Source organism: Tachysurus vachellii, chromosome 3 (genome assembly GCF_030014155.1).
Source record: "Tachysurus vachellii isolate PV-2020 chromosome 3, HZAU_Pvac_v1, whole genome shotgun sequence".
Taxonomy (NCBI): Eukaryota; Metazoa; Chordata; class Actinopteri; order Siluriformes; family Bagridae; genus Tachysurus; species Tachysurus vachellii.
In genome coordinates, this window is record NC_083462.1 from 15,399,386 (window position 1) to 15,543,564 (window position 144,179).

The 144,179-nt window shown below is 41.2% G+C and overlaps 7 protein-coding genes across 16 annotated transcripts in view; 6 read left to right on the forward strand and 1 right to left on the reverse strand.

The window, feature by feature from the left end:
• The first annotated feature begins 838 nt into the window (after positions 1-838).
• On the forward strand, positions 839-13,182 carry ctdp1 (CTD (carboxy-terminal domain, RNA polymerase II, polypeptide A) phosphatase, subunit 1). 2 transcript variants are annotated; one of them, XM_060865964.1, is made up of 13 exons: positions 839-1,205; positions 4,381-4,464; positions 4,566-4,656; positions 5,484-5,639; positions 5,839-5,989; positions 6,189-6,279; positions 6,424-6,596; positions 7,174-8,088; positions 8,525-8,666; positions 8,845-9,060; positions 9,857-10,010; positions 10,137-10,339; positions 12,079-13,182. In XM_060865964.1, the coding sequence occupies exons 1-13, from the start codon at positions 964-966 to the stop codon at positions 12,236-12,238; spliced, it is 2,778 nt and encodes a 925-aa protein (XP_060721947.1). In that variant the 5' UTR covers positions 839-963; the 3' UTR covers positions 12,239-13,182. The 2 variants fall into 2 exon arrangements, with proteins under 2 accessions (XP_060721947.1, XP_060721948.1); XM_060865965.1 differs by having other exon boundaries at positions 5,484-5,612.
• Positions 13,183-14,351: 1,169 nt separating this feature from the next.
• Positions 14,352-20,996, forward strand: zbtb22b (zinc finger and BTB domain containing 22b). The gene is made up of 4 exons (XM_060865966.1): positions 14,352-14,514; positions 15,662-15,888; positions 16,382-17,269; positions 18,012-20,996. The coding sequence occupies exons 2-4, from the start codon at positions 15,664-15,666 to the stop codon at positions 18,945-18,947; spliced, it is 2,049 nt and encodes a 682-aa protein (XP_060721949.1). The 5' UTR covers positions 14,352-14,514; positions 15,662-15,663; the 3' UTR covers positions 18,948-20,996.
• A 3,369-nt stretch (positions 20,997-24,365) lies between these two features.
• daxx (death-domain associated protein) lies at positions 24,366-33,829 on the reverse strand. 2 transcript variants are annotated; one of them, XM_060865967.1, is made up of 12 exons: positions 33,545-33,829; positions 32,531-32,631; positions 32,128-32,360; positions 31,410-31,790; positions 31,105-31,236; positions 30,080-30,196; positions 29,597-29,828; positions 29,329-29,498; positions 28,893-29,088; positions 28,224-28,686; positions 27,914-28,043; positions 24,366-24,832 (listed from the first exon to the last, which is right to left on the reverse strand). In XM_060865967.1, the coding sequence occupies exons 3-12, from the start codon at positions 32,335-32,337 to the stop codon at positions 24,773-24,775; spliced, it is 2,091 nt and encodes a 696-aa protein (XP_060721950.1). In that variant the 5' UTR covers positions 32,338-32,360; positions 32,531-32,631; positions 33,545-33,829; the 3' UTR covers positions 24,366-24,772. The 2 variants fall into 2 exon arrangements, with proteins under 2 accessions (XP_060721950.1, XP_060721951.1); XM_060865968.1 differs by having other exon boundaries at positions 32,446-32,631.
• A 3,176-nt stretch (positions 33,830-37,005) lies between these two features.
• On the forward strand, positions 37,006-49,104 carry rxrba (retinoid x receptor, beta a). Of its 7 annotated transcripts, none has more exons than XM_060865972.1 (12): positions 37,006-37,244; positions 37,731-37,825; positions 38,953-39,182; positions 39,762-39,915; positions 40,354-40,533; positions 40,653-40,813; positions 40,919-41,048; positions 41,426-41,558; positions 45,745-45,786; positions 46,080-46,171; positions 46,264-46,369; positions 47,310-49,104. In XM_060865972.1, exons 2-12 carry the CDS (start codon positions 37,810-37,812, stop codon positions 47,455-47,457), a joined length of 1,392 nt encoding a protein of 463 aa, XP_060721955.1. In that variant the 5' UTR covers positions 37,006-37,244; positions 37,731-37,809; the 3' UTR covers positions 47,458-49,104. The 7 variants fall into 7 exon arrangements, with proteins under 7 accessions (XP_060721955.1, XP_060721956.1, XP_060721954.1 ...); XM_060865973.1 differs by having other exon boundaries at positions 37,006-37,231; XM_060865971.1 differs by having other exon boundaries at positions 37,007-37,244; positions 37,703-37,825.
• A 15,768-nt stretch (positions 49,105-64,872) lies between these two features.
• col11a2 (collagen, type XI, alpha 2) lies at positions 64,873-114,813 on the forward strand. The gene is made up of 63 exons (XM_060865977.1): positions 64,873-65,004; positions 65,081-65,201; positions 71,119-71,277; positions 73,364-73,574; positions 74,062-74,224; positions 78,485-78,604; positions 90,126-90,179; positions 91,494-91,535; positions 91,672-91,734; positions 91,943-92,017; positions 92,549-92,635; positions 93,247-93,303; positions 93,414-93,467; positions 93,558-93,611; positions 93,716-93,769; positions 93,879-93,932; positions 94,323-94,376; positions 94,582-94,626; positions 94,706-94,759; positions 95,023-95,067; positions 95,151-95,204; positions 96,584-96,628; positions 96,724-96,777; positions 96,923-96,967; positions 97,743-97,796; positions 97,880-97,924; positions 98,134-98,187; positions 98,313-98,420; positions 98,497-98,550; positions 99,278-99,331; positions 99,519-99,563; positions 99,825-99,878; positions 99,959-100,003; positions 100,168-100,221; positions 100,956-101,009; positions 101,126-101,179; positions 105,189-105,386; positions 105,545-105,598; positions 105,685-105,792; positions 105,888-105,995; positions 106,092-106,145; positions 106,453-106,506; positions 106,828-106,935; positions 107,016-107,069; positions 107,425-107,478; positions 107,568-107,621; positions 107,706-107,759; positions 107,892-107,999; positions 108,082-108,135; positions 108,262-108,315; positions 108,744-108,797; positions 109,009-109,062; positions 109,242-109,349; positions 109,608-109,661; positions 109,787-109,948; positions 110,238-110,291; positions 110,381-110,416; positions 110,531-110,584; positions 111,409-111,691; positions 111,805-111,917; positions 112,095-112,163; positions 112,788-113,024; positions 113,574-114,813. Exons 2-63 carry the CDS (start codon positions 65,102-65,104, stop codon positions 113,718-113,720), a joined length of 4,959 nt encoding a protein of 1,652 aa, XP_060721960.1. The 5' UTR covers positions 64,873-65,004; positions 65,081-65,101; the 3' UTR covers positions 113,721-114,813.
• A 16,471-nt stretch (positions 114,814-131,284) lies between these two features.
• sdha (succinate dehydrogenase complex, subunit A, flavoprotein (Fp)) lies at positions 131,285-141,182 on the forward strand. The gene is made up of 15 exons (XM_060865978.1): positions 131,285-131,381; positions 131,946-132,029; positions 132,455-132,616; positions 133,038-133,181; positions 133,533-133,697; positions 133,799-133,947; positions 134,669-134,793; positions 134,982-135,150; positions 135,246-135,441; positions 139,166-139,337; positions 139,984-140,102; positions 140,210-140,321; positions 140,411-140,541; positions 140,646-140,759; positions 140,883-141,182. The coding sequence occupies exons 1-15, from the start codon at positions 131,322-131,324 to the stop codon at positions 140,967-140,969; spliced, it is 1,989 nt and encodes a 662-aa protein (XP_060721961.1). The 5' UTR covers positions 131,285-131,321; the 3' UTR covers positions 140,970-141,182.
• Positions 141,183-143,913: 2,731 nt separating this feature from the next.
• Positions 143,914-144,179, forward strand: part of tcf19l (transcription factor 19 (SC1), like) — a 6,852-nt gene continuing 6,586 nt past the window's right edge. Inside the window, exon 1 of one of the 2 annotated variants that reach the window (XM_060865982.1) lies at positions 143,914-144,134. The gene's annotated coding sequence lies outside the window, so the exon portion shown is untranslated. The remainder of the gene's footprint in view (positions 144,135-144,179) is intronic. The other variant, XM_060865979.1, reaches the window with a different exon arrangement.

Consider the following 144,179-nt stretch of genomic DNA (forward strand, 5'->3'; position numbering starts at 1 on the left):
GGGCCACATCAGGGGCCACCCCAGGGTCCAACCCAGGGTCACCATGGGCCACCCCATGGTCCACCCCAGGGTTCACACCAGGGGACACCTCAGGGTCCAACCCAGGGTCTCCATGGGCCACCCCAGGGGCCACACCAGGGTCCACCCCATTGGCCACCCCAGGGTCCACACCAGGGTCCACCAGCCCTGACCTCCGTTCACATCTCTTTTAGAGATCCATTAATCCTGTACACTTCATTCAGAATGAATGACTGGATTTAGTCCACCAGCGTCCTGCTGTAGGTGATGATGAACAATATGACAGAATAACTTTATGTTTACTGAACCCCTGATGTCTCCTTCACTGATATGTGATAAACATACACAATGGACATAAGGCTTTATTGTCTGATTGACTGATGTACAATTCCCTTTGAACGAGCCGTTACTATAGAAACGATAAGTGTTAAAAAGATCGCCTTTATGCAAATGAACCAACAGGTTCTGACCAATCAGAAATGACACAGCGCTCGCGCTTCTATATACTGTACATTCACTTCACAATAAGAGAAGACAATCAACGGAAGCCACCAATACGCGCTTAGATTGGTGTTCCCATGGTTACAGCAGTACGCGCTGTCATTGGTCGGACGTTCGTGAAGGATTGTGGGTATTGTATTTTTCACCGCACTTCAGTAAACGACAAGAATAAAGCCGAAACTAAACCGATCAGTAAACACAACCTCTTAGCTTATAGCGGTTCATAATAATACTTCTAATAAACGTGTCTATGTTAAAAAAAAAAACAACTACGATGTTTTGACTTCCGGAAATTGATAGTTGTACTTCCGGTTTACGGCGGGAAGAGCGAAGTGATGTGAATTGTAATGTACGTTTGTGTACTAATTGTGTGTGGGGGGTCACAAGTGTGTGTGTATCAGTGAGCTGTGTTTACCGTCGTGTTTGTGCACTAAGAGCCTCAGCATGGAGGTGACGGAGATCCGGCTGCCGGCGGCAGCGCGTGCGGTGCGGCTGAGGGAGTGGAAGGTGGAGCTCGGGGCGGTGGTGAAGGTGGATTCTGTGCTAGCTTTGTGTGTGCTGATGCCTACAGACACCGAGGGGCAACAGCACAACAACAGGGCACTAACGGAGAAGAAGCTGAAGTCTGACCGAGCTGGGGTGGTGACAGAGCTGTGTTATGGGCTGGGAGACGTCATATGTCCAGGGTAAAGTACTGAATTACTAAACACACCTCAGTACTGAATTACTAAACACACCTCAGTACTGAATTACTAAACACACCTCAGTACTGAATTACTAAACACACCTCAGTTCGAATTACTAAACACACCTCAGTACTGAATGACTAAACACACCTCACTTATGTCCAGGGTAAAGTACTGAATGACTAAACACACCTCACTTATGTCCAGGGTAAAGTACTGAATGACTAAACACACCTCACTTATGTCCAGGGTAAAGTACTGAATGACTAAACACACCTCACTTATGTCCAGGGTAAAGTACTGAATGACTAAACACACCTCACTTATGTCCAGGGTAAAGTACTGAATGACTAAACACACCTCACTTATGTCCAGGGTAAAGTACTGAATGACTAAACACACCTCACTTATGTCCAGGGTAAAGTACTGAATGACTAAACACACCTCACTTATGTCCAGTGTAAAGTATTGAATGACTAAACACACCTCACTTAGTACTGAATGACTAAACACACCTCACTTATGTCCAGGGTAAAGTACTGAATGACTAAACACACCTCACTTATGTCCAGGGTAAAGTACTGAATGACTAAACACACCTCACTTATGTCCAGGGTAAAGTACTGAATGACTAAACACACCTCACTTAGTACTGAATTACTAAACACACCTCACTTATGTCCAGGGTAAAGTGACTTATTAAACACACCTTATTTATGTTTATCTCCAGGGTAAGATACTGACTTACCAAACACACCTGAACTTATATAACTGATTTATACAGCTGAGTCACTGAGGGGTCACTGAGGGGTCAGGAGTGTGAGTCGAACTCACAACCTTCTGATCAGTAGACCAACAGCTTCTCCGTTTATATGCCCCTTTGTTTTGATTTGTGTTAGTTCTTTACAGCCCCCTGAGTTTGTCGTGATGTCAGACTGCTTCCCTCTCCTGAGATCAGCTACACTCATCTCCGGTGCAATCAATAAAAACCCTGAAATAAATAAATGATGTCTGAGAGAGTGAGATCTGTAAATGGTGACATGGACGATCTGACCTCTCGTCTGGAACGAAGAAGTTTTAAGAGTTACACACGTTTTCACAGGATATTTTAGACTTTTGGAAGGTTTTCAGAGATACCAGAGTGAGGAGATGGGACCTCTCACATCATAAAGTCCCTGGAGATCCTCTGTGCTGTGGTGAGCCCATGTGCATTAGACGACTGTTCAGCTGAAGGATTCACCCACTATGGACACTAGGGGTGGCAGAAAAAATCGATTCACTAAACTATCGCGATTCTTTTTAAAACGTTTTGAGATCGATTTGTTTAGCTCAGAATCAATATATATATTTAATCATTTTACTTTTCCAGAGAGGTGGTGGGAAGACGTTATCGCTTTTATTCCAACAGAGGGCGAAACGTATTTTGTTGTTGTCTGTATTAGACGACGTCATATCCGTTTTAAGCTGGCGCGAGAAAGCAAAACCATGGCAGAGGCAGGGGAGCTAACCTCTTTGAGAATTGTTTCTGCACCTTCACGGTTTAAATCACAAGTGTGGAAACACTTTGGATTTTACACACTGCCAGGAAGAGCTGCGCTGGACATGACTAAAACGGTATGCAAACTCTGCCATACAGTGATAGGATATTGTGGCAATACGACCAACTTGAGTGCCCACCTTGCTCGACACCATCCCGAGCTGAATTTCGGGCTGAACACCAAACAACCTGCAGCATCTCAACAAACTCTGGATGTGACATTGTGTAAATTACCATGCACTTTGGAGAAGGCAAAACGCATCACAGAGTCGATTGCTCTTTTTATCTGCAAAGACATTCGACCTTATAGCGTTGTGGAAAATGCAGGTTTTCGAAATATGATCCATACTTTGGAGCCGAGGTACGTTATTCCAACGAGGAAGCTTTTCGCAGACACAGTCGTGCCTAAAATCTATGACGAGGTTACGTAAGAAGTAAAAAAAAATTTAAGCAAAGCTCAACGAGTCGCACTTAGCTGTGATGCCTGGACATCGCGAACTACAGAGTCCTATGTAACCCTGACAGCCCATCACATTACAGATGACTGGTATTTGTCTTCTCACGTGCTCTAAACCAGAGCCTTTCATGAGCGTCACACGGGGCAAATCTTGCAGAGCTGCTTCGTAGTGTAGCGATTGAATGGAACTTTCAGTTTAAGTTTAAAATTTAAATAAATCTTTAATTTTAAATAAATTGTTCCAGAGCTTTTTTATTTATTGTTATTTATTGGAACAGTTTAACAGCACTTTTATTTTATTTCAGAGAGTATTGTTTTTAGTTATTTTGTTGCACATTTAAATATTATATTCAAGTTTTTGGTACTTGAAAGTTTTATGGTTCAAGGTTCTTTATGCACTATGTATGTGTATGCTCCTGAAATAAAAATTCAGAAAGATGTGATGCATTGTTTTTGTTAATATAACTCATGTACAGTCTCTTCAAGGGTATGATCAAGTATTTGCCATTGTCTAATCTTTATTAAGCAAACAAAAATCACAATTTAAACAATGAATCGCAATAGCTACAGAATCGCAATATGTATTGAATCGGTACAAAAGTATCAGGAAAGTATTGAATCGCCAGATTAGTGAATCGTCCCAGCCCTAATGGACACTGCATGGGAGGACTGGATTATGGGCTGCAATGCTATGGGATCTTTTCTGTTTCTGTCTATGCACCTGCACATCTTACCTCCTATTCTACACAATAAGCACTGAAGTCCATGACTTCTGTATTGTAGTGTCTTATCATCTTATGTCTTATGATCATGAATAACATACACTAGCACAACCAGAGCTGTCCAGTAGGTGGCAATAGTACTTGGCTGTTGTACCTGAGAGAGAGAAACAACCACCACCTACACAGTTAACTGTAAACTAACAGCACCAGATCTCTGCGTGTTTGGGGGTCGGGGCTCATATCTGTAGAATGGAATGATGCTGTAGAATAGAATGATGCTGTAGAATTCTGACTCCTTGTTGCATCTGCCCAAGCACTGGAGTACCTCGAGTCTGAATTCACATCTTTGTCACAGTGAGGCATGAATGTGAACATGAAGTGTGTGTGCTTATTACCTGAAATCCTGTTGAACCCCTGTGATCTGATCTCATGCCCGTGTTTGTTGTTTGTCTGTAACAGGGACGTTATTGCACGAATAGAAGAATGCAGTCATCCCATTGTAATGAAGGGGCTGTGTGCTGAGTGTGGTCAGGACTTAACACAGTGAGTTTACTTATTATACATACATACCACACATATAAACAAACATAATGAATCACCATGTTTCAGCTTTAGACTGATTAGCATGTTCCTAACATTTACAGGCTGCAGAACAGGAATGGGAAGCAGCAGAACATCTCTACTGCCATGGTCTCCATGGTCCACAGTGTCCCAGAGCTGATGGTCAGCTCTGAGGTGAGCTCCATTGTTATGTGGTTAGGGGGTTGGGGTAAAGTACTGAATTACTAAACACACCTCACTTATGTCCAGGGTAAAGTACTGAATTACTAAACACACCTCACTTAGTAATGAATTACTAAACACAGCTCATTTAGTACTGAATTACAAAACACACCTCACTTATGTCCCGGGTAAAGTACTGAATTACTAAACACACCTCACTTAGTAATGAATTACTAAACACAGCTCATTTAGTACTGAATTACTAAACACACCTCATTTATGTCAGGGTAAAGTACTGAATTACTAAACACACCTCACTTAGTAATGAATTACTAAACACAGCTCATTTAGTACTGAATTACTAAACACACCTCATTTATGTCAGGGTAAAGTACTGAATTAGTAAACACATCTCACTTATGTCCAGGGTAAAGTACTTTACAACACTTTCCAGAGCTGTGTAATGACTTGTTGTAAGATGTTGTTCCTGGAGGAGATGTCCATGGTCCGTCTGCATGTGTTCCAACGTTCTTAGATGCTACAGCAAGATTATGCTGTATTATTACTGCTAGATTATTACTGCTGTAATTATGTCCTGGACGGACGCCGCCAAATATTTGTTAAAACGAATCCAAGTTTTTTTTTTGTTTGTGGGGAAAAAAGAACGATTTGAAACATACTGTATGCTGTTCTCCGAAAATACCTTTGTATTATTGACACAATGACACGTGTTGTCATGGTGATGGAGGACCTGAAGTCAACAGCATGATCATGGCATTTGTGTAGGATGTACTGATGAGTGTGTGTGTGTATGTTTTTTATTCTATTTGTGCGAGCAGCAAGCTGAGCAGCTTGGTCGAGAAGACCAGAAGAGGCTCCACAGAAACAGGAAGCTGGTTCTCATGGTAGATCTGGACCAGACTCTGATCCACACCACAGAGCAGCACTGTCAACACATGTCAACCAAAGTGAGCTTCATAACCACAACAATCGAAGTAATCGCCAAAATCTAAACTGTATGAATACACACAATATAAACGTATATACAAACACACACACGACACAGGAACGTGTTCTACACCTGAACACACAGATTAAAGTGAAGCTTTAAGGAATATTGTTGTTGAACATTCCTGATCATCTCAGTTTCCACTTCTCCTGGTTCTCAGCTCCATGTTTCTTTCTGTCTCCCAGGGGATTTTTCATTTCCAGCTGGGCAGAGGTGAGCCCATGCTGCACACACGTCTCAGGCCTTACTGCAAAGAGTTTCTGGAGAAGATTTCCAAGATGTATGAGCTGCATGTGTTTACTTTCGGAAGTCGCCTCTATGCACACACCATTGCAGGTCAGTGACGCAGGGTTCATATGTTTCTATATGTAAACGTGTCGTTTTGTTCCACAGGTACTCGATTGTTCTGGGTTCTGTCATGTTGTAGCACATTAACAGGACCACCATAAGACACACTTGTTGGTGTGAAGAGCTTTACAGAGAAACGATGACGCTGCTCTTTTCTTCTCACCTTTTCTTCTGTCTTCTAATAAAGGCTTCTTGGACCCTGAAAAGAAACTTTTCTCACATCGAATCCTGTCCAGAGATGAGTGCATTGACCCGTTCTCCAAGACAGGAAACCTGAGGTAATTCATCTGCTTGTGATCTTTTAGAACTTCATCTCCTTTGATCCAGTGACCGTTGAGACAGTCTTGTAGTGTTGTAGAAGATCTGTAGTGATGTAAACTGCAGGAAATAATAAACAGGTCTTATTTTTGGGTCCTCTGTAGGAATTTGTTCCCATGTGGCGACTCCATGGTGTGCATCATCGACGATAGAGAGGATGTGTGGAAGTTTGCCCCTAACCTCATCACGGTGAAGAAATACGTCTACTTCAAGGGAACAGGTGACATCAACGCTCCGCCCGGGTCACGAGAGGCTCAGCGGGAAAAAAAAAGTGCAGGTGATTTGAGTCATTAGACGTTCATATTGTTCATATTGAGCAGTGACCAGGCAGAGCAACACCTTTTGTTTCTCTCTCTCTCACACACACACATACACCTGTGAATTCCCTCCATCAGCCAGCTCTGTCCTATCACATGACACCTATCACCTTGGCAGGATGAAGGCTGACACGTTTCCTCATCATCATCTTTGTGACCTCCTGCTGCTCATGCTTCTTCAGACACACTGAGGAAAGTGCAGTGCACGAGTTCACATCCTAGTGTTGCTGTGATTGGCAGGTGGACAGACAGGTTGCTCCTCCCACACAGCATGTTTTGGTCACTCATGATTTCCATAAAACAGGGCGAGTGTTTTTCTGTTGTGCTTCTTCAGAGCTGTTATTATTTAACAGTTAGAGGTGCAGATGTTAGAGGTCAGATGTGTGTGATTTAATTGTTATTAAGCAGTTCATTTTTTATTCTGCAGTTAATCACAATTATTAAACATTATTCTCTCACACACAGTGCACCAGTTATTGTTTTCTAGATGCTGGAGTCATAATAAAAGCAGCCATATGTTGTGCTGTCTTGCTGTAGGTAACCAGGTCAGTCAACCCGTAGAGAACCCCAACCCGTCTGGATCATCAGCTGACGAGGGGAAAAATAACGTCCACCGGAAACCGGACAAGGATAAAAAGTCACCACATGACGAAATGTCAACCGCTGTCGCTGACGTTCAAGGAGAATCAGCTAGCCAGAGAACTTCTCCTGATGCAAACAGGACAGAAAAGTCACTTTCGGATAATATATGTGACGTTAAAGTAGACGATTCAGGTGATTCGGATGGGACAAGGCAAAGTGAAACTGGAGATCAAGACAATGTGACTGTAGCTGGTAGCGGTGACTCAACTAAACCGGGATCACCGCAGAATAAAAACGATAAGGTCTTAGAAAGCACAGAAAGTCAACAAACAAGCGTAGACGAGGAGTGTTGTGGTACAGAGGAAAACGGAGAGGGAGGATTAGACGCTGGCAGCGTCTGCGATATGGACGAAGAGAGCCTCGGTGATAACGGATGTTCTGACAAGAAGGAAACCGAGACCGAGTCTCAAAACAGCGAGCAGTCCGGTGTCACCATGGGAGAGGAGTCTTTAGACCACAGCATGGTGGACGAGGAGGAGGAGGAGGAAGACATGGACCAGGACGATCACTTGATTTACCTCCAGGAGATCTTGCTGCGTATTCACAACGAGTATTACTCCCGCTACGACGCGTATCTCCGGGGTGACTGCTCCGACACGCCGGACATCCGTAAAATCATCCCTGAGCTGAAGAGCAGCTCTCTGGCAGGCACAAACATCGTGTTCAGCGGCTTGTACCCCACAAACTACCCCATGGAGCGAACACGAGAGAGCTACCATGCAAAAGCACTGGGTGCCAAGATTAGCAAGAGCCTTGTGCTCAGTGCCAAAGATCCCGACCTCACCACCCACCTCATCGCAGCTCGTGCAGGTAAGACATGCATACAGAAGTTCTACATTCTACAGCGCTCAGCTCCAGGCCACTAAACTTTCATACGAACACTTTGGGTTACCATAGCAACCACTTAACATACCACCAACACACTAAAATCAGATGCATTTGTAACAAGCAATGGTCAACCAAACACTAGCAAGCAATGCTATAGCAACAGCCACCGAATAACACTCTAACAACCCCATGCAAAATCAGAGCAATGCCCTGGATGTCATAGCAACCACATAGCAACCATTTCAGATACCATGTGTTTGCCCCAAACACAAAAACGTTAAGATAATAAGAATTCTTATACAATAAATACATTTAACTCTTAATCTTAATCTGCTAATGGACTTTATCCTCCACCATGATATAGTGTGTATTTATGTTGAGACCTCTGTTTATAACTGACTGTGTGTGTGTTTGTAAGGTACGGAGAAGGTCCGGCAGGCCCAGGCCTGTAAACATGTTCATGTAGTGAATCCAGATTGGCTTTGGGGATGTCTGGAGCGATGGGAAAGAGTGGAAGAGCAGCTGTTCCCTCTTAAGGAGGACTACATAAAATCACAGAGGTCTGATTCAACTTCTCTCCATCAAACTCCATCAAATGTTTTCTCTTAAACACTGTTTAGCTCTGGTCCTAAACCTTTCTGCTCACTTAATTACCTACAGCTGAACTATGATTATTAAACTGCATTATTTTAGATCAATACAAGTTGGTGTTATTTATGTTGTTGTTGTGTTTTTTAGAAGTAATAGCCCATCAGCATTTCCTGATGTTCAGGAGTCCTTCCCAGCACCTGTTATTGACCCTGTTTTCATCCAGCCCAAAGGCCTGCTGCCTCCAGAGGTGCACACGTACGACTCGGTAACTGGGAAGTTGATCCGAAGAGGACCTCAGGCACCACGTCAGTCTCAAAAATCATCGGTGATGTCGTCAGGACACGAAGTGCACTTAAACTTTAGGTACTTAGATGAGGTACATTCTGTGCTCCATAATGTTGTAGGATGTACCTCTCTCCCTCACTCTCTCTCTCTGTCTCTCTCTTTCGCTCTCTCAAAAAAAAAAAAAAGAACTGTCAACTGAGAAACTGGCATGTTCCTGAATACGTCTCCTACACCGGAGACTACTTCCATAAATGCTCAATAAAAGTCTTTGAACAAAAAACGTTAACGATTATAAATTTGACTTGGCTACATGGTGTTATTTATTATTATTAGTTTCAGATCACGTCCGGCTTACACGTACCTGTGCGTGTAATGTTACCATAAAAACCAATGTATTCAATTCAATTTGTATTGTGTTTGTAACATTCATACAGCAGCTTTACAGAACTCTAGAAAAAGAATAAAAGTATTAACGTTTAATATTAATTGTCTGTATATTTCTAACATTTATGTCTAATGTTCAAGTCTGAGGTGATGGTGGTGAGTAAAAAACTCCCTGAGATGATATGAGGAAGAAACCTTGAGAGAAAACAGACTCTGGGTGACACTGGGCAGGAAATAGTGTGAATGGAAATAGTGTGAATGGAAATAATGTCAATGGAAATAATGTCAATGGAAATAATGTCCTTTGTAAGGAATCAGCTGTGCCGTGCGAGTCTTCCCAGCAAACACAGAAGTTGTCCACATGTTGACTTCCCTCACTTTCAGCTCCCCGGCCCTACAATGTGCAGTGTTTTTTTTTTTTTTGCTGCAGTTCATCTTTTGCTCTGTGGATAAAATGTTGAGCTACCTTTGTTTTGTTTTTTTGTTTCAGGGATTTGAGATTTCTGCAGCAGGAAGATATTGACAGCTCCAGAGCAGATGACGAGCAGCCTGGACCGATACGCAGGAAACGACAGCCCAGCCTGTCCGAATCCTTGCCGCTCTACACGCTCTGCAAGGAGGACCTAGACAGCATGGACCGAGAGGTGAGACGATCCCACATGCAAATCCCAGTCAAGATTTGCACCTGATTTTAAAGCAGGTTAAAGTATTTGATTAGAATTGACTCTGACTCTAAACATGTCTGTGACATTTTTTGGGGGGGTTGGCAGGTGGATGATATTCTTGAAGAAGAAAGTGATAATGACAGTGAGGGAAAAGAGAAGGAGGAGAGAGTGAAGGAAGATGAGGAGGATGAGGAGAGCAGTAGACAAAGTGCTGAAGCAGCAGATGATCACCAGGCCCTAAACATGTCTGTCAAAGACACATCATCAACATCCAAAGAAGACAGCAGTCAGACCGGGATCACACCAAGGTACTGGACCTTACTTAGTTCTCTTAGAGTCATTTTAAATAACTGACAGATCAGTGCTGACGTTTATGCCCTCATGCTGTCTGGTTATGTAGAATTTCATGTTCAGTACTGAATGTTCAGTAAACTTTCAATCACTATAATATTTAAAATAATCTTTATTCTCAGAGTTGCAGCTCTTCTGAAGACCATAAAGACATCAGGGGGATAATCTGATTGTTCTGTCTGTAATTTAGTACCATTGTCTGTGAACATGAACGTCCCCTAAGACAAGTCAAGCCAGTTTACTATATTATTTCAGTAAATCTCAGGGAAGTGTAACAGTCAGAGACTTTTCTCCAAATACATCAGCTAACAGGCTAAAATCACTGTTTGACAGGGAGACCGGAGGGCTTTTATTTTGTTCTCTCGGCTCCTGTGACATCACTGACACGTTGTAAGCCTTTCTGAACTGGTATTACTGACTGGTTAAAAAAGACACCATCATATACCTACAACCCGTCTCTACACCATCATATACCTACAACCCGTCTCTACACCATCATATACCTACAACCCGTCTCTACACCATCATATACCTACAACCCGTCTCTACACCATCATATACCTACAACCTGTCTCTACACCATCATATACCTACAACCCGTCTCTACACCATCATATACCTACAACCTGTCTCTACACCATCATATACCTACAACCCGTCTCTACACCATCATATACCTACAACCTGTCTCTACACCATCATATACCTAAAACCCGTCTCTACACCATCATATAAAAACAAACCGTCTCTACACCATCATATAAAAACAAACCGTCTCTACACCATCATATAAAAACAAACCGTCTCTACACCATCATATACCTACAAACCGTCTCTACACCATCATATACCTACAAACCGTCTCTACACCATCATATAAAAACAAACCGTCTCTACACCATCATATACCTACAACCTGTCTCTACACCATCATATACCTACAACCCGTCTCTACACCATCATATAAAAACAAACCGTCTCTACACCATCATATAAAAACAAACCGTCTCTACACCATCATATAAAAACAAACCGTCTCTACACCATCATATAAAAACAAACCGTCTCTACACTATCATATAAAAACAAACTGTCTACACCATTGTATACCTACAAACTGTCTCTACATCATCATATAAAAAAACCGTCTCTACACCATCATATACCTACAAACCGTCTCTACACCATCATATAAAGGGATTGAAAACATACATTCATTCATTTTCTACCGCTTATCCGAACTATTTTCGGGTCACGGGGAGCCTGTGCCTATCTCAGGCGTCATTGGGCATCAAGGCAGGATACACCCTGGACGGAGTGCCAACCCATCGCAGGGCACAGACACACACTCTCATTCACTCACGCAATTGCACACTACGGACAATTTTTCCAGAGATGCCAATCAACCTACCGTGCATGTCTTTGGACCGGGGGAGGAAACCAGAGTACACGGAGGAAACCCTCGAGGCACGAAATACTTAAAATAACAATAAAAAACTTAGGTGAGGAGGTCTGGGGTTCAGTCAGTGTTCAGTGGGGTTGACTCAGAGTCACTGCTGTGTGCAGGACACTCAAGATCTTTATTCCAACATTAACACACCTTCTTCATGGAGTTCAGGGGCTTTGTGTACAGGGACATTGTCATGATGGAACAGTGTTTAATCACTAATACAGATCACTGCACTGTGTTTTATAGAGGTCACAAGAGAAAGCTGCAGGACACCAGAGAAGACGATGATGACAAAGACGGAGACTTTGCTAGCCAGTCCAGTAAGGAGTCAAACGAGGACGGTAGTAGCTCAGAAGCTGATGAGATGGCTGCTGCTCTGGAGGCAGAGTTAAATGACTTCATGTGATCAGTGAGACCAGTGATATTGACCTTTCACTGCAATCACTGTTTCTGTGGCTGTTTGTGCATGTCACCTCTACTATATATGTGTGTGTGCGCGCGCGAGTGTGTCTGTTGAACATAAATCATCAGGTGGATAAAATATTTGTGTGTATACAGAATGATTTATTGAGGTGTGATGTGACAAAGCTGTTGAATATTTTACTGCATTACCTTTGGCCAGTGGATGTTTGGATTTTAGGTTTTACAGAAAACTAAAAAAAGAAATAAAAAGAGTTTGTGATAACTGCCAAAGACTACAACAGGCAGCTATATTTTTTCATATTTTTCTGTTCGATTTCTTTCTCCACTCTTTCTCTTTGCACAAAAAACCTTGGCACATTACATTGTTTTCTGAAGAGAATTATTTGATTTTTTTTTTGCCAAACTGAGTGTTTAGTTAACATTTCTGTTATCTTGTAGATTCACTGTTAATCAGCTTCCTTTACAGTATTTTATTTTATTTAGTTTTTTGCTTATATTTTTACTGTTCATTTCAAGGTTGATGTACTATATAACGCTTGTATATTCTATTTCATACCTTTCCTTACTAACGATATGTGCAAAAAAATAAAGGTTTTAGAGATTGAACAAGTCACTAGAGCTGAATTCCAAAAAATCTGGGGTGGGGGTGGGTTTTTGGGGTAATTCTAGTTTTGACAACAATGGCAGTTTTTCTGCCATTAATATTCTTTCAAACCTCGATGAAAACATTATATTTTTACAAAACCGATGTATCTTGTATTTTAGGTTACTTGTCTGTGTGCCTGTAAAGAAGATGATGATGATTATGATGATGATGTAACTCAGTGCTGAATGCATTCAGTTTGTCTAAAGATGTCTAAAATCATTCTGTACAGATGACAAAGTTTAAAGATGTTTACATGACCTAATAAAAAGCCATTGGTAATGCCTCCGTTTCAGTGAATGTAACCATCATTTCCATGTCCTTAGAGTAACCCCTGTGTTTACTCCATCAAATGAGGCAAATCCATAAAGAAGGGATATAAGTTCATCCAAACCTCAGGTGGTACAATCACATCTGAAATGATTGGAACACCAAGGGCAATTCTTATGTTTTTGCTGTACACTGCAGACAGTACTTCTGATCTCAGTAATATACCAGAATTCCAGTTTTCATTTCCTGATATTTACTTAAATGTGTTAAATTACTTAGAACATGACACCTTTTGTTTAAACCCAAAAATATCAGAACAGATGTGTCCTATAAGAATGTTTAAACCATTAGTAGCTCTGAACGTGTGGTGAAAACTAACACTCGGCCCCAGGATATTAGTATATATTTACTGTACTTGATGCCCCACAAGCCTCCACAGGGTTCTTCCTGTCTGAATTGCTAAATAGCTTCAAGCCTCTCCGGCTTGGACGTCATCGTAGAATTGAGAGGAGGGACCTTCTGAGGGTACAAATTAAATTCAGTACCTTGTTGACCTGAGAACAAAACTCGCTGTATGATCCCAGCTGTATGATGGGTGCTCAGCTACATGAGTTTCACAGGTAGATGAAGTGCTTGTATTATTACTTAACTCAAGCTTCTCAATCTGGAGACCAACTTTCACCATCCCAAGTCAGTGAGGATGCCAAGCAGAATTTTTTGGTCATACTAAGCTTATAGAACATCATACTGAGATGCCTCTGGGGTGGTTGTACACCAGCTGCCCTATCGTCTGCTTGAAGGAAGTTCAGGGTCATGATTGACAGAAAGTCCTACAGTGAAAAGTTCAGACTGGTGGTCCTGGTTCCTCAGGAACATCTCAGAAGGCTTTCTACTAAAGTGGGGTTTGGGTTCCAGTGAAGAGAAAGTGTAAAACACTCTATTATAAGTCATTTATGTTTTACTGTCTTATCACATAATGTTTTGGGGTTTATTATAAGATATAAACTGTAAAGCACATTATTTTCACTAGTGTACTAAACTAATTTACTTTATCCTCTTTTATCAGTTAACATTATACATTAGACGTGTTTATTAAAATGGACTAAGAATAAAAAACCTCTCTCCTACAGACACACCACTGTGTTTACACGCGTTCTATTTTCGGTCGGCCGAATGACCCCACACGATTCTGTCTGGGATTTTCTCTTAAAGGGATCATATGCAGCTGGAGCTCTGGAGCTAAGCGAGCGTTTCTGTTCCAAATGTTAGCGTTCTTCCTGTCGTGAAGATGGAGATTTTACTGCGCAAATACACTCATGTCGGTCCTTAAACAAGCTTGTTCAGGGGTAAGACTGATTAAAGGCTTTTTTCATTGCTGACAAGCCTGATAAGCGGTTAGCACAGTTAGCATAGTTAGCGCAGTTAGCATAGTTAGCACAGTTAGCATGCAGTCGCAATAATCCCTGAGTTTCTCTTCTCTAATCTTCTGTAATCTGTGTTTTTTAACATGTTTGACATGTTCCTGCTCTTCATCATGTTCAGGCTGAACAATAATAATAATAACAACAACAACAACAACAACAACAACAACAACAATAATAATAATAATAAGACGCCATTACAGTCTTCATGACTTAAAGCACATTAGTGACTTTACTCCATTACACTTTACTGTGTTTACACTGTTTACACACTGACATCCCTGTCATTAAACACTCAGGGCTGTGATCTTACTGCTTATTCCACATTTTAGATCGAGTCCCTCATCTCTTCTACACCACCAACTTTATCTACCTGTTTAAGTGTGAGATCAATCCCAATGGGACATTATTATTATTATCTGAATATGAGTGGTTTGTGTATTCATTATGAAAGCTGGCTGAATGACGTCATTGGGTGAGTTTAAATGTGCAGTGGTATAAATGTGTACAGGATAAACAACAGAATTGTTTACCTCGTGTCTTCAGCACAGGTGACTGGGGACTGTTATGCCACCTGGTTTATGTTAATATTATATAGAGACACTCATGAGTTCGCTCTCAATCTACAGTGTAAACATGACGCCAATAGCTATTACATCAGCTTTTTTTTTTACTGCTAAATGGTTTTATTGGATTTGATTCCAATCTCTGTTTATTTTCTAAACATTCTTATTTCTCCCTGACAGCCTGATGAATATGTTTCGACACCACACGTCTTTCCTGGGTCACTAAACCGTTGTTTAAGCTGCCGTTTGTTTTTGGGGGGGTTTGTTACATTTCAGAAAGATGTGAAAAGTTCCCCAGAATCATGTGTAAAGCCTGACACACTCTCAGCTCTCCCTGTGCTTCTTGACGCAGCATTGTGTTACAGTGACTGTAAGAATGATGAAAAACAGTCATGTGCTTGGTTAAGAATAGTGTGTTATAAGGAGTGAAATCAGTTCTATTGTGTGTGAAAGATTTTGGAGAGGTGTGTTTAGTTGTCACTTTGTGTCTTTTTCACGCTGCTCAGGAATGCAGTCGGCTACAGAGGAGAACAGTTGTGATGGCACCTTGGGTGTGCCTACGGGTTCGATGGTGCAGGTGTGTTTCCCTAACGTGCAGACGTGTGTGCTGGACAGCCTTAACAGACAGCGTGAGGACGGCCAGCTGTGTGACCTCTCCATACACGTACAGGGACACGTCTTTAAAGCCCATCGCTGCGTGTTAGCTGCCTCATCACCGTACTTCCATGACCAGGTGTGTCCTTTACTCACTGCCACTTACAACTGTCTATAACTAAACAATGGGGAAAGTTATTTACACATTTAATGTATAGAGAGTGTATGTATGTGTGTATATAAATGGTGTATGGTGAATCCATGTATCATCCATTTCATCTATGTCAAAAAAAGGAAACGCAACATTTCACTGTACTGACATGCAGCTGCTAGTGCAGGAATATGGCAATAAAACTAACCAAGTTTCTCAGAACATCTCCACCTCCACTAAACTTCCTTTCTCAAATCACTATCACTGTTCTGTAGTGTTATTGAGCACTAGCGCCTAGCCATGCAGTTAAGATACACATGCAGTCTTCATGGAATGGGTTTCCGTTGCTGAGCAGCCACATACAAGCCTCACATCAGTATACAATACCAAGCGTTTGACAGGTGTAAAATCAGTGTGTGTGTGTGTGTGTGTGAGAGGGGCTCTGGATCTTGACTGCTCACGGTGTGTGTCTGCTCATTAGGTGCTACTGAAGAACATGTCTACAGTGTCCATCCCAGCTGTAATGGACCCGCTGGCATTCGAGAGAGTCCTGCGCTGTGCCTACACCGGCCAGCTGCAGATGCTCCGTGAAGACATCGTCAACTACCTCACCATTGGAAGCGTGCTCCAGATGTGGCACATTGTGGACAAGTGCACAGAACTACTCAGAGAGGACAAGGGAGGTTCGTCTGGGCCACAGGGTACAGCTCCGTCCTCAGAGAGTGCTCGATGCAGCAGTATCCCTAACAGGGAATCCTACGGTGGCGAAGGACACCTACAGTCTGTGGCGCCGCCTCTGACCCGTTCCTCACTAATCGAGAGTCAGTCTCCCAGCAGTACAAACTACTTCAGCCCCAAAGATGCTAGTTTCGGTGGAGCCATGGCGAGTACAGGAACGGTGGGAGACGGAGGCATGCATTCCACTCCGAACTACTGCATGCCGTCCAGTCAAGAAGACGCTTTCCTAATTGACGAGGAGGAGGAAGAGGACGAGGAGCTTGTGTACCCGAGGAAACAGGAACAGGGCAGTGGCAGAAGGAAGAAGCCTACTCCTGCCTCCGATCAAGACATGGGAGTGAGCGACAGTTTCGGCGTTTCGTCCTACCAGGATCTGGAGTCGTCTCCGCTGCAGAAGCGCCCCATGTACAGCCAGCCGAGCATCATGCCTCGGAAGCAGTGGGTGGTGGTGAAAACCGAACGCTCCAGGGATGACGACTTCATCGTGGTGTCTGGAGAAGAAGGAGGTGAAAACGAAGACGAGCAGGACCTAGAGCTCAGCAAGGAGAGAGAAAGGGAGAGGACATTTAATATTTCTAATGTCAGGACTCTTTCTGCAGACCTCAGCAGCAGGGAGGACATGGAAGCCCAGGTGAGGATCATTTAATGTTTGTTGGAGATGGTGTAGGTGTGAGGAAGTAACACGTAGTGAAGCAATAAACAGCACACAGTTACACACACCATCATGTGAAGTCACCGAGAGTTCCTGAAAAACTCAACGCCACATTCAAATAAAACTCTCAAGATTTCTTATAAGAAGACAAACCCCTGACTACTAAACAACACAAAATAACATCTTTTTTTTAATTATCACTCTTTCCCAGAAAAACGATGACTCAATGATGGACACGTGACTGTGGAATGATTCACAGTTGCGTAAGTGTTGCATAACTCTGATGTTAACTGGAAGCTCTGCCCCCTTCCCTCTGTCTCACATAATGTTCCTGCAGGAGGGACTCTAGAGTTGTAATAAAACTACATTAAGATAAATCCAGTATCTCTCACCATGTGTTTAAGTTTAAATGAAGTGACACAGTTTACTCTGACTATATTACATGACCAGACCTGCCAATCTTGTGTTGATGTAAGATCTCCACATTTAACTCAGTGTTTCTGGGTTGCCAGGTTGCACACTTACTTTGTGTTAACTTGTTTCTCCTGAAAAGAAAGAAAGTAAAAAGAAGAAAGTAGTCCTTACTGTTTCCTCTGCCTGAACATTTAGATGACATTTGGGATGGAAATTCTGTTTACTTTATAGAAACCTCCCTACGAGTACGAGTCGTTCTGTAAATCGTTTTAATCCATCCAATAATATTTTGCTGTCACTTCCTCAGGTTGACTACTGCCAATCACCTGAAGACTACCTCAAGGTCGAAAGCGGTTTGATGGACCAAGCGTCATCACAGCACTCTGTGGAGAACCCCAGCCAGAGCAGCAGTCGAGCATTACTGAGCTCGGTCCAATCAGCCACTGCCAGAACACAGCTCTTCCCACTGGACATGCAAGGGAACCAGATTGTTCTCTACAACCAACCTTCTCTTTCAGTCAGCCACCAAGATGCTTTGCCTGGGGTGTCCTTAAAAGGAGCTTCGGAGCATGGAATGGTTCACTTACCCAGGCACGGTGGAATGGACAGTGGCTTTGACGGGTTAGATGGCAGCGGGGCTGGCACTGCGGGCAAAGTCTTTATGTGCCACTGTGGAAAAAGGTTTACTCACAAGAGCATGCGAGATCGCCACATCAACATGCATCTCGACCTGCGGCCTTTCCACTGCCCGGTATGCTCCAAGAAGTTCAAGATGAAGCACCACCTCACAGAGCACATGAAGACACACACAGGTCTGAAGCCATACGACTGCCTTAGCTGTGGGAAAAAGTTCATGTGGCGCGACAGCTTCATGCGACATCGCTCGCACTGCGAAAGGCACACCGGCGTCAGCGCTAATAGCGAGCTGCAAGGTACTGAAGGGTCAGTTATTTCCCCTCAAAATCTTCTTCAGCACCAGCCTTCAGGCAACAAAGGTACTCCAGGCAGCTCTGGAGGCAGAAGTGGAGTCCCAGTTACGTCTCCACACCACTCCAGTAGCAGCAGCAGCAGTAGCAGCAGTAGAAGCGGCTTGAGCATGTCCATCCCTGGCTCGCTTTTAGGGCTTAACCCCCAAAGTGGAATGTACGGTCATGGCTCCGGTGTCCTCGGGCTAGATGTGAGCCAGAGTGAATGTGGGGATGATATAAGTGAGGTGTGTATAGGTGAAAACAGCATCACTTAAACATCACCTCAGCAAACAGCTAAATATCGCCACGTCGGACCACTTGTACAGTCGTCTGATTGTGATAGTGTCTGTAAGCATGATTCACGTAACAAGATAGGAAAGAAATAACGTCTAAAGTCTTAGAGCACTTATAATGTGTCCATCTGTTTTTGGTGCATTAACGTTAAATAGTGCACAATCCAATGGATGTGTAAAAAACGTTCTAATTTAACGATAAAAGAATTGTTTTTAAATAATTTGGACAAATTTCATCACAAAAAGAAAAAATACATTCCTGGGTATTTTTGCGGGGCAGCACATCACATTACTCCAGAGCAGAACATATCACACAAGGGCTCTTATTGAGAGCCTGTGATCTGATACTGCCGCAGCACTTATTATAAGGAGAGGACGCATTCGATCGTTTTAGCTGAGCTGTGACATCCAGGTTCAGGCTGTACTCAAATCTCCAGTATACACGTTAAGGCACCGGTATAAAAATGCAAACAGGAAAATGTAAAAGCCTCGCATTCAGAAATAAAGTGTTATAAAATAAAAGCAAGGAAATAAAAAAAAAGATTAGCATGATGTATGTGTAGCAGCCTGGAAAAAACCCTTGTAGTACAAGAAGTTCTTCTTCGCACATATTTTATCCAGAACTAAAAGCTTAATGTCTGAATAAACTCGAAAAAAGGAGTAAATTTCAACTTCAGAATTTAAAGATTTCAGTCGATTTCCAATTAAAGACGCTTTTCTTTCAAATTGACGTGAAAATAAATCAGAAAAGAATTTCTCTGAATAAAGTTAAAACTTAATGTATAGAAGAAGTGTTTAAAGTATTTAATGTCTATTCTAAAGAATAGAATAGAAATGTAGATTCATTAGCAAGTCCGAATGCGGAGGAGCATTTTATTATCTGGGGCGCGTAATAATTTTATTATTATTTATCTGTCTCACGGCTTCCACGCTCAGTATCCAGCACACGGCAACGTATGGATTTTATTTGTTTTATATTGTGCTGAATGTGCAGTTTATAGACCCAGTATGAAAGGTCACTGTGATTAACAGGAGTGTGTTGGACACGGAGATGCTTGTCAGGTTTATCTGTGCAGCACTCTGTATCTCAGACAAACCCAGGGGCAAGAACCTATAGTACTTCCTAAACGGATTGTTCTAGATTAATCCGTCTACCGTGGTGAATAATCTAGAAAGAGGAACTAAAAAACTACATTATACACTGCCTAGGAAAGTGGAATCTGCAGCCAGCTTTTCAGCTCCTTACTGTAAAAGAAGTCCTGCTGTTAATAACACACTTCAATCTGCATTCATTCATCACCCAGCACCTCCTGCTCCACCACGACTCCACCCCTTTCACAGCCTGCCCTCGGAAATGCCCCCCTGCTGCCACAACAAAAGTACATCCACTCATCCCCACATTCCACTGACTCATGTATTTATGATCTAAATGACCCGAGTCCGTTTGTTCTCTTTTTGCCAGCCGGGTCTCGGCCGTACGTTTTAAGAGACTTGTACAGCCATCGAGTTCGTATTCGGCTTTCTTAACATGTCTCCGTAACCTCTTCATGTGATTATAAACATCAGAGTTGTGACCTTTATGTATTTTTTTTATTATTACATTTTTTTTATTGTTTGTTAAAAAGGAGAAGGAACAGAGAATATTACACATTAAGGGACTCGCTGCATTCCAAATCCTATTTCCATGAACTTAACAGAGGTGTATTATAATAATAAAAATGACACAAGGAGTAATGAAAGAGTTATCAATACTGCTTCTAATTTTAATTCTGAAAGCTTTGCCTTCTGTGAAGGCTGTTGAAATGATTTGCCATGTTTTCTAATGGACTTGTAGCACTTTTGAAGTTTGGTGAATGTGGATCTTACGAGTAATTGTGTAGAGACTCAGCTCATGCGTTAAATTCGTTCATTACAGTACGCTGACATAACACTCAACCTGTACTCCATGTCTAGGACGGGTTTAAACATTGTGTGTTAAATGGATTAAATCCTGTTACGCATTTGTCAATAATAAAGATTCACTGGAAAAAACTGGTCTGATGAATCACCTTTCTTTTACATCATGTGGACATCGTGTGTGTGTGTGTGTGTGTGTGTGTGTCACTTCCCTGGGGTATAGATAGCTCCAGGGATGCTTTAAGGGAAGAAGGCAAGCTATAGGCTGATCCAGCTGTCTAGACATCACAGTTTGGCTCTTTTGCAAGTCCTCCTTCAGTAACCAAATGTAGTTGTCGGTGTCTACAAAACATTTCTGTCGCAGCATGTGGTGGTGTGCCACATAGCCTTCTTGCTGGTGTTTGCTTCAGCATTTACATCCACTTACAAAGTTTTACTTGTGGTTTTACGTTAAGAAGTGAGGCCAAACAGTTTGATCTAGGCTTAATCAGATCAGAGAATCATGTTTGAGAGTTAATAATAATAATAATACTTTATTTATAAAGCACTTTTAAAACACCTAAAGCAATAACAATGGAACAATCAACAAACAAAACAGAACAAAAAATGAAGCCTACCTTTAGTTCTTAATCTGCTTTATTTCCCCCTTTAACATCAATGGTGTCATGCTGTCTTTTTGTAATAATTGTGCATGAGGTCCTTAATTCTCTCAGGTGGGTCAGCGGTTTAGAGTTATTTTGAGGGGACAGCAAATGTACACTGTTATACAAGCTGTACACTCACTACTTTACATTGGAGCACAGGGTCATTTCTTCAGTGTTGTCACATGAAAAGATAAAATATTTACATAAACGTGAGGGGTGTACTTACTTTTGTGAGATACTGTATAGAAATACACACATTGCCTGGTCAGAAAAGTCAAATACGCAAATATAACATTCTATTTTTTCACAATTTAAGCCTGAGAAACTGGCATTGTCATCTTGGAATATGCCTGTGCCATCGGGGAAGAAAAAATACAATTAAGGAAAAAAGCAGTATTAAGTATATTCACACTGCAAAATATGCCCCTATTGAAACAAGCAAGATATGCTTAAATCTAATGCTTGAAGATATCAAGATATGCTCAAGATATGCTTAAATCTAAAATCTGCCAATTTTGTTTTTTGCAGTGCAGGTGGTCAGCTGACCTCATTTTTAGGCACATACATTTGCTAAACCTAGAAACAACCCTGGATGATAACACTTCCCCTACAGACATGTATGGTAGGCACTGGGCATGATGGGTGCATCACTTCATCACCCTTTCATCTTCACCAGATTAACAGCAAATAACAGTGCAAATATCGATATCGAATATATCGAAAATATCGAATATCGTGCAAATATAACTGACATTTTTATTCATTTCTTTTGCTGACTAAAAGTGAAAATGGCTTGTTCAAAGCTGCCCGTTGATAAGAAAAGAAAAGTTGATCTTGAAAACCGCGAGTTTAAAAGTGAGTGGACAGAAAAATATGCATCGTGCTCCCCGGTGGAAGCAAAAAACCAATCTGCAACAACACGGTAGCAATCATCAAAAGTTGCAATTTAAAACGTCACTATGAAACCAAGCATACATATTTTGAACAAAATTACCCTCAGAACACAGAGTTATGGACATCAAAAATAAACCAGCTTTCACTGTATATGGGTGGAAATTAATACATTTTCACTAAGGAAGAAAGTTAGTCTGCTTATTTTGTTGGGATTCAGTTGTTATAATGAAGAATACTCAAAACTATTCCTTTCCGAATTAAAATATCATTTACAAAATGATTCTGATGATTATTTAAAGCCCCATAGTCTTCTTTGTAACTGCTTTCCCCAAACCAATCATGTATCATCATTGTACAGCGTGAAGAAGGTGGATGTAAGTTCAGGTGGAGTTTTATTAAAACAACTAAACAAAAAATGTAATGAGAGAAGCAATAATGAGAAAAACTAGAAGCACCAGACCAAGTCAAGACAAGTCAAGTCAAGGTAGGTGAGACAAGGCTAGAAAAACTCCCGAAACCTGTCAGCTACTGAGACAAGACACACCCCTTCACCTTGGGGGCCAATCATCATTCTGAGGAAAGTCTTCAATCAGCTGGACCTACAAATAGAGCTGCTGAAAACCCAAAATTCCAACCTGCATCACAGCCTACAAACACAACCTCCTCACGAAACACACAATCTACAATACTCTCCACCTCACAAGACCACGTTCACCATCATACCTTCATCTGGATTCTCTTAGCTTTACAATATAAATATAGGACAATACAATATAGGACATCTGGATTCTCTTGAATTTCAGTATTTATCTGAATGTGGAATGTTTTTACTCTCGTTTCTTCTCGTGCTCCTCAGTGGTTTGTGGTTTGTTGTGTGATTTATAGAAATGATTAAAACTCTGTAGGGTTGAAAAGCTGGGAAAGTTTAGGTTTCTTAATTTTGGGTTAGTATTTTATTTGGCCAAGCTGATTTATTAACTTTTAAAACTGGTTTCTTTGAACTTTCATGGTTTAGTTTTTTATTAAAGCAGAAAATCTTTGACACACAGTCCTTCAGGTTTGTCTTCTGAGTGTTTCGCATGATTTTCAATTTAGAAGTCAGTGGCTTTTTTTCAGTGGCTTTTACAGTGGCTTCAGACTGGGGTTTGGAACGTCTTAAGAGTGATCAGTGATAAAGATTCTATTCTACAAAGTTTCTGTCGTAGTCTCTGTAGGTGCTGGTCCCGATTTGTGTATCGATCTGTAAGGTAAACAGTATTATTTAACTTGTACAGAATTAACTGTAAACTGGTGTTTTGAGTCATTGAAAATGTTCAGATTTGTGTCTAGATGTGTAAAAAAAAAACATCTGTAAATCACCCCAAACCACAAGGTTCAACTCATTATATGATGTGGTCACGGTAAAGGTTTCTGTGTGAAATTCTAACAGAAATGACTTGATGCTTGATGAAGCACGACGGTGGCAGCATCAAGCACTGGGGCTGCGTCTCTTCAGCTGGGACTGAGGATCTCATCAGGTGTTCAAATTACTTTTGGAAAATTGGAGATAAAAATCCATCATAAATGTTTGTTGTCCTGCATTTGTAAATGAAATGTAGTGTTCAGTGTGAACAATATGAAGTTGTGTGTCATATCGGGACTCTAAGATGGTGGGGTAAAGTCAAATCTGTCTCCAGTTTCATACAGAAACGTGTCAGTGTAGAACAGATGAAACTAAAACTACACTGGGCAAAGTCTCTTTTACACAGGAGTCCTGGACTGTAGGAGGTGGAGGATGAGGAGGAGGATCCGATTATAGAAGGCTATGAACAAAACTACAACCAGTCATGAAAATCAATGCAGCTTGTATATTAGTTTCCCCATACATACAATCACAGGTTACTTTTTTATGGTAGACACTTCACTGACCTGCTGATGGTTTTCACAGCACTCAGGACATGTATTTTAATAAACACCCTACTAAATGTACACAAAAATAGGTTTTTATTGAGTTTGTAAGGGAACTCAACAGAAAAATAAATTAGGCCTTTGCTGTTTAATTAACTTTAATTACACAGGTATAAAGACCAAACTTTTATCAGATTTCAAAAAATGAATATTCAAATTCTATAGACAAAAAACAAACAAACATTAAGATACCCTGAAATTGTATAGCTGAGCCAGACGGGCAGTGCAGCTAGCGGTGTTCATTTAAAAGCTAACTGTGTAGCAACAATATGACTTAATACAAAAGAGTTTCTTTAGTCAGCCTGAATTCTCACTTCAAAATGCCATCTGACACACAGAAGTGGACGTGGACCAGGACGTGCACCTGTAGATTTGAAGCAATGAGGTTGGAAAAGAGAAATGGCTTCCCACAGCACTGCAGTCAGTTCAGTCTGAATCAGAGAGAACAATCACCTCATCTGGGTCACACTGGGTCGCAACGTTCACCTGCCAAATGGAACAAATGCATTTAATCACATCTTACTTTCACAAATCTCACAGATAAGAAGAACAGGAACTGATGGTGAGATGAGATTACATACATGTGTGCACGCGCTCGCTCTCTCTCTCTCGCACGCGCGCTCTCTCTCTCTCTCTCTCGCAGGCACGCACGCGCTCTCTCTCTCGCAGGCACGCGCCCGTACGCGCTCTCTCGCACTTGCACGCACGCTCTCTCTCTCGCACTTGCACGCACGCTCTCTCTCTCGCACTTGCACGCACGCTCTCTCTCTCGCACTTGCACGCGCTCTCTCTCTCGCACGCACGCACGCGCTCTCTCTCTCGCACGCACGCACGCGCTCTCTCTCTCGCACGCACGCACGCGCTCTCTCTCTCGCACGCACGCACGCGCTCTCTCTCTCGCACGCGCTCTCTCTCTCGCACGCACGCGCTCTCTCTCGCACGCACGCGCTCTCTCTCGCACGCACGCGCTCTCTCTCTCGCACGCGCTCTCTCTCTCGCACGCGCTCTCTCTCTCGCTCGCACGCACGCTCTCTCTCTCGCACGCGCGCGCTCTCTCTCTCGCACGCACGCGCGCGCTCTCTCTCTCGCACGCACGCGCGCGCTCTCTCTCGCACGCACGCGCGCTCTCTCTCTCGCACGCACGCGCTCTCTCTCTCGCACGCACGCACGCGCTCTCTCTCGCACGCACGCGCGCGCGCTCTCTCGCACGCACGCGCGCGCTCTCTCTCTCGCACGCACGCGCGCGCTCTCTCTCTCGCACGCACGCGCGCGCTCTCTCTCTCGCACGCACGCGCGCGCTCTCTCTCTCGCACGCACGCGCGCGCTCTCTCTCTCGCACGCACGCGCGCGCTCTCTCTCTCGCACGCACGCGCGCGCTCTCTCTCTCGCACGCACGCGCGCTCTCTCTCTCGCACGCACGCGCGCGCTCTCTCTCTCGCACGCACGCGCGCGCTCTCTCTCTCGCACGCACGCGCTCTCTCTCGCACGCACGCACGCACGCGCGATCTCTCTCGCACGCACGCGCGCTCTCTCTCGCACGCACGCACGCGCGCTCTCTCTCGCACGCACGCACGCGCGCTCTCTCTCGCACGCACGCTCTCTCTCGCACGCACGCACGCTCTCTCTCGCACGCACGCACGCTCTCTCTCGCACGCACGCACGCTCTCTCTCGCACGCACGCTCTCTCTCGCACGCACGCACGCTCTCTCTCGCACGCACGCACGCTCTCTCTCACGCACGCACGCTCTCTCTCACGCACGCACGCACGCTCTCTCACGCACGCACGCTCTCTCTCTCACGCACGCACGCTCTCTCTCACGCACGCACGCTCTCTCTCTCACGCACGCACGCTCTCTCACGCACGCACGCTCTCTCACGCACGCACGCTCTCTCACGCACGCACGCTCTCTCACGCACGCACGCTCTCTCACGCACGCACGCTCTCTCACGCACGCACGCTCTCTCACGCACGCACGCTCTCTCACGCACGCACGCTCTCTCACGCACGCACGCTCTCTCTCTCACGCACGCACTCTCTCTCACGCACGCACTCTCTCTCTCTCACGCACGCACTCTCTCTCACGCACGCACGCTCTCTCTCTCACGCACGCACGCTCTCTCTCTCACGCACGCACGCTCTCTCTCTCACGCACGCACGCTCTCTCTCTCACGCACGCACGCTCTCTCTCTCACGCACGCACGCTCTCTCTCTCACGCACGCACGCTCTCTCTCTCACGCACGCACGCTCTCTCTCTCACGCACGCACGCTCTCTCTCTCACGCACGCACGCTCTCTCTCTCACGCACGCACGCTCTCTCTCTCACGCACGCACGCGCTCTCTCTCACGCACGCACGCGCTCTCTCTCACGCACGCACGCTCTCTCTCACGCACGCACGCTCTCTCTCTCACGCACGCACGCTCTCTCTCTCACGCACGCACGCTCTCTCTCTCACGCACGCACGCTCTCTCTCTCACGCACGCACGCTCTCTCTCTCACGCACGCACGCTCTCTCTCTCACGCACGCACGCTCTCTCTCTCACGCACGCACGCTCTCTCTCACGCACGCACGCTCTCTCTCTCACGCACGCACGCTCTCTCTCTCACGCACGCACGCTCTCTCTCTCACGCACGCACGCTCTCTCTCACGCACGCACGCTCTCTCTCTCACGCACGCACGCTCTCTCTCTCACGCACGCACGCTCTCTCTCACGCACGCACGCTCTCTCTCTCACGCACGCACGCTCTCTCTCTCACGCACGCACGCTCTCTCTCTCACGCACGCACGCTCTCTCTCTCACGCACGCACGCTCTCTCTCACGCACGCACGCTCTCTCTCTCACGCACGCACGCTCTCTCTCTCACGCACGCACGCTCTCTCTCTCACGCACGCACGCTCTCTCTCTCACGCACGCACGCTCTCTCTCTCACGCACGCACGCTCTCTCTCTCACGCACGCACGCTCTCTCTCTCACGCACGCACGCTCTCTCTCTCACGCACGCACGCTCTCTCTCTCACGCACGCACGCTCTCTCTCTCACGCACGCACGCTCTCTCTCTCACGCACGCACGCTCTCTCTCTCACGCACGCACGCTCTCTCTCTCACGCACGCACGCTCTCTCTCTCACGCACGCACGCTCTCTCTCTCACGCACGCACGCTCTCTCTCTCACGCACGCACGCTCTCTCTCTCACGCACGCTCTCTCTCTCACGCACGCACGCTCTCTCTCTCACGCACGCACGCTCTCTCTCTCACGCACGCACGCTCTCTCTCTCACGCACGCACGCTCTCTCTCTCACGCACGCACGCTCTCTCTCTCACGCACGCACGCTCTCTCTCTCACGCACGCACGCTCTCTCTCTCACGCACGCACGCTCTCTCTCTCACGCACGCACGCTCTCTCTCTCTCTCACGCACGCTCTCTCTCTCTCTCACGCACGCACGCTCTCTCTCTCACACACGCACGCTCTCTCTCTCTCTCTCTCACACACGCACGCTCTCTCTCTCTCTCACACACGCACGCTCTCTCTCTCTCTCACACACGCACGCTCTCTCTCTCACACACCTTGTGTTTTTTAGGGGGTGGTGTAGAGCGAGAGCTGCTGACCAGATCCTGAGTGGGTGTGTCTGCCCGGGTGGAGTCCACCAGCACAGGGCTACAGGTCACTTTCACATCTGGAGAGACGTCACGGTCACTAAACACAACATATACACCGAGTTTCGGTGACGTTACACTACATGGTACATCCACAGAAGTGTGTATTTTCCTTTGAAATCCTTGAGGCTTCACCTCCGTTTTATTTTTTTCACTCAATTTATGTTTTTAGAGCCAATGCTACTAAGTGACTACTTTTCTTTTTCTCTGGAGTCCATACCTCACTTCGCTCTGTCTGATGTTGCCATTTTGGACGACGTGGTTCTCCTTTGACTCCCGTTTCCTCTTCTTGTTGTTACACGTCTCGTTAGTCACCTCAGGCAGAATGGAGATGGTGCTGATGCAGTAGTCAGGAATCTCGGGAATCTCCGTGGTTTGGCTGATGTTGGAGTCAGCTATGGGGCAGCTGTTAGAAACGAGTAGCTCGTCATCTCCAGATGGAGGTTTCAGGACACCTGAGTGACTGTGGCTCACTGACGACAAGGAGGAACTGTCACTAGAATGTTTTTCTGTAGTAGTGCTGCCATGTGTCCTGCTGTCTAACTGTGGGACCTCATCAGCACTTTCTCCTGCATCTCCACAGCCAGGTGATTTAACTGACAGACACGAGCCCTCACTGCTGGGCTGCACAATGTCATCAATCACACTCAGATGCTCCTCCTCCTCCTCCTCCTCTTCCTCATCTGAAATAGTTCATAAATTAATTAGTAGGTTTATTCTGCCATAATAAATTAAAGTTTCAATCAGCAGCAAATGAAATGAGACAATAAAAAGAGTCTGATCCATTTTGTGGAGCTGTAAAGCCTCAGGAACAGAGCTGTGTATAGCGACACCTACACAATGACAGGTTTCTGTGCTGTAAGGACTGCGTTTTAATTAAAGGTCACACCTGGTCTGACTTGTGCTGCACTGGCCTGGATCTCCTCCTCAATATCAGGATCTGAAGAATCATTGTCTTCCTCCTCCTCTTCATCCTCCTCCTCTTCTTCTTCTGCTGCTTCATCCTCTTCTGCCTCCTGGTCATTTTCATGTTCCTCCCCACTCCTCTCACCGTTCTCAGTTTTCACGGTCTCCTGCTGTTCGCTCTGTGTGCCAAACAGAACATGGTTAGTGCTTTATTTAGGGAAAACACAAACTGTCTGATCTTGTCTTGTCCAACCGAGCCATTTACAGGCAAGTTAAAAAATGTGAAAGAAGTAAAAGTTTGGTTCTTCTCTCAGATCTTTCTTCATGCTTTTCGGTGCGTCTCTGCTATTTTAGTGTACAGTAGAAGCCCAGCCTGGAAACTTGTCACTTGTTCCCATCCCATTGATAACCCTTTTCACCTCTTTTTTCTGTTTCTCCTTCCCCAGACGTTTTCTCCTCTCCTCCTCCTCGGTGTCATCTTGTATGTGGGCGTATTTGTTGATGACCTCCTCTAGGGAGCTGAGAGCCACCTCTCTGTTGGAGCGCAGCTTCTGGGCTAACAGGTGGTTGGTGAGGGCAGGATCTGCGGCTAGAACAAACAGGAACACAGCACACCTGTGAGTAAAACACAAAACCAGTAAAAGTATGTTTCACTGTGCGTCAAACATGAACTCAGTGATAGATTACTGGGTTTGTAGGCGTCCGTCAGGTGAGAGCCAAAGTTGTAGACCATGTCCAGGTGGCGTCTCTCCTGCAGCCTGCTGCCTGTCTCACGGAACGCATCCTGCGCAATCTGCGACTCCAGCTTACGGCTCAGCATCAGTTGGTGGCGCTCATTGGCGCGTTTCACCACCTGCAGGACGTCCATGTAATCCGGAGGGTTCTGCTGGACCTCAGGGTTGTTTAGGAATCGCTCAATCTAAAGCAAGTGTGAGGAAAAGTGTGGCAAAAACAGAGATGGGAGAGATGTAGGCTTTACCTGAACAGACAAGCTTTGGCCTCCCTGCAGGTTGGCGAAACATCTGCGTAACATTTGGGCATTTTATCATCATGTGTTTTACATAAAATAATGAATCACCCACAGACTTTTCTGTACACCGACTCAGCAAACTCAAATAACTTCAGTATACAGAGAACAAAACAACAACATACTGTAGGGTCTGTACATACCTTCCTGTTGAGCTCTGGGTATCGAGTGCCGTTGTAGCGAATCCTCTGCTCGATGACTCTGCCCGTGAGAGTGCTGCAGTTCTTCAGCTCACACAGTTTATCATAGATCTTCATCAACTGAAACAGCAGTTCAGTCACAGCAGGAGGTTACAGTAACGGTACACGTACAGATTACTCTTCTGTCAGAAGAACAGTTTTTATGCAACGTAAATGTGCAGACAATTTCACCTCAACTCTGCTCCCAACACTGGATAATAAACTGATCAGAGATCTGTGATGCAAAAGGTTTCTTTTCTCTTACATTCACTCACTGAATCATTTGTACAACGTGACAGCTAACAGAGTCAGAGGTAAAAGGGGAGAGAGAATACATCGAGCCTCAGTGGACAAATCACTAGCTCCAGTTCCTTCATTAGAACTGATGTGCATTGTATAGACGGATCTTATTCCTCCACCATGAGCTCAAACTGAAGGGAACCAGATTTTATGGGATGAAAAATGAAGTGAACACGTTAGTGTTCTGTTACACAGGTACACTGCGTACACCTCCTGTCACTTGTGTCACAACACAATTAGACAAAGCGCTGTCTTTTCTGACTGGATGTTAATCGGCAGGTTAGATTTAAACTGAGTAAAATAAAGTGCACCACAAAGCTGAGTGTTTTGTTCAGCTGGAAAGAGAGAATACATCTTGTTCATGTGGTCATATATTTTATACAACGTAGATCAATATTAAAATAACTACACAGTGACAGCGTTGGGACAGTACAACTATATTATAACTATAACCTATTATTACATCGGTTTATGGTGATATAGCTGGTGTTATACACACACACATATATACACACTATATATATATATATATATATATATATATATATATATATATATATATATATATATATATATATATATATATATATATATATATATATATACATACATACATACACATACACATACACAGGACCAGCTTTATGGCCACATGTGGAAATTTCTCCAGAGGATCCTGAGAGACTTACTCTGCGTTTGAGTTTATGCTCCTGGATGTAGCTCGAGTCTTCCTTCTCCAGATCATCCAAACTCAGATCTCTCTCCTGCAGCCGTTTGATTTCATCACTGTGAACCTTCAGCAAGTTCTCCAGGTATGCTATCTGAGAGAGAGAGAGAGAGAGAGAGAGAGAGAGAGAGAGAGAGAGAGAGAGAGATTGAGATTCTCAAGGCTCTCTCAAATCAGTAGCACCAAAATGACACGCCACACACACGCACGCGCACATATGCATGCACACGCACACACATAGCCTGGGCACTGCAGATGAACCTCTACCTGTCTCCTGGAGGCTCGTTTAGTTTTTCTTTCCTCTTCCCCGACTTCTTTCTGCCTGGAGGCAGCTTCATCTTCATCCTTCACCTCTGCACTCGGATTTCCTTCCTGGACTCGGCGCTTGGTTTTCTCCTGCTTTTTGGCGTTGTGCGACTGAATAGTGACCCTCCGTTTGGAGGAGTGTTGTTTCAGTATGGTACAGAGCTCATTGATGTAAACAAAGGTTTTGGTAGGTTGGTTCTGGGCTCGGGTCAGGCAGCGACCCACGGCGTTCCGGAACTCCACAGACAACAGGAAGTCAGGGGAGGACTTGGAATATTTTGTCTTCAGGAAGTCCAAGACCTCTGGGTGCTCTCGCGTGTGTTCGACACAGTGATCCACAAACTGAGCGAGAATAAAGAGAGACACTTTATGAGGGAGGATTAGAAAGAATAAGAGGACAGAATGTTGAAAATGTGCGATGCTCCCAGATCCTGAACAAACTTATAATTCACCATCCAGAATTTGAGGAATCAATATGAATTAATCCAATTCACTTCACCATGTGGATTTTAGATCGTCAGAGAAGAAGACAAGCTGAAACTAAAGTCTCGAATTTAAGGTCCTGTAAAGCTCTGTGGTCCAGGAACAAATCCATTCCAGAACATCTGATTTAATATTAGCCATGTATATACAGTATTTAACATCTATATTTATTTGTTACACACACACACACACACACCTCGCCAAAGAGCTTCTCGTTCTCCAGTTTCAGCACATGGATCTCCTTCCTGGCAGAAGCGAAAGGAGACACAGGGATGTGTGTGGGCGGTGGCTGCGGGAGCTTCGACGTCCGAGGATGTGTGGAAGAAGATGACGACGATGAAGGCTCCTCCACATCGTCATCGTCGAGGATTACGATGCTCTCTATCACCTTTGTAACAGCTGCCATCAATGACAGGAGCTAGTAAGAGTCTGAGATCAAAGGGTTTCACAGTTAATATCTCTGATCCACATCCACAAGAAAAAAAGCCTTCAGTTACACGGACGATTAACTTACTGTGTGAAAGACAGACACACAACAAGGCCCGACTGCTTCTGATGGGATATGATGTGTGTAAATGTATCATCAGGTGGTTAATTACCCTTGAGGAGGGCAGCTGTCGATATTCAGGCATACAGTGGAGAATGTAGGAATTATAGTGACATCAAGAGGCCTGGTTTTGTTTCTCCAGCCGTTTCATACCTGCACATCAGAGAATAAAAAACAATTTATCTGCTGTGGATTAAAACGCAGCACAGATCACAATCCTTTACCCAGGACGCGCCCTTGGACACAGTGGATATAAAAGGTTGACACATCTGTACAGTAATCTGGTTGCATTAGTATACCCCTGGACTAATACAGCACTCAACATTCTACACTTTTATTTCCTGTATAAAGCTCCTACACTGAGGGGATCTCCTGTACGCAGCCCACATCAAAACACTCCTCAGATTTTACACAGGATTCAGATCCGTGCTCCGACTCGAGATCATCATCTTCTGAAGTCGTGCCTTCGTTGACTCGGGATCTGTGTCTCGGGTCGCTTTCGCTGCTGGGAGGTGAAATGTACCTGTCAGAGACGCCTGAAGGTGCCATACAGACTGGTACTGAAGCTGTTCAGTGTCACTCAGTGTAGTGCTCCCACCACCATGCTTCACACGTTTCACCACGTGTTTACAGGTGATTTAAGTATTAGCACGAGCTTGAATTTGATTGGTTCCTTCTCACTAAAGTCACATGACCCATCAGTAAAAGATGTGTAGTTTTTTTTCCTCCCCTTGAATCATTTGTACTTGTTTTTCACCTGAATGTTGTTGGTTTCACATTAAAACATTTGTATTTAAACATGAAATATGTCTCCTGGAGCTACATTAACTTCATGTGAATGATTCCAGACTATAATGAGCTCGTGCTCTGTGACACGTCCGTTAGAACTAACGCTGTTTCTGTAGCTAGCTGTTAGCATGTTAGCTGTTAGCATATCAGACTCAGCTAGCCCGTGCTCAGCGTGTGTTCCCGTTTGTAAACAACACCTCCGGCTGTTTAATGTCACATCATGAACATTTTATACACAACAATCCGTACACAAAGTGCTGAGGAACAACAAACTTACACACGCGCGCGCTCGCTCGCTCGCTCGCTCTGGAACACAAACGCTCACTTTAACACGTCCAGGTTGCCAAGTCTTTGTGTGAAAATCCACGTAAAATCGGTTCCTTAAATATCGCAGTGTAACAACACAAAACGTGCTAAAATGCAGCAGCACAAACTCCTACAGTCTGTATGTAGAGTTACAGTTAAAACACAGGGCAACGGCGGAATAAAACATCGTCTAAAAGCTACATAAACACACCCGCAAAGGAAAAGGCGGACATGGCAACAACCCGACTACACAACAACCAGCTCTCTGATTCGCTCGCCTCGATAGCGATAAACCGATTGGACAGCACGTCTTCTTCGTTTAAAGCCCAACTGAGCGTTACACGTCTCTCCGTGCTGCCCCCTGAAGTCCTCATGTGAGTGACTGCATACATGAACATAAAGCTGATTAGTTTATCTGTAACATCCTATAGTGAGTCTATATGATCATCTACAGCATAGGTACATAGCATCTATAGCACAGGCTGACCGCGGCCCCGGTCCGGACCCAGAAGCTGTCCAATACGGACTCGGACCTACAGCCAAAACAGTGTAATTATGGTGATGATGTAATGGAAACAAAAGCTTATGATGAGGGAGAAAGGGAGAGAAACAGTTGAGTGAGACGGAGAAAGGGAGAGAAACAGTTGAGTGAGTCGGAGAAAGGGAGAGAAACAGTTGAGTGAGACGGAGAAAGGGAGAGAAACAGTTGAGTGAGTCGGAGAAAGGGAGAGAAACAGTTGAGTGAGACGGAGAAAGGGAGAGAAACAGTTGAGTGAGAGGGAGAAAGTGAGAGAAACAGACGAGTGAGAGGGAGAAAGTGAGAGAAACAGAGGAGTGAGAGGGAGAAAGGGAGAGAAACAGACGAGTGAGAGGGAGAAAGGGAGAGAAACAGACTAGTGAGAGGGAGAAAGGGAGAGAAACAGACGAGTGAGACGGAGAAAGGGAGAATAAAGAACAAATGGCGCTCTCCAAAAAAAGAAAAGTGGACAGCGAAAATAGAGCATTTAATCCAGAATGGACAGACTCCTTTCTGTTCATACTTCCCACTTCACACTAAAACAGTGTGTCTCCTATGTTCAGAAACCGTGGCACTTATTAAAAGTGGCAATGTGAAACGACATTATGAGACAAAACACAAAGGTTTTGAACAAACATATCCACTCAAATCTGAAGACAGTGTCCCTGAGACAGCTTTCCCAGGTCTAAGGGAAGTAGCTCTATACATCCTGACCATGTTTGGCTCTACATACAACTGTTAGGCAGCTTTCTCTACAATGAGCATAAAACTAAATATCGTTCCAGGGTCACTAATGAGCACCTCCACATGTGTATGAGAATTGCCCTGACTCCATTCAAGCCCAGGTTTAAAATCTTGCCAAGCCAAGCTAGAGCTCAGTTCTCTCACTGAGATATAAAGGGGAAAGTTAAGCACTTTATTTAAACATACACAATTTTCACATTTTATTTATTTTCTCTTATTTTGAAATGTAGCCCTACTTTTATTTATTTAAGGAGAGAACTTTATACATATCTACAATCATACATATGTTCAGTTCTATGTTACGTGACAATAAATATTGTCAAACAGTTTTTTGAATTATACTGAATTTATTTGATTTGACAGTCAGGTATTGATTGCTTGCAGATGTTGATACAACTACTAGAGCTGGAGGAAGTGTCTGGGGAGAGGGAAGTCTGGGCATCCCTGCTTAAACTGCTGCCCCCGCGACCCGGTCCCGGATAAGCGGCAGAAGATGGATGGATGGATGGATGGATTCCTGATGCATGGCAGTGTATAAGGAAGTGAAAGCTGCACATTAAAATATAACCGTCATAGTGACTTGTCCATTTCTATCCACTCGGTCCACTCGGGTGCTTTTTCAGTCTCTTGTCATTTGGAGACTGGACTCCTGGGAGGTCTGCCTCGAGGCGCCACTCCACCTCCTCAACTCCTACAGAATGCAGGCTTGTTTTTAACCTTCCTAAATTCTCCATCCTGCGCTTGGTCCTGTACATGACCACATATTTAAATATCATATTTAAAACTTTGATGCTTGCCTACAAAGCAAAAAACGGACCAGGACTCAAAGCGTTTCTCACAGCTCCACAGCTCACACTGCTCCACTGCTCCACATTCCCTCTGATCCTCCAGCACTGCTCCACTGCTCCCACCACCGCTCAGATTACAAGGAAGGTATCAAGACTCTTCTCTGTTCTCAGAGTCACTAACCTAGTGAACCACAATCAGGATGGATTTATTGACAGAGACTTCTAAAGCTTATATCGAGACTTCTATCTATAGTATCTATCTGAAGCACATCTCAATCCCGGATTAGGGCATTTGCTAAATGGTACAAATGTAAATGTAAACAAAATAAAAAGATGTCTCTCCAGCTCAGGATTAACTTAGGGGGTGTGCCTGAAATACCAGGTTTTGTTTATTTGTTTCTGTTTGCTGTTGTAAAGGTCAGGGTTCTCTCTGTATCTCAAATCTGTTTTTGAATCCACCCCTGAACCTGAACTTTCCAAACAGGATTCAAAAACACATCTAGTACTGCACGTAATGTCTAGGGTTCTGCTAGTAGAAATGGTGTTGCCATGTTTTTCAATGTGGCTGCTAGGCAGTTGCAATATGGTGCTGGTTGGTTGTTGGATGTATCACAGCTGGATAGAATGTTACCACAGTTGCTTGCTAGGTTAGGCTAGGTGGTTGCTAAGGAATATTAATTGGGTCCACCTTAGCTAACACACGTATCGCACTATTAACCACAGAGTAGAACCTGTAGAACTGTCAAGCCAAAATCTAATGGAAATTCTACGAACCAACTTGTAAATAGAATAGAGGAACTTGAGCATGTGGAATTTGTTTCAGGATATGATATCACTTATGTCCTACACCATGAGTCCAATAATGGTTTTATACCCCAGTATGAGTGAATTCTCAAATCTGACTGGTCATGTGGATTATTTCTGTATAACATGAGTGAGAACAGTCTCTCTGACGTTTCACATCATTAAATCTAACCATAAACCACAGTGTAACAACCATATAAATGTGTGACATAAATAAAAATTAATGTTAATTAATTAATGTTAATAAATTAGACATTGTTCTCATTAGCAGTGATTTCTGTGGTGTCACTGGAATAACACACCCTAGGCTGTATTATACAGTTATATCATACCCAAATGATACCCATCTTTTTAATAAAGCGGATGTCCTGTAAAAAATAACATGATACATTCTGAATAAATATCTACTTAATTATTTCTTTCCGATCATTACCTTAAAGATTTAACGTACAAAGAAACCTAACGTAATTTGTAGACGGTCTCTTAAATGTGTGTGTGTGTTTATGTGTGTATGTGTTTGTGTGTGTGATTATGTGTCTGTGTGTGTCTGTGTGATTGGGTGTGTGATTGTGTCTGTGTGTGATTGTGTGTGTGTTTATGTGTGTGATTGTGAAGGTGATTAGAGTTGGTGTTGAATTGCAGAGTGGTGTTGAATTGTAGAGTTGGTGTTGAATTGTCCCCCTGACACTCAGTTACCTGGTCATGTGTGATATGAAACGCTTTGGTTTCCTGTTTGGAAAGGAAGGAGACAAAAAGAGTGACTGAGGAGGTAGAGAAGGAAGGAAGGAAGGAATGAAGACAGAAGGCAGGTTTAACATGTGAGACATTTGTAGAAACAACAACAGCAGCAGCAGCAGCATTTAACCAGAACAACATTAATGCTGTTTCCTCCATCTTTTAGATCTTTACACTGTTTATAGCTGTAAATCCGCTCGGCAGCGCCAGCTAATCATTTAGCTCGATGTCATTTAACACGTAAGATACACGCACAAGGCCTAACTCTTATAGATTATACATGTATATATCTGTTTTCTGGTTGTTTACAGGCACAATCTGACCCAATGCATGGGTTTGGCTGAGTTTATTGTAGCTGAGTTAGCGAGCTAGCTTAGCCAGTTAGCTTAGCCAGTTAGCTTAGCGAGCTAGCATTGGTCTCAGGTCAAGTCTAGACAGCTGAAAGCAGTAGAATTCGTTGTTGAACCGTCCTGATAAGATTATTGAAATATACTAGAGGATTTATTAATGGGTTTTGTCCACTCTTGTTTGTGAACTGTAGATAAATAATTGTACTTTGGTTGGTTAAGAGACGCAGCGGCGCAGGGCCTCAGTCCTCGGTGTAGAGTTAAACCCTGATCCGTGATTCAGGCTCCTGTGTGTCGGGTCATGGGCGACAACAGAGGTGAGTATATTTTAATGTGTCACTATTCATCATATTCATCATATATAAATATTACAGTTAGACTCAACACTGTAAATAATATGTATAGTACAGGAGCAAACAGCATACAATCACTAAGTACTACACGTCTGTCTGTTTCTCTGTGTCTGTCTGTCTCTCTCTCTCTCTGTGTCTGTCTGTCTCTCTCTCTGTGTCTGTCTGTCTCTCTCTCTGTGTCTGCCTGCCTGCCTGTCTCTCTCTCTCTCTCTCTCTCTCTCTCTCTCTCTCTCTCTCTCTCTCTCTAAGCTACGACAGTGTTGTATTGATTATTCCTTCAGTAAAGAAGTTTCCTGAGGAAGTGTACTGATGTGATATGGACATGTGTTCCTCAGATTTGTGACTGACTCTAGTAGTGTTTAATAAACAGACCTGTTTGATTCGGTCACCTGGTTGTTGATCAGTTCAGGATTCGTGTCCAAGCAGATGTTGTGTCTGGGAAATTCATAGAAAGAACAAGGAGGCTTAAGGACCAGGAAAAGAAACTTTATCTCCTTATTGACTTTTAAACCTCATGACGGTGTCTCTCACACACACACACAGATGCTCTAACAAAGTTGTAATGTACCACAATGTGGGGTTTCCCAAAGGTTCATATTGATGTCTCCTCTCTCCCTGTATGGGCTGTCAGGTGTTGCAGGAGAATGTACAGGGTTATAGTGTTAAAAATGAATGTCATCAGTTGCATTGTGCCAGTCGTACGTGACGTGTCCTCCTGGGTGGATTGGAAGGTGGCGCACTCCGACCCCACGGTGTGTTAAAGCACAGGTTTGATAGCCTCATGGTGGCTTATGTCATGTCACACACACTTTGTGTAGTCCTAATTTCCTTGCAGGTGTTGCATAACATTAAAAAGTATGACCTGTCCTTCACTGATACATGAAACATTATAATCATTGCATAGGTGTTAGTGGAATAACACACGGCACACAAAACAACACACTTTGTGGCGATAACTGTGGTCTCACACACCGTGTTAGTTATGATATGGGACTCGGTGAGAACCCTGGTGTGTGTGTTACCAAACTGTTCACCCATGTAGGATTTCTCCCTTTTACAAACTGAGAAAAAACAAATCCTTTCTTTTTCAGATTCTCGCAGTCCAGACAGCTCTTCTGTGTCGTCACCACCTTCAGGGAAACAATCACCTGCACTGCTTCCCTCAGCAGCTGCTATGACCTCACTGCCACCCGTTACTTCAGCAGTCAGCAGTCCTATTAGCAGCATGGGCTCCCCCTTTTCTGTCATCAGCTCGTCTCTCGGTTCCCCGTGTCTCCCTGGGACACCGTCAGTGGGTTACGGCCCCATCAGCAGTCCCCAGGTAAGAGTTTGTGTTTGGAGCCAGTCTTATGAAAAGTCTTGGTCCCAAACATGATGTTCCTGAGCTACTGTGAGTTCTTATGGAACGTTCTCACTAATCTTCATCATGCAACGAGACAATGATCCAAAGAAAAATGCATCACAAAGACAAATGCAACAGTTGCAGGCTTCACGCAGTAGCAAGGATAATATGTAGTATTACATGAAGACGGTCCGTTCCAATACTTTTGCTTCCCAGAAATATCAAGTAGAAGGTGAATTGTTTTGATTCATTCAACATTAGAACTGAAGCCTGGGTGTGGATATGATCAGAGGACATTACTATACAACATTGTGTGTGTGTGTGTGTGTGAGAGAGAGAGAGAGAGAGAGAGAGAGAGAGAGAATGACTTTAATTAAGACGCTGGACCTCAGACACTGTTGAACGTTGAGATTCTTACTGAAACACATAGGTAAATGACATGAGCGTATGATTTCAATTGTACAGGAGCTCATTTGATCTTATTCCCATAGTTTGTTAGACATGTTGTGTTATGATCATTTAATAACAGATTATTCTTTTTCTTCTCTTCTCCTCCAGATCAACTCCACTGTGTCCATGTCCGGCCTGCACGCCGTCAGCAGTTCAGACGACGTAAAGCCGCCGTTTGGCCTGAAGCCGCTTTTAGGCCACAGCCCCGGACCCACCCTCTCTCAGAAACGGCTCTGTGCCATTTGTGGCGATCGCTCCTCCGGTACGTTTACACCATCCTGAGATGGGTTTAAATAACATAAATACTGTAATGTGGAAGTTAGGAGCTGTGGGTTTTTCCTAGTGTTCAGTAGTTAACACTACATTGTGCCAGACTGCGTTATGTATATTGTGTATTGTATCTTAGTCCCTGTGTTCAATTTTAGCCTGGTTTCTATGCCAAGGAACTTCCACAATCCCACAGTCATATGTGCTGAGATAACAAAGCGTCATGTCAGTGGGCGGGGCTTAACTCCACTGTTTATTTACTGCTCAGTTCATATTCTGGCCAAACCCTAATCACAGCTCCTACATGACCAGATCTACAGCAAGAGCTCAAGTTATCCCTGTAGCTGCAGCAGGAATCAGGTCACGTCTACGTGTATAACGTGTATAAGAATCACTGGTGACGTGTGTTACTTTTCTCATGACCTTCCTTTAGGAAAGCACTACGGCGTGTACAGCTGTGAGGGCTGTAAAGGCTTTTTTAAACGCACAGTCAGAAAAGACTTGAGCTACACGTGCAGAGACAACAAGGACTGTATGGTGGACAAGCGTCAGAGGAATCGCTGCCAGTACTGCCGCTACCAGAAATGTCTAGCCATGGGGATGAAGAGAGAAGGTAAGAGTTAGAATAGATTTACAGCCTTTTACACACTCCTACACATCTCCGAGGTCCATCAGGAAATTTCTACAAGACCAGCAGTTTTCGTATTGAATTTTTGTGTGTGTTTGTCGCAGCTGTTCAGGAGGAGCGTCAGAGGAATAAAGAGCGAGAAGGAGAAGTGGAGTCTACCAGTGCGGTGAATGAAGAAATGCCAGTGGAAAAGATCCTGGAAGCGGAGATGGCTGTGGAGCAGAAGATCGAGCTGCATTCCGATGGAAGTTCAGGCACCAGCTCTGTGAGTCCACACTATGAACAGCTTGACCAGTCCTCACATGATACCACATGAATATCTCCAACCCTCTTCATCTCTTTTTTTTTTTTTTTTTCCCTGGACTTTCAGGAAAACGATCCCGTCACGAACATCTGCCAGGCAGCTGATAAACAGCTCTTCACTCTGGTGGAGTGGGCCAAGAGAATCCCGCACTTCTCAGAGCTGGCTCTCGACGATCAGGTCATCCTTCTGCGTGCTGGTAATTGCTTGCACTCTTCTCATCGTATCTCTGGTTTGACATTTAAACAGACAGGGAGTGAGGTGAAGATCAGCCATAACCCCACACAGGCCCCTAGCCGCAGGCCCCCCCCCATCCGCAGGCCCCCCCCAGCTGCAGGCCCCCCCCAGCCGCAGGCCCCCCAGCCGCAGGCCCCCCAGCCGCAGACCCCCTAGTCGCAGACCCCCCAGTCACAGACTTTAATCAGTAAGATAATAGAGAAAGGACACGGCTGGTGGTGCTGTTCGAGATCAGTTCAGCTATGTGGAGGTGGGAATAAGTCTCAACCAATCCCCTTTCATCTGGGACCTGACCTGAGGTTGTTTAAAACTCCCAAAACTTCCTTTTTGTCTGCTTAGGTTGGAACGAGCTGCTGATCGCCTCGTTCTCTCATCGCTCAATCACTGTGAAGGATGGCATATTACTGGCCACTGGACTCCACGTGCACAGAAACAGTGCACATAGCGCAGGAGTGGGAGCCATCTTTGATAGGTAATCATCACTGTCATGTTAACAATTAGATGTTATCAGTCCAAACTCACTCTAGTATAAAGTCAGTGTAATAGTATGTCAGAAGTCTTCTGACTGTTCTGTAGTGGTGTTTACACCTTCTGCTCTTTTCAGCCAGCCTTGTATGTGAATACGCTAAACGAACGAAGATCAGCTTCGGAGACGGTTTAGTCTGAGTACGGTTTAAAACACGGTGGTGCAGGGAGTCGTGTGGGAAGTCCAACTTCTCAGGAGCCAGTGGGTTAGAACTCATAAAAACACTGAGGTGAGAGGCTGTTCTTGACAAGAACAGAGCTGAATAGAAGCAGCGGTTAAAGTGGGCGCCGATATACTCTTTTAAAGAGGGTCATGTGTGATGACACCCTCAAACAAATGATGAAGTGTCTTCTAGCTGTAGGTAAAGGTCACTTCATAAAGCAGACATGGCTCTGCTTCTGTTTTACATCCTCACCCTGGCATCTACATGCAGCCCCTGTAATTAGTCCTCACTGATGCCTCTACTGCCTCAGTTTAAGACGTGACCGTAGGCAGCCTGGACCACCTGAAGTCCACTGATCTTCATGATACTGAGTTGAACAATCAGATCAGAGCTTCAGAACCCGTGCATGATGGATCAGGGTGGCAGAGAAGGCTGTGGTTGGAGAGGAAATGGGAGAGGAGTGCTGTTTAGATCTTCAGTCCCACTGGGCAATGAACGATCTTCTGAGGTTTGCGAGGTGAATATGGGAGAGGGACAGAGAGGAAGTGATGTAAGCCAGGAGAGGGCAGTAAGACCTGCTTTAACTACATATCTATTCAAGACTGAGTTCTTTTCCCCCAGTCTACCCTCAGCTTTTATCATTTTATCATCCTGAGCTGTCTTTGCACAATCTCTTGGGTCCGAGGAGGCACAGGAGAAGTGGGATGTTTCTCTTTGCTCTTTAGATCAGAGATTTCAGTCATTTGTCCAAAACAGTAGAATTTTGTTAATGTACAAACAGTGCGGGAAAAAAACTTATTGGATCTTCCTTATGAACTCTGGAGGTTGCTCTGGCTTTCTTTATCTGCAATTAGAACAGATTTTTAATTGATCATGCAAAAGAACCTTATGCCTTTATTGCCTTCTGTTTATTTCTGCTGTAACACACAGAACATGCCTTGCTTTTTGTGACTCAGCCCCCTAGTGGACATATTACATGCGATATCTGAAGACTTTGTCATGCTCTTGGAGAAGTTTAAATCATGGAAGGAGAGCCAGAAAGTTCCCCAAAACAGGTGTGCCAAGTTTGTAGCACTGTACCCATTTTAGGGTACGAAGATAAGAGGGATGTTAGAGAACTTTGTGAAAGACCGTGTAGGGATGATTCAAGTTTCAGCCCCATGGTTATGCAGTTTTTACTACATGATGTAGATGACATGACCTTCCTGGCCTAAGAACAAGTCTGGCTCCATTATCAACACTGCCCAAGACTTTCATAGTGCTCACCTTCAGAGCTAGGACATGTTTTGTGAGGCCCATTGTGTCCTACCTAATATATAAAATTCCTTCTGCAAACAACCTTCTACAGTTTGCCCCACAGAATCCCTGAATCTGTTAGCCCTACAATACTTTTCTTTGTGATGGGTAAAGCAAGCAATAGAGCACTAGTGTCTTATCTGTTTATAGTTCCAGCTGAGGAGTAAACAGCGGTGGTGAGGATGGAACAGTTGGATGGCTGTACGGTTGTGTGAAGCCCTTTTGTTTTCAGGGGTTAAAGACGAAGGAACATGACCCTAACACTGGGTAGGGCTTTGCTCTCAAAACAGCCTCAAGAATTCATGACACAGATTCCACAAGATGCCCCAAACATTCCTATGATATCCTGCTCCATGTTGGCATCAGTCGGGTTGGATGCTGTGAATCTCCTGTTTTAACGATTCTACTGGATCCAGATCCAGCGTCAGAGAATCGTAGACCTTTTGAGATTGTCATTATATATTATATTATATTATACACCATATATACCACCAATGTATCGTGGCATGTATCTTTATGCAAATGAGCGTCACTTAGACGGGAAGACTGCACTGATGCTATGCAAGGTACAGTATTATATACTAAAGGTCCACTTTATTGCTGACCTACTGCTCACTTACTGTCTGGTGAGTTGATCAGGTGGTCAGTTGGTATTTTGTGCTGCCTGCATTTGAGTGTTTTTTGTTGATCTGGAATGTGCACGTGGTAATAACAGTTGCTTTCTGCAGACTATAAGACATTTTGGAAGCAAATTGTTGCCATACCAGTGACTTTCAGATCGACTGAAGGTTTTCTTGTTTGTTCTGGTCAAAATCTAGAGAACAAGTGAGGAATTTAGAGAGAGCAGAACATGTAAGTGAGACTGGCTACCAGCTCCAGCCTGAGGTGTAGTCTGATTGTTGTAGCTCTGGTTCTTATTGCTGTTACAAGCTTTTCTGGGCGAGTCGCAGTAATAGTCAGTGTATGTATAAATAAATAAATAAGCGTTAGTTTACTTAACTTGTAAATAATGACATCAGCATTCCACATATGTATCACTATATGTATTGTGGAGGGTGAGATAACAATAACTATTTAAACATTTAAAATTTCATTTTAAAGGATTCATCAGATTCTAGTTAGATCATGGAGGCAATCGAGTATATCATGTGATATGGAGAAGTATGACACAGTGGTATATTAAATTCTAATGTTTTTGTCACATAGACACCATGTAGTGAAATGCTTTGTACAACCGTCCTAAAAAAAGCCAAAGTAGAGAAAAGAACAAAATAAAAGATAAGAATAATCAAACATCAGCTAGAGTCCCGATTTCCTACATGGTGCTGACGACATGAACAGTGTGGGGAGGACGAGCTCAAACCTTATTGTGATGTTGCTCTATGGTTCTCCAGCCCCTCACTTGCTGATATAATTATCAGGGTCTTAAGCATTATTTGTTTTATAACCCTGTAGTAACTGTAATGAATCTCTTCAGTATTTCTCTTCCTCTTCCTGATCTGTGAACCTCTATATTATATCCCACTGATTCTTTAGCTTCTCCCAAACACAAACATGCCCTATCCATTAGAGTGTTCAGTAACTTATTTAACATTTTGAACACTATGTAAAAGCTACTTCTGCAAACTACTCCTAGGGTTTGATGGCACACATCAAGCATTGAGTTATTGGCAGAAAACGTTATAAATATGGTCGTGTATGGTCAAGGGTGCTTTGACCCTGTAAACTGCCACCTGTCATTATGAGGGATGTGGTAGCCTAGTGGTTAAGGTGTTGGGCTACCAATCGTAAGGTTGTGAGTTCGATTCCTACGTCCACCAAGCTGCCATTGCTGAGCCGCTGAGCAAGGCCCTTAACCCTCAATTGCTCAGTTTTCTAAAAATGAGATAAAATGTAAGTTGCTCTGGATAAGGGCGTCTGCTAAATGCTGTAAATATAAATGATCATTATTATTAGTATTATTAGTAGTAGTTTGTGTTAAGGACACTGCCATTCATGTAAATAAGTTATAAATGTCTACACAGACACACACATTTCTTCATCACAGCACTTTTAATCTGCTATAATCTCTTTATTTTATAAGTGCTATTTGCATTTAGGTTCTTTTTATTTTCAATGATTTTTTTTTTCCTTGAAACAAATCTTGGAATAACCAGTTGCAGGCTGCTGTTTGAGATTCACCTGCTTCATATCGTTTGCACTCGTTTGTTTTTCGTTCTTTTCTTATTTCACTTTGCACGGCTGATCTTTAACACCGTGGCATCAGCTACTTAGCTACGTATTGAAATAAATAGTTGTCATTGCTTGCTCTGTTCCTTCATGCTTGTGCTTTACCTTCAAGCTAAACTCTGTCCATCAATCCTGATTTTGTAACACAACAAAATCAGGATCAATTTATTTTTTGTTGTTAGTTTTTTCCCCTGCTTGTATGTTGAGATTGTGTAAGCCTGCAGTTTGCTATCTTGTTAATACCCATTGTGTGTGTTTGTGATCCTTCCAAGTGCCCAGACAAACGCTTCTCAACAAGAGCCTGCAGCTTGTTAGTCCTTACATGGGCCCCACTGTCTCTGCTGGTGCACACAGTCAGAACCTTTTCAATGAGGAAGATGTGAACAGTGTAATGATCTGTGTATTGACGTACGTTGTAATAACACATTGTGATTGAATACACAGGGAGAGTACGCACAATGCAGAGGTTGGGGCCATATTTGACAGGTAATAAAGCCACACCACACAACACAAATGTATTCCAATCCAGCAAAAGAAAAAAAAACTTTAAAAAATTATTTTTCTTTCTTTCTTTTTTTTTTTTATTGGTGGGTAAAGAGCAATGTGTGTGTCTGTCTCTGAATGATGTATTTTTGCTAGAAATGTTCCTCTGCGCCACTATTTCTCTATACAGCTCTCTAACAAATATGCTGTCACTTTTTTGTGCATGTTCCCCTGTTCTGTCGTCCTACACTATATTGTGTGTGTGTGTGTGTGCGCGTGTGTGCATGCTCATGCAGGGTGCTGACTGAACTAGTGAGTAAGATGAGGGACATGCAGATGGATAAGACTGAGTTGGGATGTCTAAGAGCCATCATCCTTTTCAACCCAGGTACTTAAACAAAAAAACTGCAAGTTTCATATCCAGTGCTACAAAAATCTGCAGAAAAACCCATCTTTCTTCTTCCTGTATGTGTTTCACAGATGCAAAGGGGCTGTCAAACCCAAGTGAAGTGGAGTTACTGAGAGAGAAAGTCTATGCTGCACTAGAAGCTTATTGTAAACAGAGATATCCTGACCAGCAGGGCAGGTACGTGATGAAGCCATAACATCTAACCCGCTCTCCACAGACCTCAGTGATCATGTAGATGCACTAGATCACATCTCAGAATCCTCCATCACACTGGCCTTAATGCTAGAGAAAAAACACTTTGGGTTAAAAACCAGGTACTGCTGATCTACTGGTTAGTAAAATCCCTACAGTGAAACAGGGTGGCGGCAGCGTCATGCTGTGGTGGACATTTTCAGTTTTGTTTTCCTGCTTCAGATAGATATAAACACGAGCACTGCTTAATTCTGATCTGATGTTAGGTTTTCCAAAGCTCACAAATCCCCAAAACCTTTTACCAGACAATTCTAAAGTGTAGACAGCCCTGTTTAAGGCAGAACTCCTTTATACTGTTGTTAGGGATACAACTGAACATTTTCAGGCACAAATTACACAGTGAAATGATTAACATAGCTGCTAACCCTGTCATTTGGAAAGAGAAGCACCACCAAATGACTGGAATCTGGAATGACGGCCAGTTGTGTAGGTGTTTAATTATATATTAAGAGAAGCCCGGAAGAATCAGAACAGACTGAATAAATAAAAGGCCTGTAGTTATGTGTGAAATCTAACACCAGTCATCTTAATGATGATTCTAATCAGACAGACGGTTAGGGTTTTTTTCATGCTCTCGTATGTTCAGAATGAACAGATAGACACTAAAGATCATTACGTATGGTTTATTAACATGAACAGATAATACAAGATCCATGTCATTATATTCAAGGTATATCCCCAGGTATGACACTAACTTAACAGTTCTGCTTGAGTCTTGTCTACTTGGGGCTAAATGAGTAAATGTCCGCTGATGATACGACACAGCTGATGTTTAATACTATTTCCTGAGTGTGATGGGGACCGAGTGGAACATTTAAACACGACACTGAATGAGAACTATGTGTCTTCTGTCCCTGTGCACTAGGTTCGCCAAGCTCCTCCTCCGACTGCCAGCGTTGCGCTCCATCGGGTTGAAATGCCTGGAGCACCTGTTCTTCTTCAAGCTGATTGGCGACACCCCCATCGACACCTTCCTCATGGAGATGCTGGAAGCTCCCCATCAGCTGACCTAATGTTGGACCACTTTCTAGCCAGTCGTATCTGGTTTGCACCAGGGTGTACCGGTAGCCTGGACATCGGGGCTTCACTGTGTCTGTTCAATCTCCTGCTTACACCTTCCTCTATTCTCTCCTTTTCTTTTCCTCCCTTCCATGTTCGTCTCCTATGCTAGTATCGCACCAAAAAGAAAAAAAAAAAAGACTTTTATCTCTCTGGGATATGAAGTATGGAGATTTTACATTTGAGAGAGATTTGTATTTTGCAAATGAGGCTTTTCAGAGCTTGTTTTGGGTTTAATTTCCACAGCCTTTGTATGGATAATTGGTGCTCAGCATTGTTTTTATCTGCTACAAAAAAAAAATCCAGTCGGTACGTTTCTTTACTCACTGCAGCTCTCTCTCGTGACCCGGACATCACTCGTCGTGTCCCTAAAGCTGCCTGTAGCAGTTCATCTCTCCTTTTTTAGACCTTCCTCTGATTTTACTTTTGTCGTGTCAAGTTCCCGTAGATGAACTTTAACCCCGTGAACCTGCAGATCTTGGGTCTGAAGCGTGGGCTGGTAGTGAACTACAGCACGGTCCTGGAGTCCTGCGTTTCTGAAAGACTCCACTGCAGGTCTTATTACTGTGTCACTGTCTCTCTGGTATCCAGCAGGAAGAACATGGAAGTGCTCAGGAGCTGAAGAGCTGTTAGAAACTAGCTACTGCATATAAATAACCTTCTGTTTAACGAGTTAACAAGCAAAAGGCACTTAACTGCTCACTCACTAGTTTCTTTACCGACGCTCCATAATCACCCGATCAGACCAGATAAATGTGAAGAAATCTGTTGGATCACAATGTCTTCCCCCTATGGAGAAACGCTTCAGTGCTGCGGATCAGAATGAGAAGGTTCTGCGCTTCCCAAACACCAGTGAGAACACCAGCAGTGTTGCGTTTCAGGTAAACACTTGATGATCAGCAGTTGGCTCGTGTGTTACGAGAAGAAAGAACATCAACCAAAACAACACACTTTCACAATCCAGAAACAAGTGGTGGTGTCTGTTGCCCCGCCCACTTCACACAGATAACCGTGTCACTCTGGAGCTTTGGTGTCGTTACAGGGGACGTGGGCGCAGGTTTCAGTTGCTTCACCATCACAACAGTTTAACACTCTGGGCCTCATGGAACATGTGCAGCTTTAGTACTTCATCTATCTACTGAGGTTCCTGTGAATGTGGAGTGAGGGATGGAGCCACTGAACAGTCAGACGTGTGTTTGACCCTGAGCAGGTTCTGTTTCTTTCCATCCCCAACCTCCTTTTGCTCTAGACCTCTGTATTACCCAGGGTTCGAACTGAACTCCACCCCAGACCCACACAATGACCCCACATTCACTTTGAATAAATGTCTGTGTATACTGTGATGTACAATATGTGAATCCAATCACTTCTTTCTTTTTTTTTTTTCTTTTTTTTTTTATGTGCCAAATGTGACTTTGTCTCTCTCTCTCTCTCTCTCTCTCTCTCTCTCTCACACACTCTCTCTCACTCTCACACTCTCTCTCACTCTCACACTCACATTATATTGTGTTTAAAACTAGTAATAATAAGAAATAAAAACCCAGGGTCAGTCAGTTAAGTCCTTTTTAAGGGCTTGACAGGTTCTACATTCCCTAACAGTGTGTGTGATTCTCTCACATTTGTTTTATTGTAAGAATGTTTACAGAGACGTTAATAGGAAGGTTTTTCACTCTGTAACAGTTAAAACCAGCATCCAAGCAGTTTATACACCTCAGTGTAGAAAGGTGAACATCATCGTCTTAATTCTGTAACTGAGCACAGACCGAGCTAAAAACCTGTGAGTAAGTGAGATGTGGGGATGGGTGAGTGAGAGAGAGATGTTTGGGGGGGGGGGAGTGAGAGTTGTTGGGGGTGAGTGAGTGACTGAGATGTTGGGGGGATGTGAGAGATGTTGGGGGAGTGAGTGAGAGAGATGTTGGGGGAGTGAGTGAGAGAGATGTTGGGGGAGTGAGTGAGAGAGATGTTGGGGGGTGATGTGTGTGTTTGTGAGAGACTTGTTTCTCTCTAACTTCATCCTCCACTACATGTTTAGTTGTAGTTGTTTGACTCAGCTGTGTTCTGAACACGAACATTTGCGTGTCCTCCGTCGTCTTCATCACACTTCTGCAGTAAACATGTGTTTCCTCTGAGACACGTGAAGCCACATAACTGCATCTTTTTATCCTGGTGCAGTTCTACACTCAGACGAATGCGACGTCTGTCCTCTTTACCCGTGATCTGTTAGTCACGCTGATTGACGGGAGAGAGAATAAGCCCCTCCCACCCAGACAGTCGGCTGTGGCATCATCAGGAACAGAACCTCCTGTGATCTCTGGACACACATGAGATCAAAGTTCAGACTACTTGTGAACGTTTCAGCTTTAAAGATTTAATTCACAGGTTTTGTCTCTCCATCAGTGAGGATGCTGGTGTCCTGCTGCCCCTAGTCATGTCTTACTGTGGACACTGCTGTCTCACACTGAGGACACTTTTTTTTGTTGATCAAACTGGACTGAATGAGCTCCACTGTTTTACTCCTAATACCTGAAACAAGCGATACTGAAAACCCCCAGCATGCAGTGTGCTGTTTGTTAGCCCAGGGCGACATCTATAAAGAATACATAAATAATAATCATGGGAATCATCTTTGGAATATTATTTTGTGTAAATGTCACTCAAGGTCTTCTGAAATATGCACAAAGTGTATAAGTACTATTCTTACATTCAAAAGCAACCATTAAACAGGAGACAGCAGATAAACGGTGACGTTTTTATGTCTGTAATAAAGTGCTTTAATTTCACTTCTGTTGTATGTCTTATTGCAGTGATGATTACTGTAGAGGATTCTCTCTTCATTAACACTGACTAGGGGGTGTTTAGATAAAACTCCCAGCTTTAAGCTTCCTGCTAGTTGTACAAAAGCTGATCAGCCCTGCGAAACATGTCAGTTCCTCTATTCACCACATTGTACCCATGACCCCATACTGCTTTACATGTAAACAGGCTGGCGGTCTAAAGCTCCTGAGATGCCATGAGCTCTGTGGTGTTCAGTCCAGCAGGACCCCCGGGTTCTACCTGAGCACCGCGCCTGCACTTCAGCTCTCTGGCCGCTAGAGGGAACAAGGAAACTGCTCACAGTGCAGAAGACCGTGTGATCTCTCCGTGTGAGGAAACACAGACTTACTTCATCTCCAACTCCATATACACACTCTTTCTATACACACATACACATATACACACATTCATACATATACACACACATATATATACACACATATACACATACATACACATATACACACATTCATACATATACACATACACACACATATATATATATACACACATATACACATACATACACATATACACACATTCATACATATACACATACACACACATATATATATATACACACATATACACATACATACACATATACACACACATACACATACATACAGATAAACACACATATACATACATACAAAAAAGTCAAATAAATATGTAAATATACAATTTATTAAACCCATTTCTACACATTTGACTCTTTCTAGTCCTCTTATTCTGTTAGCAGATCTGCAGACATTTTAAGCGTTTTTATTATTTGAGATTTGATTTTTAATCATCTGATAATAAGAAATGTCCATAATCAAAGATATGTTAATGTCTTATAATAAGTGAGTAATTGGGGTTGTGTTGAGATGTTTTTTTTATGGGTGTGTATTATTGTTCAATCAAATTTATCAAATAAATCAAAATGTTCACACCCTCAGTGTATATATTTCTGTAACTATTCAATGAAAGTTTTCCAAAAGGTTCCAGTTTGTTTTTATTCAGTTAAGGTTCACATCAAACTCCAGAATGAGGAAAAGGTCTGTGTCTGTAATAACCTTGTGGCATGGATGTCAGTACCAGAAGGTCTGACTGGAGTCTTTCAGAAAGTGCTGATGTGAGAAGTGAGAATGTCACACACACAGGTCTCTAGAGTTTACACAGAACAGTGTGAGAAAACCTAAGAACTGTCCAAAGTCTGTTCTGTGAGCTGAAACGATGAGAGAGGTGAGAAGAGGATCACTGACTTGAGCCCAGCTGACAGGAAGTAACTCAAATAGACACTTTACTTATCCCAGGATACACATCATGTCCGATTCTATTTAAGCACAAGAGATATGAGATAATTGTTATTATTACTTTTATTAACTAAAAATGAATATCATTAATACATTTATTGTCGATTTTATATGAAATCAAATACTTTTGCATTTTGTATCTTGTTTTGTATTTTATTATATGCTTTAATTCTGTACAGCACTATTGGCCAACAGCTGTTGTTTTTAAATGTGCTCTATAAATAAACTTGACTTGAAATATGAACTTTATATATCATTATAAACAGTGAGAGTGGGATTATAAATTATTACAAACACTGAGGGTGCGATTCTAAATCATTATAAACACTGAGAGTGGGATTATAAATCAAGATAAACACTGAGAGTGGGATTATAATTTATTATAGACACTGAGAGTGGGATTATAAATCAAAATAAACACCAGAGAGTCTGATTATAAATCATTGTAAATACTAAGAGAGGGATGATACATCATTATAAACACTGAGAGTGGAATAAAAAAATCATTTTAAACACCAGAGAGTAGGATTAAAATCATTATAAGCACAGAGAATGGGATTCTAAATCAAGATAAACACTGAGAGTGGGATTATAAATCATTATAAACACTTGAGAGTGGGATTCAAAATCAATATAAACACTGAAAGTGGGATTATAAATCATTATAAACACCAGAGATTGTGATTATAAATCATTATAAACCCCGAGAGTGAGTATCTAAATTATTATAAACACTGAGAGTGGGATGATAAATTATTATAAACACTTAGAGTAAGATTATAAATCATTGTAAACACCAGAGATTGTGATTATAATCATTATAAACACTGAGAGTGGGATTATAAATTATTATAAACACTGACAGTGGGATTATAAATCATTACAAACACTGACAGTGGGATTATAAATCATAAACACCAGAGATTGTGATTATAAATCATTATAAACACTGAAAGTGGGATTATAAATCATTACATACACTGAGAGTGGGATTATAAATCATTATAAGCATCAAGAGTAAGTATATAAATTATTATAAAAACTGAGAATGAGTTTATAAATTATTATAAACACTGAGAGTAGGATAACAAATCATTATATTATATTAATATACATATTGTAAATAATGTAAAATGGACTAAAACTCATTTTTCCAAAGAGATGTTCTGATATAACAGGCATGTGGTAGCCTAGTGGTAAAGGTGTTGGGCTACCAATCGGAAGATTGTGAGTTCAATCCTAGGTCCGCCAAGCTGCCACTGTTGGGCCCCTGAGCAAGGCCCTTATCCCTCAGTTGTATTTAAAAAAATTTAATAATGTAAGTCACTCTGAATAAGGGCCTCTGCCAAATGCTGTAAATATAATGCCTATATTAAACGTGTCCTAACTACCTTAAATTCACTCTTCAATTATTTCTTTACTCATTTATTTATTTATGTATGTATGTATGTATTTATTTATTTATTTAGCAATATTATTATTATTCATTCATTCATTTTCTACCGCTTATCCGAACTATTCTCAGGTCACAGGGAGCCTGTGCCTCTCTCAGGCGTCATTGGGCATCAAGGCAGGATACACCCTAGACGGAGTGCCAACCCATTGCAGGGCACACACACACTCTCATTCACTCACGCACTACGGACAATTTTTCCAGAGATGACAACCGACCTATCATGCATGTCTTTGGACCGGGGGAGGAAACCGGAGTAACCAGAGGAAACCCCCGAGGCACGGGGAGAACATGCAAACTCCACACACACAAGGCGGAGGCGGGAATCAAACCCCAACCCTGGAGGTGTGAGGCGTACGTGCTAACCACTAAGCCACCATGCCCCCCTTATTATTATTATTATTATTATTATTATTATTATTATTATTATTATTATTAGTAGTAGTAGTAGTAGTAGTAGTAGTAGTAGTAGTAGTATTTTAAATTTGTTTGATTTTATCTTTCTTCATTGCACAGTTTGTGTTAGTCACCTTCTAGCCTCTGGCTCACTTTCTGACTACAGACAAGATATTTTTAGTTGTTGGAAGCAAAAAAAAAAATGACAGCAGGAAATAGTGAGGTGTGTGAAAAGCCCAGGAGAGTTTCTGTACCAGACTACAATGTACCGTCTATCCCAAATAACATCTGCTTTGTGCTGATGGGTGGAGTACAGAGCGGCTAATAATAATGCAGGGCAACAGCTTTAGTCTGATGGACCAGATGAGATGATCATATGGACATATGCTAGGTGTCTACTCAATAAATACAAGAACAACTGTAACCCTGTATGACTATGATAATATTCTCCACATCTGCAGTAGGTGGAACTCCATGTTGGATCTTCAGTGACAGAATAAAACTCTTCCTCGTTGCTTGTTAGAATGCTTCTAACAGCAGTTTTTCTTATGGATGTGCTAGTGGTGAGCAAGTTGAGGAATTCTGGGACAGCCTGAAGCACCGGAGAAGAACGAAAGTGCACAAAATCTACAGTATGTGTGTATCTGCTTGTTTTTTTCTGATAATTCACACCTTATCTCGAGCACTTTGCATCACACATTCAACAACTATATAAACTATGAAGCTTTTTTAATTCACTTTACAGGAGCAAAACTGAGGCAGAGTGTCTTCACATGGTGCCTTCAACCTATAGCTCTACAATCAGTGCCAAGCTGACAGATGTAGCAAGAGGAAAGCCAAAAACACAGAAGCCTCAAGAAACACTAAAAATGTTCTATGACTGAACACTATCTCCATCTGCTCCTAATCTGGTCAGTGTAATTATAGTTTATTAAAAAGAAACTATTGCTGTGGAGGGAGGGGTGAAGGTGAATGGAGCTGGAATAAAATGCAGATCTTCTGAAATAATAGTTAAAAAGTTTAAGATAATGCAAAGATCTACAGCTTCTGAAAGACTTTTTTGTAATTCCCTTAAACATTAAAATATTAATGTGAGATAATTGTATGGAAAACATACCAAGGCATGATAGAGTATAAGGTTATATAAAGTAAAGAGTAAAGAGATAAATGAAAGAATAAGTGGAGGCTCTGTTATCCACTGGAAGGTAATTTGATGGCATGTTTTAAGTCCAATTAGACTGAAAAGTACTGCTGATGTGATGGGTGTGGTCTCTAAAAGGAAGACACACCCCATGTACAGGGAACAAGGTCACTAAATGGTTTGATGAATATAATATATAATGATATACATAGCAAGAAGTTTGAAACAAATCAAACTCAGACATTCCATTAAGTGCACCATACACTGAGTTACTCAGGGCTGTAAGGGGGAAACACCCATGCCTCAGTTCAGAGTGATCAGAACACTCAAACCCTTGTTTACCCATTCCAAACACACACACACGCACACACACACACACGCACACACACACACACACACACACACACACACACACACACACACACACACACACACACACACACACACACACACACACACACACACACACACACATAGAGACAAACACCTCTCTCTCCTTTGAGGCATGAAAATCCAACCTGAGCTTCTGAACTTATATATGCACTGAGACTCACTGCATATATTTATATATATTTATATATAGCTGTAAACAGTGAATAACAACAACAAAACCCTTCATGTAGGAGTCTTGTGTTTTTCTGCTCAAGACTCATCAGCACAGTACATTTCTACTACTCTAGAGATAAAGAGTCGTTAGTACAAAGAATGTATTATTTTCTTATTATTAATGGTTATTTCTTCATTCGAAAGCCTTTGGCATAAATCCTTATATATTCATTCTCAACTCTATAAATACCCAAAAATGCCTTCTGTTAAGCATTAAGTCACTTTGACATAATTAAGCTTCTTTTTTGGGCTAAATTGCTGTTACTAATTTTAAAAACAATCCATTGCCTCTAAATAGTGCACATGCTGGATGGTAACACAATGTGCTGTTCATTTTCCAGTTTAATTCCCACTCCATTCACACAGACACACATTAATAATGTACCATGATATACAAAACAGATGATGGGAAACAGCACATTATAAATTAAATTATGAATTATAGCTCCAAGGTCTCTGGATTTTTTTTTTTTATCAGCTTCTTCTTCTTTGTAAATTTGCTCTAGCTGTACCACATTTGGATGAGATTGAATGGTGTGAACATTGGTGTGAATGGGTGTGGTCTCTAACAGGATGTCTCCACCCTCATCTACAAGGTCACTATATAGTTTGTCTGAACATTGATGTGAATGAGATGTGAATCTTCTGAGAGCTTCTACTGGACTCAGAATGCTGCTGAGACAGAGGATCCTTTATAAAATACAGGCTTTTTAACTAAAAACACTCTACATGTGTGCATGGCTTTGGATCATTACTTCACCGTGTCTTAGCTGTCTTTATTTTCTCCCCTTTCCAATTCACCTGTAGAGTTTTATTTGGATACTAGATATGCTTTTTGACTCATCAAATGTATCTTACCTGAGACCTTAATTCTAACAGAAACACATTTACAACTTGAGATACTACAATCAGATCTACAAAGGAATAAAGGGTTTGCTCAGAGACCAGACTGGCTCTATGGCTAACTCTACTGTATATCTGTTCCTATCACTAGATCAAACCTTAGACTGTATGAGCATTTAGCTCTTTAACAGGGAGTCACAGACTGAGGTTTATCTACAATACTGTGTGTGGTTCTCTTCAGATTGGCATTGAAAAGTGTAATTTAATCTCCAGAATCACTGGGGTTATAAATGGAGCTGTTTTCCCAACATAGGCTGTGTAGTGTGGTGTGCTGACACGGCACATGCTCAGCGTTACGACTGCACACCCAAGCTGAACGGATTCCAGCAACTGCTGTTTATTATATATGGAAATGACCAAATCATCACAACTAATCATAATGTATTACAGAAAATTCTTCTCATATACTGTTTTTACTTCTCTAAATACCCTTCACTGAAAACCAAACTGCAACCTCAGTCAATAGGTCAACTAAAGTGACCCTACCCTCCTGTCACCTTGTTGTGTAAATAGCTCTCTCTCTCTCTCTCTCTCTCTCTCTCTCTCTCTCTCTCTCTCTCTCTCTCTCTCTCTCTCTCTCTTTCCATCAATGGCCCTCATTCATATCCTTGCTTCATTCACATGCCTCTTGGCCTCCTTCCACCCTTTTCTATAAATTCCTATAATTTCTCCTTCTGTATTTTACTCGACTGTTCAAATTCACGTCGTTGTTAAGAATTGTTTTATTCTGTCATTATTCATTCACATGAATTATTATGCAATGTCTCTGTTGAATTCTTTATTCTGAAAGAAAATCTTGAATTTTTCTAACCACCTTCATGAAAATGTAACTTAACACATGAATATACATGCAAGTACTGGTGTAGCAGCTAGGTGGCATTGTTTGCATAATTTTTGCACATTTGTATTCTTTTTTTTGTCGACTTACCCATTGTTCATTTACTTGTAAGTTCAGCATGTTTGTAGGTTGCTTTTGAAGATTTTTAAAAGAGAAATTTTACCCTTAGATAGTTTAAAATGAACAAACAAAGTTTGTATGCTTGCCCACTTGCCTGTTTGCACAATCTGTTACCAAAACTGAAATTCCAGCCTACATTTTAGCAATAAAGCGATTCTGAATCAAATCAGTATCCATTATAAACCATCTACATTCCTGTCCTGCAGGCTTCCAAACTGACCTGTGAAATATTTAGCAATTTCATGACAGCTATTCTAGTACAGTTTGCCAGTGTGCAGCAAGATGAAGATGTCAAACACACAGACGAACCTTCTGCAGTTTTTGAGTTTGTTGTAATGAACAGTCCCTTAAATTGCACACTAAGATATTCCATTGAAAGTATTTAGTATTCTTTAATGTAAAGATTACTATGTACAACTGAATGTTTGGTAGGTTTACAGGATGAATGACAGTTGCTTTATCTTTGCTTAATGTTCTTTTAAGAGTAAGATTTTTTGGCAGCTATTTCAATTCTGGTAAAAGTTCAGGTGATCCTCCCTCAACCTTCACCTAAGGAGCAGATGAAAAAATCTACTTAAAAAGAAAGTGATAAAAGTATAATATTGGTGGCATTGTTCGGTAGAAGTGGTGAGCTGAAATGTGAGGATGGATCGCTGTGGAATTCACAACTGGCAAAGTCCAATTGAAGAGCAGTCTGCTGTCTTGGAGAAGAGGTGAAGGTCAAAAGATCTGTTCAAAAAGGTGATAAAAGAGTCTAGAAAAGAATGTGGCTTGTTCAGGAAGATGTACTGCTGCTTGAGTACGAATGTCCCTACAACCTACAGACCTTATGGCATAAAGTGCTTATGGCCTACAGACATTATGGCCTACAGTCCTTATGGCCTACAGTCTTTATGGCCTACAGACATTATGGCCTACAGTCCTTATGGCCTACAGTCCTTATGGCCTACAGACATTATGGCCTACAGTCCTTATGGCCTACAGTCTTTATGGCCTACAGACATTATGGCCTACAGTCCTTATGGCCTACAGTCTTTATGGCCTACAGACATTATGGCCTACAGTCCTTATGGCCTACAGTCTTTATGGCCTACAGACATTATGGCCTGCAGTCCTTATGGCCTACAGTCTTTATGGCCTACAGACATTATGGCCTACAGTCTTTATGGCCTACAGTCTTTATGGCCTACAGACATTATGGCCTACAGACATTATGGCCTACAGTCTTTATGGCCTACAGACATTATGGCCTACAGTCCTTATGGTCTACAGACCTTATAGCCTACAGTCCTTATGGCATACAGACCTTATGGCTTACAGTCCTTATGGCATACAGACATTATGGCCTACAGTCCTTATGGCCTACACCCCTTATTGCATACAGACCTTATGGCGTACACTCCTTATGGCCTACAGACAATATGGCTTACAGTCCTTATGGCCTACAGTTCTACTGGCCTACAGACCTTATGGCCTACAGTCCTTATGGCCTACAGTCCTTATGGCCTACAGACATTATGGCCTACAGTCTTTATGGCCTACAGTCTTTGTGGCCTACAGACATTATGGCCTACAGACATTATGGCCTACAGTCCTTATGGCCTACAGTCCTTATAGCCTACAGACCTCATATCCTACACACCTTATGGCCTACAGACCATATAGCCTACAGTCCTTATGGCATACAGTCCTTATTGCATATAGACATTACGGCCTACTTTCCTTATGGCCTACACCCCTTATTGCATACAGACCTTATGGCTTATAGTCTTTTGGTATACAGACCTCATGGCCTACAGACCTTATGGCCTACAGACCTTATAGCCTACAGTCCTTATGGCATACAGACCTTATGGCTTACAGTCCTTATGGCATACAGACATTATGGCCTACAGTCCTTATGGCCTACAGTCCTTATGGCCTACAGACCTTATGGCATACAGACATTACGGCCTACAGTCCTTATGGCCTACACCCCTTATTGCATACAGACCTTATGGCGTACAGTCCTTATGGCCCACATGCCTTATGGCCTACAGTCCTTATGGCATACAGACAATATGGCTTACAGTCCTTATGGCCTACAGTCCTTATAGCCTACAGACCTAATATCCTACACACCTTATGGCCTACAGACCATATAGCCTACAGACCCTATGGCTTACAGTCCTTATTGCATACAGACATTACGGCCTACTTTCCTTATGGCCTACACCCCTTATTGCATGCAGACCTTATGGCTTACAGTCTTTTTTTATACAGACCTCATGGCCTACAGACATTACGGCCTACTTTCCTTATGGCCTACACCCCTTATTGCATGCAGACCTTATGGCTTACAGTCTTTTTTTATACAGACCTCATGGCCTACAGACCTTATGGCCTACAGTCCTTATGGCCTACATACCTTATAACCTATAGTCCTTATGACCTAGAGTCCTTATATCCTACAGAACCTATGGATTATAGACCTTATAGCCTACAGTCTTAATTTCATACAGACCTTATGGCCTACAGTGCTTATGGCACACAGTCTTTCAAATCGACTCACTGAATCAGGCTTTGGTGGACTTGGTGTACCAAGGACTGTGTACTCCCTTGCATACTGACCAATATGTGGTACCTGCCTGTTAGATTAGGGGAGGCCTGAGTTGTGTGAAGTGTGAGATCCAGATAATAGTCCCCACCAGGTGAAAACACTGATTCTGGAAATGCCTGGCAGTGCCAACACACCTGCCCAGGCTTGTGAGTGTGTGTGCACCTGTTTGTGTCTCACAAGCTTCCCAGGAATATCACACTTTCTTTCTGTCACACCCAGAAAATCAATGATATTCACTTCACCTGTCAGTGCTTTTAATGTTATAGCTGATCAGTGTGTGTGTGTGTGTGTGTGTGTGTGTGTGTGTGTGCGCGCGCATGTGTGTGGGTGTGTTAGAATGTGATTTACAATGTATACAATTTAAAAGAATTTGAGAAAATCAGTTTAGAACAACATAGACAATTTAGAGAAGAATAGGAAAAATAAAAAAGTTACAATAACCTAGTTGCATAAGTATGCACACCCCCTAAACTAAGACTTTATTGAAGCACTTTCTGAATTAAATATTACACCATTCTGTCTTTTGGGGTAAACATCCATCTGCATGGCATTTCTTGACTTGCCAGAATTTTAGGTTACTCAAGAAAGTAAACCTTAACAGACACCATCTCACCAACCGCTATACTCACTCTTGTTTATGGAAGGTGAGGAGAAAATTCTTCACTGAAAAACAACATAAGAAATGTGTAGAATCAGTAAACATGACAAAATGTGTTCTCTATTCTGATTATTATGGCTTTGGCACAATCTAAAAGTCTGGCTGAAGTTTCATGTCTAAAAGAACACCATCCCCAGAGTAAAGCATAGTGCTGGTAGCATTATTAATTGTCTTGTTGTATTGTGTATGGTTGAATTTTACATGTAACATAAGTTAGGAAATTACTGTAGGAAAATTTGCTTTCCAAGGGTTTCACAGATGCTTTGATCCAAATCAACTTATAATTAAGCTGAGCAGATGAAGGTTAAGAGCCTTCCTCAAGGGGTTTATTCTGGCAGTGTGCCAAGATCTGAACTCATAGCCTTCTGATCTATAGCCAAATGCCTTAACCACCATGTCACCGCCACTACACCAGCCACTATGCCAGCCACTGCGCCAGCCTTATAATCACCCTGATTTGTGAGTAGTACCTAGGATATAGTGATAAATTGCAGTAGCACTCCCCTGACTGATGCTAGGTTTGATAGGTTCAGGTGTGTTTGTCTCATAGGCTTAGTCCTGATTAGTAAATAATTAAGTGCATTAAAACTATAAAACAGAATGGAGAGTGACACCATCCTATAATCTCTTTTTAACAGATCAGAGTTACTGCGAATCTCCTCAATTTATTAAATAACCTCACTTTGTCTTCTGGACACGACCTAGCAAAGCAAAATCTCAGCGACAATCATTTGTTCAAGCTGCAGATATCAGTATTATGTTGGGTGTGAAAAGCATGTCTCAGCAATTTAAAATATCCTGCAGGTAGACAGTAAAGCACAAAAGCTTTTATTCAGCACATTATTTGCCATCACAAGAGTGTTCAGGCCTAAATTTCACTTTCTTAAAACTAGACCAGTACCCAAACTAATAGGATGATGTGATGAATGAAAGTGTGTAATTAAAAACATTTATAACTTTTCAGCTGCCTTTTGAAATAATATTTAATTTTATAATTGAGTTTGTACATATTTAATATTTAATATAACTTCGCTTATTGTTCAGAATCCCAAACCATCTCCTAAAGTGTTTCATCACACAGCTCTGGTGTATATTGTACCTGTAATTTAGTTCTATAGCAGATTATACAACACACTTACATTTAGCGTATCTGCTCGCAAGCTTTCCATCTATTTCGGTACACTGTAGGGTGTGTGCATGGTTTGCAGCCCTGCCCAGTAAAATATAGACCATGTGAGGAACTCTTGGCTGCTTTATTGTAATTACAAGGTCCAATTCTTAAATAGCCAGGCTAGCCACAAATCCTTGCAGTGTCTGTCTGTGGTGATATTTTGCTTTTCCGTTTGTGTACTCCACCTGGTAACGCCCCCAAAATAGGAATTAAATATCTATATACGTTCAGTATGTTCAATAGGCTTTTCCCATGCTTTTGGTCATTTAGTTGATTTGCCCTTAAGTTGAATTAGAGCTATCAGAGCTTATTTTTTAATACTTTTTTGTCAGCATATCACATGTAATATCACCTAAATAATCTGTTAAAATGACAAATGAATACATATTTAAAGTTTATTCATTTGTAATTTGTTTCCTTTTTAAATATGAAAGCTATATCTTTTTTAAATCCTTTTTTTTTCGCCTGAAATGAACTGTATGATTTGTATGAATAAGAAGATGAAATCTGGAACATTGGTGACTTTAACACAATCCTGTGGTACATGTGCACCACAAACATTGTCTGGACCATATATCATCGAATGTTTGTGGCACAGGATTGTTTTGTTATGTACATATAAAATTAGTAAGAAAAAAAAACTGTGGATGACGCAAGGTCCCAGATGTACTGGATGAAATTAGAAGCATTTAAAATTCACTTCCGTATCATTTTTCCAAGCCAAAGCCAGTGTTTTATTCTGAAATCAAGAACAAATTACAAACAAATAGATTTAACATGAAGTTAGTTCAATAGATTTTCCCCAATTAGTAGCTACAGTCTATTTTAGTTATACATTTTACTTCAGACGTCATACACAGAATGTTCCAAGTTCCCACGTTTTTATAAACAGCCTCCTTAAGTAACCGCATGCCAACTGCTTTGATCTTAAACACCAGTGTCTCTTTACTGTCTAGGATTTTGGAGAGTGTTGCCCAGCTGCTCTGTTCTTTCAGAATAATGAGACTGATGTATTTCCATCTTGTTTGATATGCACATTTGCACATATACAATACAACATCTCTTACTGTACCTGCAAATCTGAGAGATATAGCTCAAATAAAATAGTGCATCTTTTATTATAACCTCCAGACTGTTGTGTTGCTTGCTGCCTTTCCTTCTGTGTCATTAAGTGAACTTTATCTGGAAAATAACTCCATTCTTCTCCACACAGTCTTCTTCAATCTACACCAGATTCAACTTAATACCTTGACATGAGAAGAAGCCGTTATTTGTCACATAGGCATTTCAGCACAGTAAAATTCTTTTCTTTGCATTTGGCAACTTGTTAGGAGGCTGGGATCAGAGTGCAGAGTCAGTCAAACACCCCACTGGAGAGTTAAGGGCTTTAACGCAGAGCACAATGGCAGCTTGGCAATGCTGGTGCTTGAAATGATCAGTCTTCTGGTCAGTAACACAGAGCCTTAACCGATATAGATACCAAAAATTATGTTTGAAAAAAATTTTTCATCCACCCGGAAGAGCAGAACCTTCCTGAGTTGAAAGGCCAGATTTGCCCTCAAAAACAGCTCCATCTATAAAGCCCACATGGTTTTCAGAGCACTACCTGAACATCCAGCACTTCAGTCGCCAGGTCCTGCTGTAAATTACATCAATATATCTGACAATTTTACACTTAGTAGGGCACTTTGGCGGTGGTCCGAATCCGAGTGTGATTTTCCCAGCACCCCTCAGTGTATTTGCATTCATCTTACATCAGCACAACAAACATGATGAACATAACCAACTCACCATAATTTTTTTAGATTACTTACTTTTGGTGCCATAATTTGCAAAAAATGTTCATGCAAAACAGGCTCTGTTTTAGACTAAACTGCCAGACAAAAGGCCCCTGAGTTACCTCCGACAGTCTTAAGGGTAAGTCTTGCCAAAGACCCTACCTGTAATGTCCCGCACCCTGGGACCTGCTACAGTATACAGATAACTAAAGCTCCTGGTGACACTAAATGCCCGGCAAATTCCAGGTATCACAGAATATCTGCCTTCACAGTGGGTGATGAGTTTCGAAGAACAATAAAACAGTACAAAATTAAAGAATGATATCAGACAACATGAAACATTCCTAAAATCTGTAAGCTCTGTCTTATAAATGGAAATCTCAGTCAAATCATTTCCAACCTTTTTTTTTTTTGCTTTGTTTTGTAGATTCACCAAACTGTTAAACTTCTACAGTTTGGAAATGAACTGGTCCCAACTTCTTGTATTTCCTCTGTTTGAGTCACCTGACCACAGGCCAAGAGTTTAGCAGCTGCTCTTGGGTTCGAGGTTCTTTGTTATTGTCTAGCATTACTCCTGTCAGCTTGGTGTCCATGTTGAGGCATCAGAATCTTCACCTGAGGTTTGCACCTCCAGGGTTGCTTTCATCCAGGGTCCAGAGTCCAAAGACACGCAGTAGCTTAAATTGCCTGTAGTTTATGAATGAGTGTGTATGTATTTAAATATATATCATGACACCCTGCTGTGAAGCAGAGTTAAAAGCACTGTTGTGGTGTCATTGTACTGCGAAACGATGCAGTGGCAGAATGTTGCAACTAGATGCTTAGAAACCAGACAAAAGGCGGCGAGCTGTTATTTAAAAACTGCTGTTTTTATCCAATCATGGTTGCTGACAGCTCAAATGTGCAAATAAGAACATACACCCAGGGTTTAGGAATGTAGTGTGAAACTCCAGCTCATGATGAGCAAGTAATCCTGGGTATTTTGGGTATTTATTAGTGAGTACAGCGTAAAACGGGGGGTGTGTGTGTGTGTGTGTGTGTGTGTGGAAACCTTTAATGTGTTGTGTATTTTTTTTTTAGATAATACTAGCATGTAGTGCAGGTCATGTGACTTTGGGATTATTCCTTATTATTATTATTATTATTATTATTATTATTATTATTATTATTATTATTATTAGATTTGTTCACCTTCATGTTCACATGTAAGGACACATGAGGGTTAATGGTTTGGGGATAATATTCACCTCTCACGTGTGTGAGATAAGGAAATGTACAATTTCGCGTCAATCAGATTAGTGCAAGGAAATAATAAGGCTGTTAAACGGGGAAGCTTTGGGACAGACTGTACACAATAGTGCGTCTGTTCTGGAGCTCGTCTCTAGCCTGTGATTAGTGTGGTTACGCGTGTACCTTCCCTCTCTCCCTCCCTCCCTTCATCCCTCCATCCCTCCCACCATTTCTCCAACAACTTTCTCTCTTTCTCTCTCTCTCATTCCCTCCCTCTCTCTCTCCCCCTCTCTCACGTACACATCCTTCCTAGCATTTCGGGGAGTAAAAGTAAGAAGTGGAAGAGAGACTGGGGGAGAGAAAGTGTGAATCCAAAAATCTCTCTCTTTCTCTCTTTCTCTCTGCTCTCTCTATCACTCCTCCTGACTCAATGGGTCCTTAGCGTCATCTTTATTAGCTTTAATTACTAAGTTTTATGTAAAAGTTGAAAAAAAAGGTGGGTGAATGATAAGATCCGATATTTTAGACAGCGCACAGAACGCGGCGTTAAAAAAGCTCTTTCTACCTTGTAGCATCACCAAAGCTTGGAAACTATGGATATTCGGATGAAACGAAGACCGTGGATCCGAGAGCCTTTATCCCACCTGCTAAGTGTTGTGTTCGTCCTGTGCCTAATTCTCCAGGCACAAGCAGGTAAGGTGTATTTTGTTGGACAGATTCTTATGTATGAACATCTGCATCATCTGTTCATCCAGAAGCGCTCAGCATCTGTCTCACCTTTACGCGTGCGTTTGTTTCTTTATTTCTAATGTTGTCATGTGGAGATTATGGGAGACTATTGCATGGCATTTTTAAAATCGTGTCTATACGAATAAAACACCTTCTTATTCTTTAAACTGTGTAAAGATCACATGCATACGTGTGAGATAAAGCCCCTGGGTGCATGCGGATATCCCAGGAGGTGACAGAGGCTAGGACGGTGCTGGTTGGCTGCAGGTTACTGATGCTGGCTGTACAGGTTGATTTCAGTCACTAACACAATGAACTAGACAAAATGGAACAGCTTAAACTGTTTAAACTACAACATACTTGGATTACATCCAGCTTTTACTCACCAGTCCTCAACTTTTCAGCCTCCAATTAGTGTATAAAGCATGAGTATAAAATCAGACCAGGCCTAACTGTAATCTTGGTTAATTGTGATTAGGATTAAAAAATTGAATATTTTCTCTAGAAGTGTTTTTAACTACAGGTTTTTTCCTCTAAAGACAACATAAATAATAAAAGTCCTGCACCAGTGCTGGAGCAATATATATTTTTATGAATAGAATTGCAATATAATTTATACACAACTATGTGTCTAGATTAGAGTGATAATTAATGCCTATGTTACTTTATAGAAAAAAAACCCAACAACCTGTTTTCTGTGCACAGGTTAATTGATTACCTTGGAATGTAACAGGTAAATAAATGTGTATTACTCTTTTTGTCGTTGATGATGCAAATATTTCATTTGTGCTAAAAAAAATTGAAATCAAAGCAATTAAAAAAAAAATTCCCCAGATGACAAAATGGTGCGTTTGCTGCTTCAAAGTGTTTTTGAAAGTATAGCTTTAATGAATGGGTTATTATGAGAAGTGAGTGAAAGAGTTAGTGTCTCCAGTATGTGTGTGTGTGTGTGTGTGTGTGTGTGTGTGTGTGTGTGTGTGTGTGTGTGTGTGTGTGTGTGTGTGTACTTTGTTCACTTATGTTTATGTAACCGCAAACGTCAGGGGAAAGCACATTTTTTTCACCCGTGAAAAGCCAGAGTTTAATAGTAAGATGAATGCTTTACTGTGTGTGCTGTGTGTGACTGGGTCACTGTTAGAAAGCTCTACAGACCTCAGACCTCTGCTCACACCTAGGCAGATGTTGGAGTCCACCTAAAGGAATGCTCTGAAATTACAGTCACAGGTTTTTGCTATTTAAATAAAAAGATCTGTGTGCAGTGTTAAGCTGAGTTTAAGGCTATATCAGGATATTAGGACATCAGTGGACGTGTTTGATAGCAATGACCTAATACATGTGACATCATATAAAGGGGTGTGGCCAGTGTCCTCCTTATATCATGTCAAAAACAATAATCATGATTTAGGAAAAAATAGACATGTTTACGATGGATGAATATATTTACTGTAACAGCTTAAATAAGTGTAGAGTTCAAACATTTAGAAATGAATCATTTCCAAGATGCAGCAGGTTAAGACTTTCTTAGGTCTTAAGAAAGGTTAAGAATTCTAATAAATGTAGAAAAGACATGACGATGGATTTGATGTGTGTTTAACTGTGTTTTTGATAATGGGAAACGGGCGAAGAGGGAATGTGGCATGTCACACAGAGATTTTAGAGACTGGTTTCATTTAAGGATACATAATAAAATGTCAAAATATTAGATTTATATTTAGAATATATTCATACGTCATATTAGCTGCCAGTGTTTGGAAATGAAGCTCCGGTCTATTATTTATTTACATTAATTATCTAGTTAACATTTCTTTTGAATCTTCAGAATCCGAAACACAATTCAACATAAACAGGAAATGACTGAGTAAATCCATGACTGTGACAGGAAGTGGGCAGCATTTGTCTTTCGCAATGTAACATGCACTTTAATAACTTTACAAATCTCTCTCAGGCCATTTGAACCAAATACAGATACATGGCAGTGTTTTACAATAAAGTGTTAACACTAAGAATCTGTATTTGTATTTTATTTTCATTTGATTAAACACCAAATGTTTTCAAATCACACTGATGCATTGATTCAGTAAACTCACAGGTTTCGCAGGTGCTCATGACAACTTTTGTATTGCAGGAATGTAGAATAATCAGTTCTCAAATGCATATGACATTGTTTACTGCACTTTAATTAGACTGTTTACTGAAGACCTCCTCCACACATCTCACATCTCACACCTCCACACATCTCACACCTCCTCACATCTCACACCTCCTCACACCTCCTCACATCTCACACCTCCTCACACCTCCTCACATCTCACACCTCCTCACACCTCCACACATCTCACACCTCCTCACACCTCCTCACATCTCACACCTCCTCACACCTCCTCACATCTCACACCTCCTCACACCTCCACACATCTCACACCTCCTCACACCTCCTCACATCTCACACCTCCTCACACCTCCACACATCTCACACCTCCTCACACCTCCACACATCTCACACCTCCTCACATCTCACACCTCCTCACACCTCCTCACACCTCCTCACATCTCACACCTCCTCACACCTCCACACATCTCACACCTCCTCACACCTCCACACATCTCACACCTCCTCACACCTCCTCACATCTCACACCTCCACACATCTCACACCCCCTCACACCTCCTTACATCTCACACCTCCACACCTCTCACACCTCCTCACACCTCCTCACATCTCACACCTCCTTACACCTCCACACATCTCACACCTCCTCACATCTCACACCTTCTCACACATCTCACACTTCCTCAAATCTCACATCTCCGCACACATCTCACACTTCCTCACATCTCACACCTTCTCACACTCCCTCAAATCTCACATCCCCACACCTCACACCTCACACCTCCTCACATCTCACACCTTCTCACACTTCCTCAAATCTCACATCTCCTCACACCTCCACACATCTCACACCTCCTCACACCTCACACCTTCTCACACCACCTCTCATCTCACACCTCCTCCACACATTTCACATCTCCTCACATCCTACACATCCTCACACCTCCTCACATCTCACACTTTCTCACATCTCACACCACCTCACACCTCCTCCTCACCTCCTCCTCACACCTCCTCCACACATTTCACATCTCCCCACATCCTACACATCCTCACACCTCCTCACATCCTACACATCCTCACACACAAATCATTTCCCCATTTTGGTTTTGACCACTGACGGACTGTCCTGAAGTGTGGTGGTCCGTCAGGAAAGGTTAGAGTGGTCAGTGTTTTTGTGCTTGAGCAGTACTGTATGTCCTACAAAGGGCTGCTGGGACACACATGAGTCTGAAACTGGGTCCCATTACCAGCACCCTTTATACTTTATCTTGTAGTCTGCTAGACTACCATCTAATTTGTCTTGTCTGGTGTAATAGCTCTGGGACACCACCAGGGGGAGATCCATAATAGCGCCACCCTCACATCCATCCATGTTCTGTTCTGTTCATACTACACAGGGATGCAGGAGAACAGGGCCCTTATTCATGGTGTCTTATTGTAAAGAGGTTCAAATACTTAGTGACAAAATACTATGAAAATTCTTAGAAATGTGGGAGTTTCCCCTTAAAATGAAAGAGAAGATACGAGTAAAGATAAAAGTTATTCCTAAAGCATCTTAACCCATTAAAGGTCAAAAAGTGCTAGCAGTAGTGAGGAGGAATTTTAAGAGTTTTAAGAGCTTCTTAATCAGAGGAGAAAATGAGAAGAAATGTGTTGTACACACAAGGGCATGGTGGCTTAGTGTTTAGCACATTTGCCTCACACCTCCAGGGTTGGGGGTTCGATTCCGGCCTCTGCCTTGTGTGTGTGTGGAGCTTGCATGTTCTCCCTGTGCCTCGGGGGTTTCCTCCGGGTACTCCGGTTTCCTCCCCGGTCCAAAGACATGCATGGTAGGTTGATTGGCATCTTGGGAAAATTGTCTGTAGTGTGTGATTGCGTGAGTGAATGAGAGTGTGTGTGTGCCCTGCGATGGGTTGGCACGCCGTCTAGGGTGTATCCTACCCTGATGCCCGATGACACCTGAGATAGGCACAGGCTCCCTGTGACCCGAGGTAGTTTGGATAAACGGTAGAAAATGAATGAATGAATGAATGAATGTGTTGTATACAATATTTAATAATGATACAGAGTAGACACACACTCTCTCACACACTCTCTCTCACACACACTATATATATATATATATATATATATATATATATATATATATATATATATATATATATATATGTATAAGCCTTGAACTTCAGAGGAGAGAAAAAAGAAGAAAACAAAACAAAAAGAAGCTCTCACTCTAAACATATTACCAGTATAATGAGACCATGTAGCGGTGTTTTAGATTAAAAGCACATTGTGAGTTCACTGTCTTTAAATTAAATCTGTGTAATATGGCCTTTGTGTGCATTTGTGCATGTGTGTGCATGCAGATTTGTGATTCACTGCAATAAAACATAGCAAATACAAATAACTTGATTTCACACAAACATTTCTCTTTTTTAGATGAGAAACTACATTTATTAAGCACTTAAGTAATTAATCCTAAATTCGAACCTATGTGAGATCTTCGACAGTACTACACATCACAGTACATTTCCATTAAAGGAACATACGTTGTTTTAATGTTTATTTAAACGTTTTTAGTGCACTAGAATGATTTTTTGATAGAGAGCGAGACAGAACACTGATCAGTGGCTTGAATACTGAGCCGAATGTCTGGAGAATCTAGTAGAGCAGTTTGATGTAAAAAAAAAAAAAAGTGTGTGTTCAGGGAACAGTTTAGTAAACGTCTATTATAAGGACGTGAAAAACCCTGTGATTTGTAAATCACTGGCATCATGCTGAAGGCTTGTGTATTCTAGTTTGAACTCATCCACAAATGGGAGATACAGTACATGATGGTTAGATCAGTGTAAAGGATTACACCAAGTGTAGCTTGTGCTTTTACAGAATAGTCATGAAGCTCTAGGGTGAAATTACTGAAGTGAACTGTAGGCAGAGTTTAATTATTATTTAGCTGAAGGACATTATGATGTATAGTGGGCTCAGTGGTTAGGAGGTCCTCACACCCGTGCATTTCTTGTTGATTGGTTTATTCTCAGATGTAGGATTCTACTGTTGAGTGGATTTTTAAAACATTGCTGATGTGATTTGTAATAACCGGCTGCTGAGTTTGAATCCTTATGCTCTCTAATTACTGACACTGACACATTAAAAAGCATGTGTTTTTTTTAATATTTGAAATTAAATAATAATATAACCATGTTCTTAAGTTTTAAAAACATAACATTAATAGTTCATGAGAAATTCTCTCTGGATTAAGTGTTATAGATCCTATTTCCTGCAAGTTATTTCAATAAAATTCTTTCTGTTGCTCTCGGTTTCATCTTCACTCCAGATATTTTGGGTCGTACATGGACACAGGTATAATAATCAAATCCTGAATTGATTAGAATCATTTTGGCCTGAAAGTCATTTTAGTTTTATATCAATGTTAAATATGGTTGAATTTTCTCAGTTATCTCTCAGATGACATTGATCATGAGGAAATGAATATTTGAGACATGATTCCTAAGTGTATCATGTAAACATAGCTTCCTTACTCTTCAAGAAGGTTCCTCAGTTCGTCTGGTTCAGTTTCCCTGCTGCAGATGAATGAATTCCCTCTGTCACAACTCTATACACAGTTCTGACACAATTAAAGAATTAAAACTTTTTCTAATGGTAGATGTGTAATGAACGACCAAAATCTCTTCTGATGAACTTTTTTTTTTAATGTAATCAGTTACTGCTGTGAATTTTTACTCATTCTTTGCTTCTCTGTATCCATAGACCCAGTTGATGTTTTGCGGGTTCTCCAGCTTCCTTCACTCCCTGAAGGTGTCCAGAAGGTTCCAGGCTTTTGTGTCTCTCAGCACACTGGTACTGATCATGCGTACCGCATCAGTAAAAAGGCCCAGATCTCTGCTCCAACCAAGCAGCTCTTCCCAGGTACCAACTTATTAACACCAGAGCAAATATTATTCACCAACAGACATATTATATTCTATTTGTATATATATATAAATAAATATATATAATTTATATATAAATTTGTGGCCTTGAAGCCAACTGATTTGTGGTAGGTAGGTGACATTTTTATTGTCCATTCAACAACTGTTAATCTTCAGAAAGTCCTGATTCTGTACTCAACACGGTACACTTTTAGGTTCTGTAGAAATACTACTTACAACTTTTAAGTAATAATTTGCACGAAGTTGTTATTTATCAGATGTTTAGCCTCAGAGAATACATTTTTCATCTAGTGGTTAAAAATGACAACCACGTCTGAAGCCCACAGGATCAGGACTCCAAGACCTCAAGACGGTTTCCAGATTGAAATGCAAAGATCTCATTGAACAAATGCGCTAAATGAAATCTATTAGGATCACTGTTTAATTAAAAGTATGTGCACCTCCTCCTCCTGCGTTGTTTCAATCACATCCATTATTATGAACAGATGAATCAAATCAATCACATAGGCGTGCAGTCTCTGAGGATGAACACTGGAAGTGGAATGAGTGGTACTGAGGAGATAATTGTGACACTGTCATAGGGTGCTTATGTTACCACAAGAAGTTTCTGCCCTGCTAGATCTGCCCCAGTCAGCTGTAAGTGCTATTAGTCTGAAATGGGAGCACAGAGCAGGACCGCCTGAGTGCTGAAGCATGAAGTGCATAAAAACCTGCAATCCTCTGTTACATCACCCACTACAGAGCTCTGGAAGTAACACTTGCACATGAACTGGGCATCAGGAGCTTCATGATAGGGGTTTCATGTCTGTTGCAAATAAGCCGAAGATCACTTTTCGCAATGCCGAGCATGAGCTGGAGTGGTGTATGAAGACACCATGAAGAAGGTGTGTTAACACCATAACAACCCAACTCTGACTCAAACCCACTGAACACCTTTGGGATGAACTGGAACACCAACTGAACCCCAGACCTCCTCACTCTTACCACATCAGTGTCTGATCTCACTAATGATCTTGTAGCTGAAGGAACACAAATCCTCACAGCCACAATCCAACATCTAGTTGGAACAACAAGTAACAAGTAGCCGGGTGTCCATATACGTTTATACTGTGTCTAGAAATTTGTGTCTCAGAAGAAGCTTATAGAGTAAACGCTGGCTGACGGTGTTGCTGATTCTCACCTGCTATGAATTATGAGGTTACTCTATAAATCCATGCCTCAAGATTTATGACTTATTATGGTTCAAACTGTACAATTGTGAATTAATTATATTTAATGTCATTCTGCAACACCAAACTTTACAGTCACACGAGTCCTACATCGTCGTTCAAAAGTTTACACACCCGTGTTAAGAATACACGCTTTTTGTGATGTAAGATGAATAAATTCTTTGTGAAGAATATGAGAGATTGTAGTTAAATTCAGGGAGGGATCAGTACTCGTCAGATGTTCCTGCTGTATGTTCCAGATGTTGCTGTAGGTCCCTCAGCAGCCTCTGTGATAAGTTTTCATCGTATCATTTCGTCAGTTTTGGAGGGATGTCTTGTTCTTGGTGTTGATGATGAACTTCACCTTGTTGCATCTTTTGCTTTTGTACAGGATCGATCTGTTCACAGTGAGATCCCTTTCTTTTTAAGATCAAGGCTTCGGCACTCAGAAGAATCCCAGAAGATGTGAAGAAACACTCACAGAAAAAGTTACTCAGAACCACTTTACTGATGAGAAATGGCTGCTAATTAGTTGTTAAATGAGTGTTTTCCAGAGCAAGCCATCATGCTCTCAGAAACACTCCAACCAGCATAATTATTTTTATTAAATATTTATTTGGCCTATGTGTGTGTGTGTGTGTGGGAGGGGCATACGGTCTCTCACCTGTCAATCACAGATGTTGCTGATAATATATTCAGATTGATTAATTGTTAAGAATTTTAGGGTTATAGGTATTTATTAAATGGCTTTTTAGTCCTGCTTCATAACTCACAATCGTCTCTTCCACTCCTTCCTTCATCACATCTTCATACATGTATTTGGTATTTCTTTAAATCTTTTTCTTTTTCCACAAGGTCGTTTCCCAGAGAACTTCTCCATTATGACCACAGTGAAGGCCAAGGCTGGGCTTCAAGCCTTCCTATTGTCCATCTACAGTGAACAGGGCGTGCAGCAGCTGGGTCTGGAGCTGGGACGCTCCCCTATTTTCCTGTATGAGGACCAGAGCCGCATGCCTCCTCCAGACAAATACCCGTCATTCAAAGGCATCAACCTGGCTGATGGCAAGTCAGTAACCAAACCACTCAGAAAGCAATCACAATATGCATATATTTATCTGTAGGGCTGCAGCTAACTATTATTTAGCTAATCAAAAGCAGTAAGGAGAATAATGATGGTGTTTTCTGTGTAGCTTTAATCTAATTTCTCAATTACTTACAAGCTAATTCAATTTGCTTCACTAATTGTTGCCCAACATTGCATAGTGCATACACTATACGGCATGAGAAAACATTCAGCTCACAGACTCAGTCATTTAGCTGATTTAACAATATAGCTAGAAAGCTGGGCATAAACTAATGACTACAACTCATGAAAACACACGTTACGTCATTACGCCAACAGTGAAGTGTGATGAGAGCTCACAAATTTTTAGAAGATATTTAATCAATGTCCTTATTGTCCTTTAACTTTAAGCAAAGCATTGCCCTGCAAAATTTAGACATCTTAGCTTGACACTGTTCCCTCATCTCTTTCTCCTCCATCAACCCCGTAGGTGGCACCGCATTGCTATCTCTGTACAGAAGAAAAATGTTACCCTTCTCATTGACTGCAAGAAGCAGATAACAAAACCCCTTCCAAGAAGTAACAAACCAGTGGTGGACAACAAAGGCATCACTATCTTTGGTACTCGCCTGTTGGATAACGAAGTCTTCCAGGTCAGTTGGAATTGCTTGTACATTGAATTTAAACCTCTTTGTTGATTCGCAACACCATGCATGCCAAATATCATATCGTCGCTGTCAGGCGGAATTCTCGTATCTCCAAAACCGTTATTTTTCATGAAATTAAAAAAACGCCGTACCTTATCTGCAGTGCACAGGGTTTAGTCTGCGTTGCAATGGATTGACTTGCGCTAAATTCCTGTCCTCAGACGAGCACCAGAACTAGCGGGGGTCAAGATTTTTTTTTCTTTGAGCCCAGTGTTTTGAAGACATTGACAAAATTTGGACATACGAGGTTTCTGCCCGACTATCCGCCCGATATCTATCTGCTAATTTCCTGACATGAAGACAGACTCTTGAGATGAATAAAGAAAAAAAAATTGCTCTAGGCTGTCAAGTATCAATATAAACACATTTATTGGAGAATCTGCTCAGTGCAGTGGGTTGAGGTTTGGGCTGTCACCTCATAGCTTATGTGACTGAGAGTTTGTGTTACTGCCAGTGCCTTCTCCCTGTGTCTGTAAAGTTTCCTCTGGAATATCTAGTGTGTGTAGTGTGTGTATGCAGTAGTAGGGAAGTAGCCCTCTGCTGGATATGTGGAGGTGTCACATATGAGCTTCTGTTAGATATAAATACAATATACAGTCATGGCCAAAGCTTTGAGAATAACACCTAAAATTAATTTTCACAAAGTCTGCTGCCTCAGTTTTTATGATGGCAATTTACATTTACTCCAGAATGTTATGAAGTGTAATTGGATGAATTGCAAATAATCCCTCTTTGCCATGAAAATAACACAGGTGAGAGTGTTGACCAGGACAAGGCTGGACATCACTCTATCATGCTGGGAAGAACATTTCAAGCAGGGTGGTGCTTGAAATGTTCTTCCTCTGGTAACCTGCAAGGAAACACATGCAGTCATCATTGCTTTGCACAAAATGGGATTCACAGGCAAGGATATTGCTGCTAATAAGATTGTACCTAAATCAACCATTTATCAGGTCAAGAACTCAGGGCACCCAAGTAAGTCCAGTAAGCGCCAGGACCGTCTCTTAAAGTTGGTTCAGCTGTGGGATCGGGGCACCACCAACGCAGAGCTTACTCAAGAATGGCAGCAGGCAGGTGTGAGGTAAAGACTTTTGGAGGATGTCCTGGTGTGAAGAAGAGCAGCAAAGAAGGCAGTTCTCTCCAGGAATAACATCAGGGTCAGACTGATATTCTGAAAAAGGTACAAAGATTGGACTGCTGATGACTGGGGTAAAGTCATTTTCTCTGGAATATTCCAATTGTTTGGGGCATCCGGAAAAAAACAGTGAAGAAAAGCTGAGCGATACCATCAGTCCTGTGTCATGCCAACTGTAAAGCATCCTGAGACCATTCATATGTGGGGTCGTGTCTCAGACAAGGGACTGGGCTCACTGACAATTTTGCCTAAGGACCTCCGAGAGTAACTTCTCCCAAACATCCAAGAACAGTTTGCTGATAAACAATGCCATCTCCAGCATGATGGAGCAACCTTGAGGCAAAATTGATAACTAAGTGGCTCGAGGAACAAAACAACAAAATTTTGGGTCCATGGCCAGGAAACTCCCCAGAACGTAATCCCTTTGAGAACTTGTGGTCAATCCTCAAGAGGCAGGTGGACAAACAAAAACCCCCAATTCTGAAAAACCTTTTATTATGTAAGAATGAGCTGCCGTCAGTATAATATATACAGTATAATATATATCCCAATATATATTATGGGACCACACAGCCATCATACCACTCATGAAGGAGATGCACTCTGTCTCCTGGGATGGACATAGTTTGGAATAAAATTGCAAATCACTCCAACAGTAGGAGACCTTGTGAAGATGCTGGACAAGTATTAAAAAGGTTGAATTTGCCAGCTGAAGAACACCATCCCAGCAGTGAAGCATGGTGTGACAGCATGGTGTTGTGGTAGTGCTTTGTTACAGGAGGACTGGTGAACTTCACAAAGCAAATGACATCATGAGGAAGGAAAATTATGTGGACATGAAGTAAAATCTTCAGACATCAGCCAGGAAGTTAAAGTTTGGTTGTAAAATCATTCTTTTAAATCTACAGTGACCCCAAACATACCTCCAAGGACAACTAACTCAGTTACACCTGTTCTGCCTGGAGGAATGGGCCAAAATTCCAGAAATGTGTACTGAGAAGCTTAGAGAAAGCAGCCAAAAATGTTTCACCCAAGTTACACAATTTAAAGATGAATTCTGAGACGATCCTATGAAAACCATAAGACCAGTTAAAACTCGTGTACCATGTGATCAGAACGAAAACGAGAAGAAGGAATGTTAAGAAGTGTATTTAACTTTGAAACACATGATTTATATAACACAGTTTTTGTATACACTTTCTACATTATAAACAGTAGGAAGCCTCCATTATAATGACCATATTAATAAACAATGTATCAGCTGATATCAATAAAATAGTCTCAATCAATAATCAGTAATCAATAAAAGGCCGAAAAGAACTTAAATTACACTTTCAGTTTAGATCGTACAGACAAGATCAATGCATCAATCGAATCTGTAAAGGGTCTACTTTTATTTGTATACACACATAATAACAACAAAACACTGTGCTTTTGTAGAAAATAAACAGACTGCGTTCTCTGCCATCTCGGTCTCGGTCACCACTCTTCACACACACATAAATAAAACAACCCGGATCTCAGCGAATACTTGCCTCAAATACAAGATAAATATATGCATAAAAAGCTTGAAATGTCTACTTTTAAATTAACAAATTCAAGTCAAAAACAAATAATCTATTTTTATGTAATCCGTATGAAAGTAAGGAGTGGTCCAGTTTCTCCTGTTTCGCCTCATTATAGATAATGAGTTCCCGCCTCCGTCTGAGCGCGCTGTTCATATGCAAATGAACTGAGGTGATTCAGGTAACCACGTACACGCTCCCTAGACACAGGAATGAGTACATGAAATCCGGACCTGTGTGCTTTGCAAAGCAAAGCATGGTAAGAGGCAGGACACTACTTGGAAATGCCAGGCATGTGATGTTCACTTGTGTGTTCAGCTGAAAAGGAACCGTTTCCTAGAGTGGCACAAAGATGTATAACTGTTCAATTCTGGGTACTATGTGACAGAGTAGGTTAGTGGGCTTCCTGATTGTGTCTTCTGTGTTATTACTAACTTCTAAAGGGATTTTGTGTGATAGTTACATATTCTAAATAAACTACAAACAAAAAATGCACATTTATTTTGTCCTCGCATTCTTTCTTGTAACTCCTCTCTCAGTCACATACCTGCCTGAAAGGCTCATTATGCGGGCTTTTGTCTTCTCAGGTGTGAATCACATTAATATTCATGATAGTTGACGCCTACTCGCATATGCCCTTTGCAAACAAAAAGTGTCTTAGAAAATCTAAATAAATATATTGTTTTCTGTGAGCGAGTAAACAAGATGACTTTCACATAATTTTGAAGCAAAAACTCTAGGCTACAAGATCCAGTTCTCAAAAGTCTTGTGAACCGATGTTCTGTATGTGTTTTATGGCCTTATTCAAGTGATTTAAAATATTTAATTTTTCACTAACCATGCATAAACATTGTTTTCTCAAAAACACAATCATGTACATACATGCTGCTTACATATTATTGTAGTCCAGTTTGTGCTGATTACAGTGATATTAGACTTTAGCCATTTATGTCTTTATAAGTAACTGAAAAAAGCACAAATGTCAGGGTATGACAAAACTTCTCCAGGCCCTAAAAATACCCTCAGACTCCAGAGGGTTAATAAAAGAGAAATTGCTGATCCTAAGAGTTTTTGTAATAGTTTATTGTATAATGTAGTTATTTTGATGTACATTTTGTCAGCTGTATGCGGGGCAGTGGTGTAAATGGGACAGTGGATGCCACATGTGTAACATATACTATTTAAAAAAGTCCTGGTAGCCCCTTGTGGTCTGGAGGCCTTAACTTGCAAGGAGGCCTTGTTACTGTTTGTAACAAGAAACAATGGAGTTTAAGTCTAACAGCTAAACTGAAAAGGGGCAAAATATCTTAAATGCTAAAAGGAATGAAGACTGGTCAGGAACATTGTTCTAGGAGATGTGAAGATAGTTTGACTTATGATGGAATGGGAATTAAACGTATTCCTACATTATTAGTGTCTGGTTTCCACAGTACAGTGCTAGTGTCTTAAAGGTCCTGGAGGATTTTAACAACAGATCCTTCATCATTGGGTTCTGCTTCTCCACAGGGTGACATCCAGCAGCTGCTGATTGCTTCCAACCCTCAAGCAGCCTATGACTTCTGTGAGCATTACAGTCCCAAGTGTGATTCTCGTCCAGGGATTCAGGCACAGGATCCCAACACTTTTGTGAGTATCATTCTAGTCATGTACATCTCTGCTTATATTAACAGTCATCTTTATTGCACACTTTGCAAATGATAACAAACTTCAGGGCATAATCTAAATCCTACACTTTCTAAGATTTGTAAAAAAAAAAAACATGAAAGTAATATTTAAAACGATGTTTCAGACCTGGCAACCTTTACACATTTTGTATACTTTAGGAACTCTTGAACACTAGATTCACCAGATGTTGAGAGCAGGAACACCAATTGGTGACTTGTGGGAACATAAAATAACACAATCAGACAAAAGCGATGGCCACCCTTCTGTGTTCATATACATGATTGGCTAGTGTCTCTGTGATTGACAGGGAAAGTAGAGTATGCCCTTCCCATCCCAAGAACAAGACTAATATTGTCAGCATGCAAACAAGCATGTTTAGTCAGTCTGCTTGAGGTTCCTCAAGGTTTAAAGCAAGCTTGTGGATGGAGATGTAGGTGATGCCTCTGTGTTCCCTCCATTTTCTTTAGTAGACGTGTCTGAAACAGAATTTTTCAGCAGAATCTAAACACAAGCATTTGATTTTAAGTCTAAAATAATAATCAGATAATGTTTCCTTTTCCTCTGCTATCAAGTGCAATAAGATAAAAAAATAACAAGTCAAAAGAAAGAGGAAAACAGTAATACTGATGGTAATTATACAAATAAACATCTCATAGGATTCTTCTATAATGTCAGTATGAAGAATCCAATGACCAAATCTCTGCAAATTGTCTTAAATTGGCTTAATTTAGCAGTTTAAAATTATGCTTTTTTTGTGAGCACAATCTGCTTTCTTGTGATGAAAACATGAGAACAGTATAAAAAGATAAGCAGAATTTTGCTGTCAAATATAATGAGATATAAATAAAAGAGAAAAAAAATCGAATCTAGTTGGACTTACTGTTGCTCCTCACTCGAGAAGGTCATAATTGTGTAGAACTGAAACATGCCACTGCTTCAAACTCCAACTGTGTAGCTTCTGAAGTGTTTAAGTCAACAGTCACTGTACTGTACTGTCACATACTGTACACTGTATGTATAACTCATTTACCAAAACCCATCAGTATTGTAACCCTATTGTTCACAATGGCAACATGAGGTTCAGATGCCACTGGGGTTCAGACTCCTGCTGACCACCAGTTTTATTAAGAACCTCTGGCTCAAAAGTTTCAAAAGTTTAGAATAAACTGTTATTCAGTACATAGTAGTAAAGACAGTTACACTGAGGTGATGAGGAATATTTTATTTTATTTTAGTTTTTAGATTCTACAAAAGAATCTATAAAACAAAAGACCACACACTTAAATATTAAAATTGGAGATTATTGCAATATGTAGATTATGTACATTTTTTAAAATGTTTAAATCAACTACTTAAAATGAAATTCTTAAAATTAGAAATGCAAAACAAATTAAAAAGTAAAAAAAAGTAATCTTTATGCATAAAAATATATATATAATAATTATACAATAAAAGAGGAGAAAGAGCCAATTAAAGAATACAGAGACTGGTTGCACCACATGATATTTTACCTTTCAAATTGAACAGGCACAAAACTAACCAAGTCTGTTATTAAATCTAATAAAAACACAGATTTATTGATGTGATTTATTTTTCATTATTTTCTGGAGGTGATACCAGATGACAACTATGCAATATATGACAAATATAAAGCAGTAGGTAAAAGTGATAAACTTTATTAATCTTTTCCTGCTCCTATTTTCTCTTCAAACAGCTTTCGTGTGCTGTGTTTCTTTGGTTGTGTAATATACAGTATGTAGATAGAGATTAGAGGCTCAGGTACATCAATACAGTCTCACACATCCAGATTCACTAATCTTGTGTACAGCACTATATAAGGAAAACAATCTCATCCTTAAAGCAGACGCGCTGGACAGCACAGCTAAGGAGAAAAGAGAAAGTGCATGCTGTATATTGCTTTGCCCAACAGTAATTTGCAAGTGTGCAATTTTAATTATAATACATATTTGCTGGCCACATTAATAGGAACACCTGTACTTCAGCTCATTCATGCACTTATCTAATCAGCTAATCATGTGGCAGAACTACAGTGCATAACATCGTACAGACAGGTCAAGTGCTTCAGTTCATATCAAACATCAGAAGGTGGAAAATATAATATCTCTGTGTCTTTTGGTGCCAGACAGGTGGGTTCGAGTATACATGTGTTCATAATAAAGTGGCCAGTCATTGTAATGCCATTCTCATGGTGTCTTTAATGATGAATGTCATTATGTTTTTCTCAGGTCGTTTTACTGTGATCTTTTTCTCTAATAGTTTAGCTAAAATCTAATTTACAGTATATTTCCATTTGCCTGCATTTATTATTGTAGTTAGAAGCATTGTGTTCACTGGAAGGTTTATTAAATGTTTGCTTCACAGTGAGTGACCTTGTACCTTGGTGAAGCTATCAGTATCCTGACCTGTGCTAACACTTGTTTTTGGGTCTCAGCTATCAATATATGCTCAATAAGTGTATTAATTTACAGCGTTACATCTCATGTTCATATTGAGTACAGCAACAGTGACTGTAGTGACACTTGTTAAAATCTGAATCCGTGTGTTATTTGTTGCTTCCATCTTTTTACTTACGCTCAGTATGTTATAATCTCTCTCTCTCTCTCTCTCTCTCTCTCTCTCTCTCTCTCTCTCTCTCTCTCTCTCTCTGCACAGTGTGCCAGTTAAGCATCGTTTATTTATTTGTTCATTTATTTATTTATTGATCAGAACTAAAGTATTGATATATTTGGCCCTCATTCTCTGTATCCATGCAATCCACAAGCTTCCTGTTTGCACTATTAGAGAATATCAGTAGTTCTTATCCTTAATCTGATTATTGTTACTTGACAAACACATTAAATATGAACTTCCATACATTTATTTATTTTTTTGCATAAAAATAGAATGTTATGTTTAAATATTTTCTGCACCAGACTTTGACACAATCAATATACGAGTAGTCTTAATGTCATTATGTCATCAAACACCAACCCTTCTTTTTTTTTCTCTCCTCCTGCCCTTCCCCAATACTTCCAATCCCCCTTTTCTCTGTTTTTATCTTTTACTTTCACTACCTCAACGAACCATAATACATTAATAATCCAAAACCAAACTACAAAACAACAACAACCCCAAACCATAAACTGTAGGGCAGCAAGATAACCAAATCCACACCTTCCACTAAGCCAGCCAAATCTTATAAAACAATACTTAGCTCAGTTAAATCAGCTGCTTCAGCCAAGCAAATGAAAATAGCCCTACACTCAACCAAATCTACCAAGCCTGCCAAGACCAGACCTACGTCTGGGAGAGTTTCACATCCAGACATTAAGTCAACTGTGAAAGGATCTGAAAATACAAAGCAAAGTGATAAAGTGAAAGTAAATGAAATAAACAATGGCAAGAATAGAGGAAAAAATACGGCCAGTGCTGCTGCTGCTAAAGGCTACAGCAGTGGTAGAATAAACAGCAGTGGTAAGGTTAGTACTAACGGAAAGGCAGCTGTTAATGTGAACATTGTTCCTAAAGCCAGCAGCAGTAACAGAAAGGCATCAGCTGTGAAACAAACAAATGCTGCCACTAAAGCCAAAAATATCAACAGTCAAAAATCAACTAAGAAAACTGGCACTGTGCATGAAACTTTGGCCAGCAGGTACGGAGTAAAAAAAGGTTTCAGGCCACAGAGTTTAGCCAAACCTCCATTTACCAAAACCACACCAAGGAATACAAACCCTCCAGCTCACACACTTTCTCCAGTCCTTTTCACCATCCCAGAGAAATCTGTCACTAGCATCAAATCAAATCAATCCCCGCCCTTCAACAAGGCTGCAGTCAGTGGCACCAGCATCTCTACTTCAGAAAAACTCAGGAAGAAACCAACCAATGGTTATCAACAGGTACAGAATTAAGAACCCATGTTGGCTGTCCAGAGCTTTATTTCCAACCTCATAGTTCAAGCATTTAAAACCTCCTTCCCACAGTCGATCCCATAGTCAGAGTGTTGGCCTGGAATGACACTTTCCAATATCAATAAAATATGATATATATGATATATTTTAGTAACACTCTGACTCTGGTATTTGGAGAATAAATCTTTTAAGTATTTACACACATACTGTGCCATTCCTGATATTGTAGAAGGCTAAAGCAGGTTGGTATGTGTCTACAAAATCAGAAATACAGTATGGGTCTTGAGTATGAGTATGAGTATTATCCCATGTGCAGTTCCACTGTAGCATGACATATAGGTTAGAGTATGCATGTGTTTTCAGTAGAGACCCATCATTTCTAAAGAAGTTTGTCTGATGTTCTATCTATCTATCTATCTATCTATCTATCTATCTATCTATCTATCTATCTATCTATCTATCTATCTATCTATCTATCTATCTATCTATCTATCTATCTATCTATCTATCTATCTTCTTGTCTCATTTACTATTTGTCCAAGACACAATTGTGTTCACTTCTGTCTCCTGCATATCAGCTCTGCCTGTGTATGTCCACAGACCCAGTCCTGCACGGTTACAATGAACAGTAGTGCATGAATAAATCATGCGAACGATGGGCTGCTGATACTCACTGATTGAATGATAATTGAACTTCATACTATGAATTCAATTTTTCAACATTTCTTTCTCCTTTCATGTGACATTGAGCAAGTGACATTCCCTGAAATACGTTCATCGTTATAGCTTTGTCTTTTATTCGCTCAGATGCAAGGGCGTGTCTAAGAACCAGGAAAACCTTTAAAAAATGCTTTAGACGTTCTAGCATCCCAGTAATGAGGTTGGAATATACTGAGCCACTGGACCCTCTTGACCGTTTCATATATCATGTGATCTCACGATCATGACAAACGATATGATAAAGCGGAATCAACTGTGACACTACTGCATGAGTCTCTGTCTGGTCCTCTTTTTACTGTGTGTACACACACTCTCCTCTCACTGTCAGTCTGCACAACCTATTTCAATGTCTGCTAGTTCATTAGAGAGTAAGGATTTGTGTAAGCATGCAAACATTTGTTAAAGGTAATGTTACAGGCCCACGCACGAAAGAGCCTGTAACACATCCACACTGTCATTATTGCTGTCTTGCTTTTTTCTTAGACATGTGAATGTGAGTGATGCAGTTTCACAGAAGAAACGACTGCTACTGTGTTTATTTATACTGCTGATCACTACATGAAGCTCTTATCTTATGTGGCATACCTCAAACACATGTTAATTTATCCATTACAGTCATCTGTAAAGAATATACAGTATAGTGTTTCTCTGCAAAATATAAAAACATCACATATTCATTATTAAGCAGGTGAAAGCTGAGATGTAGTAAAGACTTCATCATACCTGTGGTCCTTTACATATTTTGTGTAGAAGGTATGAGTTTTGTGAATCATATCAGTCTGAAATGATTGACAGACATTCCACCTTTCACCCATCTCATGTCAGTAAGGTTCTCATCAGCACCAAACCATTAGAAACATGTGCATATAGTAAACATCAGTTTGTTGTATTTATTTGGATGGCAAAGAAAATAGTCAAAAGTGGCACACAGTTTTTAACCAATCGAGAAAAAACAGGCCCTAAATGTACTTTAATACATCTGTTATAAACCTTGTTATGTTTCCCAATACCATTCCTTGACAATGTGACATTTTGGGTTCATTGAAATCAATACGTTTTATGGCAGTAATTTTGATCCTGACTACAATCATTTTACTGTAGACTGTAGACAAATAATCATTTTTCTAACACAGATTTAACTCACTAATCCAATCAGGATGTAGATCCTGCGTAGCTAGGCTGGCCATGCCCCCTCAGAAACCATTACTCTCACAACATAAAGGAGGAAAGTGACCAGTGATCTGACCGGACATGACGTATTCACAGGATAAGTAACACATGCACTTTAGTCCACTGAATAAATGAAGATGATTTAACACTGAAACTAAACACATTGATATTCACACATTAATTTATTTACCTTGGGAAAGTTTCACTTATTCAGAGATGGGTTAAGCACATGTGCATGTTTAGGGGTAGGTGCTAGCTGAAAACTATTCACCAATCTGAACAATTTTTGTAGCTTTTCTAGTAAGCAGCAGTATGGCTTCATGCCCAGAAAGAGCCCTACTGATGCAATTTCTCCTCTGAGAATGTTAATGAAGTACAGAGATGGTCAGAAGTTTAGTATTATAAACTGTCACCCAAATGAGGATGAGGTTCACTTCTGTGTCTGGTTCCTCTCAAGGTTTCTTCCTCTTATCATCTCAGGGAGTTTTTCCTTGCCGCCATTGCCCTTCGGCTTGCTCATTAGGGATAGATATATAGTGTCTTAAATTAATTTAATCTTTTTAAAATTAATTTGAAACTTTAATTGTATGTATTCACTTCTTTATTTTTATTCTTATTTTTTCTTCCTCTTATTATTATTATAATATATTTATTTCCTTTTCTATCTCTTCTGTTTCCATACTTCTGTATAGCTGCTTTGAGACAATGGGAAATTTTTAAAAGCACAATACAAATAAATTGATTTGAATTTAATTGAATAGAAGGAGTTGCGCTGCATCTTTTATGGATTTAGTGAAAGCATATGACAGCTTGCCGAGAGAGGAGCTATGGTACTGTATGAGGATGTCAGGAGTGGTGGAGAAGTACATCAGAGGAGTTCAGGATATGTATGAGAGGAGTATGACAGCAGTGAGATATGCTGTAGGTCAGACAGAGGAATTCAAGGTGGAAGTTGGGATACATCAAGGATCTGTTTTGAGTCCCTTCTTGTTTTCTATGTTGATGGACAGTTTGACAGAGTTTGTGGATGACATTTAGATCTGTAGTGAGAGTAGAGAGCAGGTGGAGGAACACCTGGAAAGGTGGAGGTCTGCTCTGGAAAGAAGAGGAATGAAAGTCAGTAATTGTAACACAGAATACATGTGTATGAATGAGAGGGAGGGAAGTAGAACAGTGAAACTACAGGGGGCTGAGGTCAAGGATTTGGGGTCAAATATTCAGTGTGACAGAGGTGTGGAAAAGAGGTGAAAATGTAAGTGCAGGTTGGTTGGAGTGGGTGGAGAAAAGTGTCAGGAGTGTTGTGTGTGTAACAGAAGAGTGTCAGGAGTGTTGTGTGTGTGACAGAAGAGTGTCAGGAGTGTTGTGTGTGTGACAGCAGAGTGTCAGGAGTGTTGTGTGTGTGACAGAAGAGTGTCAGGAGTGTTGTGTGTGACAGAAGAGTGTCAGGAGAGTTGTGTGACAGAAGAGTGTCAGGAGTGTTGTGTGTGTGACAGAAGAGTGTCAAGAGTGTTGTGTGTGTGACAGAAGAGTGTCAGGAGTGTTGTGTGTGTGACAGAAGTATAAGGTCCTGCTGTTTGTGTTCAAAGCCATCAATGGTCTGGCCCTGGCCTACCTCGCCGAAATAATAACGGTCTACCAACCAGCCAGAACTCTCCGCTCCTCTGGACATACCTCTCTGGTCACTCCCAAGTACAAATATAAAACGTTTGGAGGCCGGTCATTTGCCGGGGACCAAAGCTGTGGAACGCACTTCCAGCACACATACAATGCATCACTGTGCTGAGTGTTTTTAAATCGCAGTTAAAAACTCATTTATTCATACAAGCTTTCAACACTTAGCCCCTGGTTCAACTACTATTTTATGTAGATTGTGTTCTTATATTTTATTAGCTATTGTTTTCCTGGAAAGTGCCTTGTGCTCCTTTTGGTTGTTGTAAGGTGCTCTATAAATAAAATTTGATTGATTGATAAGAGTGTCAGGAGTGTGGTGTGTGTGTGTGACAGAAGAGTGTCAGGAGTATTGTGTGTGTAACAGAAGCGTGTCAGGAGTGTTGTGTGTGTGTGACAGAAGAGTGTCAGGAGTGTTGTGTGTGACAGAAGAGTGTCAGGAGTGTTGTGTGTGACAGAAGAGTGTCAAGAGTGTTGTGTGTGTGACAGAAGAGTGTCAAGAGTGTTGTGTGTGTGACAGAAGAGTGTCAAGAGTGTTGTGTGTGTGACAGAAGAGTGTCAGGAGTGTTGTGTGTGTGACATAAGAGTGTCAGGAGTGTTGTGTGTGTGTGACAGAAGAGTGTCAGGAGTGTTGTGTGTGATAGAAGAGTGTCAGGAGTGTTGTGTGTGACAGAAGAGTGTCAGGAGTGTTGTGTGTGACAGAAGAGTGTCAGGAGTGTTGTGTGTGTGTGACAGAAGAGTGTCAAGAGTGTCGTGTGCGTGACAGAAGAGTGCCAAGAGTGTCGGGTGTGTGACAGAAGAGTGTCAAGAGTGTTGTGTGTGTGACAGAAGAGTGTCAGGAGCGTTGTGTGTGACAGAAGAGTGTCCACAAGAATGAAAGGAAAGGTGTAGAAGACAGTAGTGAGAGCAGCTCTGCTGTATGGGTTACAGACTGTAACAGTTAGGAAAAGACATGAGGCAGAGATGGAGGTAGCAGAGATGAGGATGTTGAGGTTCTCTTTAGGAGTGACAAGGATGGACAGGATTAGGAACGAGCAAATCAGTGGGACAGCTCAGGTTGGCTGTTTTGGGGACGAGGACAGAGAGACTAGATTGAGATGGTTTGGACATGTACAGAGGAGGCAGATGGTTATGTTATGGTATGGTAGAAGGATGTTGGAGATGGAGCTGCAGGTAAGCGGTCAAGAGGAAGGACAAAGAGGAGATATATGGATGTGTAAAATGAGGACATGAAGGTAACTGGTGTGAGAGAAGAGGATGCTGGAGACAGATGATTCACTGTGGTGATCCCTAACAGGAAAAGTCAAAATTAGTAGAAGAAACTTTTATTGTGACAAGCTACTTTATCTTGCTACATCACGGCTATGACACTTTTCATAGTCAGAATAATGACATTGTTATGGTTTGGTTCCCTCAGTTTTTGTGCAGTTTTGCGCACTAGCTTGTGATGAGTTACTGTATGGGTCTGGTTTATTCCTTGTGTTGTCTCATGCTCAGAAAAACAGCAATGAAGCCCCCTGGAGCAGACAAGGCTTTGTTCAAGGGCCTACCAGTGGCAGTTTGGCCATGTTGGGGCTTAAACCCTGACCTCCTTATCAGAGCCTTAAGCATTGAGACAGCACATGCTTGAGCAAGAAGTATTAAGTCCAGTGCCACATAAATATGACAATTAAGTAATTGTATTTTACTTTAGAAATATCTTAATTTTAGAATTTCTTTTGTGTTTAACCCATCTCTGAACAATATGTATACTATTCCTTGCAGAAATATTCACTTTTGGACTCTACAGATAGTTATAAGATGTTACCATGGTGATGTGGCCATTATATGTACAAATATTACATAATATCTAACAGTCTGCAATAATGCCATTTCTTAATAACAGACCTCTGTAGTGCCCTGTGTGGTCATGGACATGTTTATCAAGGGACAATTCAATGATGTACAAAATTTCCTTTTGTTATGGTTCTGATGGTTAGAGATTACAATCACCAGCATGACGTGAAAGAAATCTCGTAAAATAGGAGTCACCCAGGAAATATCTGACACAAATGACACTGTCTTCAGGGTAGATTCCACAGCATGCATTATTTCTGAAGCAGATGATCTCTTGAGATGAATATGAGTAAAGCATTCAGCTTTAACACATAGAAAGCAAAACAAAAGGGTTTGGATGTCAAAGCAGCACTGTGAAAAAGGTTTGTGTTTAATTATGTTATGAAGTTGGATGTGGAAATCCACAGGAAATGGTAAGTAGATGGTAAGGAACACGATGCACGTAAATCTAGCTGTCAGAAGCTTTGTAGATTAGCTATCTAGTGCTTCATCATATACTTGTGTTCTTCCCCTTGTTTAAGACAATTAATAGTACAAATAAAGGTAACACTTCTCTTGTTTATGTATAATATAAGATAATGTAGTAAGCTAATAAAAAGCTAATACAATGGCTGCTGTACATTATGTCACAATACACAAGAATATGGTCAAGCGTTTTCAGACCTAACCCATGCTTACGGCATGTGATATGCACAGAGAGACAGGTTCTGTGTGTGTGTGTGTGTGTGTGTGTGTGTATAGAACTGCAGGTAAGGCTGAGCATTCTGATTCTCTGCTTTCTTTCTTTGAGTCTTTCCTTTTTGAATATCATTTGTTCTGACACTGCTTCACTTTATCCTCCACTCCATTGTTATGTTTTGCTCTGCCACATGCTATTCTGCTATTATCTGCTGTCTACATTCATTCTCAATGGCATGGCCCAGGTGCATGAGACGGTGATGGGTGAGGAGGTAGAAGAGACCAAAGACGGTGGTGAGATGGGGTCTCAGACAAATGCTGAGGAGTCTGAGACTGGAGACTTTGGCATGGAGGAATATGATTATTCCTACAAAGACTACAATGAACCTGCTCCTGAGGGAGAGACTGGTGGTGACATAGGCCAAACCTTGGGTGCTGTCACGGATGAGGGAGGTGTAAGTCATGTTGTGCTTTCTGGCAAGTTCGCTTGAATGTTTAGAGATGATGCTGTTTGTCTTGTAGAGGCATCCTACAGAAATGGACAGAGACTGGGCATAGAGGCAAACCAAGTTTACCTAATGATAGAATTGAACTCAAATGACCATCTACAGTACATGATTCCTTTATCAACAACCAGTCTCTGAACCCACTCTGAAAGATTCCACTGCAAAGTCACATATTGTGCTTTTCAGTTTGTGTTAAAAGATTTCAGATCACAGAATATTCCTTTACACACTTCCTGAGAATAGTCCATGAAAATGAAAAGGCGAAACTTGTTCTGGATTCGTAAATAAAAATCCGAACATTTTTTCCCTCTAGTATTATAACATTGGTTAGTTGTATGCATGTAGTATGCATGTAGACTGACAGTCTATAGTTTGGTACAATACTGTACTCTACTTTTTAGTTGGTATACCACCAGAGTTCAGCCGACGTCAGAAAACAAGGTGACAGGATGTGTAACTTGTGCCAAAGATATCCTTTACTTATTAACATCGTTTATTATGTTCAGTTCACTGTGAATCATTTTGAATTTCTTTCAATTCATCTCTCAAGACAAGTCCACAGCACCTTCAGTAAAATTGGGAGCTATTCTCCTGGGAAAAAGCAGCCACTGAGGTTTGAAGAAGCAAGCATTTACTTCTGTACACATTGTGAGCTCACACAAAGCACTGTGAAGTAAATGACTCTGGAAAGTGAATATTCCACTGAATTATCTGTATGACATGGTCACATGCAGTGTAAGTGAGCTCTAAAGCACGTTGAGGAACATACTGATCACTGAAATATCTTTGCGGTTTGAATCTTCAGCATATGTGAAGAAGATTCTATGACAGATAGAGCTTGTATCAGTGAAATCAAGTGTCAGTCAAGTGCTCACAGTTTGATGGATTTCAGGTTTTTTTACTGTTTAAAATATATTTTTTTGTTTTGCTCTAATTGGACTAGACATTGTGTATATTTATGGTATGTGTTGCTGCTTGCGTGTCTATGTCTCTCAGGCTACTGCGATGGGCCAAAAGGGACAGAAGGGAGAGCCTGCTGTCCTTGAATCTGTAAGTACTATCTTTATATATATCGGTTGCCTATATATAGTGGCACAAATACAATGAGTTGTGAGTTTGGTAGCTACTTTACATTTACAGCATTTTGCAGACTTTCACACATTTTTGCCTTCCAGTTATTATTACATGCATGTTTATGTCTTATTTTTCACTCCAGTGGATGAACTAGCAGCTTGCAGCACAACACAAGAATCACCTATAATTGATTTACATAAGCAAATGGTAGCTCAGTGTATTAATAGTCAAAATTCTAACTGATAATTTGATAAATACAAGATCAGCATAGTGAGAAAGGGGGTTAGTCCTATTTCATACCTTTTGGCACAAAGAATGATGAATTTCACCTGGATAGCTTCTGGTGTGTGTCCAAATACAACCCCATGCATGACTTCCATCAAAGTTGACCACAGTGACCATATGATATAAATCTTGTTAAGAGTGGCAAAACTGATCATACATGCAAAGTCTGGCCTATATACTGTATAAGCATTGGTCTTGGGCCAGCTTAGCCAACAAGCATGGCCAACTGGACAAGCCACATAGCACCCTTATCTCACTGCATTATTTAGTACACACTGGCTTTATTTAGTACCTGCAACATTTCCTTTGTCCTCAATTGAGAAAAAAGATAACTGGCTATAAATAACTAACCCTAACCCTTGATTTATATCTAAAATCATCACTCATCATAGCCACAATGCCATCCCCTTTCACTACATTTAACATCACCCCTCCCTGCCATTATTGTGGTGGATATTTTGGAACCTTTCCAGCTTGTTTTTCATGATGCTGCGGTATATATTATAAGATATTCATCTTCCATCCCTTGACACTTATCAGTAAATTCAGTTGAATTCAATTGAGGCCTATTGTCACCTATAGCACACTAAAATATTTAAATTTACATTTCCCAGCTTGTTAAGTAGCTGGGGTCACCACTCTTGAGGCCATTAAGGGTCTTGCTTGGGGGCCAAACAGTGGCAGCTTAGCTGTTTGGGGGCATGAACCCTATCCTTCTGATCAGTAACTGGGTAGAACTTTGCATGTCCCAGGTATTTATAGCAAATCAAGAAAAAGGCAACTTGCATTCTGTTGCCTCATAGCTTGGATATTGTCTTGGTCAAGTTGCACACTGTTTACACATTGTGCATAATTGTCCCTAACTTTGTGCAAACACTTTGTTACACATTGTAAAAAATTGTCCCTAAGTCTGTGAGGATTTTCCTGATATCCTGCAATGGACTGGTAGAAGAAGTGTCCACCATGACCCTGACCATTACTCTTTTATTATTTTCATCCTCACAGGGCATGCTGATTGAGGGACCACCAGGACCTGAAGGACCGACAGTGAGTACATCTATATGAGTCATTTGGTAATATAAAGAAAAATTTTGAATCTGGTACATCAAATCTTTTTCTCTTGAAAATAATTGTTTCATAAAAGGTGTTTCTTCATGCAGTTCTCTTTATTACTTTACCGCAGGGTCTCCCTGGCCCTTCAGGTCCTTCAGGACTGCCAGGCTCTGTGGGTGATCCAGGTGAAAGGGTAAATTTTTATTAAAAACTTTGTTGGACGAGTCTGTTTATAGTGTATTTGCATGTGTATTGTTTAGCATATTGTTTATACATGGTTTTGGTCAAGGTTTTAAAAGAATCAGCTATTCTGTTTTGTAACAAATAATCACAAATATTCATGTTTGATAAAAGTCAAATTTGTGATAACTCTTTTTTCTTCTAACTAATCGCATCTTTAGGGTCCATCCGGGAGACCAGGTCTGCCTGGAGCTGATGGGGTCCCTGGACCTCCTGGGTCATCTATCATGCTTCCAGTATGACAATTGGTTTTCTTCTTTTATCCCTCATAATATATTCTAATAAATTTAAGTTCAGTGTAAGATTTTGCCGAACAAATGCCAAAGAGTTTCAAACAAATTAACAAAGTTTAACAAAGAGTTTCGAACAAATTAACAAAGTTTCAAACACAGATATTTTCATTTGAATTATAATCAATTATATATAATAATAATTAATAATAATAATAATAATAATAATAATAATAATAATAATAATAATAATAAAGGAAAATAAAATGTTAACTGTTGGGAACATTATAATGTAACATTAAAATTATAATGTAGAATTAATGTGATAGCTAAGGTTAGCTTGATGGACACCATTACTCTTGCTAGATAGCTGATATAGTCTTGATGTAGGTATTTATTTTGGCATGACTGAATAAAACCAAAATGCTCTTTTAAAATGTGCAGTATTTAGCTTCTCCTAGTTCACAGTCAATTGTTAGTGATTTTCTAGCTGTTAATATATGTTTTTGTCCTCTAATGCCCATTTTAATCCAATAGTTCAGACTTGGACAAAGTGGTGGGGACAAAGGTCCCATTGCCTCAGTACAGGAGTCCCAGGCTCAGGCCATTCTGTCTCATGCTCGGGTACGTATTTATATTTACATTTAAGGCATTTGAACCTAGACCCAAATGTGACGTACATTTTAACTCATTTTTACAACTGAGCAATTGAGGGTTAAGGGCCTTGCTCAGGAGCCTGGCAGTGGCAGCTTGGTGTCCAACACCTTAACCCCTAGGTTACCTCATTCCTGGATGAGCTTCAGACGAGCGCTAATAGCTACAGCACTAACTACTCTGTGGAGCATAAGAAGGTCATGAGGCTTAATAGAATTTTTAAATCTTCATTGGATACTTAACTGAATTGATTGCGTATTGTATTTATACTATATTTAATATTTTCTTTCTGTTTGGATTTGTCTGATATTTTCCTTTCATGTCAGTCATAAAAACATAAAGTCCAATGTTTTGTTGATGCCCAACTCTCTCAGATCTTCAGATATCTACAAATACACCATCTGTTCAACTGTGACTATATTTCCTGACAGTTCATTATGTCTGTATAAACATACATGCACTTACCTTGATTTTCTAACAATTCTATAGAAATAATCCTCTCAGATTGGTGCATTGTTATAGTAATTGTTATTATATAAAGCATTTCCTTGACTAAATTGTGGGTATTTTTTTTTCTGTAGTCAGCTTTGACGGGTCCACCTGGACCAATGGGTTTTACAGGCCGAACCGGAGCCCTGGTATGAAAGCCCAGTTATATGAATTCTTTTTTTTTTATCACTCTTATCTGTCTTTCATGAAACGTTACATGTCTATACGCAACATTCTTCTTTTCTCTGTGTTTTTTTAGGGCTCACCTGGCAGCCAAGGTATAAAGGGAGAGAGTGGAGACCCTGGTCCACAGGTTTATTGTTATTTTTTTGTTACCTTTTTAGGATTTGTGTGTTTTTGTGTTTATATTTTGTCCCTTAACACTTGCTTACTTATTTTGCAGGGTCCCAGAGGTCCTTATGGAATAACTGGACCTCCTGGTAAACCTGGTAGAAGAGTAAGTAACTGTCACTGAGCTGACCTCTAGCAGCTATCAGCATCAGTTAATATGCAGTACGTTTCATTTTAGTGCATCTGATGTTAATGCTCCTGTTGTTCTAGGGCCGGCCAGGTGCTGATGGAGCTCGTGGAATGCCAGGAGAGACGGGATCTAAGGTCATATATTTGGTTTTAGCCATTAGTTTTTGTGCAGTACTCAACTGTATCATCTAATTGGGGTATCATATAACTAATATTAAAAGTCTTTTCTGTTTGTCCGTTTTAGGGAGATCGTGGTTTTGATGGGTTGCCTGGTCTGCCAGGAGACAAAGGTCATCGGGTGAGTACTGCAATCTGATGATCTTGTAGATTGTTTGATTATCACTGCATCTGCATTGTGTACGACCCTTTAGTATTAATTCAACCAACACCAACCCTACCAAGTGAACTGTGGACTACTCAAACCATCCCTCTATCCAGTTGAGAAGTCATACTTTGGGGACTTCATTTGTTGATGGAATAAACTAAATATTTGGCCATAATGTGTCTAAAATTCCAGTCACTCAATAAGAATTGTATAAAAACAAGATCCCACCTGCAATTTTGTTGTTGTATTACCTACGAGTGCCACTTGCATGTGTGATATTGTTTAGTTATGTGTTGATCCAGGACTTTGTCTTATACCACTTTACCAATTCCTTTAAACATTTTCTATTTTTGTTCTGTTTAGGGAAATCCTGGAGCAATGGGACCACCAGGACCCCAAGGAGAGGATGGAGAGAGAGTAAGTCATCATATTAACAGCCTCTACATTAAGACTACATTATGTTAATAGCCTCTGATTAGTGTATTGTCTATATTCTCTCAATGTGAGCCATGCCTTTTCTTCTGTGATGCAAACTGTTTAAGAATGCCCTGTTCTATTGCATATTTACTCCAAATGATCCTTGACTTAATGCTGAAGCCTGTTTTTTCTCTTATTTTCCAAGGGAGATGATGGAGATGTTGGGCCCAGAGGACTCCCAGGTGAACCAGTGAGTGCTTCTGTCTATCACACATCTTCTAAACCAAAATCAAATTGTCCATCATTCCTCACTATTATTTTTTTCTTAGGGGCCTCGTGGGTTGCTGGGGCCTAAGGGACCCTCAGGAGTTTCTGGACCTCCAGTAAGAATTAATTCTACACAAAACTTTATGACAAAAAAACATTTTGTACCATCACAATATAAAACTATTCTGATATGTACAATTCAAATTCACACCTTTTACTTTCTTACATTATTTACTCTTTGTTCTTGTCCAGCTGGACTTTGTAGGTGGTCACTAAAACTGCACATCTAGGCTAAGCGTATACTGTACTAGTGTACATGTCAGTGTATATATTCCTACTGTCTTAGAGCATTAACTTCACTATTATTGTCCTCTTTAAGGGTGTGCGTGGAAATGATGGACCTCATGGGCCAAAAGGAAGCTTGGTTAGTAAAATTCTTTGATGTACTTTTGAATTATTTGCTCCAGCACAACCTTAGTGTTCAACAGGTTTCCTCATGTTCAATAGGGACCTCAAGGAGAGCCAGGTCCTCCAGGCCAGCAGGGAACTCCAGGAACACAGGTTAATAACACACAATAAACTCATTAACATCAAACTTTTAATCAAACACAATTCACACTATACACAGAATGTAGTATAGCATGTACTGTACAGCAAGCCATTACACAGTTCCTCAAGGAAATTGTGGATTTTTTTCTTGTTGTTCTTTTGATGAGTTTTATGTGGATGTTTTTTGTGGAAATCTAGTTGAATTGGCAAAATTGCAAACACGGGGTTCTTCTACTAACCCCTACCTATGAAGCCACATACTGTATTTAATGACTTTCTGTGATACTGTACCATGAGTATGTGGGCAATCACTGAGGGCAATTTTATGACCTCAATTTCTCATGGGAACATAATGCTTTTCCTCACAATTAACTTTCTGTGTGTGATATACTAACAAATATGTTTTTTTAATAAGTACTCAATGGTGATATGATCTGTACTTTTATCTGTACCTAAAAAAATATCTCTTTTTGCATTTGTATTAAAATGAGAAGAGGGTGTGATCAGACCTGGACATGCTAACTGAAAAATCTAGACTAATATTTCATTGTAATGAATGCTTGTATTTTTTTCAGCTAAAAATCATGGAGTGTGATCATGTAATGAAGTTTCACAATAATTTTAACTTTAATTAAAGAATAATTTTTAGAATGATATGTAGCTTTATGCACAGTGTGGACTGTGCCAGTGATTTGGAGCAGATGGCTTAATAAATTTAATCTAATTGTACTGAAATATGATCGAGATATGTCTTTACGTCAGGATAAAGCTGAACAGTGCATCTCAGCTCATGGCATGTTAATGAACCTGGGATTTATTCTGTGAACTGACCAGGAATTTAAAACAGAAAAATCTCTAATATAGATTTATTTTAGTTTTAGTTTATTAAAGTTTGATTTGCACTTATTTTTTGCGGTCATACCAAATGACAGCCATATATAACCAAGCATATAACCAAGTGTAAAATTATTATAACCTTACAAAAACTTCTAGATGTTTTCCAGAATCTTTGCCATGTAGCTGTATGTTGAAACTTTTTATCACAAAATTTTTATAATAATCTCAAAAATGGTCTTTTTAATGGCCTAAAATTAATCTTTAGTGAATTTTGAAATTATTTATTAATGATTTATCCAGTAATTTAGTTATTTACAATAATTAATTTATTTACCGACTTATTTTGTGAAATTGTGGAACAGTTTTAAAAAGGTTTTCAGTCTTATTTCAGCACTAATGGTCAGACAGTTGCACCACATGATATTTTTTAATGTCTAATTTCATTATATATTTGATACAGTAGATATGTATTATGTCTTATTATACATTTTAATTCTTTTTTTTAGTTTGCATCACATTATTAACTGATATATATATATATAATGGATTTACAGGGAATGCCTGGTCCTCAAGGTGCTCATGGTCCCCCAGGAGAGAAGGTAAAGCTCACAGAATGTACTGTATTGTGTACATATTGTAATATCACATATATATCACATCACATCAAATATCACATTTGTTTGCCATTTCTCAGGGACCTACAGGAAAGCCAGGTCTGCCTGGCATGCCTGGAGCTGATGGTCCCCCTGTAAGTATTATGTTTTGAGAACATTTGCTGTAATTATCCTCTTTATTTTCTCATTCATCAGTAATAATTTGCAGATTCATTGGCACTCTGTTCTGTTTGGGATTCTGTTACTTTAGGTATAGAGTAACATTCTCTTTCCATACAGGGTCACCCAGGAAAAGAAGGTCCATCTGGAACAAAAGGAAATCAGGTCAGTTTGTGTAAGAACTGTGAATCAGACAAACAGTAAATTAGACCACAGTAATTCTGTAGAAAGAGTCAGCACTTTGTAACGACAGTCTGTTCATACAGTAGCTGCTGTAACGTAAGCCAGAACACGAGCTAACTGGTTTGTGGATATCCCATGACAGAGTTGCACAAAAAGTCACACAACACATAGAGGATAGTAAAGTTGACAGTGAAACAATATAATTTGGAATATGTGTAAGATTCAGACCCAGTTTGAGGTCAAGGTCAAGAAGAGAGCCTTCTGGTGGCTTGTTGGTGAATATCCTCTGTTGTGTGGCTCTAAACACAGCTAGTATGCTAACAAGTTTTTTTAATTCAAGCTCGCTCTGCTATTCATCCAACAATTTGGATAAATATTTAATTGTATTTTACTGCTGATATTTGATCATTAAAATGAATACCCCACAGCCATTGATACCAACTAATGGCTCCATTTTTTCCATTTTTTATTGAATAAATAATCCATGTTTTTTTTCTCACTTATGTAAAAGCAGCTGTAGGCAGTTGTTTCCTTTTCCAGCCTCTGTTTATTTCTCTCTTTTAATGTTAATAAGCAAAAATTATTATTATTGTTAATAATTATTGATTAGCCTTAGATTATGTGGAAATCGGGTTCATAATTTACACTGCTGTCAGAAAACTGTAGTGATTTAACAATTTGGGAAGTTGTAAAAATCAGTTGCACTTTATCCTAGAATTGTTAAAGAACACACACCTTTTTGTCACTATTTTCTCAGGGTCCTAGTGGTCCTCAGGGTGCTATTGGCTATCCTGGACCTCGTGGAATTAAGGTGTGACTCATTTAATCTGTTTACTTTTGACTGATTAATGTTAGATGGAAAATCTGAATAAACATAAATGAACCTTTTCCCAGGGGATTCAAGGTATCCGTGGATTGAAGGGTCATAAAGGAGAGAAGGTAGGAATTGTTGTGTGTGTGTGTGTGTGTATGTATACTGTAGTCTGTTTAGATTATGTGTATCGAAGAGTGTTTTAAATGACGACCCATTAAAATTACTCTGTATTAGAAGCTTCATTGACAGAACTGAAGATCTAATGCTGTCACTGCCATCTGGATTAAATGCTTCAGATGTTCTTATGATCTTTTTTACTGTGTGAAATTGTTAGGGAGAAGATGGGTTTTCTGGAATCAAGGGCGATTTTGGCTCTAAAGGAGAAAGGGTAATCAAAACCTAACAGGCAACTCATAAAAGAACATTACACAGTTCTTCTAGAACGTTTAGTCAAAATTAAAAATGAAGAATATTTTATTTGATGTAGATATTGTTGTCTACCTGCATGAATAGGGAGAGGTAGGATTACCAGGTCTCAGAGGAGAGGACGGGCCTGAGGGTCCAAAAGGGCGTGTTGGTCCCCCTGGAGATATTGGACCACTTGGCCTGGTTGGAGAGAAGGTGAGTTTATCAAAATACTCATTTGTTTTGTTGTGTTTTTAACTGCGATGTTTAAAATGAAACTTTGTCATTTTAGGGTAAACTCGGTGTGCCTGGTCTGCCTGGCTATCCTGGAAGACAAGGACCTAAGGTGAAATATTCTTCTGTCACCTGATCCATCTCACAGTATCATATCTATCTTTCAAGGGGTTCAATACTTCATTAAAGCTCAGATGTTTAGGTAAAAGAGGGAAGGAGATAAAATTACAAAGAAAAGAGATTTTAATTTAGGCCTGCAGGGTTCCGCCGAGGCTCATCCATTGAGGCAGGTGAGACAAGTCCTCATTCACTGCTCCATACATTCTTCTGAAATACTAATTACCTTTAAAAAAAGATATAATCCATTGTTTAACTGATTTGCTCACCTTTTTAGAGTTTGCACAGTTGTAAAAGGTGGAGTACTGAGTGGACATGACAATGTCAATTACAGGGTTGCTAGAGTTATAGATTTCACACAAGTTTGGGACTCAAGTCGGATAAGGCAGCCTAGTTTCAAGACAAACGTTTCTTAACATTCTAGATATTTATACTTAACACTCATACAAGTCCATTGAAGAGATCAATACCAGTCAGGCAGGTGAAGTGAGGAAACATTAGGTCTGACCTAACCTTCGACTTCCTCTTAGACCTGTTATTCCTCTTATACACACACACACACACACACACGCGCGCACACACACACACACACACACACACACACACACACACACACACACACACACACGCATTCAGTTCCATTGTCTTTATGAACCCCTAGATTAACACAGTCCTAAAATAGTTAGATAAAATCTAATTTATTACAAACCTTTATATTTCAGGGCTCACTTGGTTTCCCAGGATTCCCCGGTGCAAATGGAGAGAAAGGTGCAAGGGTAAGTCTTACAATTCTACAATAATTTTCATTCTGGAGCTTGATTCAGTTCAGTCATTGTAGTGTCCTGATATTTTTGAATTTTATATTCAACATTCTATTAACTGGAAGTACAAAGGTGTTCCTTTTTTCTGCTTGATTTTGAAGCACTAAAATCTCACTATTATACTTCATCTCTTTTTCTTCAGGGTCTAACTGGAAAACCTGGACCAAGAGGACTGAGAGGACCAACAGTATGATTCTGTTCCTGTTCTATTCATTCTTCTTCTTCATTGATTACCAATTTTGCAAAATGTTAATAATTAAAGTCATATATTAAGAATTATTATTGTTACAAAGTTTAAATAATGTTAAAATTAGTACACATTGTTTCAGGAGAAACAGAATATTTTTGGTTAAAAGTAACTTGTCTGAAATATCTTGTTTCAGGTAGACTTTAATAAACCTAAAACCTTAAACATCTGGAATTAGATGATCTCTCTGTGTCAATTTAGGGGCCCAGAGGACAGAGAGGACCTCGAGGTTCGACTGGAAAATCGGGTGCTAAGGTACATTTCTGAGACGATTCCCTCTATATCACGTTGTTGTATCTTGATGCGCTGAACGATTAAATAATGATCTATTTTAGGGTTCATCTGGTGGTGACGGCCCTGCTGGCCCACAAGGCGAGAGGGTAGGTTGTATTTCTTTCTGTTTTTTAATATATTGTATTAACCTGAAACTCATCAACTTGTGAGCTGCTTTGATAAGTGAATTTCCCCACTGTGGGATCAATAAAGTTTATCTCATCTTATTTTACCCCATCGTGTCTCACTTCCTGTTTATGTGCCATTTCAGGGATTACCTGGAGCTCAAGGAGTAAATGGATTTCCAGGACCGAAGGGACCTCCTGTATGAGAAATCATTCTTCTTTAACTGATTAGAAACTGTAACTGAGATCAGAGTGCCATGGGGACTTTTTAACTGGAGTTGCTACTATATATGTGAAATGAATTGTTGGCTAAAACTACAGAAAATGGTGCATTGAACTGTTGATGAAGCAATTCAGCAGTTTAGCACTCAGGTCTGTGAGGGGTTTCAGCACTTTTTAACACTTCATACACTAATTAAATAATTTCCCATTTCAAATGTTTACTTGTGAATAAATAACACAGCATATGCAGAACATAACAATGATATTCAATAGGAAAGAATGTTTTGTGAAATTGAGCTATAATTCTGGCCATAATACAAAAAGAAAAACAGAATATTCGACTTCCCGAGCCTTAAACGTGCAGATCAACATTTTCTGGGCTGATAGATAATGAATTACCACAGAGTTAGTTACAGCAGAGGAAAAAGATCTGTAGGTGATGAAATATCATTCCCTCTATTACTAGTACATCATTTTAATCAGTTTAATTAGATCTGACATTTGGGAAATGTAATAAATAAATAAATAAATAAATAAATAAATAAATAAATAAAAGGCTGGCTGATGATGCCTTACACAGAACAGAAATAGTGCTATTTTCTCATTAATTTCCACATTCATATGAGATTAAAGGAGTTTTTAAGCATTTGTAGATATTGAGCTCTTTGAATAACTTTTTAATATTTTAAAACCTGACCTCTGCTCTATAAAGGGACCTCCAGGGAAAGATGGACTGCCTGGACACCCTGGACAGAGGGGAGAAGTTGTAAGTATTTATTATTTTAGTCAGGATTTAGTCAAACGTTTTTTTGCTAGTAGCTCCACAGGAATCAGTGTTTGAATATGAAATATTTGGTTGAATTTATTTATTTTTTTTCATAGGGGTTCTCAGGCAAGTCTGGGCCTCCTGGACCACCTGGAGTTGTTGGACCTCAGGTAACATTTATTTAGCCATTATATACTTCCTTTGTGTTTGTACAGCATGTATAAATATATAAGATATGAATGGATATCTTATATGACATTAACTACATGTATGTTCATTTAAATTGCACATTTCCTCAGTGGCAAAATGTTCATTTAGAATTAATAATAAGTGGCTCAATTTTGATTCATGACAGATTCTCAAACACATTCAGGCATATTAAGCATGACACATGGTTTGAGGAACAGCATAGCAGTGTATTGGGTAGTGGAGTTACCCCAAGGGGTCATGAGATTTGAGAGAAGCTGCATTTCAGCCTGTTCAGCTTATTACTGGATTTAAAGCCAAGGCAGACTGTTACTGAGATGGTGAGGACAATGTCGTGTTGGTCGTGTAGAACTGGACCAGCACCACCTGTTGCCAGCTGATGCATAAAATACATTTATACATGCAAATACTCTTAATCCCTTTCTCCTCCTTCAGCGTTCTATGAAGGCTGATGGAATATTTTAGTGTAAATCCTGGGAGGTGGTTAACAATTGGCACTGGATCCCATACACACTCAGCTCACTACGGAAATGGTTGATTCAGTGTTTTGCACTTGCTGTAACCAGTCTGCTGTTTTGAGCTGTTTTGAATACCTGTGGTCTGAGGTGAAGAGAACCTTTACGTCCACACACTAAATATAATAGAGCTTGAAATGTTGTGGATAGAGGAAAGAGTGTCACTCTGAAATCTCTTTTCTACATAATGTATAATAAGAAAATGCTAAAAGTGTACAGCATCCCCATACAGACATAATAAGAATATCATTAGTTAAAGGCACACTATTATTTAATAAAGAATGGCAATAACTCAACAGGTTGCATTTTGAATAATGATTATACAACTAATTTCCACAGCTTGGGCATTTCCCTCAAACTTCTAATAACTTTTAATTCTTTCTGTCATGATAAAATAATAAATTAGTCACAGTGTTGTTAGAGTAGCTACATAGGAACAGCAGTAAGTAGAAAAGGGTTACACACGTATCATAGCTATTTCAGGCTTGGAAATGCAGTATTAAAAACACCTTATGGAAGCAATTTGCTACATGTTTATAATAGCATCAGCTATTATACTAACTGAAAAAGCTTGGAAATTTAACCTAGTCTCAGTGAATATGAACAAAAGCCAGTCAGAGCTTTACTTCTTTATAAGTATCAAGCAGCCTTTGGCCTTCTTAGCTAGTAACAAGCTAGTTCTTAGCTAGTTAGACGATGACTGGAAAATAAACAAATGTTTATCCAACACTTAAGATAGCCTAGCATCATTTGCAATTTTGGGAACCTTGACTATATTAGCTAATTCCTGGTACAGATATAGCATAGCCAATATTTATTTTTTCTTGCCATTTTAGGTTCTGCTCAACAACCCGTGTAATTACTTCCTTTTATGCTTGCAATGTTGGATAGTGAGGATGAAGAAAGAGGGGATAACCTTTGTGGTTTCCTTTGTTTATGGGATGTATTCCCATTAGCTTGTTTACTTGCCAATTTAAGTACCAATAGCAAACTCATTCCCCATTACTTGTGAGACTATGACAAAATGCTGATGTGCTGTGTACTGATACCTGTTGAGATATAATTCGCTAAGGTTTTGATACTCTTCTATATTGAGAATGAGAATATCTCAATGTTCCTGCACTCTTTCCAAAGATAAACATTTCTTTAAATACTGACACCATCATACTGGGGATAAGAATTGCCCAATGTGTTAAAAATGTTCTTTATCAAAGATAAGAATCACTAAAAGTCTTGATGTTCTACTAAAGAGGAGTCTTGGATATCACTTGATTATACTCTGCTTTAAGGATATTAAATTCATTCAACTTAGCACATGTGCTGTGATGAAGCAAGATTAAATCTGGCTATTGTACACAATGTGTGTCACCATTTTACAAATATCTGCACTCTTACTGCAAGCAAGAAATTTATTATTGTATTGTTGACAATTAATAATACTTGGCCTGATGTTACATATACCTGTGCGGTTACTATCCTCTACCTTTTCCCAATGGGCTTAAATTGCTTAAATATCACTTTTACATTTTTTGAAAGCTTCACTGGAAACAGAGCAGGTCCATTCTCTTCTGCAAGAGCAGACCGTGCCATCATTTATTTTTTGGCAGGAATGCAGAGTATCATGTTTTAGCACTGGTCCCTAAAACACAGAAACACTGCTTATCCATGTATAACACCAGTTTATATGGCAAGCTTCACAAACTGCTTTATTTTTAATATTTTAAGTCAGTTATAGTGTCCGTCTGTCCCCAGTAGATGGGATGGAATGCCCACATAACCAACAGGTAATCCCATTGCCTGTTTTGGCAAGAATAATGCTATTATCACTGGTGATATAATTCTTTTTGCTATGATGCATTGTCATCCATAACACCTAGACAGATGTAGATTTGGCCAGTTGTTTGGCAACATATCCTTCCCAAGCATCTGCTTCTCCCTCTATTTAAGCCACTGTGGGCAATGAGTCTGTCTGTCTGATTGCCAATAGGTGATCTACCTACCTTCATAGCTATTCCAAATGAAAAGAACCACCTCATTTGCCAGGTATATACTGTACTGTACCTTCATCAGTTAAGTAGGCAGCTTTCAGACATAAGAGATACATTTGCAGAACTTCCAGAGTTCTCCTTCTACACACAATTCTTTGACCCTCTTACTTTATTTCTTGGGTGCTAAAGCTTTGTAGTGGCACATCACTCTGCTTATGTTGCTGTTGTTCTTTTGGCTGCTCTCTATTCAGGGCTGTCACAGTGGATCATCTGGGTCACATATTTGATTTGGCACAGGTTTTACACCAGATGCCCTTCCTGATGCAACCCTCCCATTTTACCTCAGCTTCGGACCACCACTGTCTTCGGTGGTTGGATTAGCTCCCTGCCCAGGAATTAAACACGGGCCATGGCGATGAGAACATGAGATCCTTATGATGGGCCACCAGAAGGCTTCACACATCCCTCTGCTAATAAAGCAGCTGAATACATTCAAAATTAACATTCATGATTCTGTAATTCACTAATTCACCACTAATGAGGAGGCTGGTCTCTATAACAACAGATGTCATGCCTAAACCTTCTGCCTCTGTCATTGCATCCAAGTATGGACATTCAGTATGCTCTTAAACATGCACAAGATCATATAATAAAATTGGTACATGCTGGGAATATCCTGGTTTACAGTTTAACAGAAAGCCATGGACATGTCTCATTTTATGAGAATATTAAAAAAATATTCTGAGGTCAGGCCACCAGTTTCACACTGAAGCCTGGTAGATTATCTTCAGATACACACAGCTAGCTATAGCATTAACTACATTGTGTAGCATAAGAAAGTCACTTCAGATGAGGAATTTTCACAATTGTAAATTGATGAATTTGATTAGATATTAAATTGAAATGCAAATCAAATGTGACAAATAAAACTGACATGCAGTAGGGGATTACAATGACATTATCAAGATATATACTGTACCATGGAGCACTTGGATGACCAAGAACTTATTAAAAGTTCACAAAAAATGACATTTCTGAGAGTGAACATACTTTATTATGCAGTCAATAAGTTGACATGCAGTTTATACCAATAGAAGGTATATGATAACTAGATAGGTTACAATACATGGATGACTTTTTACACACATTAAGCTGATTTTAATATTACTTTGGCCTTGTACTGTCTACTGAAGACAGAGGCGGTATATTTCCCATGTTAATATTAACACGGATAACATGGAAATAATTACAGTAACCTTATTATTATTTATTGTCATTAAGATATACCTGTTATCCTACTGTTTTTGTACTCAAAGCGATCCTGAAATAAAAAGCTTGTTTATGCATTTACACAACCGAGAAAGCACACATAGATATACACTTATATATAAATATACAGCTTGTTGTTTTTTTTGTAAGTATTTGTTTCCTATAAATATTATATTTAGCTATCATTTGTTTTTATCTAGGGTCCTTCTGGAGAGACAGGCCCATTGGGAGAACGGGGCCACTCTGGACCCCCTGGACCACCAGGTGAGCAAGGCCTCCCTGGCCCATCAGGCAAGGAAGGAACCAAAGGTGATCCTGGTCCCACTGGGGGTCCAGGAAAAGATGGACCACCTGGACTGAGAGGCTTCCCTGGAGAGAGAGGACTCCCTGGAATTCCTGTAAGGAAATAAATTACTTAAAATAGAGTTTTGAAATATTTCAAGAAGAATCAGTGTTTGCAGAATCTAATTGCATGTTCGGTACACATCCTGACCGCATGGCAACTGAATCACCAATACTGTGTGATGTTTTCCTAAGCTATTTATTCTCTTAATAGGGTAGTGGTGGACTGAAAGGAAATGAAGGCCCAGCAGGACCACCTGGACCAGCTGTTAGTATTTAAAATTAGACCTTCAAAAAAGGACATTGATTAGATTTATTTACATTCCACAGAAACTTAACTGAATTTCTGTGTAGGGATCCCCAGGTGAGAGAGGGTCTGCAGGTACAGCTGGCCCCATTGGCCCCCCTGGAAGACCTGGACCTCAGGGACCCCCTGGAGCCGCAGGAGAGAAAGGAGTGCCTGTAAGTGTTTAGCTCAGATTTAATGAAATGTAAACATTTCTCTCAACTTATTAATAAACTAAACATATTTGTGATCTGATTTTATTATTTTCTAGGGAGAGAAGGGTCCAGTTGGCCCAGCTGGTCGTGATGGCATTCAAGGTCCAGTTGGGCTTCCAGGCCCTGCTGGACCTGCCGGTGTTCCAGGAGAGGATGGTGACAAAGTCAGAAACCTATTCACCTTCACTCATAATCAAAATATTAATCCCTGGCTTCAGGTACTGTTTATGCTTAAAATGATGTGATTTAATTTCTGTCAGGGTGAGGTTGGAGAGCATGGGCATAAGGGTGCAAAGGGAACCAAGGGAGAACATGTAAGTACATATACCTGTAATTATAATAGTGTGTTTAGTCAACATGTTGGAATTATGTTTCTTTCTCCTATAATTAATATTATACTTTCAAAGCAGATGTCATAGTATGATTCATATAACTTTTAGTATTTTAATGGTAGAGGGCTATCTTAGTGACTTTAACAGGAAGTGAGGCAATCTCAGCAACAGCTTGCCATCAGATTTAGTATATCTCATTTGATTGCTGCTTTGTAGCTATATTTTTACAAAAATTGTAATTACATAAAACAGTGTAATGCAATGTAATTTGACAATTGTTTATTGACAGGGTCCTCCTGGTCCTCCTGGGACGGTTGGTCCTGTTGGACAGCCTGGTGCTCCTGTAAGCATTACTCTAATTTATGTCATTAAATATGCAACATTTTATAGTATTGTCATGTTTGGTAGTTTTACAACTCAGACCTATGCACAGGAATCAAAGAAGGTCCTTGTTTAGTAACAGTAACACATAAATCATGACAATAGAAACACTACATGGAATACTCAAAACATAAAAATAAACAAAGACTAACAATCCCCTGCTAGCACCCCCTCTGGTGGACTGGCAGTGAATTGTCCCCATAGTCCTTAGAAGTATTTTAATTAACCTATTTAAATGTCCTTTTTGTGAGCTCATTCCTGAATGAATTTTTCTTTTTATTAGGGTGCTGATGGTGAAACAGGTGCCAGAGGTCAGCAGGGTGCATTTGGTGCTAAAGGCGATGAAGGAACTAGAGGATTTCCTGGTCCTCCAGGCCCAATTGGGCTACAGGTATAAAACTAAATTTAAATCAAACACTACTCACATTCAGATTTTTATACAGGAATGCAATGACACTTTTTTTAATATAGGGATTGCCAGGCCCAGCAGGAGAGAAGGGTGAAACAGGAGATGTTGGAGCATTGGTGAGCATTGCTTGTTGAAAGTATTCATCTTCCTTGAACATTTCTACATGTAATGTTACAACCTGAAGTGAAATTGGTTGAAATGGGAATCTACACACAATGCCCAATAAACCTAAAATCAGCATTATATGAAAAAAAGATTTCTGACTACATATATTCACCTCTTCTGTGTGCAAAGTGTTACATAATCTCACCTGGTGACATGGCATCATGAAGAACATGAAGCAACAAAAATAAGTCCAGGACAAATTTGGAGATGTTCAAGGGTCACTGCTTTTCAGAAGCACCTTTTTCATACAAGTGAAGTAAAGTTATAATGTTATGTTAATTTTTGGTTTTGTGATCTACTTCTTAGGGTCCTCCTGGACCTCCTGGACCCCGTGGCCCAGCAGGCCCAAGTGGTGCTGATGTGAGTAAATAAATATAAATTTACTACAGAAAATAATTTGTCTAGCAGTAACATAACATTATCATTAAAACATGTCCTCTGGTAACTAGGGTCCTCAAGGTCCCCCTGGAGGTTTAGGTAACCCAGGTCCACCTGGAGAGAAGGTAAACCCAGAAAGCCTAGTTTTGTTTGTTGAGACATATATATAATGTTAAGCTGATGTATAATGTATAATGATTTGTCAACAGGGCGAACCGGGTGAAACTGGACCATCTGGAATTGGTGGAGAGCCAGGAAAGAAGGTGAAAAATGTTTAACTTAACATGCCATATTAACACATTGCATAAATTATGCACTTGCTTATAATATTCAGTGCTAGTAGACTTTTATTAATATAGTCAACTTTTTCCATGCAATTTGATTGGCTAATGCAGGGCCCAAGAGGAGAACGTGGTGAGAAAGGTGAGGCTGGACAGCCAGGTATCTCTGGTCCTCCAGGTGGAAAGGGACCAACTGGAGATGATGGACCAAAAGGAAACCCTGTAAGTCTCAAAATATGAATCAGACTGACAGAAAAGTGAAATCTATCATGATTTAGTAATGACTTATTTGTTTCCATTTAAGGGTCCTGTCGGTTTCCCCGGTGATCCCGGTCCCCCTGGAGAAGTTGGGCCTAGAGTGAGTACACATTACATTTTTATTTGGCCTGGTTATGTACTTGAAATAGCAACATTCAAGATTTTTTTTACTTTGACAAAGCTGTAATAATAAATCTAAACTTTTCTTACACTTGTCTTTTGCTAGGGCCAAGATGGAGCAAAGGGAGACAAAGGAGAAGATGGTGAACAAGGAGAGGCAGTAAGTGGCAAATTGAATGAATTGAATGTACCATTTAAATGCATGCATTTAGAGTTTTTATTACAGAGACATTCAGGAATTCAAAAAGTAAGAGAGTTTTCTTTTCACAAAGACAATAGACATGGCCCTGGAAAGGACAGGAATAGAAAAGAGAGAACAATTTATGAAATAAGGTTGCATTTTGACCTAAAAGTATCACAGAACTTTCTGGAATCTTTTAGGAAAGGGAGGACCTGGTAGGTCAGGTGCACACCAGCTTGACAATATTGATAGGAAACTTCATATAGTACATAATGGATTCAATGTACTGTATATTTATCTGTTATTATTGTTTTCAACCAATTAATTAACAAGCATTGATTGGTCATTTAACTAAAAACAGTACAGTACTGTGTGTGGTTTTTATTTCCTTTTGGCAATCATTTCAGGGTTCACCTGGTCCTCCTGGTGAAAACGGACCCCCTGGGCCCCCAGGAAAAAGAGTAAGTGTGTATTCATTGCATTTATCGTGTTCATAGGAAATAAAATAAAAAACAAAGCTTAAAACAAATTATTTAGGTTATTTTCACTCATTTTCTTCAGTATACCAATAAACTTAAGTTGACTGGTAGTGTTCTGTGGTTGTAAACTGATATATAAAAACAAATTTGACGTTTTGACAGTTTTTTCTAAATATAAATAATTCTTTTCAAGGGGCTGCCAGGCACAAGAGGACCTGAAGGTCGTGAAGGAGAAAAGGGAGGCAAGGTAACAGATGATTAGGGTCTCACTTGATGTTTCATTAAAATTATCGCTCATGAAACTTTAAAACTGTTGCAATTTATAGTAATATAATATAATGTTTCAGGTATTTACAGTATATCTGTCAAGGTAAATACCGCAATAGATTAAACTGTGTCTCCCATTAAAACCTTTTTTTCCTCCAGGGAAATCCAGGCGCTGTCGGGGCACCAGGAAAGACGGGCGCTGTTGGGCCACAAGGTCCTCCTGGAAAGCCAGGAACAGAGGGTCTGAGAGGACTTCCTGGTTCAGTGGTATGCTTTCAGCTGCCCTATTTCACAAGCCACATACAGTTTTATTAATTCATTTATTTGTACTTGTTAAGTTTTAAAATTGTATTATTAAACATACATTTGAGCTTTGATTAGATTAAACACCTAAAAATTTATTTAACTGAATGTCTAAAACATAAGTGATAACATACCATTCCCTTTCCTGTGCTGCAGAACAGGTTCATCAACATAGAAAAATATTTGTTTAGTTGAATTCATATTGACTCTTGATTTCTGAAGGGAGAACAAGGTGCTCCTGGCCCTGCAGGAGAGAAAGGACCTTCTGGACCCATAGTAAGCCTTATTACAATTTAAACTTTATAGGCATTGGTGATGTACAGTTTATTACATACTTTAACACCTTCAGTATGAATCCATAGTGTGTACAGTGTCAAATACATGCCATTCCTCCCTTGCAGGGTCCTTCTGGTTTGCCAGGTCTGCGGGGTGACCCTGGGTCTAAGGGTGAGAAGGGACATTCAGGTATGATCGGTCTGATTGGACCTGCAGGTGAGCAGGGAGAAAAGGGAGACCGAGGCTTACCTGGCCCTCAAGGGTCATCTGGGCCCAAAGGAGAAAATGTAAGTGACATTTCTATAACCTCATATACCTCAACACTTTCTTGCATGATATAGGCATGGACCATTAGCTGGTGATTTGCATCCTTTTAATTAGCGGCTTCAGAAATAAACTTAAATGCATGAATCAATTTGGAATAATCCCTGTTTGCAATTACCAACTCTAAATACAGCTTTATATGACTTCTATTTGAATACATAGAACTGAACAAACATAATACAGAGGAGTAAATTGTTTACTACGTTTTACAATATGTGCATGTTGCATTTCATATACTGTGCTGTGTTCTAGGGTATGGCTGGTGGAACTGGCCCTCTGGGACCTGCTGGTCATCCTGGTTTGCCAGTGAGTATCTCAAACTTGCCAACAATTTAGATAAAGTCGTACATAAATTGTTGTGAGACTAAATTTTATACTTTTCTCACATTTCACAGGGCCAGAGGGGTGTTAAAGGAGCAAAGGGTACTATGGTAAGTAGCTATGAACCTGTATAGCAGATATTATATAAACAGTTGCAAATACTACAGTCGTCTCCAATGTTGTGACACATCAGATAATCTACTGATGCCTTTGCTGTGTTACAGGGTGGTGCTGGTCCCAAAGGAGAGAAAGGTGTACAAGGTGCTCGTGGACCTCCTGTAAGTTCATATAAGCTGTCAGTTTTGGTGTTGAGTAACATGTACAGTAGAGTGCTATAAATATAGCTGACCAGATTAGAACAAACCGTGCAAGAAGGTGAAAGATGCTGAGAATCCTGACAAGAACACAAAAAGATAAAAAACAAATTGGTTGTCATTTATATTAGCCACTAGCCAAACATTTCTCTGAAATTAATTATTAAAACAGAATTATATATTGTAATAAAATGATCAATGTGTCGAACCACCTCTGAACGTACCCTGATCAGCAAGGCCTTGGGCCTTTCTCAGGGGCCCAACAGTGGCATATTGGCAGTGCTGGGGCTTGAACCCCGATCAACAGCCCAGAGCCTTAACTGCTTGAGCCACCACTGCCCCAATATAATAAACACTACAGTTCCAGAATGTTCTTGTAATATATCTATAAAATATATTTAAAGTATGGCTGTGATATGTTTGTCTTAGATAGAATAGGACATGATGTTTTGTGATAGTAGATAGTAGTTTTAGTGTTCTAATTTGATCAGGCAGATGGACAATTGCTGCTTTCTGAGGTTCAGAATGTTATAGCTACTTGCCTAAGGATTCTTGGTCCAGGTAAAAACTGACCCTGACCATACTGTGAAAGAACAGAATATAAACAGTACGTGAGAGTTAAAGAGGACTCCACTTTCATAGACTATATGAGGTTAATCCATAGAGGATTTGCACACCCACACCTCCACTCTGATTCTAACCCAAACCATTTCTTCAGCAATTCCATGCTACTCTATAAGACATACACATTATTATTATGCACACAAAAAATCTACCTCTTTTTCTAGGGACCTCCTGGTGATGTCATCCAGCCTCTCCCTTTTACGATCCCGAAAAAGTCCAAGCGTTCCATTGATGCCAGTATGATGCTCTCTGAGAATGATGAGGCTGCCCCAGCTGGTGCCACAGGTACTGGATTTCTGACTGGCAATGAAGACATGGAGGAGATCTTGGGCTCTCTGAATTCCCTACATGTCGAAATTGAGAGCATGCGTTTCCCACTTGGAACGAAGGAAAGCCCAGCCCGCACGTGCCACGACCTCCATCTCAGTCAATCAGAATACAAAGATGGTACAGTGATTACGTTTTATCCTTTCTGCACCTAACTAGGAAATAATGATAGCTCATGTTAGAAGGAATAGTATGCAGGCATTTCATAGGGACACTGTTTTTTCTCTGGACAGGTGAATACTGGATTGATCCAAACCAGGGCTGTTCTCGGGACTCTTTTAAGGTTTACTGCAACTTTACAGCAGGTGGAGAGACATGCCTCTATCCTGCCAGGGAAGTGGAGAATGTAAGTTTATGTGGGTTGTATAAAACATTTTTCCAGAAAATTACTGTAAAAAAGAACCTATATAACCTATATTTTACAGCGGTCCATGGAAACAATGGATTTAGATCCAGAACACAATTTTATGATACAGGTTCATCAAAAGTGCTAGATTCTTATTGTGTTTCTCAAATCTGTCAGGTAAAGATGAAGTCTTGGCCAAAGGAGAAGCCTGAGTCATGGTACAGCACGTTTGCTGAAGGAAGCAAGGTAAGCATTTCCTGAAAATCTCACCTAGAGATAAGACAATATGGAGATAAGATAAGACAAAAAGTACACATTAACTAGACAGGCTAAAACAATAGTGTCATATAAGAGAGAACCAGTAGAAACAACTCAAACTATTGACTATGAACAGATGTTCAGTAAAAAGGTCAAGAAGATTTCCACCAAACATAATGCTGTTCTTATAAATCTGGTGAACTGAACCCCGTTCTATAAAGTCCAGGTTCGTGCCGTGTCTGGACTGTGTTGGTCCTGTGAACAGTGTCTCCCATATGAGTGGTGGATCTCTCTGGTTCCTTCAAAGTAACCTTTGGCTTCTTGATTGCTTCTCTACACAGAAACACAAAGAAATATTTTCTTTGAAAATTTGAAATTATGGAAATAATAAATAAATAATATGACACGTGACTAAAAAAAGTAGTGACCTCATTAAATATAAATTTTGTGAGCGTGTTTTCAGAAAACACTAGAAAACATAGAAACACTATTTCAAAGAGCATTGTGTAGAAATAAATCTCAACAACGTCTTATATCAATAATTGCTTGTTGTTCATTTGAAATATGCTCACATTCCTGAATAATAATTCGGACCTTTAATTGTTTTCACAGCTTTCTTACGTGGATGCAAATGGTGAGGATGTGGGAGTGGTGCAGTTGGGATTCCTGCGGCTGCTCAGCCTTCAGGCTCGTCAAAACTTCACCTATCACTGCCACCACTCAGTGGCCTGGACTGATAAAACTGCTGCCAACAGATATCAGAGAGCCCTGCGATTCCTGGCTGCTAATGAAGACGAGCTCAGTCATGAGACCAGTCCCTATATCAAGGCACTCACAGATGACTGTTCTGTAAGTTTGCCCTTTTCAAAGATTTGCTCTGACACAAATGAAGAATGAGATTAAACTGATTTAAAATGAGTTCAGTAAATGCTTCAGTAAATAAATCTGTGTATCATCTTTTCAGTCCATATCTAAGAAGCAGTCTTGCCCTGAATCTTCACCTGTTTCCCATTTTCCCTATTTTTAACAGTAAAAATTGGAATTGTGAAATCTGAAAATCTAAAAAAGGCATCCTTTTAAATCAGGGAAGATGTAGAGAAAATAAGTAAAAGGCATCTGGAATTGTGGATAATTATTTATAATTGTGGATGTCATAATTAATATATTCAAAGCTGGAAGGATCTACAAGTCTGCCAGCATGGGTAATAAAAGAAAACAAGGACTGAGTGGATGAGACAGATAATAAATCCAGTGTAATTTAAGAGCATTAAGTTCTCTTTGGAGTATAACTGAAAGGTTTCTACTGATTCGGATGATTTGCTTTGGGCAAGAAAAAAGTCATTTTACGGTATTAGAGAAAAGAACAGCAATGAAAATAACTCTCTCTTTTTCTTTCAGTATCGTAAAGCATATGGTAGGACAGTTTTGGAGATAAACACACCTCAGGTTGAGCAGCTTCCTCTCATGGACATCAAGATCACAGACTTTGGGGAAACCAATCAGAAGTTTGGTTTTGAAGTTGGACCTGTCTGTTTCCTGGGATAAACAAGAGGAATACAAATTCGACAGAAATGAAACACAATAACTTGGATTCGTTCAAAGATGCATTTATTTGGCATAGATATATGCCAGAATAAATACACGTTAAAAGAATCTAAGACGTGGACACACACAGACACACACATACACATGTCTTTATGAAGCAAAATGAGTAGAAATCAAGGGAAAAACAACTCTAAACCAGCTTGAAAGTGAGATAAAGATGGATGGAATGATGAGAAAACAGCCTTGATGATACACACCTGATCAAAGCAGAACACAATAAAGATCAATATGTGACGAGGCATAGAGAGTTCTGGAGCAAGCAGATGGCCTAAAGGGGCAACTACTACAGCCAAGCAATCAAACTTCTGCCTCTCAGACCACCTCTTTCTTATCTTTCCTTCTCACTTTTCCCAGGTGTCCTTCTCTACCTCTGTGCTTCAACCTTCACTTCCAAAATCTCATCTAATCCCTGTGTGATCACTCCATTTAAGTTGAGACGACGTAAAAAGTAACTTTTTTTTTTTTGGATAAACTGGTGTCTCCTTTTATCCTTTCCATACTGTAATAAAGCCAAATGGCAACATTTTGTACTGTTTTTTCCCCTTGTTTCTAATATATGCAGTGGATATCTGTAAATTGCATTGCCTTGTTGTACATGCCTTGTAGAGATTAAAGATAGTGTTTTTACAAGATTTGTGGGCAACCCATGGACCCAGTATTAACGCACCTGACAAGACTTTATAGAGTGAGTTGTGCTAGTTTGTGTAATACAAGCTAGCTGAAGCTTGGGCCTTTTGTAGTTATATAAACTGGTATATTTTATGCTTAAATTCCCTCTGATCATCCCGTCAGTGACCAAGTAACTATGATAACTCCGTGTAAGGTTTCAGCAACAAGCTATTCAGTTCACCATCACTAACCTCTCTTATTACATGTTCATGGTGAAAATGTGAATTAGAAACCATTTGTATAGAAATATTTTATTGTATTTATTTTTCAAAACGTCATTAAAACAAGGTGATCAAGCAGACCAGACACTTTTGCAGTACAAAATAAAATGTGGTGTTTCACCTGTCTTTACCTGTTCATACCACCTTTTATGTTCACACATTGCTTTTTGCTTCACAGTTTTTTTTTTTACATCCGGGTCAAGTCAAATTTAGTGTCAATATATTACAAAAGCGCTGTACAGTGGGGGCAGAACAAGGGGTGAAAATAATAAACCTTTCAGTTTTATGTTTCTGTAAAAGACAAACGTCTGTCTAGATGCTTTTCTCAGCAGAACAATAGCGAGGAGAGTTTTGTTGTTACTAAAAAACACGGCACAAAAGAACTTCTTTTTTTGTGCATTGGGAGTTCGCATGCAGCACCATCATATTAACATTTCACTTGACTGCTCTGAACGAGACATTCTTTACCCACGAATTTTAAGAGTCAAGAAGCTTTTACTGTCATTTCAACAATATATAGTTGATACAGTACATAGTGAAATAAATCCAGGACCATGGTGCTACATAAAACAACACAAAGCTAAGGGCTAAAGGCTAAGTTGTCCTAGCCACATAAAGTCCACTACAGGACAAATAGATAAAATAGCACTGACCAGTGTACAGTCTATATTTATTAACACAATAGGATAATTGAATTGTGATGTACAAAACAGTGTTAAAGTAAATGTGCATAAATATCATATGTACAGTGTTTATGAGTGGTGCTGTAGACATAGATGTACAGTGCGTTCAGAAAGTATTCCCCTTCACTTTTTTCAGTCCGATACTACAATCATTCAAATTAATTTTTTCCCTCATTAATCTACACTCAGTTCCCCATATTGACAAAATGATAACAGAATTTTATAAATATCAAAATTTGAAAGAAAAAAGTATCACATTTGCATAAGTATTCAGACCCTTTACTCATTACTTAGTTATAACACCTTTGGCAGCAATTACAGCCTCGAGTCTTTTTAGCTATGACACAACAAAGTTTAGGGTTGGTGTCATGTTGGAAGTTGAACCATTGGCCAAGTCTGAGGTCCTGAGTGCTGTAGAACAGTATTTTATTAAGAATCTCTGTATTCAGCTTTCCCTCAACCCTGTTCATTCTCCAAGTCCCTGCTGCTGAAAAACACACCATCATGATGCTACCATCACCATGCTTCACTGTTGGAATGGTATTGTGCAGGTCAAGAGCACTGCCTGGTTTCCTCCAGATATAACGTTTAGAACTGAAGACAAACAGTTCGATCTTGCCTATATCAGATCAGAGAATCTTGTTACTGACAGTCTGGGAGTCCTTCAGATGCTTTTTTGCAAACTTCAAGCAGGCTTCCATGGCTTTTACATTAAGGAGAGGCTTTGGTTTAGCCACTCTGCCAAAGCCCATATTTGTATGGGCTACAGTTATGGTTGTCCTTCTGGAACTTTGTTCCATCTCCACAAAGGATCTCTGAAACAGAGATGAACATCAGGTTCTTGGTCACCTCTCTTTCTAGGGCACTTCTGCCCCGATTGCTCAGTTTGGCAAGGCGACCAGCTTTTGAAAGTGTCTTGGTTGTGCCAAACATCTTCCATTTGAGAATTGCAGAGGCCTTTTGGAAATCTTCAGTGCAGCAGAATTTTTTTGTAAGCTTCTCCAGATCTGTGTCTTGCAACAATCCTGTCTCTGAGCTCTGCAGGCAGTTCCTTAGGCCTCGTGGCTTGATTTTTGCTCTGATATGCATCATCAGCTGTGAGGCATTCTACTGAGTGGTGTTTGCCTTTCCAAACCATGTCCAGTCAATTTAATTGACCAGAACTGAGTGTAGAAATTATGAGAAAAACATTATTGATGTAGTATCAGGCTGCAACATAACAAAATGGGGAAGGGGGTCTGAATACATTCTGAATCCATAGTATATAGAATGTGTCTGTGTGTATGTGTTCAGTTCTGTGTATTGAGGAGCCTGATGAGGGAAGAAACTGTTACATAGTCTGGTTATAAGGCCAGAATGCTCTGAGACATATACATCCTTTGTGGCAGTTGCTGTGCCTGTCTCTGTTGTCGGTGTGGGGATTTTTGTGGTTCTGCAGTTGCCCTTTGGAACTCTTGCCATTCTCTCCTGAGGAGTAGTGACACTTGGAGGTCTGGCACAACTACTACAAGCCATAGCTACTACAAACCTGGCACCAAAACAGCCCCACCTATGAAGCATCCCTAGGCTCCCTCTCCCTGGTGTGGTGTAAAGTGGTGGAATGGTTGGGTTTTGTGTACCTCTTGATGTATCTCCTGCTGTCTCTCCCTGTTGATAATGTTTTAAGGCCTCAAGCATCTCATGAGGTTTTGTGGCTTCCATCAGTCCAAAGGCTTTACGTTCCTCAGGTGGAAGTGCTTGAGGATGCAACTATCTCTGTTGCAGTCAGTTTCTCTGGCTGGAGCTGCCTCTTTATAAAGAGGAGCTAGTCCATTTGTCAGCGAGTCCATCCGTGGGCTTAAACCAGTGTGTGATGACTAGCTGTTAAATTCAGTGGCCACATTGGTTGGAGATCATCTCATTGTCATCTGCTTCATACAGGGGCAGGGTATAATCCTTTTTATCACACCTTTTCTGCAAGGTCATGCTTTCAAACATGTGAAGGTAGGCTTTGATATCATCTTTTTGAGTAAGGACACATTTGGTGTCACAGCAGGGGTTGTGGAGGGGGGTTGTGGTGGTGGATGGTTCCTGAGTGACCAGTTGGAGGCTTTGGATAAGCCCCTAGGTGACTGGTATCTAACAAATGTTTTAGTATCACTATGATTGTAATCAGGTGATGGACAATGTACATTATGTGCAAAGTGCCGACAGGGACTAGCTATGAAGCATAACTAAGAGGCTAGATCCAGAAGGTGACACACATGGGGGTTTCCTGAGATGTAAAGCATTCCACCAATTCACAGTCTGCAAACCTGAGTGACTTGCAAGGGTGGTAAGCCAACAGCAACCAGACATCTCAGTTCAGCAAATATTCTATGCCCATGAACCTTCCAGATCTGCTTCTTTACCTAAGAAAAGCTATTCATAAAAAGCTAAACTAAACAAATGTGTTTTTTCTTTTTTTTTTTAAATTTAAACACTGAGACTGTGTCTTAGTCCCTAACACTAATTGCAAGTCTTTCCATAACTCTAGAGCTCTGTAAGAAAAAGCTCTGCCCCTGCTGTAGCCTTTTGTACTTGAGTTTCTACCAAATAGCCTGCACCTTTTGATCAAAGTAGGCATGACGGATCCTAAAAAAACCAAAAGATCACTCAGGTACTAACTACACAAACCACTGCTTATATTTCTTATATTTCTTAGCAATATTTCTGAGATAAAAGAAGTCTAACCTTGTGATATTATTTATGTGAGCTTCAAATGAGAGACCGGGATCAATAATCACACAAGGTCTTTTACTGGTACACATGATGTAATAGAAAAACCATCCAGAGTCACTTTGTAATTAGAAAGCTTACTGCTGGCTGACTGTGGTCCTAGTACAAGAACTTCTGTCTGTCAGAGTTAAGCAGGAGAAAGTTAGAAAGCATCCACAGTCTAATGTCCTTCACACAATCTTCAAAACTTATTGAACTGGTGACTCACATCTCACTTAGCTGAAACATATAGCTGTGTGTCATCAGCATAACAGTGAAAGTCAGTACCATGTTTATGAATAATTTCACCAAGGTGCAGCATATATAGGGAGAAAAGCAAAACCAGAACCTATAATAATTTTTATACAGTATGAAAGAATAAAACACACACACACACACACACACACACACACAGACAGAACAACCAGGGGAAGGGCATCTGGTGGTAGTTGGAGAAGTGGGATTGAGGGAGAGAGGGGAAGGAACAGCAGGGGAAGAAGAATTAGAGGATAATGGGTCTGCACTGGGAGGTGGAAAAGGGCCGTGGAATGATGGAGCATAGGGAGACACAGGGTTGACTTGTTGGCCATCATATGCCCCGCAGGCATAGCGGTAATTCCATGAGCGAAGCGGGTTCTGGGTGCTGCGTGCAATGGCAGGAGGAGAGAGGATTAGATCAGTTTGAGTAGTAGCATCACAATAAAAGCCCCGATGTGAGATGGTAACAGGAGAAAGGGTGAAATTGACGGTATCTGTAGTGTAAAGATGATCCAAGTAGTAAGCTAACTCCACAGCTAGAGCAGACAGTTGGGAATGCCTGTAGTGGCGTAGACAGCCATCAGGTGTCATTGGAGTCATCATCCCACCTGAGTGGGGATAAGGCCTGGGTGGCTAGAGCTGATGATGCCTGGTGTTTCTAGAAGCCATGGTGTCTGTTAAATAAGAAGGTTTAGGGATGTTAAGCAAGGCTTGGACCAGTCAAGGGTGTGACTAGAATAAGAGTAGAGCATGGCACATATACATATCCATATAAGTTGTAAGCATTAAGATGTAGCTGTGGTAGTAGTGCGTAAAATAATCACTATAATCTAATTAACCAAGACTGAACTATCTGCATGCATGTAATCCAATCAAGTAAGGAAAACAGGTACTGAACATTAGTAAAATCATTTCCTACCTTACAGAATTGAGGGGAGAAAATGAGGAAAAATTATCCACACGAAACACAGGCGTAGGTACGTGGTCTCTGTAGTCCCACACACACATACAAGTCTTGAGAGCGAAATGTGCAAGTTTCAGGAAGTGAAAGGCTTAAAAAGAAACAATTTTTTTATATTTAAAAATGCTTTGCATAGGAAATAAGGGGAAATTAAAAGAGGGGACTCTATAAAAGGAAAGATAAAAGGGGAGGAAAATAATGGGAAATGGGGAGGAGTCATGTAAAATAGGTAGGAGGAGTAAAAATGTAAAAGTTAGAAATAATGGGAAATTGGCTAGGTTATGTAAATTAAGAAAAAGGAGGTGCCTAATAGCGCCCGAGCATAAATAGAGGAAGCTTGACCGAGACTTTGCGCACTAGACTGCACCACGCTCGGATGTTGGATTATTTTGCTGATTTTCGATAACTACACCAGGTTATGTATGTAACTCGCTTCCCTGAGAAGGGAATGAGACGCTGCATCAGGGCTGACGCTATGGGAAATGCTTCTATGAGGAAGTTGTGTCTGAAGCTCTGTGTGCACACACGCCAATTTATTGGCTCGGGAAGGACACGTGACGAAGTGATTACACTTAAGTCCATATAAGGGCATCTACGTCACATTACTCCAGCTTCTATTTGTCTGAAGGAAGCGCGAGAGGATGCCCGGGATGTGGCCAGCGACGCAGCATCTGGTTCACTTCTCAGGGAACTTGATTACATACGTAACCTGGTGTAATTCCCTTTTGAGGGAACTCGACACTATGTCAGGGCTGACGCTATGGGAATGCCAATACCCACGCCGCCACGCACCGATTAATGACTGTGCCAGAGGCCGTGAGAGAGCACAAGCAGACTGGGAACAGAACATCAATGGCCCTGCAGGACCTGGGACCCGGGACCAACACAAAAAGAGTGCGTGTCATCCCCGTGATAAAGCGTGGGCACGGATGCATGCATCTCTTAAAATGCTTGGATTGCAACATTTTTGTTTTTCTCGCCTAGCTTTCCCTAAAATATATATATTTTCTCTCCCTGTGCTAGACAGACAGGACAGACAATTGACACACATACACAGTGTGCTTCCTGAAGACAAAGAAGCTGGAGTAACGTGACGTAGATGCCCTTATATTACTGGCACGTAATCACTTCGTCACGTGTCCTTCCCGAGCCATTAAATTGGCGTGTGTGCACACAGAGCTTCAGACACAACTTCCTCACAGAAGCATTTCCCATAGCGTCAGCCCTGACACAGCGTCGAGTTCCCTCGAAAGGGAACTCCACCTAAGGCATCCAGATTATTCCCTACAGAAACTACGCTACTATCGCTATCGCTATCCCTCTCTAGTATCTGGATGCACACCTCTAAAGTGAAAATGTTCTCCTTCAGATAGCTAACTAAAATACACTTTTCACAAGTAAAATTAATGCTAATGACGGCGGTAAAATGAGTAAACATGCTGCAGCTCACACACTGGAGAAGCTGAATGTTTGTCTTACTTAATGATTACGTACCTTTGACTAAAATCAGATCAGAATATTAAAAAGATCCAAAGAGCATTTCTTCTGCTAGCTTCTGCTATTTTACTTTCTTTTATGTAAATCACTTTGAATTACCATTGTGTATGAAATGTGCTATATAAATAAACTTGCCCTGCCTTACCTTGCCTAGCTGTCTCCCGAAAAAGAGGAATGAACTTAACCATGATAGAAAAGTAAAGAAGTTAAGATAAGAGAAGATATATCTTTATTCATCCAACAATGGGGAAATTTCTCTGTTACAGCAGCAAAGAGAAAGAAATGCAAATGTATAAAAGAATAGAGACATAATATATGTATATACAGTGTATGTATGTGTATATGTAAATACAGTCAGGGGTACCACTAAGGGGGGAAATGTTAGGACGATTCTAAGGGCCCACCATAAGGGCCCCCAGAGGCTTGTATGTTTGGTGGGAAATGGGGGCCCAGTCTCATTTTCTTTCATAGGGCCCAAAATTGCTAGTGGCACCCATGTATACAGTATATACACAATACAACGTATAAATATAGAGAAGAAAAAAAACATGAGTAGTGGTTACACTAACAGACATATTGCACACAGGTAATATTGACGTTTTTCAACATTTCTGTTATTGCACGTGTTTAAAATAACTTTGTTATTGTTATTATTGCTGTGAAACAGTAATAACATTGTGTATTATGGTAACTGGTTCATTGGGAGCAGCTTTGATTGTAAAGTCTAATAACAGCAGGGAGAAAAGAGCGTCTGTATCTCTCCTTCAGACACTTAGGATGTAACAGTCTGTCACTGAAGGAGCTACTCAGAGCTGAAACCGTTTCATACAGGGGGTGAGAGTCATTTTCCAGCAATGGTGATAGTTTTGCTACCATCCTCCTTTCTCCCACCTCCTGTACAGTGTCCAGAGGAATCCCCAGGACTGAGCTGGCCTTCCTGATCAGTTTGTCCAGTCTCTTCCTTTCTGCAGTAGAGATGCTGCTGCACCAGCATACCACACCATAGAATATGGCTGAGGCCACCACAGAGTCAAAAAAGGTCTTCAGTAGCTCTCCCTGCACGCCAAAAGACCTTAGTCTCCTTAGCAGAAAGAGTCTGCTCTGCCCTTTCCTATAGAAAGTTCTGGATTAGTCCTCTGTACTCCCTGTCATCATCATCTGTGATCAGACCGTCGATGGCAGAGTCATCAGAGAACTTCTGCAGGTGACACCGTTAAAACCGCTTCATACAGGGGGTGAGAGTCGTTACAGGGAGTGAGGTTGCTATACGGTGAAGAGGAATGGGGCCAGAACCGTTCCCTGCGGGGCTCCAGTGTTGCAAACAACCATGTCAGACTCACAGTCACGAGTCCACACATACTGTACTGTGGTTGGTCTGTGAGGTAGTCCAATATCCAAGCACACAGATGATGGGCCACTCCCATGTACACCATCTTATCCCTCAGAAGCACAGGTTGGATGGTGTTAAAAGCACTAGAGAAGTCAAAAAACATGATTCTCCTTGTGCTCCCAGCCTTTTCCAGGTCCAAAATAGCCCGATGTAGGAGGAAGATGACATCGTTTTCCACTCCAATGCCAGGTTGGTAGGCAAACTGAAGTGGATCCATTGATGGGCTCAATAGAAGCCAGAGATAATTGAGCACTAGAATATCCAATGTCTTCATCAGATGTGAGGTCGGTTCTACTAGTTGGTAGTCCCCAAGGTCTAATAAACGTAAGCAACACTGTAAAATATTAACCAAAAAGAGAAAATAAAAAACAGTATAATTTAAATGCCAAAACTCATGGCAAATGGAAGTGACATCCCCCTATGGCTGCTAACACTGCAAATGGAAATAAATCAGTAATAAAAACCCAGAGATTAGGGTTATACAGTGTGGATCATCAGACTGTATTTAGCCTGGATTATTTGTTTACCCTGGGTTACAAGTGAGAAGTGTGAACCTGGATTCCGTTTACATGAGCTATAGAATGTGAAAGTGTAAAAAGCCTAAATACTTGTGTAAGTGTCAGTTTTGCATCGTGACATGGCAGGTGTAATATGTGTAAAATTGTTAACTGTACTAAGGTGTATGCATGCTTACAAATTATATTTTGAATACCTTACCATAAATCCCCAGCTTTCAAAGTGGGGTATAAAGTGGGGTATCAACGGAACAAATGAGGACTTTTCACGTTCCGCTGCTCTCTGTTTTACTGAAACTTGGCTCAGTCACTCAATCCCGGACAGTGGATTACTTCTCTCGGGCTTCCACTTACATTGAGCATATCGCGTAACAGAGCTATCAGGTAAAATGAAAGGCGGTGGAATCTGCTTCTGCATTAACGAACGTTGGTGCACAGATGTCACAGTGCTGAATAAATACGGAAGCCCAAACCTGGAATCACTGCTCATAAACTGTAAAGCCTTTTATTCACCGCGGGAATTCTCATTCATTCTGACCAGAGTTTACATCCCACCGCAGGCCAACATGAGTGATGCACTGCAAGACCTGGCAAACCAAATATCTGGCTTGGAGCAAAATAATCCGGATTCTCTTTTTATGATCCTTGGAGACTTTAACAGGGCAAAAATACAAACAGCATATAAACTGTCCCACAAGGGAGAAAAATACACTGGATCATTGCTACACAATTCTTAAAAACCTTCTGCAAATACAGTAACAACAAGCCATGGTTCACAGCCAAACTGAAAAAACTTCGACAAGCCAAGGAATATGCCTACAGAGTGGACGACAAAGCCCAGTATAAGCAGGCCAGGAACCTACTGACAAAGGACATCAGAATAGACATAAGAAGCTACTCTACAAATCTGAAAAGCAGGATGTCAGATAAGAAACCTGCCTCAGTGTGGAAAGGCCTGCAAGACATCACAAACTACAAGAGTCCGCCCCAAACACACACACCTCCCACTGAAGCAAACAAAGACCTGGCTGACGACCTCAACACCTTCTACTGCAGCTTTGAGAACAACATCTTCACGCCTCCCATCCAACCCAGTTCACTGACTGACATCACACCTCTGGGAACCCCATTAACAACTCTTCCCAGCACTCAAGTTGCACTCACAATTTGTGAAGAGGATGTGAATCGGCTCTTTCAGAGACAGAAGACAAGGAAAGCTCCAGGCCCTGTCTTAAAGCATGTGCTGATCAACTAGCTCCTATCTTCACCCATATCTTCAACAGATCACTGGAGCTGTGTGAAGTCCCCTCCTACTTTAAACTCTTTACAATTATCCCGGTCCCTAAGAAATCCTCCATCACTGGACTGAATGACTACAGGCCTGTCTCTCTGACATCTGTTGTCATGAAGACCTTTCAACAGCTGGTATTGGCCCACCTAAAGTATGAAACAGAACAGATGCTGGATCCCCTACAGTTTGCCTACCATGCAAACAGATCAGTGGACGACGCAGTTAACCTTGGACTGCACTACATTCTGCAATGTAGATCATCGGTCTCATCCAAGATGGCGATGAGTCTGCATACCGGCAGGACGTATGTGGGGTATGTGGGCCAAGATGGCGCCGGTGTATGCTGCATGCCGTCTACCTGTTGCGTTGTCTTTCACTGTTTTATTAGTTATGCTACTGTTAATAATGGGTCTGTTTCAACATACCTCCCCTTTGCTGATATATGACCGTTCCCAGCTTTTATCGATCAAAGCTTCTGTTGAGTCCTTCTTTAAAAATGAAGAAAAAGGTTTGTATTTCCCTCCACCACCACTGCTGGAAGTGCTGTCTACGGCGACTTTCCTTTGTCGCTAAACGATGCAGACGCGGCAGAAAGTGTGGGAAGCGTGGTGGAATTATAACCAGACTAAAGCGGGAAGTTGGAGCCTGGACCTGCACAAGGACTTCCAGACGAACTCCGGTTGAAACGAAGGGCCGGACTATCGCTTGGCGGTCGTGGGAATCAATGGGTAGTTGGCTTTTTGTCCCCGTAAAAATGGCCACAAATGGCCGCACCGTGGTTGTTCGGATCTACACGAGAGGGGTAAACCAGCAAAATCTTTGGACCCTATGCCGTGAGCAGTGGGCGACCAGCGGCGAAGCTTGAATAAACATGTCGCTACTTAATGTACAGGCGGTTGGTAACAAAACCTACATCCTGAACAACTTTATGGCGAAAAACAAGCTGGACTTCTTGTTTTTGGCTGAGATGTGGTTGAAGGTTGGAGTTGTCTCACCGATGTCAGAACTCTTGCCGCACGGCTGTTTGTACTTCAACTTACCGCAGAAAACCGGGCGTAGAGGCGGCATTATGACTATTTTTAAGGATGAGTTTAAATGTCGACAAATAACTTTTGCCCCTTTTAACAGCTTCGAGCTCCAAGTGGTTCAGATTATGTCAGCAAATCCTGTTAACATTGCACTTGTGTATCGACCCCCCAAGGTAAACAAAGACTTGATTACTGAATTCTCAGACCTCTTAGGAAGACTGACAACGCAGTTTGATCGTTTTTTAATCCTTTTTTAACTTGAATGTGCATATTTGCTGTGCAAAGGACGCTGTCTCGAAAGAGTTTTTGAACTTGATGGACTCGTATGACCTGATACAATGGGTAAATGGGCCTACTCATAGATTGGGTCATATGTTAGATCTGGTTTTATCTCATAACCTGCCCATTCAGGACTTAAACGTTGAGGAAGTGCCCTTTTCAGATCACAAGTTAGTGTTTTTTAATCTGTGTGTTGCGAAGAATCTAATGAGGCCTCAGAAGAAAAAGTGGACTAGAAAGGTAACTCCTGCGACTAGTGGTGAGTTTGCAGAGCTCTATGACAGAAGGTATGCAGCTACATGCTCTGAAACTGTTCTCTGCTCTCTATTGATGAGCATCTCTCGCAGTTCAAATCCATCTGCTCTGAGATTCTTGATGTTGTTGCTTCACTCACAGTTAAACATACTAGACATACTTCCCTGCCATGGGTAAATGATGACATTCGCACATTGAGACGACTGTTGAGGCAGGCAGAGAGGAGATGGAGAAAATCAAAAACTTCTAAGGACGCTAAACACAAATTTTATTCAGAGACTATTTTAGAAAATAATAATCCTAAAGTGTTATTTGACACTATTAATGCGGATATAAATCCTGTCCAAAATATGCATCCGGACTCCTTTATTATCAGCTGTGAAGAGTTTCAAAATTTTTTCAAAGGGAAGATTGAGAACCTCCGTGCCCTTATACCACAAGCAGGGACTGATGTTCCCTCTCCGTTACCTAGGACTTCCATTAGGGTGTGGAGTGACTTTCACCCTATGACTCTAGCTGCTCTAGCAGACATTATTGCACATCTAAAACCTTCCTCTGCAAAAGTCGACATCATGCCACCGTGGCTCTTTAAGCAGATCGTGGATAGTGTGGGTGATAAAATCTTGAACTTAATTAACAAATGCCTTAGCCAGGGCATCTGTCCAATTGATTTTAAACATGCTATTGTGACTCCTCTGTTAAAACGTCCAAACCTTGCTATGGATGACCCAAATAATTTCAGGTCGATTTCTAATCTGCCATTTCTAGCAAAGGTGTTAGAAAGAGTTGTTTTTAAGCAACTCCAAGACCACCTGTGGTTGAACTCCATAACTGAGGACTGTCAATCTGGGTTTAAATCAAGGCACAGCACTGAGACAGCACTGGTGAAAGTGCTTAATGAGATCCTTTTGACTCTGGACAGAGGGGAAAATTTGGTTTTGATTCTCCTAGATCTCAGTGCTGCATTCGATATGGTGGATCACAATATTTTAATCCAGCGTTTGGAATCTTGGGTTGGCCTAAAGGGGAATGTCTTACAGTAGTTTAAATCTTATCTTGCTGATAGATCTTTTTTGGTGTGTGTAAAAGACTGTATGTCCCTGAGGTCCCTGTTACTGTGTGGGGTTCCTCAGGGATCGATTTTAGCTCCTGTTTTATTCTCTCTATATATGCTACCTCTTGGGTCGATCTTTCGGAAATACATGTCTTTTCACTGCTATGCGAATGACGTACAGATCTATTTTTCGGTAAAACAATCAAACTGTGATGATTTTGGCAATCTATTAACATGTATGCAGGAGGTGAAAGACTGGTTGGCAACTAACTTTTGGCAGCTAAAATTAAATGAGGAGAAAACTGAGGTTATAGTTTTCGGTCCTGATGCCCACTTAGTTTCCGAGCGACTAATAGATACCTCCTTGTCCGTTGCCAGCTCTGATAGGGTTAAAAGCCTGGGGTTTATCTTGGATTCTGAGTTAAAAATGGATAAGCAAATAAATTCTGTGGTTAAATGCAGTTTTTTTTACTTATGGCTCTTAGCAAAAACCAAACCATTTCTATCTCCTACAGACTTTGAGAAAGCGATCTCTGTGGTCGTTTTTTCTAGAATGGACTATTGTAATTTTCTCTATGTTGGGATTGATAAAAAAAGCTCTGGCACGCTTGCAAAATATACAAAATTCTGTGGCCAGAATGATTAAGTCAGCCAAGAAAATGGACCATGTTACACCTTTATTGAGATCCTTGAATTGCCTGCCAGTCCAGTATAGAGTACATTACAAGATTATTGTACTGGTTTTTAAAGCACTACATAATTTGGCACCACCATATCTTTCAGAGTTGTTGTCGGTATACACCCCGTCTAGGGCATTGAGATCAAAACCTCCTTGTGACTGTGAGAACTAATTATAAATGCAAAAGGGACAGAGCATTCTCACGTGTTGGTCCATTACTATGGAATGACCTTCCGCACTCTGTCAGATCAGCAAAGTCGCTGGGTGTGTTTAAGGCCTTGTTAAAAACCCATTTATTAGAGGTAGCACGTGGGCAGTCTGAGTGGGCTTGGCCTGTGGGTCTTGGCTAGTGATAGTGTAGCTTTCTGTTGTTTTATTGTCTGCTTGGTTTTTTATTTTTCTTATACTGTATTGTAGTTGTATGCAACTCTTAAATTAAGTGTTTTATATGACTCTTTGTGAAGCACCTTGGGCAATGTCAGTTGTATAATGTGTACTACATAAATAATAAAAAGAAAAAGAAAGAAAGAAAGAAAGGAGGTGAAGTGGCTGGTGCTATGGTGCAGTCAGAACAGTCTAGAGCTAAACATCCTCAAAACTGTGGAGATGATAGTGGACTTTAGGAAAGACCCCCAACACTGCTTCCCCCTCAATATCCAACAGCCCGGTGTCATCTGTGGAGGCCTTCAAGTTTCTGGGCACTACCATTTCCCAAGACCTGAAATGGGAGAGCAACATAAACACCATCATCAAAAAGGCCCAGCAGAGGATGTACTTTCTATACCAATTAAGTGTTTGGTCTGCCACAGGAGCTGTTGATGCTGTTCTACACTGCAGTCATTGAATCTGTCCTGTTCACACCCATCACCATCTGATTTGGTGCAGCAACTAAACAACAGACTGCAATGCACAGTAAAAACAGCAGAAAAGATAATTGGTAATAATTTTTGAACCAGTTTGGTATGCAAAGTGGGTCACACTCATAGTGGCCGAGGCAAAAAAGGATGGGGATGTCAGGATTTTTGGTAATTATCACTGTACTGTGCATACAGCTGATAAGCCTTATCTCCACAGCATCCGAACTGTTCTCAGAGCTAGCAGGAGGAATAGGATTCACTAAACCTGATTTTAAAGCAGCTTCCATTGGACAACAAAGAAGCCAACGTATTTATTATTACCACTCAGTGTGTGCTTTTCCGGGCTCTATGCCGGTTGCCAGTTTGCCAGTTTAAAGTGTGAACAGCCATTTCAAAATTTCAAAGAACTATCTATCTATCCAGCTATCAATATATGGGATGTGGTGGCCTTGTGGTTAAGGTGTTGCACCACCAAGCAGAAGGTTGTGAGTTTGAATCTTAGTTGCACCAAGCTGCCACTGCTGGGCCCCTGAGCAAGGCCCTTAATCCTCAGATACCTCAGTGTCTTACCTACCTATCTATGCTCAGCAAGCAGGAGCTGAGTGCTGAAAAATGCCTGGGCACTGTATATAAATAACTTTATAAATAACTCAGTGTACTTGAAATGTTACACCAGGGATTCTAAGTGGGTTCCTGGGGTTATCATCGAGGTCACAGGTCCTTTGTCATACAAGGTTGGAACTGGTGTTAATCAACTGCTGGACAGTGTGACACGCTCAGTCAGCCCATCAAGGCTTGAGCCAGATGGCTACACTGTCTGTAAAGGAGCCAGCAGAGGCTGAAATGCACCACTTCAAATACAATAGATGTGGACAACCCTGGTGTGGAACTTGCTGGGACTTAGGGCATGAGAGAGCACCCTCCTTCTAGGAAGTATCCTGTAAAAGAGCATCATTCCACCAAGATGATTTTGAGATTTTGTGGACTGGAGAACGGTGTGTAGTGTATTCACTGAATATTGCAATAGTTAGGTTATTTTAAGAAGGTTAATGACTGGGAGAGGTGTTACTGAAGTGGTGTGTTACGTTAATGTGTTCCAGCTGCTGGAAGAAGATGTATGTTCTATTCTATATTACCTCAAGTTCAGTAAAGTTTCCAGATTACAGCAGTCTCTTCTTTTTATCTGTCAGGCACAAATTAAGTATCTGTCAGGCACAAATCAAGAGGGTTGCACCAAATGTGCAACATTTGGCATCATTGGGCATCAAGGCAGGATACACCCTGGACGGAGTGACAACCCATCGCAGGGCACACACACATTCACTCACACAATCACACACACTACGGACAATTTTCCAGAGATGCCAATCAACCTACCATGCATGTCTTTGGACCGGGGAGGAAACCGGAGTACCCGGAGGAAACCCCCGAGGCACGGGGAGAACAGGCTAACTCCACACACACAAGGAGGAGGCGGGAATCGAACCCCCAACCCTGGAGGTGTGAGGCGAACGTGCTAACCACTAAGCCACCGTGCCCCCCAGTGTGAGTATATATTGTGCTTAATTTCATCAAAACACCACCCTTGAAAACGTGACTATTCTCCACACTTTCTGAGGAAATGGGAGCTGATCTTTCAGCTGCGCTAATTCACAGAGAGTCAAGGTGGCTCTCTTGAGGTGTTGTCCCAAGACTTTTAGCTCAGAGATTTACATTTTTTTGGAGGAGCACATGTATGAGTCTCATGAAAGTGGTCTATCTCAGTGAGACATTTGGAAAGATTAATGAATTAAATCTTCAGCCTCAAGGCAGAAACACTTGCCTCACCTAGCAGACATTGTGTTCACCCAAAAGATTAAGATATGGGGCAGGCTCCATTAAGGAAATATTGATGTTTTTGAGAATATGAGTGAATTTGCTGAAACCAGTGATTCTGCCACTACAGTGAACCCATGTAATTAAGCAGCACATCCCTTCTCTGAGAGGATTTCAGAAATACTCCCCAGACAATGTTCAGTATGACTGGGATATTGATCCATTCTGTAGTATTTTCGTTTTGTAATTATATATATGACATGCATCGAGGTGAGAGGAAGGAAACAGGTAAGTGGACTGTTTACTCTTTATTTAACAACAGCCGTGCTGGCCACAACCTTCATCAGTCAAACACACAGAACAAGAACACACCACACCCAGAAAATCCCTCCGCCTCTAAGTGGGCACTATTTGACATTAGTATATGTGCGCTGTACAATATACTACACATTCAATGCAGCAGGTTAGTATATTTTGGCATTTAAGTTTATTGACTCACTACATCTATTTATTATACTCATATATGCCATTTATTTTATGATGTATGAAACTTACTACATGGAATGGATTGTTGTTATGATTTTATTGTTTACTATAAAATGACTGAATTGATCTTTATACTATCTGCAGCACCTGCTGATTTCAGCACTGCTGAAGAGAATCAATTCGAGCGGACCTCTGACTCCTGAGGCTGAGGTTTACAACTCAGACACTGAGTGAATTCTGGCTTGGAGTATAAAGGAAGCATCCCCTCACTTGGCAGAGAGCTGTGAGCGTTCTACTTCCCTTTGGGCTTTTCAGTTGTTGCTTCACTGAAAACAAAGTACAGATCTCAGCTTAAAATTGACCATGACTTGAGAGTGGCAGTATCGGGCCTGTAACCTGCTTTTAAAACATATTCACTTGTTCTTTTTGTTCTTATTATTCTTGCCAAATGCATTTGCTTTTTTTCTTGCACAGAAGTGATGTGGTAGCTCAGTGGTTGATGTGTTGGACTACTGATTGGAAGGTCATGGGTTCGTACCCCAGGACCAAGCTGCCACTGCTGGGCCCCTGAGCAAGGCTCTTAACCCTCAATTGCTCACTTGTAAATCACTCTGGATAAGGGTATCTGCTAAATGCTTCAAATGTAATGCAAAGTGATAAATATACTCTTATTTTCTCTAATCTTGAACTTGATGCCATTTGATGTTATTGATTTAGACATTTTGGGGTAATGGAGGACAGGTGGGAATAATCAACCCTCCAGTCCAGTAGGTGTCAGTAATATCACTGGTGTGTGTGTGTGTGTGTGTGACTCAGTTTAATAAAGGATAATATTATGTAGACGAAGAAGAAGATAGCTGATCCAACATGGCGGCGCTCTTCGCTACTTCCCGTGTCCTCGGAAATAAGGTTTTATTCTCTAAAGCTGTAAGTGATTAAACGGTGTCACTGTAATGCGTGTGTACCGGAGTGAGTGTGTTTAATAAGCGCAGAAACTTCACACGTGTTTATGAGTGAACATGTCCTTTATAGCTCAGGGTCAAATGTTAGGTAACCGTGTGTGTGTGTGTGTGTGTGTGTGTGTGTGTGTGTGTGTGTGTGTGTGTGTGTGTGTGTGTGTGTGTGAGAGAGAGAGAGAGAGAGAGAGAGAGTGTTTGTCTTTGTCTTTGTCTGTCTGTGTGTGTGTGTGAGAGAGTCTTTGTCTTTGTCTGTCTGTCTGTCTGTCTGTCTGTGTGTGTGTGTGTGTGTGTGTGTGTGAGTGAGAGAGAGAGAGAGAGTGTCTGTCTGTCTGTGAGTGAGTGAGTGAGTGAGTGAGTGAGTGTGTGTGTGTGTGTGTGTGTGTGTTTGTGTTTGTTTGCTTGTGTGTGTGTGTGAGTGAGAGTGTGAGAGAGAGTGTGTGTGTGTGCGCGCGTGTGCATGTTTTTTAACTCTGAACTGCTCTTTTGTGTTATAAAGTCTTCCCCTTACCCAAACGTTACCTTTTGTTCCCAGTTACCCTCCGGATGCCCCGCCAGCCTCCGTAAGCTCCATTTCTCCATTTATGGGAAAAGGGGAGACGCCAAAGTATCAGATGCTGTAAGCTATTTTGTTCTTTATATTCAGCTGTACACACAATTTTTTACCCAATCCATTTAGTTACACTGCATCAGAAGTGTTTAATATGAAATATCTGGTCACTAAATCTGATCTCAGACATCAGATCATTATTATTAAATCCAATGAGACACTGAGACTGACATGTCGGTGTTGTGCACATTGTCAGTGGTTCTGCCTCTTACTGTTAGATTCAGCTGTGTTTTATACTCTGATTTGTTCAGAATAAATACTGAACCGTGAATAAACACTGATGCTGAATTAATTTTGTTCACTCGTTGCATCGGGTCACGTGACGACTCGCTGGTCAGCATTGTGTAATTATTTTGAGGTGGCTGAGACCTTCCTTGGTATAAATACAAACCTGGCTGCTCTGAGTATTGTTGTGTGCTGTGTTTGTGTTACAGATCTCCACACATTACCCTGTGGTAGATCACGAGTTTGATGCTGTGGTAGTGGGGGCAGGTGGTGCCGGACTGCGTGCCGCATTTGGACTGTCGGAAGCTGGCTTCAACACGGCGTGTGTCACCAAGCTGTTCCCCACGCGCTCTCACACAGTGGCTGCACAGGTAAATGTCTCTAAACACCTGGGTTTGACATCAGAAGCTGAATCTGAGACAATAGATCAGACAGCAGAAATCCAAAGACTACCAGAAGATACACACCTGTCATCCACTCTAAGAATCAGAAGGACAGAACAGAATTCACAAAGAAATACAGAGATGATCCACTAAAGTTCTGGAACATTCTCACTAATCTTTACTGACGATGGAACTCATGACATCAAGATGTTCTTCCTCCTTTTCTCGTCCTCACTGCATGACTGAAGTGTTTTAACAGTTTCTTAGTCACAAGCGAGAGAAGAGAGAGAACTCGGTGGTATTCTGTACATCACAGTCATTAATGTAGGAGATGTGTTATTGGACACTTTGTTTTGTGGAGAAAAGCTTTGTGTTAATTAAAGTGAAATAACCCACACTGTAACTCTAGGGTGGGATCAATGCTGCACTTGGAAACATGGAGGACGATGATTGGCGCTGGCACTTTTACGACACCGTGAAAGGCTCTGATTGGTTGGGAGACCAGGACGCCATTCACTACATGACAGAACAGGCTCCTGCTGCTGTGGTAGAGGTGAGAACAACTAATTCATCTTTATTACCTGAACTGTGATAAGGCAGGAGATCCTGTGCATCATAGTCAGGTGTGCAACAACATACTGTACACAGCACAATACTGAATATGTACATTAATATTCTCTCTCTGTCTGTCTCTCTCTCTCTCTCTGTCTGTCTGTCTCTCCCTCCCTCTCTCGCGCTCTCTCTCTTTCTCTGTCTCTCTCTCTCTCTCTCTGTCTGTCTGTCTCTGTCTGTGTCTGTCTGTCTGTCTGTCTCTCTCTCTGTCTGTCTCTCTCCCTCTCTCTCTCTCTCTCTCTCTCTCTCTCTCTCTCTCTCTCTCTCTCTCCCTCCCTCCCTCTCCCCTCAGCTAGAGAACTTCGGCATGCCGTTCAGCCGTACGGAGGATGGAAGGATCTACCAGCGTGCGTTTGGAGGCCAGAGCCTTAAATATGGTAAAGGAGGCCAGGCTCACCGGTGCTGCTGCGTGGCCGACAGGACGGGTCACTCTCTCCTGCACACACTCTACGGACGGGTGTGTCACAGCGCCCACTTCACACAAATCATTTCTCATATTACTTTGACGAGTCCAGTTTAGGTTTTGAGCATCGTTCTCTCTTTGTGCTGTTGTTACAGTCCCTGAGGTACGACACCAGCTATTTTGTGGAGTATTTTGCCCTGGACCTGTTGATGGACGAAGGGAAATGTGTAGGAGTCATCGCCTTGTGTATGGAAGACGGCTCTATTCACCGCTTCAGGGCCAACAACACAGTGATCGCCACAGGGTAAGGAAAAAAAACACTTGTACACTTTCTCATTTATTATGACTTTGTGAAAAGGTCGTTACTGTTAAATTAAAGCAGACTTTAGAATAAGGAAAGCGACACCGTTTCCTCAGTGAACTCAGTCAACTGTCTCCTCTCATCATCGACTTGTCATTAACTGTGTAGTACGTCATGTCAATCCCAACCTGACTGGATTGTACATGCTCACAAGGAACAAATGCTGCTCACTGGTTTTAATCTAAAAGCATGCTTGTTGTTTGTGTGGTTGGTCTGAGAGTTTGATGAACATATAAAGAAGATCCACATGACTTACTCCTGCATGTTAATCCAAAAGAAACGAGCTATAAAGTGCTGTTGGTTTTTGCGCAGAAATAAAAATGCTGGATTCTGCTCATTGCAGTAAAGTCGTGCATTCAGTCGTGCATCTTGAACCCTTGTCCTTCTCCCATGGCACCATCTGCTCAGAGTTCCACTGACTCCAGCATGAGCCCGTTCTGCTCTCTGTGCTGGAGGTTGTCCGTGCATCCATCTGAGAGTCTCTACAGGACATGTGGTGATCGTAACCAGCAGATGAACTGATTAGATGTTTGAATAGATCCAAACAGGGACAGAGGACGTGTGTGTCTCCGTCACTGGCGTCAGCTTCCACTTGTCTTAATTTTGTATTTCCTCCATGTGATGGTACTGCATATACACTGAAAATGCCTCCATGTCTCCACAGCGGTTATGGACGCACGTATTTCAGCTGCACTTCAGCACACACTAGTACCGGAGACGGCACTGCCATGGTAACTCGTGCTGGACTGCCGTGCCAGGACCTGGAGTTCGTTCAGTTTCACCCCACAGGTCAGGACCACATGAACCGCACTTCCTTAAATACACATACAGTTTAACTTTATAAATGTTAGTGTGTTATACCTCTTAAAGAAAATGGCTGGTTTGGGTTTTAATACAAAGTTGTACTTCTTCACATGCACCTTTCCCTTTGGGATTTTAAATAATCTAATCTCTTTTTTTTTTTTTAAATCATCTAGGTATCTATGGAGCTGGTTGTCTGATCACAGAAGGCTGTCGTGGTGAAGGTGGAATCTTGATTAACAGCGAAGGGGAGAGGTTTATGGAACGCTACGCCCCAAATGCTAAAGACCTGGCCTCCAGGGATGTGGTTTCTCGTGCCATGACCATCGAAATCCGTGAAGGAAGGTATGCTTCTTTGTCCATTGGCTGGACAGGTGTTCCTAATAAAGTGGACTGTGTGGGTGTTTAATTAAATACGCCACTGTGTTGTTCTTGCTCAGAGGTGTAGGACCAGAGAAAGATCACGTCCACCTCCAGCTGCACCACCTCCCACCTCAGCAGCTGGCTTCCCGTCTGCCAGGAATCTCTGAAACAGCCATGATCTTTGCTGGTGTGGACGTGACAAAGGACCCCATCCCAGTCTTACCCACAGTGCACTACAACATGGGTGGTGTCCCCACCAACTACAAGGGACAGGTTCCTGTTTTAATCATTTTCAGATGATTATTTTTCTCTAAAGCTTATATATGAAGGTATTTGGCACCAATATCACTACATCTAAGTCTTGGTGATAATAATAGAATTAATAATTCATTGTAAACTATTTATTACCTTGTCTGTTGGTTGGACTGTGTTATGTGGAGCTACATGGAATAATGATGTTAGTAATTCTGACACAACTACTTAACATGCACAATATATATCTTTTTATTATGTTGGCTTTGTAGAAGCCAACATTCTGAAATCCGTTATAAGCTTATTATTATTATTATTATTATTATTATTATTATTATTATTCTTAGCCACAAATTTATCAAGAGTAACTCGTCCTAGGGCTTTCGAGCCACATGCACCAAATTCGGATATGTCGTAGACCCTGGTCTGAAGTTTGTTGCTCCTACTTTTCTAAGCGATCGGAATTCCGGCATTCCCGGTACGGAAGCTCAAAGTGGCCTTTTTTCGTATCCACTTCCATTATAAACTTTGGAGGTTTATAACTCGGCAAGTTTTCGAGCGATTTACACCAAACTCGGACAGGTTCTTTAGGACGTTACTCCGGACAAAGTTCCGGACTCGGCGTTCCGACGGAACTTTCGGTTTTCCCGTAGTCGACGATGGAACGTCCCATAGACTTGAATGGGGAATTCCTAAAATTCCTCTAAGCTTTCACACACGCAGCGTGCGCAGAGCTCAGGCACGGCTTCTCTCCTGTGTTCTATGCAGTATAATAATAAGTAGAATCCCATAATGACTGCAGTATTGACATGAAATGTCCAAACCCTCAGTAGCCACTTTTTGCCAAAAGTATTGGCACCCCACCGGGTATACTGGTGACGTCACGTGTAGCCCCGCCCCCAAAATAAGCGAAATCAAAAATTGCACAATATGGACATGTGACATATCAAAACACTCAGCCCAATGAGGGGAAGTGCCTCACGTGTGTTATGGTCACGTCACGTCACGTGTCGTCACGTGTCATCACGTGAAAATAAAAAATTTGCACAACATGGACATGTGACATATCAAAACACTCAACACAATGAGGGGAACTGCCCCACGTGTATTTTGGTAACGTCACGTGACGTCACGTGTAGCCCCACCCCCAAAATAAGCGAAATCAAAAATTTGCACAACATGGACATGTGACATATCAAAACACTCAGCACAATGAGGGGAACTGCCCCACGTGTATTTTGGTCACGTCACGTGACGTTATGTGTAGCCCCGCCCCCAAAATAAGCGAAATCAAAAATTTGCACAACATGGACATGTGACATATCAAAACACTCCACACAATGAGGGGAACTGGCCCACATGTATTTTGGTCACGTCACGTGACGTCACGTGTAGCCCCGCCCCCAGAATAAGCGAAATCAAAAATTAGCACAACATGGACATGTGACATATCAAAACACTCAGCACAATGAGGGGAACTGCCTCACGTGTATTTTGGTCACGTCACGTGACGTCACGTGTAGCCCCGCCCCCAAAATAAGCGAAATCAAAAATTAGCACAACATGGACATGTCATATATCAAAACACTCAGCCCAATGAAGGGAAGTGCCTCACGTGTGTTATGGTCACGTCACGTGTCGTCACGTGTCATCACGTGAAAATAAAAAATTTGCACAACACGGACATGTGACATATCAAAACACTCAGCCCAATGAGGGGAAGTGCCTCACGTGTGTTATGGTCACGTCACGTCACGTGTCGTCACGTGTCATCACGTGAAAATAAAAAATTTGCACAACATGGACATGTGACATATCAAAACACTCAGCACAATGAGGGGAACTGCCTCATGGGTATTCGGATCATGTCACATGCTCATGTCCGCTCGCCTCCAAAAGTATTGGCACCCTAGCGGTCCAGTAGCTTTCACAATCTTTCTGTCCACTTGCCTCCAAAAGTAACACTAACCCTTATGTCCACTCGCCTCCAAAAAGCACCGGCCTTTGCGAATACTTGCACCGTCAAAGCCAACATCAAAGTTTGTCTCGACGAACTTTACAAATCTAGTTATTATTATATTTTCTTCTTAGACAAAAATTTATCAAGAGTAACTCGTCCTAGGGCTTTCGAGCCACATGCACCAAATTCGGATATGTCGTAGACCCTGGTCTGAAGTTTGTTGCTATTACTTTTCTAAGCGATCGGAATTCCGGCATTCCCGGTACGGAAGCTCAAAGTGGCCTTTTTTTCGTATCCACTTCCATTATAAACTTTGGAGGTTTATAACTCGGCAAGTTTTCGAGCGATTTACACCAAACTCGGACAGGTTCTTTAGGACGTTACTCCGGACAAAGTTCCGGACTCGGCGTTCCGACGGAACTTTCGGTTTTCCCGTAGTCGACGATGGAAAGTCCTATAGACTTGAATGGGGAATTCCTAAAATTCCTCTAAGCTTTCACACACGCAGCGTGCGCAGAGCTCAGGCACGGCTTCTCTCCTGTGTTCTATGCAGTATAATAATAAGTAGAATCCCATAATGACTGCAGTATTGACATGAAATATCCAAACCCTCAGTAGCCACTTTTTGCCAAAAGTATTGGCACCCCACCGGGTATTCTGGTGACGTCACGTGTAGCCCCGCCCCCAGAATAAGCGAAATCAAAAATTTGCACAACATGGACATGTGACATATCAAAACACTCAGCACAATGAGGGGAACTGCCCCACGTGTATTTTGGTCACGTCACGTGACGTCACGTGTAGCCCCGCCCCCAAAATAAGCGAAATCAAAAATTTGCACAACATGGACATGTGACATATCAAAACACTCAGCTCAATGAGGGGAAGTGCCTCACGTGTGTTATGGTCACGTCACGTGTCGTCACGTGAAAATAAAAAATTAGCACAACATGGACATGTGACATATCAAAACACTCAGCACAATGAGGGGAACTGCCTCACGTGTATTTTGGTCACGTCACGTGACGTCACGTGTAGCCCCGCCCCCAAAATAAGCGAAATAAAAAATTTGCACAACATGGACATGTGACATATCAAAACACTCAGCACAATGAGGGGAACTGCCTCACGGGTATTCCGATCACGTCACATGCTCATGTCCGCTCACCTCCAAAAGTTTTGGCACCCTAGCGGTCCAGTAGCTTTCACAATCTTTCTGTCCACTTGCCTCCAAAAGTAACACTGACCCTTATGTCCACTCGCCTCCAAAAAGCACCGGCCTTTGCGAATACTTGAACCGTCAAAGCCAACATCAAAGTTTGTCTCGACGAACTTTACAAATCTAGTTAATTTTGTGCTCTATTGTAAAAAAGAGTCGATTCCATTCCAGAACAGTTCCTTCTGAGATTTTTTTCCGCATCTTGTCTCCGATGTATCGCTGCAGTCACCTCTAGATTGAGTGTTGGGAGTAAATTTATAAATCGAATTCCTTACGCACATTTTTTTCCCACAATTTCTGTTGATAAAATGCTAGATGAGTCGAATGAATTAATGAATCAAATCAAAGAGTCAAATCAAAATGATTAACTGTTTACATACACGGCGAGCAAATTTCATTTAGCAAACAGCTCGAGGATTTCGGTTAGCAAGACCGCCAGCAGCTGGTGAATTTGACCGGTCTGAATAAACGCATCAATAGAAAATATCCGGAACATCAACATGAGCGTTAGCTAATATTCCCATGCTGTGACAGTAGTTATTTACGAACGTTTGTTTCCTGCATAGGTCATCACTTACCAGGATGGTGAGGATCGGGTAGTGCCCGGGTTATATGCCTGCGGTGAATCTGGCTGTGCTTCTGTACATGGTGCCAACCGCCTAGGCGCCAACTCGCTGCTGGATCTTGTGGTGTTTGGCCGTGCATGTGCTCTTACCATTGCTGAAAGCAACACTCCAGGTAGGCAAGAACATTTTCCACATGTTCACAGCTAACCCTAACCCTAACCCTACTGGTGGAGCAGGAGTCCCTCTTCTGAAGAGTCACTTCCCTTCGTGTCTCTCTGGTGAGACTACAGCAGTCTTTTACTGTGCTATGCTCGGCCTAGCGTTCAGCTAACCACCAGACGATCATCCCAATACCGTCCCATCGCTCTCACATCAAGCTCATGCTGTCCTTCAGCCTCCATCTGGTTCAGTTCTCCTGTAGCCCTCTACCTCTCAGTACATGATGCCACCTCAGCAGCACAAGAAAAACATATCAGGATGCTGGTAATGGACTTCAGTCCAGCATGTCATGTAACACAAACTTAAAGACTCTTCATCTTGGTCTCCAGACACCTGCAGCATCCTCAGAAAGCCACAGCAACTGATCATCTTGTGTACTTCTGGAAACATCTGACAATTAACTGCTAGCTTGAACTTGTTTCCAACATCTCGATATCTGGAGGAAATGTTTGTGATTAGTTCAGAAAAGCGCTCCCTGATTTACTTTATTCAGACTATGTACAGTTTATTCTGTTCCACCACCAGGTTCTAAATGTTAGCTCTCAGAGGAACTGTTTAAGGAACCAGGTATGTTATTTATTGTTCTTTTGCTAAAACAGGAGAGAAGCTTGAGCCCTTGAAGCCTAATTCTGGAGAGGAATCGGTGGCTAATCTGGATAAACTCCGCTTCGCTAATGGCTCGACGAGGACTTCTGAGATCAGGCTTAACATGCAGAAGGTACTAAATAATGCAGTGTGTTGCATTTTAAGGTGATGAGTTCAGAATATTTTTTACTTTCTGTAACCCTGATGCCAGATTTACAAAATGTTGTTTTTGGTCCTCAGACTATGCAGACTCACGCAGCAGTGTTTCGTACTGGAGAGGTCTTGAAAGAAGGTTGCGTCAAGATGGACTCTATCTATCAGATGTTGGACGACATCAAGACATTTGACAGAGGTTGTTTTCCTGATAGCAATAGCTAGAGGATGTCGTGTATATATCAAACACAGTGTAGTGTAAAGCTTCCATTGCCATCGGTGTTTCAGGTGTTGTGTGGAACACGGACCTAGTGGAGACTTTGGAGCTGCAGAATCTGATGCTGAACGCCGTGCAGACCATCAACGCTGCCGAGGCTCGCAAAGAAAGCAGGGGGGCTCACGCTCGGGAAGATTTCAAAGCAAGTTCTAACTCTGTTTATCAGTCAAGTAAAAACGAACCAGCTAATAGAATGATTGTATCAATCTGTATTTGTGTGTGTGTGTGTGTGTGTGTGTGATACAGGTGCGTGTGGATGAGTACGACTTCTCAAAACCGTTACAAGGGCAACAGAAGAAGCCTTTTGAAGAGCACTGGAGGAAACACACTCTGTCCTACACGGACACAAAGACAGGAAAGGTACGATTTATATCAACACTGTATTTAACATGAAGCTCAAATTGTCATGAAATTTTGTTTTTTATTGTTGGATCACGTCATACTTTAACTTCATAAACTCTGCTGTGTCTTGATGCATGGTAGGTCACTCTGGAGTACAGACCTGTGATCGATGACACTCTGAACAACGAAGACTGTGCCGCCATTCCACCTGCTATTCGCTCCTATTAAACTCTCACTCATTTACAGTTATTTATCTGTAACCTACTCAGTCCAAGTGGAAAGTACATCGTAGGACATTCGTGTTGATGCTTATACTACATGACATTTTATCGCTACTGAAATAGACAAAATGTGGAATTGATGTAAAAATATAAATCTATCGTTTCCTGCAGCCGACACTTGGACATGATTAAACTCCATATGTGTTTGTGTTCCACTGAATCCGCCTCGTTTATCAAACCGCATGAGAACAGATTTCAGACTGTAAACCTTGAACAATTAACTTCATTCATACCACGTGATGTGCTGATGGGTTACACACACACACAAATTAGTGTATAAAAGCATGATGTGCACAGTTGGGTTCTGTTTCCTTGTGAGAACCAGCACTAACTGACCCTTGTATGATCTGGTCTGGATTGTCTCAGGACTCATCATGCCTCACAGATATATTCTGTACTGTGTAAACGTTTTTGGGAAGAAATGCTGTATGGTTAAGTTTCTTAGCCTTGTTTCCATGTTGGAGGTCTGGCTTTTTGGCAGCAATTCTTCCATGAAGACCACTTCTGACCACAAGTCTCCAGACAGACGCTGGTTTCCTCCAGTTCTTTGCTGATGGCTCTTCTGGACATCATCTGATGTCGAAGTGAAGCAAGTGTAACGTGATGTCTTTCATCTGCTGCATGAAGTTTCCTTGGCCCACTGTGACTACGAGCCTCAACATTGTGTTTCTTTGTGCTTCTTTAAAATATCTTGAACATCACATGAACCGCAGTCTGCTCTGAACTCTGTCCTGGGAGAGACCTTGCTGATGCAGAGGAACTACTTTAAGTCTTGTTTCTGTGCTCAGTCTTGGACATGAAACTGTCTCTACAACCTCACCTTAGTAGCACAGTTTTGTTCCTCACCCAGTGTGAAGCTCCTACACAGATGATTCTGTTTCAGTTAATGACTTCTGATGAATAACCAGTTACACCATGCAGGTGCTGGTCACACTCCTGACTCTGATACCTGACTTTGTAAGTGTACAAAATGTGCACGATGCTGATTTAAGGCCAAATGGTCGTCACACCAAATATGATTTAACTTAGATTTTGTCTTCTGTTTGCTCACGTTGCATTTTTTAAATGGGAAAAAAAAAAACCAATTAAAATATATTTTTGAAAGCATTATTACTTTACAGCGTTTATTCACATAAGCCATATGCACAGTACTGTGTTTATAAACTCATAACTAACAGCATACGTGTCAGTACTGAGAATGACACAACAGTCTTCTGCTTCAGTGTTTTTAGATCTTTTTGTCAAGTTTATGCAGAGTCAATATTTACATTGTTGACCTTTATTCTTTAAGACCTCTGCTATTCACTCTGGCTTGCTGTCAATCAGCTTCTGGGCCCCATCCTGACTGATGGCAGCTCATTCTTACATAATCAATGTGTGGGGTTTGTCAGAAATGTGGGGTTGTTTGTACACATGCCTCTGGAGGATTGACCACAACGGGAAGGTGAGGTCAAGTCAAGTCAAGTAGCTTTTATTGTCATTTACACCATATATACAGTATGTGACACAGTACACAGTGCCATGAGACAATGTTCCTCCAGGAACAGGGAGCTACATAGAACAACACAGATAAGAACTGAAGTAAGTTAGTCCTAGACACGTAAAGTGTATCTGTACAACCTGGTGTACACAGTGTTAGACACAAGACAAGAAGACAGTGCAGGACAAAAGACTGTAAGACAAAAGACCGTGCAGGACAAAATACATTTCAGGACAAAAGACAGTGCGGGACAAAAGACTGTAGGACGAAAGACAGTGCAGGACAAAAGACAGTGCAAGACAAACACTACAAAACACTACCCAAAGCAGCACTGACCAGAGTACATACAGTATATTATACAGTACATGTACAAAAATACAGGAATGAACACATATAATAGCAGCAGTTACAGGTGTGTAAAAGTTGTGCATTTCTTGAGAGAATTTGCACGATGGGAACCATTTTGTAAAGAAAACATGAGAGAAGGAAAACTAATTTATTTCTTATAGGACTCGAAGTTCATTAAGTTCTTATGTTCATCAAAAACATAGGAAGAAGCATCAAAAAAGACAATAAGGAAATAGTGAAAGGAGCTTGCTGTTGTCTGACTCCGTCCAATGAGAGGAGCCTGATGTCTGACTCCGCCCAGTGAGAGGAGCCTGATGTCTGACTCCGCCCAATGAGAGGAGCCTGATGTCTGACTCCGCCCAGTGAGAGGAGCCTGATGCCTGACTCCGCCCAATGAGAGGAGCCTGATGTCTGACCCCGCCCAATCAGAGGAGCCTGTTGCTATCTGACTCCACCCAATGAGAGGAGCCAGCTGGTGTCTGACTCTGCCCAGTGGGAGGAGGATCACGTCTGACTCCGCCCAGAGAGAGGAGCCAAATGCCTGACTCCGCCCAATGAGCCTGCTGGTGTCTGACTCCGCCCAGAGAGAGGAGCCAAATGCCTGACTTCGCCCAGTGAGAGGAGCCAGATGTCTGACTCCGCCCAATGAGCCTGCTGGTGTCTGACTCCGCCCAGTGAGAGGAGCCAGATGTCTGACCACCCAACGAGAGGAGCCAGATGTCTGACTCCGCCCAGTGAGAGGAGCCTGCTGGTGTCTGACTCCGCCCAGTGAGAGGAGTCAGATGTCTGACTCCACCAAATGAGAGGAGCCTGCTGGTGTCTTTTCTCTGCCAAGTGGGAGGAGCCTGCTGGTGTCTTTTCTCTGCCAAGTGGGAGGAGCCTGCTGGTGTCTGACTCCGCCCAGAGAGAGGAGCCAGATGTCTGACTCCACCCAATGAGAGGAGCCTGCTGGTGTCTTTACTCTGTCAAGTGGGAGGAGCCTGCTGGTGTCTGACTAGTTTATTTTAAATTCTTAAACTTACTAGTTTAAGTTTCACACACAATGTAAACACTATAGAGTATCGAACTGAATTAAACAATTAAAACTGTAAACACGTTCATGTAGGATTGAGTAAAATGAATAACTTTACTGCAGTCACACCGGAAGTGCTGTTCGGTCTCGCGCAAGGAAACCGGCGCGCCAAATTTCAAAGCACTTCCTGGGAAGGAATGATGAAGTTATTACCGAGGACCCGAAAAGAGAGATAAAGCTCCGGGTTGTGTTGGTCTGCCGTCATATGTAGGGTATGTCATGGTTTTATACACGCTTTTCTGCCCCCTGCTCATCTA

Bases quoted from the DNA above. Each gene is read 5' to 3' on its own strand.
- ctdp1 (XM_060865964.1), top strand. From the start codon at position 964: ATGGAGGTGACGGAGATCCGGCTGCCGGCGGCAGCGCGTGCGGTGCGG. The intron at 1,206-4,380 runs GTAAAGTACTGA...TGTCTGTAACAG, and splicing joins GGAGACGTCATATGTCCAGG to GGACGTTATTGCACGAATAG. The intron at 10,340-12,078 runs GTACTGGACCTT...TGTGTTTTATAG, and splicing joins CAGACCGGGATCACACCAAG to AGGTCACAAGAGAAAGCTGC.
- zbtb22b (XM_060865966.1), top strand. From the start codon at position 15,664: ATGCAGTCGGCTACAGAGGAGAACAGTTGTGATGGCACCTTGGGTGTG. The intron at 15,889-16,381 runs GTGTGTCCTTTA...TCTGCTCATTAG, and splicing joins CACCGTACTTCCATGACCAG to GTGCTACTGAAGAACATGTC. The intron at 17,270-18,011 runs GTGAGGATCATT...TCACTTCCTCAG, and splicing joins GGGAGGACATGGAAGCCCAG to GTTGACTACTGCCAATCACC.
- daxx (XM_060865967.1), bottom strand. From the start codon at position 32,337: ATGGCAGCTGTTACAAAGGTGATAGAGAGCATCGTAATCCTCGACGAT. The intron at 29,089-29,328 runs GTGAAAAGGGTT...TTTGGCACACAG, and splicing joins AGGAGAAACAGAAAAAAGAG to AGCGAACAGCAGGAGACCGT. The intron at 28,044-28,223 runs GTATGGACTCCA...TGTTGTGTTTAG, and splicing joins ATCAGACAGAGCGAAGTGAG to TGACCGTGACGTCTCTCCAG.
- rxrba (XM_060865972.1), top strand. The intron at 40,814-40,918 runs GTGAGTCCACAC...CTGGACTTTCAG, and splicing joins GAAGTTCAGGCACCAGCTCT to GAAAACGATCCCGTCACGAA. The intron at 46,370-47,309 runs GTACGTGATGAA...CCTGTGCACTAG, and splicing joins TATCCTGACCAGCAGGGCAG to GTTCGCCAAGCTCCTCCTCC.
- col11a2 (XM_060865977.1), top strand. From the start codon at position 65,102: ATGGATATTCGGATGAAACGAAGACCGTGGATCCGAGAGCCTTTATCC. The intron at 108,000-108,081 runs GTAAGTCTCAAA...TTTCCATTTAAG, and splicing joins ATGGACCAAAAGGAAACCCT to GGTCCTGTCGGTTTCCCCGG. The intron at 113,025-113,573 runs GTAAGTTTGCCC...TTTTTCTTTCAG, and splicing joins CACTCACAGATGACTGTTCT to TATCGTAAAGCATATGGTAG.
- sdha (XM_060865978.1), top strand. From the start codon at position 131,322: ATGGCGGCGCTCTTCGCTACTTCCCGTGTCCTCGGAAATAAGGTTTTA. The intron at 140,103-140,209 runs GTACTAAATAAT...TTTGGTCCTCAG, and splicing joins TCAGGCTTAACATGCAGAAG to ACTATGCAGACTCACGCAGC. The intron at 140,322-140,410 runs GTTGTTTTCCTG...TCGGTGTTTCAG, and splicing joins CATCAAGACATTTGACAGAG to GTGTTGTGTGGAACACGGAC.